The sequence below is a fragment of the Neopelma chrysocephalum genome, unplaced genomic scaffold (genome assembly GCF_003984885.1).
Source record: "Neopelma chrysocephalum unplaced genomic scaffold, ASM398488v2 Primary Assembly neopelma1_42, whole genome shotgun sequence".
In the NCBI taxonomy this organism is placed as follows: domain Eukaryota; kingdom Metazoa; phylum Chordata; class Aves; order Passeriformes; family Pipridae; genus Neopelma; species Neopelma chrysocephalum.
The window spans coordinates 330,621-474,287 of record NW_020897700.1 but is presented as its reverse complement, the minus strand read 5'-3'; the positions used below and the strand labels follow the sequence as shown (position 1 = coordinate 474,287).

Genomic DNA, 143,667 nt, shown 5'->3' with positions numbered 1-143,667 from the left:
AATGGATTTCCTCCAGCCAGACCCAGAGTTGGCACTGAATCATTACCATGGGGTGGCCATCCTGAAGAAGTCTCAGTACATCAGTACGACCCCCATATCTAGAGGTGATTACACACCAGTAGGTGATTATACACCAGTGCTGAATCTTCCACTGATCTCAGGAGCTTTCGATTTACTTTGTTTCGATTGTTTCTTTCGGGGTACTTTTTTTGCCTTGTAAAAATATAATAAAAATAGTGCCCTAATAAAGATTTCTGGTTTCTATTTCAGGCTTTAGTGTTGTTCAGCTATTTATTTAATGGCTTTGACTTGCAACAAAGAGACCGATAAAATGTCTTATCCTTGGTCATGATCAGGTACTAGCTCATTGACCTCATAAACCAAAACAGACTCATAGAATAGCTTGGGTTGGAAGGGACCTTAAAGGTCATGTTGTTCCAACTCCCCTTCTATTGCAGGGACACCTTGCACTAGAGCACTTAGGTTGCTCAGAGCTCCTTCCAACCTGGCCTTGAACATTTCCAGGAATGGGGTACCCACAACTACTCTGGGCAACCTGTTACTGTGTCTCACCAACCTCACAGTAGAGTTTTTTCCTGATATCCAATCTAAACCTACTCTCTTTCAGTTTAAAGCCATTACCCCTTGTTCTATCAATACGTCATGGCTAGGCTTCGCGAACAAAGATTTGGGAAGGGCTCTACCCACATTTGTTACAAGCGTGCTGGTGGCTAAAAAGGCCAATACGAGGTAGGCATGTCCGGTTGCAAAAGGCACAGCAGAAAGACTCCTTAGGTGGTATATTCTGCAAACCACAATTCTTTCTGCGTTGCTTTTTTCCTCGAGAGTGATCCTGCGTGCTTTCTCAAAAGCATCAGCAGCATTATAGATAGTGTGTCTCCAGGCCTCCCAATTGGAGGCCAGAGTAGACCAGTTATGTTGATCAATACGGCCAAGGCTGAGATGATGTTTCAGGGAGTCTTTGTATCTTCTCTTCGGGGCTCCTCTCTTGAGGCAGCCAGTGGCAAGTTCACCATAAAGCAGGATCTTAGGGAGGCGGTGGTCCTTCATCCTGGAGACGTGCCCTGCCCAGCGCAGCTGTGTTCTCAGCAACATGGCCTCAATACTCACAACTGCTGCTTGTTCTAGAACAGATGTATTAGTCACATAATCTGACCAGTGGATGTTTAGGATTATACGGAGGCAGTGTTGATGGAAGTGTTCTAGGAGTCGCAGGTGATGGTGGTAGATGACCCACGATTCAGATCCATATAGAAGAGTAGACAGCACAATGGCTCTGTAAACACTGATCTTTGTACTTTTCTTCAAGTGTTTATTTTGCCAAACTCTTTTATGAAGTTTTCCGAAAGCACTATATGTCTTTGCTAACCTGTTGTCTATCTCTCCATCAATCTTACCATCCGAGGAGATGAGGCTACCTAGGTAATTAAACTGCTGGACTGATTTGAGCTCTGATTGGTGATATGGGGATGATGGAAGACTTCCTGAGGTGGAGGTTGATAGAGAACTTCAGTCTTCTTTAAGCTGACTTCCAGTCCAAAAAGCTCAGCAGCATCTGCAAAGCAGGATGTTAAACGCTGCAGAGCTGCTTCTGTGTGGGCCAACAAGGGTGGCGTCATCAGCATAAAGCAGCTCCTGGACAAGATGGTTTAAGGTCTTAGTGTGGGCCTTCAGTCGCCTTAGGTTGAATAGGCTTCCATCAGTACAATATCAAATGTAGATACTGTCCTGATCATCGAGGTCTGCCTTTGGAGCATCATGCTGAAAAAGACTGTGAATAGGGTTGGTGCAAGAACACAGCCTACATACCCTTGTAAAAAGTCCCTCTCCGTCTTTCTTGTAGAGAAATCAGAGAGACATGATTAATTTAAAGAAGACCTCAACATGCTAGTGAATCTGGTTTTAGCTTTAGAACAACCCTGTCTGGACAGGGTTAGCTTTAGAACACCCTTGCACTGGAAAGGTGGCATAAGAGTGAAGCCTTTCTTTCCCCTTCTCAGAAACCTGTGTATCATGGCACATAGTGGTAGACCCCCATGGGAACCATGACCAAACTGTAGCAGTTAGCTGTATGTACAACCCCTGAAGAAGATGGCAGTTCCCCAGTCTAGATGAAACCTTTTACTGGCTTCTTTGTATAGAACACAAGAGTCTTCAAAATACATTTTCAGTGTTCACATCTCAATGATCTTTAGGTAACTCCCTGCTGCTGATAGTTTGAGGAGTGCTCCTCCTTGCATCATCATGATGAAAAGACACAATCAAATTGTTGTCAACAATCTGCCATTTTCCAGATAAAACCTCATTATCTACCATGGAAGAGGACATGCAGCTTTTGCCATGAAGCAGACTATCATGATGACAATATGTATTGCCCTCTCATTCTGAATTCTGGAGCTGGTGCTCCCCACCTCCTGCCCTAAGCACTGTACAGACTGGCAGATCTGGCCCAGATTTTGCTGTTCACATGAAATTAAGCAAGCTGTATGGCCACATATTCAAACTATATGGAGTCCTTGCTTCAAGACATAAGCTTGTATAAAGACATCATATTATTCATAATACTTGATTGAAAACTTTTGCCAGTTTCCCTAAAACAGAGTTGTGAGTCTCGAGGGTTAGGATCAATCAGATCATTGAACTCTGAAACCACAGCACTGTCCTGAGCACATGGGAGCAATTAAATATCTGCATAGTAAGATCAAAGTGGGGAAGACAGCAAAGGTGAGCTTTCCTAATTCTCAAGTGACTGAACAGACTGCAGAACAGACCAAAAGGAATGAAAGCTTTGGCTAGAGAGATGTGAGTCAGAGGCTGACTGCCTCTAAGCGAGGCACACAGATGACTGCTTTGCATTGCCTGTTATGTGGAAACACATGGTGTGCACCATGGCAGCTGCTGGCACACATTTCACTGATGAAAACTGTGTAAGCAGAACATGAAGTCCTCAGTTTAAAACAGTTCTGATATAATTGAGCAAAGGTCACTCCATTGCCTAATGTATTGGCACGCTCTGTGACACACAGCCAACTGTTCGGTACACTGCTCTTACTTTAAACATTGGATTTTTGGATTGTTTTTAAACAGAAAGGACTCCACTACATGTGCAAGCTGAAGTACATACATCAGAAAGAAAACAAGTTTCATCCAGTGCAGCTTGCACGCATCCATCATTTCCAGGGCACAGAAGAGTTCATTCTTCAACTTGTTTATTTAGATATGCAAGCTGAGTGTAAAGGATTGGTAGATTTCTTGTAGAACAAAGAACTTTTACATATACTTTTTTTTTTTTTGCAGTTGTCAGTGGTCTACTAATTTTGTATTTTAGAACAAATCCCTGATCAGTTCTCCAATACGTGAGGGTAATTCATATTTTAATTTTTCAATGATGATTCATTTCTACTGACATACCATAATAATTATTTTCTTATTTCCAAATAGATATCAAACTCATTTCAATGCAGTTTCTGTTAGCAAAGGATTTAACTAAATAGCAAAGGCTTCCATCAGAAACCTCAGCTGTCTCCTCTTCAGAGCAATGCAGTTGATGAAAAGGCATTCTTTGATATATCTGTGTAGAAATAAAACATTCGTCTCATCTTTTCAGTACTTAATCATGATCATCTTCATCTTCAATGCTGCTGAAGTGGAAAGACCTGGAAATGGGTTCTGCCTCCTTTCTGATGGTGCAAATGAGTGATTTCATCTTATCTGAGCATCACCCATTACTTTCCCTAGCTTTGTAGCTATCCTGAATAATTTCCTTCTAGTCTGTGCTTTCACCAAAATTAGAGATATTGAAACACTTTGAAGAATCAAACTTAAACACACTTGCATTGATACTTACTGTTACAAAGCTTAGAAAAACAACTCTCCTATCTATTTGGCACTCACAGAAAATTCTTTGTGTCAGGAAGTGGCACTAAGGTTTCTTTCCCTTCCTTCCCCCCTGCTCCAGCTTTGTTGTCTTTCTGGCATACACTTATTAAGTCTTCAACAGTTTGAGAAGAAGAAAAAACATCGTGTTTTTTCACCACAAAGTCAAAAGCACTATTTTTCTCTTATTCTTTATAACAGATTTACAAGTAACTTTTTGTGACTGTAACTTTCTGTAGTTTACTCATAACTCTCTTGTGGAAATCTTCCAAAAACCACAATAGTTCCCACAGAAGACAGGATAGGGACAGGAAAGAGAACCATTTTAGTACTGAGGCTGAAGTTACCTCCCTCTGAGACATCTCATGCACTTCTTTTCACTTCACACATAAGTCCTTCTTAGACATTAAACTAAACCCTACACACAAGCTGGTACGTCCTACTTACTTCATATGTCCTACTATGATTTCGGAGCAGTTAGATGGGTTTCAGACCCACTCAGAAAACTGTACCAAATGGTCATTGAACAGAAAAGGTGAAACATGCTTAATATTCTAAACATGCAGTTAGCCAGAGAAACAGGAAAAGCAAGCTGCTTTCTTCTCTTACACAGAAGCAAGGAGAAAAAAAATTTTATCAAGACTGAAAGACTCCAGGCTGTTTTGTCTAGGGATGGGAGAACTGAGAGGAAACATCACAGTGATCTTCAAAGAAAAGAAAGGTTTCTGCAATGACAAAAGGAATCATTGATGCCATGACCCTTGCGTAAGAAGCAAACGTAATTGTACCAAATTACACAAACTGGAAATTTAGGTTAGACATCAGAGCAGACATTACAATAGCAAGGTTAATTGAGCACTGGAGGAGACTATGAAACAACCACCAGAGAAGGTTTTAAAAACCAGGCTAGACAAGAAACAGTCTGGAAAGATATGGCTACAATTGAAGCCGAGTAATGGACTTAATGGTCTCTTAAGGTCTCTCTAGAGTTCAATCCTTTTTAATGACTTTGAAATTCCATGTAGACTTATGGCCTACTCATGCCCTGGATTATTCCCTGGAAGTAAAACTAAACATCCAGAATTAATTAATCTATATTTTATAATAAAACAACACATACTGCAATTTTTCCTCCTGATCAAAAACATGAGTAGGAAACCTTGATCCATGTGTTTTGCACCTGGAGATACCAGCAAGTGTGAGACACTGGATTATTACATTAATTATTGGCTTGGACCAACTCAAGTGTGTGAAGGGGGTGGGGAGAGAAGGGACAGGGAGAATTCCACTAAGGTGAGGTGTTGTCCTATTCCACACCACAGCCCCTGGAGCCCCTAACCCAGCCCCAGAATGGCTGGCTCAGCAGCAGCCCACCTGGGGGAGGGGAGAAAAGGGGCCACAGGGGGCCAGAGCAGACAAAACCAAAGACATGTGCTCTCCATGTGCTCAGACTCTGCCATCTTCTGGGCTCCTGGTAGCTGGATCTATGCTGGATCTAGGGGTGGTAGCTATAATTCTCTCTTTTCTTCTCTTTCTTTACTATTTCTTCTTCTTCTAATCTCCTTTTTTAATGTTTTGGGTAACTTTAAAATCGGATGGATTGGATTTTGCTAAGTTGTATGGGTTAGGATTCACTGTCCCTAGAGGTTTTTAAGGTGAGACTGGATGTGCCATGGTCTAGTAACCACAGCAGTGTTGGATCAAGGGTTGGACTTGATGATCTTGAAGGTCTTTTCCAACCTGGTTGATTCTGTGATTCTAAGTCAATGTTTTGTGGAATGCTTTATTTTGGTTAAATGATGCCCTTTAAGTTTTTGCCAAGTTCCCTTATTTTTTAAAGTTTACCAGTAAAAGTACCTCCTCAGAAAACATGTGCAGTGTCTTCTCCCTTGTGCTATCTCAAGGTATTAAAAGAACTGAAGGCCCTTTTAATAAATTCAGTGGGAGAATTTTTGGAGCCTTGTATATTTTTAAAGTAAAACCCATTCAATGAGCTTGTAGGTTGGAGACTGGGGTCTAACAGCAAATACCCTTCCTCCTGTTGCTCATTTGTAGCACGTGCAGAGTGCTACAGTCTGCTGCATTTTTTTGGCACAAAGATTTAACACCACATTTTCCAGAATGTCGCATTTAGCCCAAAGTGGTCCAAATTTGTTCCTAGTACAGAACATGAGGTAATTGGCAGAGACAATTGTTGACAATGCACAACAATTTAGCCACTTTATTAATAACTATATGAAAGTTTTATCTCATATATTATGCAACTGTACTTATGACAGCCTAACTTCAATGATGCCAGAAGAGAAAGGACAGCAAAATACAATGGCAAAAGAAGAAAAACAAGCTCTTCCTTGAAACATGATCAAAAGATATTGATTTCATGGTTGGGTTGCTGTTGTCTCTGAAGAGATCCTTATCATACTGCAAGTTACGTAAGCCACCACTGGCAGCAGAAAACAGTGGATTAAAAAAGCACTTTGAAAGAGATGCACAGCTTTCATAAACCAAGTTACACATACATGTCACATCAAAATTTGTAGGCAGAAAAAGCATTTTAGGAGAACAAAACCCACTACATTCACAAGAACAACACTCAAATCTCTGGAATTCTTGCCTTGGTTCTCAGGAATTGCTAAGAACAGCTTTCTAATGACTTGGTGTTCATTTTATGGCTGGAGCTGTTTGCAAACCAGAACGTGAGCACTGAGAAGCTGTATCTCCTAAGTGCCCAATCTGCTGGGCACACAGGTGCACCTTGCATTTCTTAGGGACTCTTGACCACCATTAACACACACAGAAAAAGCCCATCTGACTATTTTTGAGACTCAGGACAAAGTGATTATCTGTGATAAAGGTTCTATAATTTTACCCAGCTGTAGAAAGGAGCATAGGATATTACTCATAGATTATCCCTGTGTGTTACTGGGAGACAGAGGAATTTGGGCACAGCAGGTCAATTCTTGGTGAAAACCCTAAACAGCCTTGCTCGAATCACTTACCAGTTTGAGAGGAACTGCCCACAGCAGCCTCTGTAATTTCCTTTTTGACAAATCCCAAGCAAAAAAGGTGACTTTATCAATTAAAGCTCTTATCTTAGAATTTCTGCTGCATCTTCAACACACAGCCAAAAACCACCAATATGAACTTGCCTGTAACTTCAAGGAGTCTGACTAAGCTCCCATAAGAAATAACCCTTCATCAACAGAGTATCTGGAATGCTTTTGTCTTCCTACCTGCAAAGCAGCAGGAACAGAGGTGTGTGATTACGTGACTGTTTTCACTGGACTGTGGCCTTCACAGCTTGGAGCACAGGTAAACACAGACAAAAGGCCAAAGCTTGTGTCAATATGCTGATGGTCTCAAATGACCATGACATACTGTGTATGATATGTAACTGGGACAAAAAGAGAGTCTTTTTCCTCATTGTCCAGTATTTGGTTTCCATAGAAGTTCTCAGGTTCTGGCCATTTTTCTCTCCCACAACTGGGAAAAAACAAAACAAACCAACCAAAAACATTCTTTTTTTTTAATGCCACACTTTTTTGACCTTTTTTTTTTTTTTACTTCAGAAATATCCTCCTAGGATAATGTGTGCATTCCACTTCTGGCCAGTGTCTCTGCCATAATAATATCACAGTGACATAGCGTTTATTGAAAATGACAGCCTGACAGATTGCAGGGCAAACCCTTTAATCCCAGTTCTTGACAGTGTAGGATATTGCACATCCGACGCCGAAGAATGTTTTCCTCATGTATGCAAAGCTATGTGCTCCCTGAAGCTTTCGAACTCCTAAAGCTATGATGGAGGTGTTTCAGCTCTAAAAAATACCATGCACCTTCAGATGGTCAATAAAACATTTTTGGCATGATATATATTACACGAAATAGCACCTTACTACGTGAAGAACTAGACAGGAAGAGGGAAAGAAAGAGAAAGAAAATAACAGATTTTGAGGGGAAGTTGTCAAAAAGTTCCTTCTATGCAACTTTCAAGGCACAGCAGCTGACTGCTGTAAGAGGCTACAGGAGACAACATGGCACATACAGGACAATCAGGGGATCAGACCCAACCAGCACAGGTTTGTGAAAGGAAGGTTCTGTTTGACCAACCTGATCTCCTTCTATTACAAAGTGACACACTTAGTAGAAAGGTTGTGGATTCTGTCTACTTGGACTTTAGTAAAGCTTTTGCACCATTTCCCACAGCATTCTCCAAGGGAAACTGCCTGCTCATGGCTTGGATAGGAGCACTGTTCACTAGGTAAATAACCGTCTGGATGGCTGGGCCCAGAGACTGGTGGTGAATGGAGTTACATCCAGCTGGCAGCCGGTCATGAGTGGTGTTCCCCAGGGCTCAATATTAGGGCCAATCACATTCAATATCTTTATTTATTATCTGGATTAGGGGATTGAGTGCACTCTCTGCCAGTTCACAGATGACACCAAATTGGGTGGAAGTGTTGATCTGCTGGAGGGTAGGAACGTTTGCAGAGGGATCTGGACAGGATGGATTAAGTGGGTTGAGGCCAGTGTTATGAGGTTTATCCAGGTGAAGTGCTGGGTCCTACACTGGGGTCACAATAATGCCCTGCAGCGCTACAGGGCTGCAGAAGAGTGGCTGGAAAGCTGCCTGGTGGAAAAGGACCTGGGGGTGCTGGTCAACAGCAGCTGAACATGAGCCTGCAGTGTGCCCAGGTGGCCACAAAGGGCAATGGCATCCTGGCTTGTGTCAGAAATAGTATGGCCAGCAGGACCATTCCAGCAGAGATCATCCCCCTGTACTTGGCACTGGTGAGGTCCCACCTCGAAGCCAGTGTTCAGTTTGGGCCCCCCGTGACAAGAAAGACATTGAGGTGCTGGAGCATGTCCAGAGAAGGGCAACAAAGCTGGCGAGGGGTCTGGAGCACAAGTCTTACACGGAGCTGCTGAGGGAGCTGGGGGTGTTTAGCCAGGAGAAAAGTAGGCTCAGAAGGGGTCTTCCCACTTTCTACAACTACCTGAAAGGAGGTTACTCCCAGGTAACAAGTGACAGACAAGAGAAAACACGCTCAAGTTGTGTCAGGGGAGATTCAGATTGGATATTAGGAAAATTTTCTTCACCGAAAACGAAGCTAAGCATTGGAACAGGCTGCCCAGGGATGTGGTAGAATCATTATCCTTGGAAGTGTTCAAAAAGCATGTAGATGTGGTGCTTAAAGACATGGTTTAGTAGTGGACTTAGAGTGTCAGGTTAATGGCTGGACTTGATGATCTTAAGAGGTCTTTTCCAACCTAAACAATTCTATGATACTATGAGACAAAATGCTCTTTCCTGGAATATATTTCAAGTTATCAAGTGCCAGAATTAGGAAATCAGAAAAATTAGATGCACAAGCAATTTTTCTTTTCACTAGAAAGAAAAATGCGTATTTTTCCTAGATAACAAAAATTAGGCCGAAGTGAAAAAGAAAAAAAAAAGGGTAAAAACCAGCAAGAACAATATCTTCATTTTTTCTGCTTATTTCCATATAAACAACATGCACAAATTCAAAATGTAGGCTTGGAAAGGTATATTACAAATGATTCGCCAATCTTTTCTCTGAATCAGAATTGTATTTCACAATTACTGTCCAAATTAAACTTTCAGGCTTAAATAGCACAGTATAACATTTCTTTGTTATCCTATGCACTGGAAGATAATCAAAGGAATTTCCAAGCCAAAAGTTTGGTGTCTCCTACTTAGGAGACATGCAGGAAAGACAAACACTTCAACGAATTGCCATGCCTTTCAGAAAAATCTCTGGGATTATGGGGACTCTGCAGTGAAATATGTAACTGCTGCTTGCCCTCAGTACATTGCTTTACCAGAGTGTCAGCAGCTGGAACTCAAGGGAGGAGTTTCAGATTCGGAGGGTCTCTTGCCCAGCCCGTGGGACATACATAGCTTGTTGTGTACACCCATCACCCTGCAAACCAATATGGTCATGCAGACCAGCTGCCCTATGAACTGGGAGAGAGGTGGAGGTAGGAGACATTTAAGCTGAGAATTGGAGAAGGAAAGGAAACCACTGCATTTGGGCTTTGATGAGGAAACAGAAAGTGAGCTGGAAAAAGAAGAGGTCTTTTGGGGAAGTTCATTAGATGAGATGGCGTAGTACAAGAAGCACAATTAAACTTGTACAGGTAAAAGATTTTGCAAATTAAATTCAGGTGCATGACTGAAAACCTGTAAGATGCCAGCATGTAACCTAAACCCTGACACAAAATTTTTTTGGACCACTGTGCACAGAAATGACACCCAACCCATGCAGGATAGGAGGCAGTACAACCATACTTCTCTGTATCACCTCCTCTTTCTAGTGGTTCTCTCCCACAAGCCCATCTTCACTTTTCTCTTGGGTTCTCTCAGCTTTTCTTTGTATTTCCAGCTTACACTGGTTTTCTACAACATTGACCAACAGCATGTTCTTCTCAGCTGGCTTCTGCTGTGTGAGGAAAGTTCCCCATCTGAGATAAATATGCAAGCGACCAAATTTTAATTTATTTTTATTAATTTATATTATTAACAGCTGTAATGGATCAAATCAAAGGTCCATTTAGCCCTGCAGATTCTATGATGGAGAAAGGAATTTAGCATTGTGGGTGCTTCTTGGTTTTGAATTGGAAGCAGCTGAAAGGATGGAGGCAACTGTCCCTTATTCTTAATGAAAGAGCATTTGACATATCCCCAAAATGAACAGAGAAGATCTTCTTTAAGCATGTGGCCATCTCTATGCTAAAAACAGTCCATGTGATTTTTCTCAATACACCTCTACTATACATCAATGAATCAGTTAAGAGCTGACTCGTTCCAACTGTTTGTGGATTCTTATTTGTGGATTCATGCCTTGCCTAAATTGAAATCAGCAGGATCATCTACTCCTTGACATAATCTGGCTGTGTCACTTGCCAACAGCAATTACAGAAACTCACAGGGAACGTTGGCTGCAGGTTACCGAAACAGATGTCAGTTGTAGCAACACAGGCATGAGACTGAATTTCAGAGTGCAAGCAGCCTGACATGCCATGAAAATGTTCCAGCAATTCCAGCCACAAATCAGACCAACAGCTAAAAATTGCAATTTGCAACCATTGTTCACATTCAGAGCATCCTTTACTTTCATCTGCCTCATGAAATCACATACATACTGCAGAAATGCTTTTTTATTTCCTAGTAAGGCTTTATAACCTTACCAGAGGTATGAAAAATAGAGAGGTGGGAGATGTGACAACAAGCAATTAGAAACACTCATTGCTATTACAGGAGGACGGTCATTCTAGGGATAAGGCTAATAAAATTTAGAGATTAATTATACTGGCAAACTTATTTTAAAATCTATTTAAGAAATGTTTCTGCAAGCTTTTGCTATCATCACTCACAAATGTGCCCCCATTCTAATTCACATCTCTGCTCTGCATAGGTGAAAAGAGGAAATAATTTTAAAAATGCTGTATATGCTAATCCAAATAATTAATATGGGCCAGTACATCTCCTATTAAGATCTGGCCTGAGCCTGCCCCATCTGGTTTTCTATTTGCAATCTTATTGCCACAAGCAGAGGCCCCTGTCCTTGCAAGATAAAAACCCTAAGGTGGGAGCAGGGTCAACACAGCAGAGACTGCAGCACAAGTCAGGGCCAGGATCTACAAATTCTTCAAACATTTCACAAACGCACAGGTCATCCCAGCTCCCAGAGTATGTCCTGGAATCTCTCAAAGTATGCCTTGTACCTCAGCAAAAGCCACAGAAGGTAACATGAAGCCTGTTTTCTGTGTTATCTAAACATCCTGGGGGACTGCTAGAGCAGCCTGAAGAAACATCTCCCCGTGTACTGGCTGTTGTCCCACTACACGTGGACAGCAACCAACCTGAAACTTTTGAAAGGAGTTCAGCACAAAGTACATGTTTTCCACTAACAGATAAAACATTCCTATCCCTGATAACATGCAAATTAAGTGAAATGGGGCATTGTCATAAGCATTGCCTAAGAGAATGAAAATAACCTGATGCCAACAAGCAGTGTGACAACTCTAGAAGCCTGTGACTATTTTTATATGTAGCTAGACAAATTACTCACTGAAAACTGTCTTTTCCCATTGTCTACATTGTTCAAGTAAGCCTAGGAGAGGCCCTATCCTTCCTGCCAGCGAAGGATATCTAGCATGGCAGGGAAAGACTATGAGAGGAAGGTGGAAAAAGAATGAGTGTGATCTTTAAGGAAAGCACACTGACCATGGCGAGGCACACTCAGTCTTATGTGCAAACTCTTAACCAAAGACCAGTGACACACCATAACTCCCTGCTCAAGCAAGTCATTTGGGCTGTGCCACCCTTACATCCATGCCCACGGGGAGAGAGACTAAACTTTTTGTCAAATTGTCTCCGGGTGCAACTCCAAGAGTTTAGCAAACAGTAGCCATCCTAAACATTTGCCCATGCTTTCCTGCTTTTCTTACTTTATGACTGTGATTTGTCTCCCTGTGCTCCTAGAAGATGCAGGAGATTCTGGAATGGCAGATTCTTTCTGCCTGCTCAGTCTACCTAAGCCAGATTCTGGTATAGTTTCAAGCTTCCCCTAGTGCCTGCTAAAAGCACTTAAAGCCCAAGGTAATGTCAACCACAAATGTATTTCCCTTCACAAACTGTGCTAACCTTGAGGTAAATTAAGGCATGCACATTTTTTCAAATTCCATACCAGTATTATCCCACCTCTAGAGTATGAATAGATTTTATAGGTTTTGAAGTAAATGGGTTGCATTCTGTATATTTTTAGATCTTAAAAAAAGAGTATGTATTCAGAAAGTCTGGCTCTACAAGGACTTTGTTAAAGAAATAAAGGATGCAGCGTTAGAGAGCAAGGGACAATCCTGGCCTCAGGTCTTTCAACTCCTCTGCCTGCTGATCACCACCCCCTTAGCTTGAGAGATGGCAACAGAAATCCAACAAGTTGAATAAAATAATGAACTATTATATATAAATACATACATACACATCATCAGACTATTCATATATGTATATATACACCAAACCATCAGTTTGGTACAATTAAATATACTTTCTGGAAGCTTTGTCATGTCCAAATATTCTCTCCAAATATTCATCTCATGTTTTCATCTCACATGACCACCATAAACCTAAGATAGTTTTAAGACATATAAATAGATTTCTAAAGGAAATATCTAACTTTGTTATAATTTATATCTCTCAAAGTTCAAAATTATACTAACAAGTTGATGAGAATGATCAGTACTTTCCAGTGCCACAGTCTGTGTGAAGTTTTGACTGGTCCCAGGACAGGGGGAAAATGGGTGGGAACACCCGCATTCCCATAGGAGATCCATGGGTCCTCATATGAGAACAAAAATCCTACCAAAAAAAAAGTCAATTATGCATTAAGAGAGAAAAAGGGTTTGTAAAGGGGGCTCACATGTAGATCAGCTGTTTTGTCTCTGGAACAGGTACATATACAACCACAAATGGCACAGTCAGCCCACCCTCTGGTGACAGGCTGCTCTTGTTTGTAAGGATTACAGAAACGGAATTCTCCTGGGAGAAGAATTTAAGACTTCTGTTTTCTCAGTTCTTTTGTAACATCCCCACATCAGGCAAGAACCATTATCTTCCCTTTCAGGAAACAGCGACCCAGGTAGGACCCACACATCAGCAGCTGCACTGCACGATAACCATTTTCTAAGCTCTATTTTGACAGTGGGCTGCTGCAGCCAAGTGTGAGTAGATTGGGAAAGCCTCTAGTTAAAATGATAGCACACAAAATACCAAGTGAGTCCAGATAAGCACGCATCAGCAGCTTGCTGCCCATTCTGCAGACGAGGGTGTAAAAACGCTTCCGATCCTCTCAAGCCACACCTCGGCCCGGCCCCTGCTGCCACCTGGCGGCCGCGCCGGTCCCACGCGCCGTCAGACTGCCCAAATTACCGCACTGCCCGTTTCCTAAAAAGCACCAATATTAAATGGGATGCAACATTATTTTCTCTTCGAGTGGTAATAAAAACACTGAGCATGACTCTTCCGGTTATGTCCCGTCGCCTTCGAATACCTAGCATGAAACTTCAAATCCTGGTTTAGTCTTCCACAAACACTGTGAAATGAGAATATTCTCATGAGTACTAGGGACTTGGTTTCTTGATACTCATAAATAACGTTTACCCAGAAACATGCACAAGCTCTCAGCTAGCTGGCACAGGATGGCCTGTGGATAAGATAGTAAAGGGTTTGCCGGCTGCAAAACCTCAGAACCTATTTCCCATTTGTGTGGCTGGAACAGGATGGAGTACTAAACACATCCAGTATATTTCTGCACCCAATCTCAATAATATCTCTACAAAAATACCTACTACCTCCACTTCTTTCTCACTGCCTTTGAGCAGCACATGGCAACATGCCATTCTAGATGCAGCAGTCAACATCAGGGTCAGTCCCTCCCCTTCCTCTGTGCTTTACCGTGCCCTCCTTGCCCTCTCAAAATATGATGGTAGAGGAGGCAGAGAAATGCAAGCAGTCATTTGGCTGACAGTGTATTGTGACACAGGGCTACAGATATACTGTGTACCTGCATTGTGACATCCTGAGAAAAAATAATATTTATCTTCCCATCACGTGTGCGGTTAAAACTGAAAGTCTATCCGTGTATAAATCTGAAATGAAAAGACCTATGCTACCTAAATTTTGAAATATTGCCACTTGGTTTGAAATTCATTTGACTCCATATTCATATATTCACTCCATACTCACTCATTCTGTATAAACCTTCATATTCAGGCTATTCACTTTTTTCTGAATGAGATGCTTAAGATTAGCTAGAATTCAACCACCCAGGACAGAAGTCTTATTCCCCCCATCACTCAGCACTGGTGATGGTCCTGCAGATGATGTGAATCAGTCCACCCATATTTTAATCAGACGGCCTAACAGGGCAGGCAAGAGTCAGCATAATGAGCGAATATCCAAATCCCTTGTCATACACTCTTGCTCCTTAACAGCTACCACAGCACCCTGTGCAAAAAGACCTCAAAAACAATTCTTCACTGATAACATTTCCATGAAGCACTGGACCAGAGAGGGGTTCCCTGTAGAGGGGGAAAAAAAAGGCTCCTCATCACACAGCACTTGAGTAGAGGGACAACTTTTGTCTTAAGCCTTCAAAGGACCTCATGCTTTGTACCCTTTATTTCTACCTTTAGAAGCATCTTCACGTCACCAAAGACACCAGATGAGACAAGTGGACTACCTGTTATACACATTTCAGCCCAGTCATATTTCTGGAAGGGCTGGAAAGGCTCACTCATTCAGCTCAGGGGAGCAGTGGATTAGGAAAGGGGAGAGAGATAAGAAAGGACAGAAATAGCAAACATCGAAACTGCACACTCTGAAAGGAACAGGCTTTGACAGCAGATGAGAGCACCGTCAGAAATTTCTCTCAATATCCCTACATACATCAAGAATGCCCCACACTGCAGAGGCACAGCCAAGCAGTGATTCATGCACCATACCTACAAGGCAGCTGACACTCACATCAGTAACAAGGGAAACATCTGATCTAGAGGGAATGTAGCAGGCACCTCTGCCTGCTTATTCTGGCAGAGGTACTTGCAGAGAAATATCCTGGCACTTAAGGCACATGCAGGAAAATGATCAGCATCAGCTCCCTCTACGTGGCAAAACGAAGTAGTAACGATTACACTGAACCCACAGTGAATCCGTACTCTGAAGAACTAAAGAGTTCACCAGCAAAAAGGTAACAGGGTGCTGGTGCAATAAATACTTAAGTCACACACCTCTCCGTTCATCACCTTTATTGCTTACTCTGTAGTGAATGGCTCTTGCATTCAGAACCAGCTGGTACTGAGTAACTGTTTTGGTACAGACTCTACGAGGATCCATGTAGGAAGCACCAACATGGCAAGAACAGAAATGAAAGCAAAAGCATAGGGTGCTTATCTGTTACTGCATAAAGCCTACGAAAATGTAGATGATTCTAAATATTAGCTAGATATTCATTTGTGTCTCTGTTGACATACTCCTGGCATCATAGAATCTGATGTTTTCTATTGCACTGGAAAATGGTTTTATGCAATGAGATTGTTGCATAAAACATAAACCCCCAGGAATGTCACATGCCATTACTTCCCACCTGATAAAAATGTGGTGAGACTTAAGCAAGGAAGCTTTGGAGAAAGCTGTGACAAATACAGGGATGCAATGCACATGTGAAACTATCTTCAGTCCTTGTGAGAAGTAAGCAAAACTGCCAAGTGGATTTGGTCCCCTCAGGCTTATGTCCAGAAGACAAATGAAGTTACCAAAAATTCAGTGTGCTTTCATCACAGGAAAAGAGAAGGCTATTGACCCCATGACATTAAATGGAATACTAGGGGTAACAACCACTATCTTCACATTCTTTCAGAGTTCTGAAAAAAAAATAAATCTTTCCTGCATGTTTCTTCCTTCTCCCCATACGGTTATTACCCTCTTATAGGCCTCAGCTGCTATGTTATTTTGCATCCTTATTCTTGATTGCACACCTGTTACACAGCAGAGTTGTGATAGGTTGACCCTAGCTGGACACCAGGTGCTGACCAAGCTGCTCTATCACTCCCCTCCCCAGCAGGACAGCATGAGAGAAAATAAGATGGACACAAATCCCTCACAGATCAAGATAAAGGCAGTTTGATAAAGAAAAGGCTGCACATGGAAGCAAAGTAAACCACAAGATCTATTCTCTACTTCCCATCATTAGGCAATGTCCAGCCACTTCCTGGGAAGTGGGGCTTCAGTACAGATAGCAGTTGCTATGGAAGACAAACATCGTAAAAATGCATGCCCCTCCCTCCCCCTTTCTCTTAACTTTTATATCTGAGCAGATGTCATATATTATGGAATATCCCTTTCGTTAGTTTGGGTCAGCTGTCCTGGCTGTGTCCCCTCCCAAGATCTTGCCCACCCTCAGCTTCCTGGCTGAGGGAATATTGGAGAGACAATGCTGATACGGGGGAGTGCTGCTCAGCAGTAGCCAGAACAGTGGGGTGTTAACCACACCTTTCTAGCTACCAATGCAAAGCACAGCACTGTGAGAGCTGGTCTGGGGAAGATTCACTCCACCTCGGCCAGACTCAATACAGGAGTTTAATTCACCAAGGTGATAAGAGCAAGTCTCTTGTCCTTTTTCTAAAGTCTTTTCACTTGTCTCTCAACCTTTACATTTAATGCCTTGGCAAATATCTTCACTGTAACCTTTTTGTTTTCTTCTTAGAGTCTTTCCTGCATGTCAACATCCATTTTAGTAATTTTCTTTCATAGGTCCCAGCTTTGGGCAGAACCCTTTGTTCTGCCAACTAAAAAGGAGTGAATCTGAAAGAACATCTACCTTGTTAAAAGACTGGATTCAGCAGAATTTGAGGTGGCCCTCCTCAGGTAAAATTCAATGTAGCTTGGTTACTATTGCAGTACACTCAGTTTAAATTCAGAGTCACTTAAACGCAGGTTTAAAAAAAAAAGCACAAAAGCCACTTGATCATAGCAGATGTATAAAAATTAGATCACCATCAAGAGAGTAAATGAATTAATACTTAACAGAAAGGGCCATTAAGAAAATAAAAGGGAAAAATTATCACAGAAAGACTGTTTCCAGAAGCAAGAGAAAGATACTGGGATTTTAAATACTATAACTGTCAGATTTTAGGAAATCTCTAGTCATGCTACTCAATGAAAACTAGTAAGTAATTAAGATTTTTTTTTAATTAGCAAAATCTTAATTAGTAATTGTTAGCAACAACATTCATTGCATATAGAGCATTTTCCATCTGCTTCTAATTAGAAAGGAAAATCTGAAGAATGACTTGGAAAAATCATACCCTAGGCATTAGCATACTAACAAGGAGAGTCAGAATTGAATATGCTCACAAAAGACAGGCAATTTTTCTGTCTAATAGAAGTACTTGATAACATTGCCAAGTTTTCTAAAAAGGCAACAGACAAGTTGTTCAGAATTTAGAGGCAGCAGGACAAGGGGCAAGTTCTACTGAGTGCAGAGCAGTACATCACATATTCTGTGACCTCCTGGAGAATATTCAATATGGAGGATCCTATAAAGTGAATTTTAAGAGTTTTTCTGTAGTGATGAAAAAAAAAAGTATTTTCAAGTTGTGGAAACCAACAGAACTTGTTTGAAAGATCTCAAGTTTCCCATAACAACTTCACAAGCAGAGTGATGAGCAAAGCCAATGGACTATGGCAGGATAAGAAATATATGGTAGGGTCGTATCTACAGAGTATATCGAAAAATGGAGTCAGATATGGGAAGCCTGAAAGCTGAATGATGCCTTTCTGCCAAGAAAAACAGGGATAACACAAACCAGCAATTCTTGCTGTACCATCCTTTTGGGCATACTCCATTCCTACCATGTCAAGGTAGCAGGTAGCAAGTGTACACTAGAGTAAAAATCCTCAGAAACAATTGACCATCTCGAGATCGAGGTAGTAAAGATTTTAGCAAGGTAGAGCCCATTGCTGCTACCTTCAGGGGCACTGTAAACCAGTGTCACTTAGAAGCTGGCAACACTAACGATGCAAAGAAAGTGAATAGACAGTCCTAGCAGGATAATAGGGAGCTGTTGGAGAGAGAAGGACAACTGGATACCTGACCATGCAAAATAATTATGTAATCTCTTAGATTAAGTTTACATATCAGAAAATAAGAGTTCACTAAGGGAAGGGAAAAATCTCCCCTACTATTCAGGGGAGGGGTGTGATATCAGGCCTATAGGCACCTAGGTGTGTAGTAATAACAAAGAAATGTGTTAACTAGTCTTAATTAATTACATAGGATCTGAAAATAACTTCCATTGCAAATGTACTCTGAAACAATGAGAGCATCAGAGGCTCAGAGCATGACTCAGGAAATTGTGTAAGAGAAAATATTCTTTAGGACCTTGCAAAATTTATCAGAAGAACATGCATAAGCTAAAATCAAGTTGCTTATATTAGAAAGTTAAATTCAAATGAAAGGCAGATTTTGAAACAAAGGGTATTTTTAATTGTTGCATGCTAAGCCCAAGACTTCAGTAAGATATATTTTTCCTCACAAGCTTGCAAACACATATTTCATGCCCTCGGCAAAGTATTTCTCAATATTTTTAAATCTTGCTAGACAGGTTATCAGAAAATGTATCGTTTTACTCATGTATGTTCCCAGAGTTCTTTTTTTTTTTTTTTCTGGAAACACACGCTCCCCTTTATTAGCTTCCCTTCCTTTACCCATCAATCATGATGTTTTTCCACAACCAGTTATGCTCCTGCCCAGTAAAAAGATTTATCCTGGTCTTCTAATATGGTAAGGCCTCAGTGAAGCCTACAGTATGTGCATACACATATATTCAGAATTATGTTACTTGCTTACCCCCCCGCTCCAGTTTTCCCACTACTTTCTGAAGCACCACCCTTTCAGACTTAGCTGTTTTGCTGCCACCAAGACCTATCAAACCACAGCTATTTAATTATAGCTTGCTATGACTATGAAATTACTTGACTGCTTTTAAAGCAAAAAGAGATAGAATCATAGAACCACACAATCATTAGGGTTGGAAGTGACCTCTGGAGATCATCCAGATCTCACCTTCACCCATCAAGGCAGGGTTAGCTAGAGCAAGTGACACAGGAATGAGTCCAGGTGGGTTTTGAATGTCTCCAGACAGGGAGAGTCCATCACCTCCATGGCAGCCTGTTCCAGTGCTCTGACACCCTCAATGTAAAGTTCTTCCTCATGTTGAGGTGGAACTTTTGTTAGTTTACGGCCATTGCTCCTCGTCCTGTTACTCGGCACTGCCAAAAAGTCTGGCATCATCCTCTTGGCACCCACCTTTGAGATATTTACATGCATTAATGGTATCCCCTTTCAGTCTTCTTTTCTCTAGACTAAAAAGGCCCAGCTCCCACAGCCTTTCCTCATAAGAGAGATGCTCCTAACCCCTAATCATCTTTGTGGCCCTTTACTGGACCCTCTCCAATAGTTCTTTCTCTTTCTTGTACTGAGCCCAGAACTGGCCACAGGTGTGGCCTCATTAGGGTCGAGGGGCAGGATCACCTTCCTCAACCTGCTGGTTACACTCTTCCCAGTGCACCCCAGGATACCATTGGCCCTCCTGGCCACAAGGGCACACTGCCAGCTCATGGTCAATTTGTCATCCACCAAAAAGTTGATGTTTTACCTATTTTTCTTTTTCAGTAACTACAAACAGCCTTTTTGTTACTGCTTCATGTAAACATTTAAGTTAGAGGAAGAGAGAACTTTTTCCATTAGAATCTTAGAGTGCCACCTACTTCCCATATAATAGGGACTCCAAGAGAAGGGCTTATGCACTGCTCCAGCTTGTGTTGCCAAAATATGTTCTGTCATCTGTGTAAGAGGCAAATCCACACACAGAGTCAAGGTGTTAATTTACAAATCTGCTTAGAAAGGGGCGCTGGGTGGCAAATCCAGAAAGCTAGCACACAACTATCAAAACTTTTCACTATTTATACATTTTAGCAAACACAGGAATTAGTGTCCATTGGCTACAAGTTACATAGTTCTTTTATTAATTAGCATTCTATCTTCTGTTGGTTAATGACTCACTTCTCATCCTGATTAGTCTACATGCTCAGTCGTTCTCTTGAGTCAGTGGGTTTCTTGGATAAGTGGTCCATGAGTTAGTGGTCACGATTTCCCCCTGCTGGAATTATCTTTTATCCAGTGGGAGCTGATTCAGCACAATTGCTGAGTTGGCTTTATGAGTTTCTTCCTTATCGTGGGAGTTCTGCCAAATGTTCTTGTGGCCTGTAAATTCTGCATTCTTTGTGTCCACTCTCAGTAGTTCATCATTTTTCCTAAGCTCTGTTAACCTCCCCCTAGGTTTGAGATCATAGACAACAGGTAAGCAAAGGCATATAGTGCTTTCGGAAAACTTCATAAAAGAGTTTGGCAAAATAAACACTTGAAGAAAAGTACAAAGATCAGTGTTTACAGAGCCATTGTGCTGTCTACTCTTCTATATGGATCTGAATCATGGGTCATCTACCACCACCAGCTGCATCTCCTAGAATGCTTCCATCAGCGCTGCCTCCGTAAAATCCTAAAAATCCACTGGTCAGGTTATGTTATCTGTTCTAGAACAAGCAGCAGTTGTGAGTATTGAGGCCATGTTGCTGAGAACACAGCTGCATTGGGCAGGACACGTCTCAAGGATGAAGGACCACTGCCTCCCTAAGATCCTGCTTTATGGTGAACTTGCCACCGGCTGCCGCAAGAGAGGAGCCCCGAAGAGAAGATACAAAGACTCCCTGAAACATCATCTCAGCCTTGGCCATATTGATCAACATAACTGGTCTACTCTGGCCTCCAATTGGGAGGCCTGGAGACACACCATCTATAATGCTGCTGATGCTTTTGAGAAAGCATGCAGGATCACCCTTGAGGAGAAAAGACAATGCAGAAAGAATCGTGCCTTGCAGAATATACCACCTAAGGAGTCTTTCTGCTGTGCCTTTTGCAACCGGACGTGTCTATCTTGCATTGGCCTTATTAGCCACCAATGCGCTTGCAACAAACGTGGGTAGAGCCCTTCCCAAATCTTCGTTCGTGAAGCCTAGCCATGTGTGTGTGTTCGTGTGTGTGTGAGGTTTGAGATCATTGAAACATGTCAAGCCCTAAACCTTAACAAGGCAATTCTACCAAGAAGTAATTTGTCTTTCTAACACCTGGACATCACTTAGAGCTTGTTGGCTGCTCTCTGTTTCACAGATTAAATCTCCTTTCTTGTTGTTTAGGCTTGAAAGTATATAAAAATCAAAGAACATCCTTTCTTATGAAAATTTTACATATTCCACATTTTACAACCGGAGTGCGAAGCACGCCAGTGTTCTGGCAAAGCCCCCAGCAGCTCCCAACTCCACGGGTGCTGGCGGACCGGCACTCTCTCACCCCTTCCCCTCACCAGTCGCAGCGCCCGGAAATGGAAATAGGAAAACAAACCCTTTTCCCGTCCTCGCCAGGCGCTTCCGGGTCGCGCTGGGCTCTCCTGGAGGCGGCGGGGCGGGAGCTGGGGGGCGGGCGGCGCTCTCCGTCCTCCTGCTGCTCGCCATCCTGTTCCTCCTCGTCCTCCCCGTGCCGGTGCCGCTCGTGGCCGCCGCGGGCTCTCCGGGGGTGAGCGGGGCGGGCGGGGCCCGCGGGCGGTGGGGAGGGGAGGCCGCGGGCCCCGGGCTGCGCCGGCGGCGGTCCGGCAGTGGGTTTCTTTCTCCAACAGTGTGGGTTTACCAACACCCCCCAAGAAAGTGCCTTCAGCCGAAAATCCGCGGTCGTTCTGGTGCGGTCCGCGGTCCGCTGCTGCCGAAGAGCATCCCCGTGTTTCCAGGGAAAAATCGGTGGAGGTTTATGAGGCCACCCTAAAGCCGCGGGGTCTCTTCCTGCTGGCCTGCTTTTCTGTGCTCCTCGGGGATGTCTGTGAGCTCCTTTTGGTGTCTGTGTAATAGCGTTTCCTCTGCAAAGGTGAGTTTGACTTGTCACGGCTCAACTGCCCGTGGAGAGGAAGCAGCACACGGCGTTCACTTTCTTTCTTCTTTGGTTGGACAAACAGATGTCACCCTGTGAAACACAAATGTATTTTAATTCATATTTGTGCTTAAAACCACACTCGTTTTGGGTCAGCTAAGAGTAGTGTGCACTACAGGTGGTTTGGCACTCAGTTGGCCTTGGTCTTCTGGCAGCTGTGTTGTTTTTTGGCTAATGCCAAGCACATTCAGACCTGGGAAGAGAAGAATACATCACAAACTGGCTCAAGAGCCCCAGTCTTTCTGGTAATTACCTGACTGTTAAACTCTCATGGTCAAATGAGTTTCACTTAAATGCAAGAGATGCTTGTATACTTCTATCGAGCAAGCTTCTTTTCTGGATATTCATCTTAGAAGTTGATACCATTGCGCTCAAAATAAAGCTTTCTAAACTTCTGTTTAAAGTTATGTTGAAAAGAAAAAAGGTTTACAATTCATGGGGAAAGATAATACGAGCTCACATTTAAAATATCTAATGCTTTAACTTTTTTTTTTGCAGATTAATAATCGTACTGAAGCATTGTTATGGAGCTAGAATGGCAGTGAAAGGAATTTTAATTATTTACTTCCAATTAGGTATTTTAAATAGGGAAACATGGGGTTATTTTAGACCTTGTTTTTGAAATTTTAGGCCTTCAGCTGGTCATAAGAAACAGGAGTTAATCTCAGCGTTTGAATATTTCCTGTTTTCTAACAGTAATACTTGACTAAAATGTTGAAGTTCAAAATGTCTTATTCATATTTTGGTTTAGCTTTTTCCTGTAAGTTACTTTAAATTAGTCTGTGAATTTTAATAAATATTTTGACTGGAATCTGTCATTTGGATTCTGTAGCTTTTTTTGATTGTCCAGCTTGAACTAGGACTGCAAGAATGTGCTATGCTTATGCAAGTGATCGGCATGACAGGTTATTTTTTATCTCCACTGTTATCTAAGAGTTTTACAACTATTCATAGGGTGCTTATTTTTAAAACTTTGACATTTTCTCCAGGTTTAAGTTTGTTTTATAATACAAGTTCCTCACTGCCACAATGAGGCTAGTAATTCTTGAAGATTATGATCAGGCTAGTGAATGGGCAGCAAAATACATCTGTAATCGTATTATCCAGTTCAAGCCAAGTCAAGGAAGATATTTCACGCTTGGTCTACCAACAGGCAAGTTTTATTCAAAGTCTGTGTAAATAAGTAAACCTAGAACAATGTTTGTATCATTGCTAGCAGATACAGTATTTAAAAGAACATAAGTATTATTTTTGGTAATACTCCAACATAATGTTTTTAAAATATGAATTTGCTTTGTGTGAAAAGTTTTAATGTTTGAGAAGCTGAGAAATACTAAATGAGAAACAGCAGATTGCTTTTATGTTTAAAAGTATTGTAGCAAAATTTGACTACGAAGAGATTTAAATACACTGAAAATGTCGTGCAGATACATAGAATAGTAGAAAAATTTTATTTAACAGGTAGTACGCCTTTGGGATGCTACAAAAAGCTGATAGAATATCACAAAAATGGAGATCTCTCTTTCAAATATGTGAAGACTTTCAACATGGATGAGTATGTAGGTAAGATGCGATATTATTTGAGAACACACCATACTGTTATTTTTTCCTCCTTATAAAAACTATTAAATACTTTGTCAAAGAACGAGATCAGTCTAGTATGTTTGTACTCTTATGTTAAATTTCTGTCCATGGGGTCATCTTAAGCATTTTTCTCTATTATTTATCTACAGAAATGCAAAAATAAACAGTGCAGAAAGTACATTGTAACATAATATTGTGACTGCATGTCTGTTGAAGACTTAATACTCTTTGTGATAAGACATGAAGTGAATGCAAACCAATTACCTTGTGCATGCCAACAGGAAAACTTTCTTCTCAATGTAATTTCAAAACTTGCTTTATCTGACTCAGGTTTGCCTTGCATGCCCTACATCAGTTACAAATAAACTAGAATTAAGGCTGTTTGGTTAAATCTTGTCTTATGTTAATTTCACTCTAAATGATTTCAGGGCTCCCCAGAAATCATCCAGAGAGTTATCATTCCTATATGTGGAATAACTTCTTTAAGCATATTGACATAGATCCAAATAATGCTCATATCCTTGATGGGAACGCTCCAGACTTACAGGCGGAATGTGATGCATTTGAAAAGAAAATTGAAGAAGCGGGAGGGATTGATCTGTTTGTTGGAGGTATGAGGAAATGCTCTATGGTTAGTTCCTATTCAAGCATGTACACTGATTCTTTAATCATTATTTTCGTGACTTGGCTAAACCCAGACTTTTCAGTTATGGTGCAAGAAAGTTCTGTGACTAACAAAGAATCAGTATGAATACCAAAACAGAATGGTTGGTGTCCAAGTTTCTAATGACTTAAATTTTATCAAGTTTAGAATGTTTTTTATTGAAAATGGGGAAAGGAAAGAATGAGTCCTAAAAATTGTTTATTCGTTTAAGATGTTTGAGGATATTTGTTGACTCTCAGGTTTGGAATGATTTACTTTTTTTAACTTTGAAAAGGCATTGGTCCAGATGGCCACATTGCATTCAATGAACCCGGATCAAGTTTGTCTTCAAGAACAAGATTAAAGACTTTAGCAATGGACACCATTTTGGCAAATGCTAAATACTTTGATGGAGACTTATCTAAAGTACCAACTATGGCGCTAACAGTTGGTGTGGGTACAGTGATGGATGCTAGAGAAGTAAGAACTCATTTAGTTCTAGTTGCATGTGTGTTTTCAAGACTAGTTGGTATTGATACTGGGATTGAAAGTAAAGAGACCTTTGTTTTGCAGGTGATGATTCTTATAACAGGTGCACATAAGGCTTTTGCATTGTACAAAGCAATCGAAGAAGGAGTCAATCATATGTGGACAGTTTCTGCTTTCCAGCAACACCCTCGCACTATCTTTGTGTGTGATGAAGATGCTACTTTAGAACTAAGAGTTAAAACTGTGAAGTACTTTAAAGGTGAGCACTGAATCAGAGGTTACATGTATTAAAAAAATGCAAACCCAACAGATTTAAAATTATATTGATTTAAGTCTGAGCCTTCAACACTTTACAGTACCTAATGTATAATGTTATATATTCAAAATACTAACTGTTAACTTATTTCTTGTGTATGGAAAATTGCTAGGAGGCGTAACTTGTGCTGCTTATATTCCTGACAAATCTACTTGGGAGAAACATTTCCTTTGCTTCTAGTTTGAAACAATAATTTAGTAATCTTCCACGTCAAACAGCAGCAGTGTTCCAGAACACAGGTCTTAAGTATAATGGAAAGTTTCACTTAAAAAAACTCAATACATTTATTAATCCTGATATATTTTCATGCTGCCTTTGCTGTGTGCTGTAACTTGCTGTCTAGTAAACTGGAAATGTATGATACAGACTTTGAAGCCACGTGAGGACATTTTTCATTCAGTGCAATTAGCATAACAATCTATACTGAATTCAAACACGTTGCACACTGGTACTGTGCTTTTCATATTTGTAGTAGGTATATTGGGGCAAAATTGAAGTCAGGATATTTGATAGTCATTGAGACTTCCTAATTTGAATTGTTTCATTGAGACTGTAGAAGCTAAGAAAAGTAGTTTTCTCCTGACTGTATTAGTACAGCACATGGAATTGTGTGAAATGGTCATCTTTCTCACTAGCATGGGTACCTGTAGTAGTTGAGGTATCAGAGATCAAGATTGTAATTTATTAAATTCTTTTTTAAAGCATTATATGAGCAGTGCACATATATGTATTAGACTGCAATTCAGACATTACTGTGATTTTTATCCTGATATCACTTGTGGCCAATTTGTTAATTTTGGATTTTTTCAGTATGCTGTCCTCTGCTATGTATTTGCAGGGTAGGGGGGAGGGTTAGTCTTTAGCTGTATCACACTGCTAGATATTGTTGTTTTCAAAGATAAGCTTCTTTAACTGCTTGGATAAATTTTAAACATTATCCTGTATTTCATATAAACAAAGGCTATGCTTGGGAAAGATGAACATAATGTAGAATTACTAGGTATGAATAACACTGAACATTGCTTTAAAAACATCAAGGGCTACAATTTATGAATGTGTGCTGTTGTGTCACACTGTATTGAATAACCCTGCAATATACAGCAATAGAATGCTTAAAAAGACTGTTTACTGTAAACTTGCTTAATTTTACCTACTCTCAAATCAGTGAGATTTTCCCTTTTAAAGATGAAGGAGAGATCAATGTGGGTCAAATTTGGAATTATTTCTGAATCTTGATCTTTAAGTTAGATTTCTTAAGGAAGCTAGGTAGTTCTTAATACTGCTATTTAGTGATTTACTGAGATTTTTCACAACTTAAATATTCTCAAGGTACTATATGAAACTGCAATTTTATTTTTTTTTTATAATCAAATACCACGCTGGCTGGTAAACAGAATAACTTACTCCACTTTTTTCTAACTTTCTGAAAACCTATTATAGGTTAAAAGTATGAAGTGTACTTAAATGTTCTTACGATAAAAGGGAAAATAACTTTCTTGAAGAATGAAACAAAATGAATTTTGAATTTACTAATCTTTCTGCAGATAAGTTAGTTCAGGATAGTTTTTTGCATACTTGCGCATGCTTCTTTTAAAACTGTATGCAGAAATCTGTTTGTCCAAACATACTTGAATATACAGTGGGATGCATACCTTAAAAAAAAACTTTTGTTTCTTACTGATTTTCCTGTAACAATTTCACTAACAGGATTTAAATATTCTTCATTAAGTATGGCAGAGGCAATACTTAGTAAGCATTTTTCATGCGTCTAGGAAGTGAGTAATTATCTCCTTTTCATTTCCCCTTTTTAGAAGAGAAAAACACTGGTAGGAAGCTCAAAACATGTTTCTAGTTTGAGCAGTGTGTGCAGCTGTTGCTCTTTCAGTACAAATGACTTTATATCAAATGTATACGTAATTTTTCTCACTGTTAAACTGAAAAATATTATACTTGATCTAATATCTGCATTTTATATTAAATGGCGACACAGTGATTAGTAATAGATGCTGCATAAAATGCCTTTTGTTGTGGTCACTACAGTAATGACCTTAAAATTGTATAGTTATTGCATGTTGCTGCAGTGACACTAAGGTTGCCACCAGGTGCATCATCTAGCAAAGGTATTTATGTACTACTTGCATATTTATTTCATGGTATTTAGGAAAATGACTCGCAATGTTGCGTATTTTAATTTTAGAAGTTAGTCTTTAGTTTGATGCTAAAATGGACTTTTACTTTGCAGATTGTGAATGCTGATCAGTTACTGTTATTAGTCGTTAAGGTGAAATGAGGTTTAAAAACCTGCCAGTGACCCAGTGTCACACATAGGTAGATATAGATAACATTTTTACTAAGTAATAACAAAGTAAAGAGGGAAGCATCTTTTTTTGTTAAATGCTCTTCAGCATTTTCCAGAATTGAAGTAGTTGAGTAGGAAAAAAATAACACCCCTATCATAGCTATGGATGACTTGTATGTGGAAAAAAAAAAAAAGCCCAGCTAGAACAGTTTGAATTTCAGTTGAACTACTGAAATTCTGAATCTGCATTAACAGTCTAGATAGTTTTATTTTGCCTTTGTGTCTAGGACCAGACAGTGATACCACAATGCTAGAATATTGCAATTGAAGAATTCAAGCTGTAAAAGTATCACTATGTATATATCTGATTTTTATGACAAATTATGGTGTGAGGGAATTATGTTGCTGTTATGCAGTTTTTAATACAGAACAAAAGATGTATTCAATGAATTTGGAAGCATTCCAGATCTGCTTTTTGGGTCTGTTATCAGAGAACTGTCTGATCCCTGCTCGGTTTATACTGCAGATGTCATTAGTATGCAAGTGATACAGGAATACATATATATATATATATATATATGCTGGCTCCGATTTTAAATTGCTTTAAATAGACATTATTGTTCTCTTCAGTGAACTATTTAAAATGTACACTTTGAAGCAAACTCCAAATAAAAATGTGGATAGAAGGACATGTTGAAAAATTATAAGTAATGTAAAGCTGGCATTGTTGCTTTCCCCCCAAGGTTTAATGCATGTGCACAATAAGCTTGTGGACCCACTGTACAGTATGAAAGAAAACTGAAAGAAGAATTGAAGAGGAACTCCATGTGGGTCAACAGCAACTGTTTTAGGTAGCAGATGAGTTCACTGCTATGCAATATGCTGAAAACCGTTTAAAATGGGGAATCCTAGGTACTGTATTTTTTAAAAGGTCCAATATCTGTACATTCACATTCCATCTGTTTGCTGTGTTGTGCATTTAGCTTTAACATTTGGAGCTCTGCTGTTGAGTGGTACATCACTAAATGGAACAGAATAAACCTGTGAGAGACTGCATGTTATGTAGAGAGGGGGAAAGCAGAGCACTTACTCTAGCACAGCAGTGTAATGCATCTGCCTTGTGTTAAAGAAGATGATACTTTATTTCCTGGAATTTGTAACTTTTGGCTTGATTAGTGTAACTACATTTTGCATTTGTGTCTCTAGGCAGAATGGTTTTGGCCTTTGTCAATACTATGGACTTGTAATAGTTGTACAATTTCTACTATGAAACGTTCTGTTTACATGTATCTAATATACACTGAGCTTTTGCACTTGGTTGCCTTAAATTTATCTTAAACAGTTTTTGGGCATCCCAAGACCTGCTGTATAGTTCAGACAAATGAAAATACAAGAACAGTGCCTAAAAACGCACCAAATTCTTGCAAGTTATAACTTACTCCACGGATAAAAATATTAAACTTCTGCCAGAGCACTTTTTCCTCTCATGTATTTAAAGTTACTTTAGGATTTTTATATTTTTGGTAATCAAGCTTTATACATAAGGAAAAATCTAAATGTTCCTTTCTGGAGGTACCTGTTCAATTATATAATTGATGTTACTATTAAATGCCTGAAAAGATGTTAAGTTATACAGGAACATAATGTCTGCAAATTTAATGGTCATTTAAAGCCAACTGTTAATCACTTTCTCATTGTATCATTATAAACATTGAGCTGTTACAAGGAATGTTATTTCCTACTTTGAATATAAGTAAAACTATAAATCTCTAATTTCAAAATTGTTTCATTTCTAATATAATTTGTCATGCGTAAATACTTCAGAGCTTCAGGGAGCGATTAAGCACCAAAGGAGGAAGATAAGAGTTCACTGATTTAGACTTTTTGGGGGGGAGCAGTGGGATCATGTCCTTGTGTAAAATACTCACTGAGAGAAAATGCAACAAAGCAGAACTTGAAGAATTTAACTCTTCACCTAGATGACAGACAGGTAGCCTTAATTACAAATCACATCTTCTCCTGAGGATGTGGTAGAGTCTCATCTAGGCTCACCTTTTGCATAAAGGGTTGGACCAGATGGTCTTTTAACATCCCTTCAAACCTGGACTGTTCTACGGTTCTGTGAAATTACAAAAGCATGGAAGAGTCTGTCTTAAAAGCTTTTGGAGGGTGGGCAAGCAGTTGTAAACAGGGTATATAGCAGGGTCATTAACTTGCATTTATGATTGCCTTGTGTACACTGTATGTTAAGCACACTGCACTGTAGCTTTCAACTGAGGACTAGCTAACAAAAGAAATAAAACTTCAAGTACACAAAGACATGTTCTAACCAAACCTTCATGCCAAAGGAATTCTTTAAGGCTTGAACTGGTCTTTTGGTGGAGCAGTTACATATCCTGTGGTTTAATGTATTAAAACTTACGATTTCTCTGGAGCTGAGTATAGCTAGGCTGTACTAATGGTAAACTTATACACTTCAACGAGTTTAAAATACAGTGTTGTACATTAAAAAAGTTTTGATTTTTTTTTCCCCTTGATGTTATTTCCCAGCATCATGATGATTTTCTGACATCAGCAACTTTAGAAGTAGTAAAACAGGAAGCAGCTTGATATTGTTATGGCAACAGCTAAAACTTTACAAGAAGAAAACCAAACCAACACAGCATTGTTCGTCTATACATACCTTTCAATTATTTTTATAACCCTTTTGCCATGTGGTTCCTGTTCTTTCATATGTAGACTTGCAATGCAAAAAGAAAACATTTTTTAAGTATTAAAAATATGAAAACAGTGAAATACAATGAAAACTATACAATGAAAATTCAGTCAAGTGAACTTTAATTTCATAATAATCTACAAGTATCTGTACATTTTAAGTACACAGTCCTTTCAGTTCATCTTCCTAGATATACTTAATTTACACCATTAAAAGTCAAGTATGTTCCCTCTCACTGTGATAAATCATATATTAGCTCACTATGCCCCTGTCTGCAAAAAGTTGAGAATGATCACGTCACTGATCTCTACTTGTCAGTTTCTCTCTTTAGAACACGTATAAAGGCATCTCTTGGTACTTCCACATTGCCAATTTTTCTCATCAACCTTTTGCCTTCTGCCTGCCTCTTTAAAAGCTTCATTCTTCTTGTAATGTCTCCACCATACTGTGAAAAGGAAAAATGTTTTAGTAAGCTAAACAACAAATGCAGCTACAGTACATTTCAGCAACACTAAATTCAAGGGCTTAAAGAAAGCCAGGAAGGTTGGTTATATTAAGACAAAAGATTATTTTATACTCCAAATAGTTATGCCTAAAGAACACTCATTAAAAACAAAGGAGCAAGTAAGCATGTTCATTTGGAACCTTCACCTGAAGGTTGAATTCTGTTACCTAAATATACACGTTCACATAAGCCTGGCTGACACTAGACAATACATCAGATCCATATCCCCTTGGAACAGCAGCAGGATGCCAGCTCAGATACAGTGAGGCATCTTGACTAGCACTAGGTGCTTTTATCTAGAAAAATGAACTAAACCCTCATACAACATTTAACAAACACCATCCCACATCGGTGCATAGCAGAAGAATTCTGTTACAGTTGTGAGAAAGGGACACTTGGTCAATAATTTCCAACATTTGCTTCAGAGAACTAAATATAAGCTGAGTAAGAGGTATCACATTTTTCCTATAGCTTTGTTGAGTCTTGTCAATAGCCAACTATTCAATATTTAAAAGCTTTATTACGAAGCACATTTATATTTTATCATCTGAAAAACAATTTAGGAAATGTGAAGTTACACATATGCTTGTGTACACACATACATTTACTCTGTCTTCAACTATTAGAACATGGTGAGTTCACTCAAGCATGTAACTTTGAAAAAGCCATTACTTTTTCTGATCCCCTCTTACTACAAGTTGCAGCTAAACATTGTAAGAGTTGAATTTTAAAATAAAAGCTTAAAAGTATCTGTTAAAATTCCACTGATACTTACGAGCGCAAGCAGAACACGCCTTTGCTGAGTTTCTAGGAAAATATGGGCCTATCATCTTAGCAGGTTTACAAATGTCAGAAACATTTAAAAAAAAAAAAGAAAAAAATACCTACACATTTTGCCACAACATTTTTCTTGTAAGCTTTCAGCCTGTAAAATAAAATAACATATATACCTTTAACGCATTAGAACATCTATATGTGAAGCTAAATACTGAGTTGTCAAAATGCTAATTGTTTTTCTACTACTTTTGTAAGATGCATCGGCATCATAACATTGTCATGTTTTGTATACAAGAGATGAAGTTTTAAGCAGAAGATGCAATTCACAGTTCTTAATTCTAGAAATACCCCATAGGGTGTATAATGTAAAAAAATTACAATCTTGTCTTTTTATCTAGGACTTCTGCTTTGGCTCATAGGAAGTGTTACATCATGTGTGTATAGATATAAACACAAATTCTTACAGCGCCTTGGCTTAAATTCCTACCTATAATCATTTTACCACAATTTAAATCCTATTTCAACAGCAACAGAAAAATGTGACGAGAAACACAGCATCAAGGAAACTGTTTGCTCTAAAGAAGTGCATGCTGCTTAAGAAAAAGCTGTTGTTCAGCTTGCAACATACTTCCTTTGGAACAGCACAAATCAGTTCTTTTTTTGCTGACTCTCCCACAGATTTAACTATTCCACAACTAGCTAATTTTTTTCAGTAGGAAGAAACTTTTTCCACTGCCAAAGAGGAAATGGACACACAGGTGTTGGACATTATGCATTATCCACTAAGTGCAATGCTGACCACAAGCAATTTAAAATAAAAAATACATTTTCTTTGTATAATTGTAATTCAAAGTCTTTAGTCACAGTCACAGCTCAAATTTGGTTTAGGTTTTTTTTCTTTTTTTCAAGATGTCTGGTAGCATATACAAGAAAAATACAACTTTACACTAAAATCAAAGTACTGTAATGTATAAAACTTGGTGAGACATTAAAAATCTGTATTTTACATAGCTTAAATTATGGAGGTGAAAAAAGGGAACAGATGGTCTTCACTTACGTTTCTCTTGCAATGATTTTCTTGCCAATAGCAGCCTGGATGGCTATTTCAAACAACTGTCTAGGTATAGCCTCTTTTAAACGTTCACACAGGAGTTTACCAGTGGCATATGCCTTATCACTGAAAAAGGAAGTCAACCAGTGTTTTCAGAAAAAGTGATGCAACATCAAAAATCTATCCACAGACCAAACTGTTTGATAAAAGGATTTTAGTACAAGTTTTCCTCTTTTTAGCTCAAAAGATAAGGTAATCAGATCATAATTCTGCATCTAATGAGTGATCTCTGTATGTCACCTGTTTCATACTAACAGGTGATAAGACTGCATTAACAGCAGGCCTTAAAATATTTATAATAAACATCCTGATTATCCATCACACTGAAGCCATTTTGAATACTGTTACAGCTTCAAATGAAATTTTAAACTAGGTCAAGGAGAATTTTCATTGATTGTAGGCCCAAAAGGTCAAAATATCTACATATTACAGAAATACTTTAAAAAGATCTGGCTTTATATAACAAGAAAAATAATCATGTACTCCTGTCATCTGCTAATAAAAATTATCCAACTATATTCAGCATCTGCATGTGCTACAGATTCTGGAAAGAGAAAAAACCAAAAAGCTTAAAGAAGCTACTAACATACTTTCATAAGCCATTGGAAAGAAATGGGTCTCTGTTCCCTCTAAAAATATCCTTATTCAGCAGATGTTTTTTACCAACATACAGCTGAAATCAGTTTTACATACTTTCAGGTAGCAACAATGTGACTCCTTACTACCTGTACAGAGCAAACAATTTAAGCATGAAGTACTTAAGTAATCTTCATTAAGCATTACAGTTTTAGGAGATACAGATATTTATTTTTATAATTAGAACAAATAATGGCTAGCTTAATACTAGCTTACAGTAATCTCTGTAAATGTAATTCAGCATAATGCTTTATATATAGACAGATGCAATTTTTACAGTGGGAAGACTGAGAATACCTGCAGCAGGAGCAGAATGAATGCTGACTACAGGTTAAAAAAAAGTCATTAGTAATCTAAAGCTAAAAGAAAGACTATCAGTTTTAGTGAGTGAAACAGTTCAGGGGTGCAAGTTACATTGACCAAGAAATACATATTAAATAACTAACTAACTTTTGCAAGGTGAGCCGCTCCACATTGCATCTTTTCAGAGTAAGAGATGCAGGTAGATTGTTAAACACCGCATATTTATAAAAAACACATTAAGTAGCAATCTTATGCAACAGAGTTATATCACTCCAGCCCCATAACCCATCTGAACAAGGCAAGGGTTTCCTTTTCCTATGTCAACCTTCTGGAGTTACGGAATTCCGAAGATTTCGATATTGCACTTACGTAAAAAAATATGAAAATATACCAATATTTAGCAACTATAAATTAGTATTTTGAGAATGCAAAAACAAACAACCCACAAAAAGTTGATTTCGGGATTACTGGAAAGGGATGCTGAAGTTACAGAAGGGAACCTTGTAAAAACTGTCAGAAGAGGCTGGAAATGGGAAAGGCATTATCCTCACCCGTAATTCCTGAGACAGTCGTGGAAATTGAATCATTTTATCAAAAAAAATTTCTGAGGTAATTGCATCCAGTAAATACTTACATTTTCCTGGTACTAAGGCTGGAGACAAGAAAACAACAAACTTATATAGAACAGGAATTATTGGGAGAATAAAACCAACTTTCTTTCAGTATGAAGTACCATAAATGATTCATCTGGCATCTCCTTGACTGGTCTGCACTTAAAATTTTTCCAGCCCCTTAGAAGATTGGCATTATGCATTTTCCTTCACCTCTGTGCCCTACATTTGCCACAAAAAATATGATATCCAGCACTTAAACTAAGAAAGAAAAGTAGAAATTGCTACTATTTATGGTATGTATTCCCTAATTTTCATATTACAAAATGCCTCTCTTTTTCAGTGGTGATGAAAGTGGTGATGTGGCAAATTCTCGATGCTCATACGTATTTGTCATATATAAGAGTAATACCTACACCTAGAATCACTTGGAATCATACATTTGTTTAGGTCAGGAAAGTCCCTTAAGATCATCAAGTCCTATTAAGAGACAATGTTTTCACTGAAGTTAATAGGAAGTCTTATTTCTTTGGCATAAAGAATCTACTCAACCTACTTGTGTATGATAGTAGACAGTTCTTCAACTGGATTTCCATTTAGAAGAATATCCATTTTGATTAGGTCTGCTGCTTGGTATCCTGCATCTTCATAATCAAAACTTAAAAAAAGACAGTGCAGAAGTTAGTGATGATATTGTAAAATTATATTCTGCGTTCTTTGTTCCATAAATTTTAAATTATAGACACAATTCTTAATAAAACATTTGAACTTTTTAGTAAAATTGAAGTACAGTTTTTAATAGTATCTCAGTACATCTCCCCAGTGCAAAACCAGACTAGAAACGTACTGCACATAATGTCCCCTCCAATGCAGCAGAAGATGTCATCCTGACTTCCAGGATATCCTTCCAATCTACTAAGCAAGATAAATCAAGCAGAAATTAACATGCTTAATACAGTTTTTTAAAGGGTTTATTCAAACACTTATTTTCTATCAGCTGGAGGCTCCTTCAAGATCCAGGAAACAGAACCCTCCAACACAGCTTCTGAACAGTAAATGTCCTGAATAACAAAGGAATCAAACACTAATCCTGGACTGCTTTCTTTTTATCCTCTCATTTATATGATCCCTTTTATCATTCTCTCTGACAACTAAGTTTTCCACTTAATTGCCAAACTCCCCTTTGGTAGGTATGGGACTTGCTGTCTGTGTGTCAGTTTGCAAAAATTCTTAAAATGCAAGAGTTACAGAGGTAATGTATGCAAGATATAGATAGATCGACAGATAGATCCATCTTGTGTGCAAGTATAAATGTGGAGGATCACCAATACCATTATAATTTGGTCAAATCTGAAATATCAGAACAGGAAAGGGAAAATCCTTTGAGATTATTTCAAAGTTCTTCTGTTGTAGTTGGCTTAATAAATCATAGTTGTGTGAACATATTTATATAACATAACAATGATTACTGAGAGTATTAAATAAACAAGCTATATTAAGGAGTCAATTAGGAAATAAAAAAATAAGATAATGCGACATTGTTTGCAATCACACCTGAATCAATGGAAAACCAGCATAATTCTGCTAATGAGATAGCTTCTGATAAACAGGTTGGGTTTTATGTAGTTGGGGAGCTAGATCTGGAGAGAAATTCAAAATCTTCAACCCCTTGTTTCTTCTACCTTGCCACTCCACTTTTACTTATGCTTCTACTGCAAATATTACAAACCTGGGCAAAACATGTCTTACTTACATTTCTGAGGCATATTTAAGAAAACACACACTCAAAGCAAATTCAGTCCTTCGATAAAATTCATTTTTATGTTTATAAAATTAATAATGTAATGAGGCATACCAGTTCCTACTGTGTAATATATCTTACTAATATCTTGACATACCAGGTTTGTGAGAGCTATTGCACTTCCTGGGGCACAAGGCCATGTGCCATGCAACATTTTCCCTTCCATTAAACTCACAAAGACTCTTCACAAACATCTGAGTGTTGTACTGGCCTCTGAATTCTTAGAAGCCACACGCAACAGAAAATTTTGTCTCAAAATACAGATTATTTACTTCTTTCCCATAATAAAGCACATATGTAAAGTAAGTATCTCATGTTGTTTTTACAAGCTTTAAATACCCAATTTGGTTATCTTCTCTTTTCCACCAAGAGACAGTTAATACAATAAGTAGTACAGTTTCAGTGATTCCTCTCACAGAAAATGCCCTGTGTCACTTCAGACAAGTAAGCACCACCTAACTCATATAGATGAGCCAGTGCCACTCCAGAGGTGCACTTGAAAAATACACAGATGACCAAAGACAATGATTATTAGGTAGTGATGCACTTTTGATGTTTTCCATACTTATTTCCATCCATTTTCACAGTAAACCTAATCCACTGAAGGTGAAGAGAGACTAGATTCGCATCATAGATTTTCCATCGTAAAGGAATATTCTTCACTCATGCCCTTCCGTATCTGTTCCTCAGATCTTTTTTCACCACACTCCCCTTGAGGGACGAAGGGGGAACAGGGGAGGTAGTTACCTTGCATAGCCAGAAGACAGAGACTTAAGAGCATCATAAAAATCCAACACAATTTCATTCAGTGGAAAGAGGTATTTTAGCATAACCCTGTTTTCATCAATGTACAACATATCCTTCTGGACTGCCCTGCGATCCTAGACAAATAAAAATTGTTTCAGTTCCCCTTGACAGAAATTTTCTACAAAAAAATACAAAGCAGATTGAAATTAACAGCTATCCAGCTACAAAAGAGATTTCCTGTATGGCAAGCCCCAAAGTAACCTTCTTAATGGTAGTTCACTGAAGTCCCAGGACAAATGGCAGCATTATAATAAATGAATTGGTTGTAACTTAACTGGATATATGATTCAAGCCTATCCCCTCTAAATGCTGAACTGCTGAAATCCTTAAAAACTTCTGCTTCCTGCTGCCTTTTAAATGTATAATTATTTGTCCATAAAGTCTCACTGAAATTAGATTTTCACACAAACTGGAGTATTACACAGTTGGGCTTGCAGGCTCATCTTCTTTCCTCCCAGGAGCGTGTTCTTAAAAGTTATTTTAGGAATTCTTTTTAATAGATTTTATTCTTCACTGTATTGACATACAAGTACTGTACTGTTTTGTATTATGTATTCTGCAATGTTAAAAGCTAAGAAAAATATTGTGAAAAAATAATATAAAGACAATATGCATGGTAGCTACAACATTTTCAATTAGAAATATTCCAAATATACTTGGGGAAATGTGTTTGGCCATCACTATTGTAAATTTACTTCAGTGAAGTACTGAAAAAAATACAGGAGTGCACAGTAAAGTGTTGACAGAAGTTGTATTTTCTTCCATATACTTCTAAAAAAACAGTACATCTTATTCCCCTGCTGCAGATTCCATTCTTTCAGGAAACAGAACAAGCTATGATTTAGTCTAGTACAGACCAAGCACTGTATTGTCTGAGCTTCATCACTAACTTTCAGTATATGGATTCTGTAGTTCAGAATGTTACAAATAATAAGTTAAAAATAATTTTTTCTTTTGAAAGTAATTAATAACTACTGTCAAAGATACTATTTAAGTACTAATGTCTATTATCATACTATCTAGTATCTTCACTTTAAGTATGAGGTAAAGAGCTTAAAAACGTAAAAAACAAAACTAAAACTATATACCAACCTGACACAAAGCAATAATTTTCCCAATATATTCATGAGGTGTTACAATAGTACCAAGAATAGTTGGCTCCAAATACTCTGATACTGAAAGTTTATCAGGAAACTGAGCAGGGTTGATAATAGTAATCTCATCTTTTCCATACTCCTAAAAAGAAACAAGTAAACCAGATAGCATAATTTTACAATTAGCAAAGGAGACAAATACAGCATTGAAAAAATGCTAAAAAATGTTTCAATTGCCTGAAAACATTTGCGCATTATGCAACCCAAGTCTAAAATGAGAACAATTTCAGAAGAGATTTCTACATCACATATAGAAATCCCTTATCAGCATATCTTTTAATATTATTATACAGAAATATTACAGGATTTACTTTTTACTTGGGAAATGAGAGAAATACAAAAAGCCTTTCTATCCATCTTCCCACGTCTCTCTCTCTCACCTGTAAAGTGAGGATCTTCCTTCTTACTTCATCCTTATCCTCTAAGTTACTAAGACGCTGCCAGCCTACAGTAGCATTACAAGCTGTTCCTAAAAACATTCATGTTTTTTGCCTGATAAAGCCTGGAAGATTATTTCACCTGCTTTTAATACAGTCCACTCAGTATGTACTTAAAAGAATAAGCAAGATATGTGTCCTGTATTCTCATTTTCAGGGACAAGTGTAAGACATAAAAAGAGTGCTTGAAGTGGATGGGGGAAGAATAGTTAACATCCTTAAAAGAAAAAAAAAATTAAAAAAAGTTGCAAGTTAAATACTGGTGTTTCTAATAATTCCTATGAAATACAGTGCTAGCTTACATTTAAACACAGACTGTAGGTGTTTATTATAGGAGGCTTCTCATCTGCTATTTATATAAATTTGTAATGAATTTAACATACCTTTATCAACTTTGCTGAGGAAAGAACAGCTTTATATGGAACTGTTGGTGCAGTCAAAATAACAGACATATTATACTCTTGTTCCAAACGTTGATTAAAAACCTCCATGTGTAGAAGACCAAGGAAACCCAATCTGGAAAATAAATAACCTGTTGGTAAAAGTATTTGTATATCCCCTAGAATTTCAGTGGATTTTTTTCACCCTCCAGCATATTTACACTGATAGTGTGGCAATATCAAGCATAGCAAACAACCTCCAAAGGACCAAAATAATCCTAAAGTTGAATACTGTGTGTCTTGGAGAACAAAAACCATCAATCACAACAAATTTCACTCTGTGCAAACAGAGAATGTAAGAAAATTAAATGCTTTTGATCTTTAGCTATCATTAATTTGAATCAAAGCTCCTAACTTTGAATTCATTTTAATTCTATCTTCAATTGACTTAAACCCGCATCCTCAATTTATGAACAGTTCCAAAAATGAAAGTAGTATAAAAGCCTCACCTCCATCCAGCTCCTAAGGCAAGACTACTGTCACGATGAACAGTTACACTGGAGTCATTCAATGTCAGCCTTTCCAAAGCACTTTTGAGATTATTATATTCTGTTTGATCTACAGGATACATTCCTGTCAAAATATATTAGATAGAAGCAATGTGATAGAGAGCTTTATCTAGAGTGTACTTAGCTTCCAAATATGTCTCTTACAGTGAACACAGTAATAAAATCAGAAATAGCTTAGTTTGTGTTCCAATTGTTTTTAAACATGAAAAAAAGGATTCTTCTTCCTCAAAAAAATTAGTCAAAACATAATAATAAAGTTTTAGATTACCTCAGAATTAACACTTAAAGCATAATGGTAGAATCACTGTACTCATCTAATCCTTCACAGTTGTGGAAGATGCACAATTGAGTATAACCACTGTTTTACAGGGCTGCGGTATAAACGTATAGTTTAAGCATGCATGGAAAAGTGGAGAGATTTCACTGAGATGTTTCTTCAAAGGTAAGACTGAATGGAAAATAAAACGTCATTTGAAAGTTGCAAATGTTTCTATATTTTTTGAAATAAATAAAAACAGCTGTTTGTATAATTACTGCACAAAATAGGTTCTACTTTATCACTTTTCACATCACTGTATCTTCAGAAAATGTAATTACTCTACACCAAGAAGCAACACATGTGCCCACAAAAACATTATTTACAAGATTACACTTTTCTACATTCACTGACTGACTGCCTAATCTCAATAAGACGGTTCAAGTGAGTTTTCATGCATTGCTTCACAAGTCTCAAAAATGATATACAGAATTTATTTCCTTCTAAAGCCACCTTCTGTAGCATTTGTATTAGTTCAATAATTATGGAAACCTGATTATCAATACGAAGGATTCCCCCCAAATTACGTTTTTTTTTATTTTTCTAGGTCTCAATCCTTCTTTTCCAGCTATTAAGAGTTTACTGGAATTAGAAACAATAATCATGGCAAAAAATACATGTTAGTCTTGTATTCATATAAAACCAGTCAGCAACTATTATTAATCCTGTCTGTAAAGTTACAGGGAAAATTACACAAAGCTACATAAATGACACACCTCTTTGCTGAAATTCTAATCCTCACAACTCTTAATACACACATGTATTCTTTTAAAAGCTCTAACAGCTCTCTTACTCTTGTAATTGTGAAAAAAAAGTAATTCCACTTTATATTGGTTTACTCCTCACCTGCAAAAACCATTGGCTTCGCTGACTTAAAGCCAGGCAAAGGCTCCACTGGTTGTTTATACAAAAAGAGTGTGTCTCCTATTTGGGCTTCTGTTACTTCTTTCATTCCAGCAATCAGGTAGCCCACCTGTCCTGCATATCTAAATAAAATTGTTGTTATATAGACATGCTTCTTGGCATTAGTAGTATTTCCAATATTTTCCTACTTGATTTAGCCCAGACAGAAATTCAAATAAGTCACCCCACTAAAAGCCCATATCCATAGTCCAGAAGTCAGACTTAAGTTGTTTCACCTCAAAGATGTGAACTGTCTCAAGCAGTTCTATTTGTGTTACAGCTGAACAGTACATTTATGATCCTGGATTTTGAATTCTGTATTATTCCCAGTTTAAAAGATGGAGCTAGACCCTTGAGAAGCTCCTTCTAAGACACAGAAACCAGAACAGTTCCCAGCTGCCAACACAGCAAGTTTCATATACCAAGAGGAAGAAACGAGACAAACACCTTCCACCAGCACACAATGCTAACTGGAGGGGAACCCATGGTAGATACCAAGTAAAATACACAGTGTACTGGTTTTGGCTAGGATGGAAGTAACTATCTTCAGAGCAGCCCTGTATGATGATGTGTTTGGGATTTGTGACTAAACAGTCTTGATAACATACCAATGTTTTAGCTATTGCTGAACACTGCTTGCACAGCATGAAGGCCCTCTATGTTTCTCACTCCACCCCTCCCCAAGCAAATATGTTGGGGGTGGGAAAGAGACTAGGAGGTGACAGAGCCAGGACAGCAAACCCAAACTGCTCAAAGAGATATTCCATGACATATAACCTCATTCTTCACAACAAAAAAGAAGCAAAGAGGTGACTGGGTGTGCAGTTGCTGGCTGGGCTCAACCCGCCAGACACAGTAATGTAGTCTCACTGAGAATCCCCCAATAGCAATTAATACATATTTGGATGCAAACTGGTAAAACTTCTCCACTAATTCTAAGTACCTGATTTTCTTCCCACTGCTGCCATGAGAAGCCAGTTTCTGGAAGCTGTTGTATTCATGGATTTTAAGTTTTCCACCCTTAACATATGCTGCAGCAATAACTAAGATGAAGCCCCATTCCCTTCCACTCTCAAGCAAGGCAGTTCCTAGAAATAAATTGGACAGCTGAATAAGAATATCAAATGCTAGTCTTAAAAAAAAGTAGCTGTCCAGATGTTCCATGTACTACAAATGACAGAATGGCTTCCTCCCCCAGTAGTGCCCAAAAAGCAGTCCCCAAAACCTTCTGCCTCAGCATGCCCAAAATGAAAAAGATTTACACTGAGCATTAAATTACAAATAATAATTATAAAAAAAACACCACCAAAGAACAAAAAAAAAAAAACTAAACATCTCTCAGCTTTTATCACTCAATGCAAAAATCAAACAGAAAACGCAGGATTTTGTAGCTTACACCAACTTGTGATTTGTTCCACTGTAAGAAATTTTTACTTACAGCTTATGTGTTGGCTGTTCATTTGGAGTCAGAATTCCAACTTCATTGACTTCGTATCTTTTCTTTGTGTGTACAGACACAATTTTATTCCCTTTTGCAATCTCCCCACCAAAGAGCGCAACATTAGCTACGACACCACGGTAGTGGTCAAAGGTGGAGTCAAATACTAAGGCTTTCAATGGATCAGCAGTATTACACTGGGGTCTGTCACAAAAAACAAACAAACAAAACAAACAAACAACAACAAAAACAATTTAAAAACCCCAATATATTACGCATTGTGTTTTCATTCAATACTGAGTAAGCAAGCACACCCACCCCCAAAACCTTCATAGAATCATAGTATACCAGGTTGTAAGGGATCTCAAGGATCACCTGGTCCAACCTTTCTTGGCAAAAGCATGGTCTAGACAAGATGGCCCAGCACCCTGTCCAGACAAATATTGAGAATGTCCAATACTGGGGAATCTTCCTCACTTTTCTGGGGAGATTATTCTAATGGCTGATCGTGAAACATTTTTCTCCCGTGTTCAACTGAAATCTCCTCAGGACTAACTTATACCCATTAACCCTCATCTTTTCCATGTGACTCCTAGTAAAAATGGAGTCTCCATCCTCTTTGTAGCTACCATTTAAATACCAGAAAATGGCAATAAGGTCTCCCCTAAGCCTTCTTTTCTCAAGGCTAAACAAGCCCAGTTCTCTTAGCCTTTTCTCACAGGACTGACTGCCCAATCCTTTGATCATCTTTGTAGCCCTTCTGTAGACCCTCTCTTACCATTATTAGTTAATAGCAGGAAGAAAGAATGAAAAACAATATGCTGACTGAAACTGAATTGTAATTTAGCAGCTTTATCATCAAGTTCTCACAAGTCTATTTTAAAGGTCGGGTTCAGGATATGAAACTCTAAACATAACAGATTTAAATTACCTTTATCATTTTAACAGTGCAATGTTCAAAAGTGGTAACAGCACAAACCTGCGAGCACTTCACGGAAGCTATGAAAAGTCACAAAAGTATCACCTTTAGTGGCTCATCTCTCATCTTTCACTTCAGGCTGAATTAATTTTCCTATCCCACTTCTTAAGAATAAAGAATTCTTCTCTGCTGATATTCACACATTCATTTTTTAAAGGCATCTCAAATCTGAAATGTCACTTTTTCTCATTTGAAATTTGAAACTGACTTAACCAGTTCAAGCATTAGATTACTCTCACATTTCTCTATACTGTATTTCCTTTAAATCAGATGCATATTAAGTATAAAACTACTACCAGTACCATACAAATGCAAATCACGCTTTCCTAATAAACCTTACAAGGTTAATTAGATATACAATTAAATAGAGACTTACGGTGGGATCTTCTCAATCACCTTTTGAAGAACTTTTTCCACATTTGTTCCTTGTTTAGCAGAAATCTAAAACAAATTCAACAATTTTGTAAGACACAACTTACACTCATTCAATATCTATTAAATAGTGTCACATTTACTTAGACAGTTTTGGTGGCCATAGATAATACTACCCATAAAAGCATTCAGAAGGACACTTTAGAATGCTATTACTATGAAACGTTTCTTTTCTCATAGATTATACCCTTAAATGTTTTCTCTTGTGAATAGAAATTATTGTTATGATAGAAATGAAAACAATTTATAGATTGACAATGAGAACGTTTTAAATCTCTGATGCTATTCATCAAAACATACTAGAATTTTTAACTGAAAAGTATTTTCTCCACCCTTTTACAGGAGACAAACTTTAAATAAATTCATCTGTCAGAAAAAGACATGCAGACAGATGGCACCCTTTCGATTTACTACATGTACATGTCTTTCCTTAGCTACAAAGCAGATACTGTTATACCATCAGCCATGTTATAAAACTTAAGAGATTTTACCCTTATGCATTCATCTCTAGGGATATCAAACAGCTTCTCAATTTGTTTTTCAACTCTTTCAGGGTCTGCATTCTTCAAGTCAATCTGAAAAAACCAAACTGCTAAATATATAAGCACTCTTTCACATGTTCCAGCACTTTTTTCCAGAAGTACAACAAGAAACTTTTATGTATTTATGCGTAAATACTGTCTGTCTTCAAGAAATGACCAAGATTAATTTTAGAAAGTCTTCCTTGACTTCAGGAAGGATCCTCCCTGTAACTAGTCTATTTTTGGCTTGTTTCATTAGGCAAAACACTGTTGTCCAAGAGTTGGTAAAAATCTTTAGCTTACAAAGTAATGTGAAATCATTAAGGGCTACCTACACTGTTTACAGGACCAAACATTAAGTACAATATACATATACAAAAAGCAATTAACATAACCTGAGCAGTAACTAATCTTCTGATTCCAACAATACAGGCCTCAAAATTGTATAAAACATAACCCTTGGATTTCATTTAAAACTACAACTCACTTTTTAAATATTGGGCTGCTGCTCATTTAGTCTCCTTAGTATCAATGGACTTTTAACTCCATCAGTTCCAACCGTAAACCTGACACTGCAAAGTCCACTACTAAGCCATGTACTTAAATGCTACATTTTTAAATACCTACATATATTTTATGAAATTAAAACTTAGCATCCAAGCAATTACTGTAAAATGTTAAACAGACAACAAATACAGAAAATTCTTATTACACTGTAGTAGTATTATACATATTATAAATATTATAACAATTTTTTTCATTGCATACTTCATTAAATACTTTCATTATATACTATTTCAGGATACATTTCTTATCAGTCTTCTACACACTTAAACAACCCAACTATTTAACAGGAAAGTCTAAAACCTTTATTACCTTATTTATGACAGGAATTATTGAAAGCTGTGCTTCAAAAGCAAGATAGAAGTTTGCCACCGTCTGAGCCTGAATACCCTAGAAAATAAGCATTATAAAAGTTTAACATGGAAACTTCCCGAGTTTTGGTGAGTGTTTGTGTTTGGCATACAATACAATTTAAGATTACTTCACTATTCTATGCACTCTTCTATTTCCAAGATGGATAAGTAAAAGGTGATTGATTACCCACAATTGCTGAGAAAAAAAAACAACTTTCCTAATTATAATTTTTCATAATCTCAGTATAAGTAGATAAACTAATAATACCGTATGTGTGACCACTTTCACAGAATTATTATAGATAACATACATTATGCACATATTTTTGTGTATGTTATGATCTTGGCTATTCAGAAATAAATAACAAGTATCTCAAAGAACACATTTTTTTGTTCTCAACAAACTATTTACAAATGGACTGACAAAGGGATGTTTATCATTGTGATAAGACTCTAATTACTCCACGCATCAGGAACATATCTTCAACTTACCTTACAGTTACTTTCATAAAAGAAAACAAATGATAGAGTTTATACCTCACATTTCTTTCATAAGGATAGCAAAACAACAGCTCTGTTTAGCAGAAAAGGAAGATTCCCTTCCAGATCCAAGTACCAGACCAGGGAAAGCAAAGAGACAGAAATGCTAATGAATGAGACTAAAGCAATATTACCACAACTGAACCAGAGAGGGCAGAAGTGGGGATGGGAGGAAGAAAAGGAGTTAAAAAATATCTACTTGTTGTCTTTGCTTTGTTCAGAACAGATCAAATGGAAGATTACTTATATGGGGATATTCATTATGGATATATGGGCCTAACTTTTTAGGCAATATAAAGAAGTAACAAAGAATGCTATTAAAAAAATTTAATCAGTAGGTTGAGTTTGTAAGCATTCTGACTGAAAGACAAATACAGAACACCAAATAATCACATAATATTTAAATGTGACATTAAAAAAATTAAATATAAAAACATCAACACATGTAGGGAACATATTTTTTACTGAAGCTTACTAAAAGAGTCCACTTGCCCATCAAGCTAAGAGGGGGCAAGTGTTCATAATCATTGGTAGGTAGGTGGTTAGTTGGGCTTGGTTTTTTCCATAGAACATGGGAAACACTAGCATTCATTTGACCCTTGTACAATACAATCATAAATAATGGCCCATCTTCGCGAACGAAGATTTGGGGAAAGGTCTTTTACCTTTCCAGCCTGCGCAATGGATTTTTTTAGGTGAGACACAGCCTGCGCTGAACTGAGCCCACCCTTTAATCCTAAGGTTCATCTGCCGGGGCCAAGCAAGCTTGGACAATGGCAGTGAGGTCCTCAGGACGTAGGTTTGTTTAGAGTGTCCTTCTCATAGATGGATGGCCACACAGGGCTAACGACCTCCATCAGGCCAGGAGACCGGGATTTGAACCCGTGGTCACAGCAGTGAAAGTCCTGCACGCTAACCACTAGGCCACCAGGGGTCTCAACAATCATAAATACACCACAGAGAAAATTCTCACAAAGTATTTCATTGATAATGTGCCCATATTTAAAATCACGATTCCATAATCCTCATATTCTAGTCTGTTAACTGAAGGTACTCAAATGGGTGTTAGTACAATAGCTAGAAGTTCTCCAGACTGCCATTTGCTAAGTTCACACTCTCCAAAAAACAGGATCTGTATTCTTCACTAATCCTGTGCTGTTACTGGTATGTCACAGATCTGTGGTATGTCTCTAGATTTTTTCTAAACTCCTATTGCTCTTCTTCTGCAACATAATACTTCTATGGAGATAAATGAGGGGCAAAAACAGTGGTGAAAAAATTAACAAAAAAAAAAACAAAAAACAACTACCACTAATCTTCTCTCTAGCTTACTTAACGAAATACTGAAATTCAAAATAAGAAACAAGAATTAAGAACTCTACCTCATTTGCATCCACTACCAGTATGACACCCTGACAGGCAGACAGTGACCGTGACACTTCATAGCTGAAATCTACGTGGCCCTGTGGAGGAAACATATGTTTACAATTTCAGGTATTTCTAGAGTCTTTTGCAAAGCCTTCTGTACTGTGTTCTTTTTGTTTAGTTTTTTTTTTTCCCAAAATGTGAACATATATATGAAAACATATACAAATGAAAAGAGGAACTGAATAAACACAAAAAGCCAGAAATCTCCTGCTTTTAAATATAAAGACATTTAGCTTTGTGTGATTTCAACACTCTTTATATTTAACTTACTGGCGTGTCAATAAGATTTAAGAGGTAGTTTATGCCTTCATGATTGTAAAAGAGAGATGCAGATTGTGCTTTAACTGTAATTCCTCTTTCACGTTCCACTTGCAGTTTATCTAGCACTTGTTTATTACGGTCAGTTTTAGAAATTGTTCCTACAAAAACGAAAGAAAAAAAAGCTTTATTATCTTATTTACTACATTAGCTCTCAAAATAAATAAATGCCATTAACCATGAAAACTAAAGACTTGCAGCTGCAAATGAAGCTTTTCCATGTGATTAAGCTAAACTAAGATTTTTAATCAAAAATAAAACTATGCTTCACTCTTTACATTTGATAAATAAATTTTATGTATAAAGTTATATAAAATACTATGCTGAATAAGCAGGATACACAATATCATCCAAGTCTAAATCAGAGATTAGGAAGCAAAAATTCCATTCAGTGCTAAATAATTTTTATATTTAAGGAAACGACCTCCCATCACTGAAGAGCAGCTCCATGGTCCACAGCTCCAACCAGCACCAATCTCAAGTGCAAGAATAGCTTTATCATAGAGACTGACAGACCTGAATTCAAAATTCCATTCTATCACAGGCATCAGGTAAAAACGGGAGGTAATAACAAAAAAATAACTTTGATCAAAAGCTTCTCTCCCAGGTTTTGTTCACCCCTTAAATGAGAAAAGCAAGACTCTTCCAGAGTATTTCTGAGCAGCTAATTTAAGCTCTGCTCTGAAATTAGTATCCTCTTCGGAGATAGAGCAATTGCTTTACTGCCTGCTTTAGAGAACCCTCTAAGGCAACCTCTGTCTACCTCTTCCAAGGAAGTCTAGTTTCAGAATCACCTGTGAAGATCCCTTAGCACTTCTTTCCACACTTTTCTTTTAAAGGGGGCGTTTTCCTTATCCTCAATAATAACACAGAAATAAACACTGAAGTCCAAGAAGCACTCTGGTGAAGTCAAAATAAATGACTCTGAAGATTAATGTAACACAAATTCACCGACACTTAGAGTGAACAAAAAAAGCAAGTCTATGTAGGAGCTGAGAATCCCTGGAACTTACATTCAATTACTGGCAGCTATTGTACACACTGAATCTAAATAAAAATAGGGCTGCACCACCATATGGTCTAGTAACCACGGTGGTAGTGGATCAAGGGTTGGACTTGATGACTCGGAGGTCCTTTCCAACCCAACTGATTCTATGATTTCTAAAAACTGCATCATATCAGCTGCAATATCAGTGAACTCCAGCAGCATGGAAGGCAGTTAAGAATGGTTTGCTCACAACAGGACACGTCATTACTTTCATCTAAGTATAAGCAGCTGAAGTCCCTCGCTTTCAATGACATGTTTAAAAACTACTGTCTAGAACCTTTAGGCTGTGACAGTCCACCCCTTCCCAGTCCACCCCTACCACTGGCAGTAAACATCACAAACTTGCTGCGTACTGATCTAATGGATGACCGGTTTTAATGACAGGAGTAACATCCTGAACAAGGAAGTACACTCCTTTTCAGTTTCTTTCCAAAATACATACTTCCTTGACTGAATTACACACTTCCTTACCACTGCATGTAGGCAGATCTCAATCACAAAGTCCATCATATCTGTAACACTACACAACTGAGAGCCTAAAAGCATAAGTAACCTGGCATTAGAAGAAAGATATTAGAAATTTTAGTAATAATCAAAGCTATAGACTCTTAGACGTCACCTTCCATATCAAGAAAAGGTAGTACAAAATGAGAACACCTACCTGTAATTTCCAACAATCTGTCTGCTAGTGTACTTTTGCCATGATCTACGTGAGCTATAATACTGAAGTTTCTAATGCTTTCAACCGGATACATTGACATATCTAATTTTTCCTGAAAAACAGAAATTTCTTTTCATAAATCATGATTACAGTCTCTATGTACTATGGCCTTTAAAAAATTTCTTTTCTCTAGAAGAGGTACAGGTTGAATAGAGATACAAAAACTTGTCACCATTGTTTAAAATGCTTCACTTTAGTCATACAAACGAATTTATCACTTTGAATAATCAGAAAGTGTGTGGAAGAACATGTGTACGTGTTCTGATGTACATAGGGATCTGACTCCCTCACTTAAGCTAGTTAGTCCCCAGGCGCAGTATTTTTCTAGAGTTGGTGGATTTCATGGGTGGGTGGTCACGATCTCCCCTTACCAGAATGATCTTTTACCCAGCACACTTGCCGAGTTGGTTTTATTAGCTTCTTCCTTATCTTGTGAGTTCTGCCGAATGTCCATGTGGCCCGTAAACTCGCCCCTTGACTGAAAAATGTCAAGCCCTAAACCTCAACAAGGCAATTCTACTAACAAGCATTTATCTTTCCAATACCTGGACATCAACACGGCGTGCCTGGAAAGGCCGCCTGCCACACGCAGGCCCGCCGCAGGACAACTTCGGGCAGGCGAAACCGCGTCCCCGACCCATCTCCCTCCTTCCCTCCGTCCCTGCGGACGCACCTTGCCGCGGGAGCTGTACCGCCGCCCGCCCGCCGCGGGTAGCCGGGCCGCAAGGCACAGCGGGGCGGCAGCGGGGCAGAGGCTCCGCAGCCGCGCCCACCACGCCGCTGTCCTGCCGGCGAGGGCCATCGAGCTGGGAGGAGCCGGGCTCGCCCCCTCCCAGCTCCACGGCGGGACCGCGCCGCGGCACGAACGAGGAGGCGGGAACACAGACGGCCGGAACACAGACGGCCGCACCGCTGACGCGCCGGAAGCGCCCCCAGCGGGAGCGGGGACAGGGGCAGGGGCGGTCGGAGCTCCGGCACCTCCCCGCGCACGCCCGGGGCGGGGCCGGGACTTCTTTAATGGCATTGCAGAGGGATTGATTGGCTTGCGCGTCTGCCGCTTTGCCGGGATGTGGCTGTTGAGGCCGTCAGCAGTTCTAAAGCAATTGCAGGGGTAGCTAAATTGCACATTCATACTAGCAGCACACGTTGTTCATGATGTGTAACGAAATGTCTGCACAAAATTGCATAGTCACAAAAATACCCCAAACCCCATAATTCGAACCAAATAGCACGACTAAAGGTTGCATTTGCACTCCATATCTACTCCTTAGAGAATCAAGACTTGTATTTGCACCACATGCCCACTAAGCTGGCTGAATAAAGCCAGGATTCAAGGAGCTGTGTTGGAGTAGCTACTGAATGAGCTCATGTGCTGCATCTTCATGCCAGAACTTGTTCTTGTCCTGTTGGCGTGGATTGAGCATTTACTGAGTGCTGGTCTATCCAGAGAAAGAGCAGTTCTTAATGCAAAGCTATTTGCAGGTGCATGTATTTTAGAGTTCTGAAATAAATGAAGAAAAGCAGGCATGGAACTGCATTTCCACAATGACTCCTAGTTATATGAACAAAATTATTACATGTTCTGTTAACTTGAAGTTCAGATTGATGGTCCATCCTAAGCCAGGATAGAGCACACAAATTGCATTCATCCGTCTTTCACTACACTTTTCAGCTTGGATAATATATGAAGCGAATATTAAGATTTTTGATCAATTTGCTCTGAGCTCTGTAGAGCTGTAGAACATACTACTATTATGGAAAGATGTACAATTCAGCAGAATAATAAATATTAAAGTATATATGGGGCAGCAAGCCAGTAGAAGAAAGATGAATTTTCAAGTGATCCGTTTATATGTCAAAATGTGATGGATGGATGTACACCTTTCCTGAACTTCAAAAGCCATTAGTTTTATTGAAGATAAAGTAAATGTACCTGTCTCTAGCTATATTGACTAATATTGAAGCCAGCCATATAAATGGTAAATTCAAATATTAACAGATTAATAACTAACAAGGCAAAACCAAAATATAAGCATGAATTTCTTGTCTAATTCCCAAGTGTCTTAGTACAGCTACACACAAATGCAGTGTTAAATGTCCTACCAATAATTATTTCAGTTGAAAAAAACATGTGATTGTCATAATTGCAAATCAATCAGTGTTACATGCTATTTCCTGGATTGTGTTCAATAGAAACAAATATTTTCCCTAACTGACATAGTGTCATAGCCTGAGTTTTAACAGTTGTATGTTTTCCCCTAAAGTGACAAAATCGCAAAATTAAGCATTTACCCAGTCAGGTATCAGAGTCATCTACTAAACTTCCATAAGTGTGACAATCGCACAGGATGAAATAGCATACTGTAATGCTGTATTGCAGTGAGTAATATAAAAGGTAAAGAAGCATTTCCTTGATACTAAAATATGAGCTGATAAAATGCAACTAAGATTTCTTAGTGCTATATATATACATGTATATATATATGCATGCAGAAGGCCAAGCAGATCTGTAATCAGTGGTATCTATTAAACACAGCAGAGAATGCACCACTTACTACTCACTCAGCAGTGCAGCTCCTTTGGAAGCAATCTTTGGTAGTACCAAGAGATTATGGAACTGTAGAAATAAAAACAGAACAATATTCCCTGGCAGTAGTGAGGGGGGTAAAAAAACAACAAACAAAACAAAACAAAACAAAACAAAACACAAAAAACCCCCAAACAAACAAACAAACAAAAACAAAGGAGAAGGAGTACTTTATTTCAATGGTGAGGATTTCTGTAGCAGAAGCAGGCTAAGTGAAATCACAGATTTTCTATTCTCCACAAGTAGTTACTGTGCAAATGAAATAGCTGTGACAAAAGCCTTTCTTGTCACTTTCTTGCCAGCAGGTGCTAAAAAGGAATTACTTCTTTAAAGATAACGTTGGCAGAAATTTCTCCTGTCTGTAAAATATGTTCTCCTAAGCCACATTCAGAGACTTTATATTGCACACTAATTAACTGAATTGAAAGGGCAAAGTTTACCTGAAAAAAACCACTAGACCAACACAAAAGAACTGAATAAAACAAAACAAGCAAGCAAACAAAACCAAAACCAACAAACAAACAAAAACAAAAACCCAAGGCTAATGAATTTCAGCCTTGGAAGTCCTAAACTAAACAATTACCAGACAGGTCACTAACACTTGTCTTCTAAATACATGTCTATGTGTCAGAGTGAGGTGCCTGGACAGACAAGTGAATTAACTAACCTGGTAGGTCAGTTTTTTAACCAGATTAGTCACCCAGTTTTCCTTAGGGTGTTTATTTCAGTTTGACAGGCCCTTGTTGTTTTGGGAGGACAAAAACTAGCAAATCCTTTTCCTTCCTCTCTTCCTTTCTTTTGTCATCAAAAAATATCATGTGCCATGTCCACACTTGTCATTGTATCTGCTGTAGACCTTTGTTAACAAAAGTTATGATGGACAAAGGGACAGCAGTGACTGAAGTTAATATTTTGCCTCTTGAGGCAAATTTCCATTTTGGAATCTTTCCTTGACACTGATGTAAGACCACAGGCCTCGAGCTACAAGCTCATTGAAGGGGTTTTACTTTAAAAATATACAAGGCTCCAAAAATTCCCCCGCCAAATTTATTAAAAGGGCCTTCAGTTCTCTTAATACCTTGAGAGAGCGCAAGGGAGAAGACACTGCACACGTTTCCCAGAAGTTCAAAAATAACACACTTTTACTGGCAAACTTTAGAAAATAAGGGAGCTTGGCAAAAGTTTAAAGGGCATCCAAAATAAAGGATTCCACAAAGCACTGACTTAGCACATGCTAACCCATACAACTTAGCAAAATCCAAACCATCTGGCTGCAAGTTACCCAAAATATTAAGAAATGAGATTAGAAGGAGAAGAAATAAAGAAAGATAAAAAGCGAGAATTCTAGTTACCACCCAGAGACCTGTGAAAATCCAGTTTCCAAATGTCCAGTTGGCAGGGCCCAAACACATGGAGACCACATGTTGCTGCTTTTATTTGCTTTGACCCCCCCTGTGGCCACATACCCCTGCTCCCGGGCTCGTCTGGGGCTGGGTTAGGGACTCCGTTGTGGTGTGGGCCAGTGCTCCCGGTGTCCAGTCACTGACAACTGCTCCAGAGTGGCCCAAGGAGGCTCTAAGGGGCTGGAGTATGGAGTGTATAGATAGCACAACAAAAGAACAAAAACCAAACAACAATCCTGCACCCAAATTCCCCCTCAAAAACCATTCTTTTCGCCTTGCGGCCCAGTTCTAACCAGGGCCGGCAGGGGGCGCTGTTGGGTCTGCGGAGGAGCAGAGCCTGCAGTTGCGCTGCGGTGGCCGGCAGGGGGCGCTGCAGACGAGCCACACGTGGCCGACGATGGATCTCGGCTGTGCCGCGGTTCGTGACCCGCGGGCGGGGATGCCAGTCTGTGCAGCGAAGAGCGGGGCAACCCAGGAAGAAAGGGAAAAAGCTCACAAGATGCTGGCAGTTACCGTGACAGCAGAGGTGGGGTGCGGCTCCGCAGGGACTCTTACTGGAGGGCGAACCGGAGCTCCTCGGTCCTCGGCAGCTCCGAGGGGGGCACACAGGCCGTGGGCAAAGCAGGACGCGAGGGGTCGGAGGCGAAACCGGGATCTCTCTCAGGGCCCGAAGAAGTGGCGGCCCCGCCGAGAAGAAAAAAACCCTGAACCCGGAGCTTGCTTCTCCACCCTGCACGCTCCCCGAGTCCCGGTAAAAGTGAAGTTAAAAAGTTGCGGTTTCCGCAGGAGAAAAACTCACCTCCCCCCAAAGTCTTCTGAGCCAATTAGCTTGGAATGTGGGGCTATCGGCTAGCGCTTTTGTGTGTGTGAATCACTCCAGCCACTACCTTCCCCTCCCTCGTTCAACACCTTTCTTTCACATTGCTACAGGGAAAAAATTCCCAGCTGGTTTTGTTTGTTTGGTTGGTTGGTTTTGTTTATTTTTCATTACAACAGGCAAACCTATAACATGGGGAATCTTCTTAATCTCAGAGGATACTTTGTAAGGAATATATTATAACATTGCGAATAGATAAAGTATAAATGTAATGGCGTAAATTGAACTAATCTAAAGTTCAGTCTAGGCATTTCAAAATACTCAAAAAGTATCATATGCTTCTGGATAGAAGACAAAAAAATCCTTTATTTTTCACCTGTACATATTAAAATTTCTAAATTTTTCTGGATTTAATTCTTCTTTGCACTAGAAAACACTTATTAATAAAAACCGAAGAGTCTTGATTTAGAAGGCTGTCAGTGATGCAGAATCCTCTGTCACATGGGATGCTTAGTCTAACAGCTGCCTAGTTTTAAATCTTTTAAAAAGTGGAATTATATCTATTCTACATACTGCATTACTCTATTATCAACTGCCTGTTGCTAGGACTGAAGAGACCACCAGGAAAGTTTCTCTCCTCCATAAGTTCTTACCTGATCAGTAATTCCCTGTTAAACTCTTCTTTGTAAGTTCGACCAAGTTCCCTAAGGTTTTGATTGAAGGAATTACATTTTTTTATTGTTTTCCTTTATTTCCCAGTTGGTTGATTTTCCTATCATATTTGCATCGCTCTCTACTAATAAGTTTTTCATGAGAAAAGGCTAGTAGCATGGCCTTACCTTTTTCATTATTGACCTACTTATGTGTTCAAGAGTAATTATGTTGCCACAAAATTTCTGAAGCTAATGCTGCCGCCATATAAGCAGAAACCACTTTCTTTATTCCTGGATGGGTAACTACATTTGGCCCCATCACAAATACCAGGTTTGATTATGCCCAACTTACAATACAATTCAGATTGCTTTGCATCAGTAACTTGTCCTTGTTATTATCTAAATAATCCTCAATCTTTGTGTTATTTTAAATTCTGTTAGAAATTACTTTCCCAGAGATGATAAACAGAATTTTTAAAATCTGTACAAGCATTCTGCTAGACTTCCACTAGAAACACAAGTTCTTGATGATCATTTCTTCTCACCATACCTTAGAGACATAACAAGTACACCAGTGCATTTGATGCGCAGTGTAAAAGTTGTTTTGCTGCAATTTTATAATAAAAACCAGCATGCTATTTAAGCCATATGCCATATAGAAATCTACATATTTTATTTGGAGAGTGTTATCTACTACCTTTGTCAGCTTACCTTGTTACCTTGTTCTAAATAAGAAATCAAATTACTTTGATGCATTTTTCACAAATCTAGGTTGACTGGCATTAATTATGTTATCCTCCTTTAATTCTTAATTATAGTCCTGCAGCATCCATTCCACTATTTTGAGTCTGATAGACACCCAGATGACAGGTCTATAATTGCCGTCTTTAAAAGCTGAAACACGTTTCCTCTCTGTCGCTGTTCTGGAACTGACAGTGTTTTAAGAGTTGCTGGAAAACCATGTTAATGGTGCACGGAGCTTGTCAGGCAGCACTATAAAAAGTTTTGTATGCAAATTATCTGGATACAGTTATTTTAAAAGTGAACTTTGGAACGTTTTCAGGTATTGCTTTTATAATGTAAAGAATTTAACCCTTGTTATTTTGTGACATACCTATATAAAGACTGCTGGATTGGATTTTGACAGAAGTTAACTGTTCTTTATAATAAATACTATGTTTCATCTAAAAAGTGAATCACCAAATGAATAAATATGATTGGAGTTTTTTTCTCCCAAGGAACGGATTTCATTCCCTGAAAACATTAAAGAGTCAGCACTGACCCATCTTTAAATTTGCTAAAGAACTCGCTTACCCATTATCTGTAGTTCCCATCTCCTTATTTAGAGTAATTATCACTACCTTACTCTTTCTTTCATTTCTGGATTTTTTTTTTCTTATACCTTTTCTTCATTTCAAAGACTAATGGTTTGTTGAACTAGTGTGACCTCTCTCTTTGTTGACTGCCCTGGTGGCTCTTTGGGCACTAGCTATTGCCAGTGTTCTAGATTACAGTCGGAGCTCTGTATCCTAGGCCTGTACTTTTGTTCTTTAAATGTTAAAACGAAACAACTTGTAAAGAACTATGCCTCTAACTCCTCTTAAAAATAAAAGAGTAGTCTTATTCTCTCAAAACCAAATCAAGTTTATGAAGTTGCCGTATCAAGGCAGCCCAGCTTTAGCCACTTTCCAAGGAATCCCAGCTGTAGGATGCTACCCTGTATTTATTCACTTCCCCATCCTTTCTAATAAAGGTATAAAAGACTATTTGTTTTCCAAAAAAAATTTTCTTTTTTCTCCAAGGAAAAGTAAGTGATATTGATAGAATGGATGAACCCAAGTTCACCATGTAGACCACTAGTAATTGGGTCATGCTGAAGAAGATACAGTTTGATTAACTTTGTAGTTCTGTCTTCTGTTCCTGTAAATAGACAAAGGACAGCAAAGTACTTTGCAAGAACCTCTTAAAATACTTCATGAAAATAGTGTCTCTACACTTTGTTTTGTTTTAAAAAACCATTAATAGTTGAGTTATATACCCTGCAGTTAGAAAGAAAGAAAACTAGTTAAAAAGCCTAGCAGGCAGATGAGTAATTTTGGGATTGTTATGGTTTAGGAGGCCTTGAATACGTAAATCACAAAACAATAAATTGAATACTATTTTCCTTGTATTTTCCACCTTTTATATTATATTGACCAAAATATTGTAGCTTATTTAGTATAGAACCATTTTTGCTCTTTCTCTTTCTTAAATCTGTTCTCTTTCAGTTGATGTTTGCTCCTCCTATAATTCAGCAGTTATTTATCTGGGTTATTATTTAAAATGAATACTGCAAGAGACAATCTGTAATTAGGTATCAGTAAACAGATTTAGGAAAGGCAACAGATTGGCTTGTTACTATAGAACATTGATTTCTGTGCTTGGATAACTAGCTTGGAGAACAAAGAAGTGTGCTTTGGTCTGCCACAACTGTTTCTTTTAACCATTTAATAAATATATTTCTTAAACTTTTAAAAAAATAATAACAACCACTTTTAAGAATGGGACCCCATATACATAAAAAAATGCTATCTTTTTCATACTTCACATATTTTGCTTGCCTTCCAGCAGGGTGGAGAAAGTATATGACTTTTTTAGACTACTTACAATTTGACCTGACTTTTTCCAAATTACTGGCTCTGATTCTGCTTTTTCATAGGGGCATTCAAACAACATAAGTCAGTGTAAACTGACTTCTGGACAAAATTCAGTTCTTTGTATGAAACCTATTTTACATCTATATCATCACAATTGTTGCCTGGAAATCAAGTGATTCAATGATTAATAGAAAGCAGCAAAAGAGCAAATTATTTAAGCAAACAAAGAAAACAATGCTCTATGTATGAAAAGATAAGTAAAGAATTTTGTTAAAAAATACTGCCTCAGTCAGATGGAGTGGATAAGTCACTGAAGCAGGAGTATCTTTCAACTACCAGCAGTATGTGAGAATAACCTGTTAGTTATAGATGTTTTGAATAGTACAGCACCTGCAACATCAAAGTGTTAATTATTTCCATGTTTTTGTCTTATTTCATGTTAAAACTGGAGAGTGGGTGTGTGGGGGGTGGGTGCATATGTCCCAAGTTTGCCTTTGATATAAAATTTTAAGTGCCTCTGCACATGTGGTAATTTTAATTACTTCTGTTTTAGTGAGAATAAACATTGCTGCTAAACTGTATTTTGCTGTATGCCATGTCTGTAATATGCAAGGCCTGGAGATGCATTTTTAGGATGCCAGAGGTCTACTCATTGATGTGTTGATCAATCCCTTTTACCTATTCCTGTAACTCCTTTTCCATGGTACTAAAAGAATGAGCTTACGAAGGGTGAGATCCTGCAGAGAAGATAGTTCATTTGCATTATTGTTTGTCTTTGAGATATCATGGAAGACAGACAACCTCCTTAGAGAAGGATAGACTTAACAGAGAGAAGAAGAACGAGTAATAATCGCTAATTTTGATAGTTAGAAAACATTAGTGCTACCTATTTCATTTATAATGTCTATAACATTAAGAAAAAATAGAAGAGATGGATTAATGGAGAAAATTATGTCAAGTCAGAAAGTTATTTTTTCACAGGCCACTTGACCTGATAAATATAGGAGAAAGAAATCAAAGGATGCAGTTCACTTTCAACTTCATCAAGGTTTTTGACAATCCCAGCTTCTTATAAGAAGCTTCAGCTGCATTATCAAAAGTAGTGATTCTCAGGCTCAAGTCTGAAAGCGGATGGAGAGCTTACTCCCCCAGTTTCCATGAGCTTGTGTATTTATAGTTAAGGTCAACAGCCATCCTGTGAAGTGCTCCTAATCCAGCTCCACCTTCAAAAGACAGTTTCTGAACAACTCCAGCCTGTTGAGCATTTGGTATCTTTTAATTTTCTCTAAGACATTAGCCTTTTGGCCCAATTTGCATTTGAAGTCTAAGCAAATCCTGTCACTAAGATCCTCAGGGAAATAGGTATTTCCTTTGTTGTCGTTGTAAATAAGTCAGTCACTATCTGCTACAGCTGCTAGTCCATTGGACTTCTTTCCAAGACACGTGTCTGCTATCTGTCCCCATTTCAGGGGTTCCTTGACTGTGTGCTGTAACAACATCTTCTTTGTCATGTTGTCACATTCCCATTTCTCCCCAGTCTAAGGTCTTTCTTCTTCTGTGATTGGATCCATTCCATTCTCCTGCTCATCCACTACCTGAGGTTAACCATTTATTCGCTTTTGGTGGTTATAAAACCAGAGTCACAATTGCATTAACCAGGAATATTTGTGAGAATGAGGTACTGCAGTCATTCTGCTTCCCTTAGTATGGATATCTCAGGGACTTGTGACTCCCATGACAGGCTTAGCAAAGTAACATAAGATTTTCTTAAAACTAGTGTTTGATTTGATGCAGCCATCTTCAAAAAGTTTCTGACTAAATGTAGGAACTCCAGAGTATAGGAACCACAAAACTAAGAGACTTAGAAAATAAGTTTTCCAAAATATGAAAAGAAGGAGTTTAGTTTTCTAGATTTAGTTTTCTAGCCAGTCTCTGACTGCATGGCCTGTGCACTTAGCAATGCAGTTGCCCGTGCAGATCCCATATCTCCTGGGCTTGGGTACTGCAAATCTGTTTCATCAAAAACATCCCACCATCTCAGCTGCCCTCACAACCATATGACACTTCTCAACAATTTAGTGAACTGGGAGCTGCTAGGCTTTTCTCTCAAAAAAGCATTGGTTGCATCTTGCAGACCAATGCATACTTTGCAATTCAATGCGGTAGCAGGAAGCTGGAGATTGATGGGAACACTAGTGTTTCTAAAAGTCGAGAAAATCATAAGGACATATATATACAGCTTAATATGGCTAATTTCATTATTATAAAGAAATAGCCTCACTTCCACGTGCATATAATAGAACAAAACCTTACAAAACTCCATAGACCTGACTCACCTCTATCTTTCCATTGATTAAATGTATCATTTGGGATAACTTACAAGTATAGCTGAAAACAGTAAGAACATAAGAAACACCTTATTGGGTGAGATGAATGGTTTGCCCAGAAGAGTATTTTTCTTTCAGCAGCAGTAGCAAGAGTGCTACTTGCTACAAGCATACAGGCTTGGCCAAGGCTTCCAGTGCATTCCCTTTCCCTCAGTCATGTCTCCCCTTTCCTTTTCTTCAGCATGAGAAATTCCAGCCTCGACCCCTTTCATAATTTTTCTTGACATTGGTTATATCCTTTTTAACTCCAGTGGCTCACCATCTCATCTTAGGGTCTTAGCTTTGGAAGCAGAAAAGACAATTTAGCACTTTATTGTTTGAACATGAGGTCCCAATATATGGGACAGTCCTGAGGATGACAAAAGTATTCCTCTGGGCATGTGAACCATGTCTGGAGGAACAGAATCCACGTTCCTTGCTATTATTCAGTTCCCTTCAGACATAGATCAGGCCAAGGTCATTAATCCCAATTTTAATTGCTTTTCTTCCTCATTAAGTTGACTGTGTTAGAAAGCCAGCTCCATCCAGCTGTGGAGAAGGGACAATAAAATCTTTTTGATGGTTATTGCCTAAAAAGAGTTGCAAGTATAGGAAATGTTTCTGAGCAGAAGAGAAAGGATTGTTCATACTGGACATATGTATTAAAGGTATTTCAAAAGGATAGCTTTGACGATTTCATTTTGAAAACACAGTATCATGTGAATAATAGTTGTGTCCCTGCTTTTTATTTTCAATTATAATAGAAGGATACACACCTTCTGTACCATTGTGCTTAACTTTTTGGTCTATGTAAGTTTCCTATGGGCTGGCAATATCTGTGTTGTATGATTTGTCTAGCCAGATAAATTAATGTCTCTGTTTGAAAATTACATTATGTATTTCTGGGTACTTCTTCATTCTGTAGCAATAAATAAGAACTGCTTAATAGTGCATTACATGACAGGTTTTTTATCTTTCAGAAAGGAGTTTTAAAAGGAGTAAACTGGTATACAGCAAGCACTCTAGTAAAACATAAGAAAACTTTTACATTTTTTTCCTTTCTTAGTTATTCCAGCAAAATTGTTTTAAATTTTTTTCTCTTTACTTAGCCTAATGATAAAATAACCTTAACAGTGAACAGTGATCATTTTAGTAAGCATTTCCAAAAACAATTTGCCTATTAGAATTTTGACTCTGACATTTCTACACCTATAGTCGTAGTATTTACTTTCTTTAGTTTATTCTACTGACAATCTTTTCTATGTTGAGAGGAAAAAAACAAAAAACCTTGGCTCATTGTTTCTTGGCTTTTAGCCTGTAAATTTCTTCTTGTTTCTGTATCCATCTCTTACAATGCCTACTGTGATATAAAGTAACAACACATAAAACCTAGGTTAAGGAAATGCTAATTATGAAGTCTGAGAAGTTTGAAAACATTGGGAGTGAGATCCTTTGATTTGAATTATACTGCTCATTCATTTTCTTTCTTGATCAAATACCTTTTTTTTCCTAAAGTGATTCTCAGAAAACAGCAAGAATGTTTTTTCACTGAATTTTCATAACCTTGAACATAAAAGGCATGGAGAATCTCACCCAAATACTTAAGACTTTGCAAATTTGTAAGCAATGGGTTCTTTATATAAGGTTTTTAATCACAGCGTGGACTGTGGCACTAATCCATTGCTTGGATTACAACCGAACGTATACTCTGTGTCACAACAAGCCTGCACCCTGGATGACCTTGGCTGGGATGAATTCTGGATTCACGGATCCATGTCGCTCCGTTTTGGCATCCAGCATTCCTTCAGTGTGTGGAATTTGCTTCTAAACAAATGTAGCTCATATATCTTTTTCCTATTCCGGTTAGGCTGGGCCCAGGAAGGCCTCTCCTGCAACAGTAGACTTTGCTGTTCAAGGTAATAGACCTTGTGCCTCTACCCCCTTCCTTCCTATTAGTAACTGGTGGGATATGTCTGGCATCTGTCTGACATTTGGCAACATCAAGATTTATTCAGCTAAACAGAAATTTGTTAGGAGGCCCAGTTTATTTATTAGTAAATGTTTTCTCTGGTGGTTCAGATTTACTTCCAAGATTTGGATTTATTTACTCTTCCCTTTTCTCCCATTCTGTCAGAGTGAAATAGCAACAACCAACAAAGGCTTTTACTGTACGCTTTTCTCTTAATTTAACATTTCTCTCCTATGAGACCCCCATATATGTAAAATCATACAAGCAAAGCAGCAAATATTTCCAGAGGTCTAATTTATGTTTTATAAATCACAAACACCATTTTTCTGCTCTTTTTCTGGCTTCAAGCCTAGTTACAATGCTCTGTACTTAATTACTCAGCTCACAATAAGGAAGCTGAAATTTTGCTTGAGAAGCCTTTGAAGGATGCCAAATTCAATTATGTGTTTTTCCAAAAAATAAAACTCACTTTCTGGAGTTAACATTCTCTTTAGGCAACTTGTGATCCACAGATTATTGACACAAAGTGCTGTAACTGCTCTTTTGAAACCTTTATAAGTTACAGAGCCTGTATCTGCTTATTCTAAAGAAATAATTACAGTTTGTCCTTAGGAACTTTTTGACCACCACACAGAAGAAAACTGTATTTTCTGAAATGTTGCTGCATCTCCTGTTCCCTGTTCATTTTCAGAATAATGATTATAATTACACAGGATGCAGTATTGCAGTCTTGTTACTACAAGAGATCCATGAAAAGTAGATATTATCCAACACATTTCTTAAATGTTGAATATCTTTATTGTGATTGTTTAAACAATGTTCCATTTTATTTAAACCTTTTCCACAGTCTTATGTAAGGCTTGCAGCAGAACCAACATTTCTATAAATATTAGAAAAAAATTACGTCCTAGGTCTCAGAAGTTTAAAATTTCATTCCCAACTGTATTTTGCCTTAGTTGAGTTTAATAAGACTGCCTAAACTCCCTTTTCAATTTTATAATAGCAATGATACCTACTTTCTGCATAAAACACTTCACAATCTCTTGAGCAAAAGCCCTACAAAACAATAAAAAACTATATTTTTTTATACATTGACTATTGTTTCAGTATTCCCAGAAATTATGTTCTCTTTATTTAATATAAAGATAAGCCAATATGATTAGAGACCTACACTTCAAACAAGTGTACCTCAAGAAACAAGTTTTCTTATCTTCATCCTTAATCATGATTTATTTCAAATTGAGTTCTCCTGAAATGTAAATACATACTGTACTTTATATGCCTCTATATTTATTCAAGAGGAACATTTGAAAGAAACTGCACTAGAGTGACTCAACAGAAAGGATAAAAAAAAATATAATAGCAAAAATAGATAAATTAATATTGGTTTATTTACTCCTGTCTTTTCTATTATATACAAAACTTCATTTCCTAAAGATAGAATGCTGCTGCACCATACCCCTTATCTACCTGTTCTGGCATTTGCCACAACTTTTGAATCTGTTGGCTAATTTTGAATATGTTGGACAGAGGTAGAGCTCGTAATGCTGGTTAGGTTTCTACAAATTTCATGAGAACAGGTAACTACTAGGAGGTCAGAAATCTTGTTAGTACCTACATTGAGAAAAAAATGAAAACACCACTCATGCTTATTAGGCACCAAAGAATCAACCTGAGAACAAGTTGTTTTGAGTGATTCAGACATCAAAAAGAACTTCAACCAAAGTTTTTATGTGTTTTTTTGCTGCTTCCAACAGAAAAACAATCTTCATGGGGAAGATACATATTATGAGTCAGAAGCTGAAAGGTAGCTAACTCATGACACACAGGAGAACAAGGACTCCGATCAGAAGTAAAAGCTGAATGGAAGGAAAAGTATAATTGGAGTCATACAAAGCAATGTTTTGGTAGCTGTTGGAAGTCAACAAATCCACTACACACAGGATTAAGGATGTTATAGTCTCATGCAGTCGGTTTCTGCCCTTTTCTTAGATTTGAATATATAATCTTTTGGGTTGCTTTCCTCCTTCACAAGCATAAACAATATGAATGGTCATATAAGTCAAAACAGAAAGTCTCTGTTAAGCAATGACAGTGATTGAATGCATGGGGAAGAGTATGAATGCTTCTCACAAATATTTTTCTAATCATCTACTAAATCTAGTTTATGGACTTCATGAACTGCATACTCTTCCAGTGCATTTAGTAATTCTTGTTGGATTAGCTTTCATGGACTTGTTCCAGATCCATATAGATATTGAACATGCATAACTTTCTTTGACATGGAGTTCTACGGGTCTGTCACCCACAAACCTTTTGTTTCCTTGTTTTGAACCTAACACCAACACTTTGTGGCTTTTCTTCTTCTTGCAGGAGAAAGAGTCAACAGTTTATCCCTACCCACCAGTCCATGTCACTCAATTTCATAAACCACTTTTCCAGCCTGAGAACAACTCACTGACCTGATTGTTCTCACATGGAGCCTGTTTGACACACACCTCCCTAGCTCTTCTCTCAGAATGTAATGATTCTGCTAAACACTTTCGGAGGTAATGAAGCTAGAACTACTCAGAGTATTCAAGTTGCCAGTGAATCACAGATGTATACAGTGATATAATGATGTTCTCTGTTTTACTTTCTTTTCCTAATAATGTTAGCTCAGTTGTTTAAAACTTGGTGCTAATAACTCTGAGGTCATGGGTTCAATCCCCTGTATGAGCCATTCATTTAAGAGATGGACTCAAGGATCCTTGTGCGTCCCTTCCAACTCAGAATATTCTGTGATTCTAGTAGCGTCATGTATTTGACTGCTAATAGGTATTGATAAGTGAATTCATGCCGCAACCCATAACTTCTCACTTGTTTGTCCAAGTCTAACAAACTTGTTCAGCATAAAAAAAAATAAAACATTAATAGCTTGGGATTTCACTTTTTTTTTTTCCTCTTATCCACCCTCTGAAGACCTGTCAGAGGAAAGAATTGAGGTCTTACATTAGATGTGTCTGAGGCCTGTATGGATAAAATTAATTTAGTAGCCACTTTATATAATGTAAATAACTAATTTGGTAAAAAATCCTGTTTCATACAAGTAGTAAATGGTATCTTTACAATTAAATTTTCCTCTCTTCTCTAGGAACATATTTTAATAATGTCCCACTTATAAAATTATTAATGGGGCCTGTAAATGTAAGTAATTAAGCTTAAGGCTTACTGAATTAATCCTTAATGTGATTGATTTTTACATTTGAAAAAAACTATAGAATAATTGATTAATTATTATAATGGATTTGCCATACTCATCAGTTTACTTTGAGTAATGTAGGGTTACATAGCTGATTCTATAGCCAGAGTTCTATAGTCTTTTCTCTCTTATCCCATTTAATCTCACTTATTGCTAGGTTTATTTCAAAAAATGTTCACCAGAAAGTTTGAAAAAATGTAGGTATCATTCTACTGTATAAAAAAAAGTAGAAAATGAAAATGTAAGCGTATGAAAACTGATGATATTTCACTTTTCCCAGCATCTATTTTACTTTTCAGGAAAGATAGAAAAAGGTAGGTTACAAAAGCCTGGGAGTTTATTTTAGGGAAAAGTTCTGAACTTCTTGTAGAAATTCTCACATTTTTTCATCAACTCTGTTCATCTTTTTTGTATTCACTAGCTTCAATTCTCATTTTAGTTTTTGAGGATTAGATCTCATCCACACTCTTTTCCCCATAGATTATTAGCGTCCTGTGTACCTGTCAGTCAAAGAAAGTAAGGTTATATTCACATTCTATTCTAAAGCCTTGAAGTGCAAAAATTTCTTTTTTTCTTATGTTGATGCATCTCTGACAGCCTTCTCCAATGTCGTCTCTCAGTGATGGACTGACCATCAGGTACCTGTAATGGGACGAATGTTGGCGTGACAGCCTTGATGCAGGAAGTGTGTGCTATTGACACCTTTCTAGCAACCAATACAAAGCACAACTGTGAGGGCTGCTATGGGGAAGATTAACCCCATCTCAGCCAGATTCAATACAACTATGTAGTTTATAGTCCTGAATAAAGAAAGCCCATGGAGCATTACGGAATTAATTCCCTCCCTACCTGAACGAAAAGTTATTATCTTATCCAGTCACCAGATGTCCTATTACAGGAAACTTGTTAGCACTGTTGGAAAATCTCTTGTGGTCAATTGTTGCAGTCACTGTGTAAATTTTTAAGCTCTTCTGCTCTGAATTTTTTTTTGCCATTGCCTAATAGCTTCAAGGTTTGCTGTCTGTTTTACCCTAACAGATTCTGGTCAGCCCACCTCATGACTGGCTCTGGTTGTTAGATTTTGCTACAAAGTGTCTGCTAGATGAGGTTTGCAAAGCCTCTATCCTGTAAGGCATCACTGGAAATCCTCCTCTCTTTTACGATTACATTCAAGACAAACCAGATAGCTCTTATTTAATCAGCAAAAAGGTTGTCCCATTAAGCAGTGATGGTTATATATCTATTGAAGCAAAATCAAGTAACAGGCCTTGTATAAATATAGGTCATCAGTGGTTACCTTTCCTAGCTACAAATCTTGTTAGGAAATAAATTAGTTTGAAATGAGCTGGTTTCCAAAAGCCCATGTTGATTGGATTTATCGATTCAGTTATTTATTATTTGAGCCCATCATTTGCTGGCATCAGTCTCATGGGGATGGGCCAATAATTACTCAGAGCATCTTATTTAGCCTTTTTAGCATATTTATTAGTTTTGATCTTCCCAAACTTTCCTATTGTTTTGTAACTCAACAGCATAGAATGTTTTTAACCAGTCCTTCTAAAACTTTTGGATGCAGAATTTTAAAATGATGATTTTAGCATTTCTGATTATATGCTTCTGTCTTTTTGTCTTTTTATCTTATTGATCCCTTTTTCATCTGATAGGAGCATGGCAGTAGTGGTATGATTCTGTCTGCTTTTAATACACCTGGGCAGTTCTTGTTTCTATCAGTCACTTTCCTATCAAGTACTTAAACTTAACTTCTTTTTATTTTTTTAATTGTCTGCTTCATCATTTTCAACTAATGTTATTTTCCATTTTTGTATTTTATATGTCCATTTGTATGTGTATATACACAGGGATATTAATGTAGTATATATGTGTAATTCATGTATATGTATCATAAGGTATATAATATAATTTTAGAGAGAGAGAAATATATATGGTGCAATTTTAAGTTCTTTGTTTTCTTTTTCTTTTTTTTTTTTATTTACAGGTGGCTTTCTTTTCTAACTGTGGTATGTTAAATGGCTATTAAAATATTTTTCAACCATGCTCCACTACTAGTCATTGTATTTTTTTCTATTTAAATTCCTTCTCTGAAGTTTTTTGTCTGATAGTTATTACTATTTCTTAACGGGCAACCACTATGCATATATGTATATATATATACACACACATACATAAATATATATTTACATATATATATTTATATATATAAAAAACTTTTTCTAACAGAAAGTAGGAAAAGTAACCAAATAATTCTTATAATTAAAATAAACAGGCATAACCCTAGCAAATTACGATGTTTCCATTCCCCCCAAAAAAATTTAATTACCTTCCTGAGGGACAGAAGTTAGTCCTGTATCCCCCCACTGATTTGGCATAAACAAGATCAAACCATAATATCTAAACTGAGATGATTAGACACTGTAGAGATTAGCAGTTTGCTAAGTGAAACTGAAAATTCACCTTGGTGTGTGTAGCAGCATGAACTGTTATTCTAAAAATAGCAGGAGATAAGTTTAAGAGCATAAGGGAAACTTAACAATAGCTGTGATAAATACCATAGTTAGAGTACCCTTAATTTGCAGACACAAATGTTGTATTTTTCTGCTTCTCACCATCCTTTACTTCTGGACTCTTTCTTGGACATACATAATGAGCAAAAACTTGGTAAACGTCATTTTCGCTTATTTAAAAATGCATCTATATCATAATTCTTCCATAGCATTGTAAGTCATGTGCTAACAGATTCTGCTAATGAAATGGAATCATTTGGCCTTCAGCATCACAGTATTGAATATGCATCTGAGGCATAGATTAATTACCTGTTAATACATATCATTTAATGTCCCATTCCTTAAACAGCCCAAATGCTCATTGGGAAGCTATCCAATAAATAAGTGAAAAAGACAGCCTTTGTTATGACTAGTTAAGTATCTCATACAAAAGTATGTGTAAATAGAAAAGCCATCTTTGAAGTTTAAATGTTATTTAAAAATCCATACTATTCTACAAGTTTCCTAATAGTCAGTACTATAGAACAGAGGTTCCGTGCCCTGATCCTGGCATGATGGGTGCTGCACTGCAACACACTGCTTTGCAAGTGGACAAGAGCTCCTGGAGAAGGACTGGGGTAAGGGGATGTGCCTGGAGAACAGGGCCCTGACATTGGACTAGCAGATGGATCTGGCCTGGCAGTGCCTTCACCCTCGTTCCCTCTGCCACTGTGATCCCAGGGAGCATTGCACTCTCCCCAGGGGACACATGGTTGAAAGCTCCCTCTGCCAGACACAAGCAACATCTGTAAGTCTCTATGTGATGGAAACACACTGTCACATAAACATATTCACCCCACTAATTTAACAGGTAGTATTACACATTGTTAAAACCTTTTAATATCTAACAGCTCAGCTCATGAGGGCTCCACCAAGATCTTCATAAATACCTACTTAAGAGGGAATCTAGACTATTGAGTTGAAATATATGGAAAAGTATTTGTTCTCTTTTTTCTTCTTTCCTTGAAGATTCCTGCCCTTTTCTGCTCATTGTTGTTAGCTCTTGTTAAATGCTGACCCTGATATTGACAGGTTGTGGGGTTTTTTCCTTCATGTGCATCTGTTCAAAGATCAAATTTAGAGTCTTATAAATAGCACTAAGCTCATCCGTGTTGAAGCAAGAGGATATTTTAGGTCTTCTCCAACATGTAAATTCAACAGACTGAAGTTTTCAGCAAATATCTTAAAAAGTAAGTAACCTTAACTCCAAATTCTTTTCAAAAATAAATTTATCTTTCCTGAATTCTGTTTTAGAGATTATAGCATACCTGGGTAAGGAATTATTTCATTACTTATAATGATGGCAAAGAACATTAAACACTTACTAGAATTGAACTATTGAGGTAGAGCTAACAACTAAAGTTTCTTAAAACATATTCCATGTGAAATCTTCATTGAACAAATGCATAATTGGTGTGCAATTCCAAATAAAGCCACAGTAAATAGCTTGGTACAATTAATTGCTAATAATTATTTAAATATATATTTAAAATGTAAAAATTATTTCTCTTCTAAATTTGGAAAACATGCATAATAGATCAACAGTTAAGAAAATACTATAAGAATAGTTTCTAGTTTGAACTCTAGATAAAAGAAGGAATAAGGTCCCCACAGATTAATCTGATAATGGGAAAAAAATCCAAAACTCTAATATGCAGCATTTCAAGATCCCTGATGAAATACTAATCTTTATAATTTTTATCTACAAAGAGATCTGCAAAGATCTTTCCCATAAGCAGCATGTGCTTGATAAATATTGAGATAACTGTGAGAATAACTGTGAGGTCAAAAGCATATTTTGCCAATGGCATTTGGAAAGCTGGAAATGAGGACAAAAATGAAGAAAATGGGAAATGATAGGAGAGAGAAATATCTCATATGAAAATCTAAGTCAACTGGATATGGATATGGTTATCAGTCAGGTTATATAACTTCTCTGTGTGTTTTAAGGGTTTAACTACCTAAGTGCTGGCCAAGCAGTGAAACACATGCACATGTGCGCACGTACATTGCACAGACAAATCCCACTTAAACCATTCCCTAAATCACTGAAGAACTTTAGCTGGGAGGAGAGTGGGCTCAGGGGGATCTCACCAACGAATATAACCATTGATAAGAGGGAGTAAAAATGACAAAGCCATACTTTTCCAAACCTGATTGGAAATGTTGCCAAGTAGCCTGCTCTTGGTGACCCTGCTTTGGGCAGGGGCTTGGACCAGGCAGTGCCCAGAGGTGCTTTCCAGCCTCAATCCCTCTGGGGCTGGGACTGTCCCTGAGAGGATTCACTGCTCTGAGCATAGGTGTAATGTCTTTGCCACTTGTGGTTCAGCATAAAGGTAACACTGAGGTGAAACAGGGTTGGTCGTTAGTCTTGTGGCTTCAAAGGTACACCTGCCAATTTTGAAGCTCTTCTGTGGATTTATAGCCAGACATGTTAATAACATAAGAAGCACCTAGACCAAATATAAGAGTTAATAAAATATCTTTGCAGTTTGAAACAATAATGCCAAAAGGTACACAATGTGTTACAGAACCAATATATGATCCAGACAACCAGTCCTGCCTATGCACAGGATACATGAAATAGCTCTGTGTATGCAAAATTCAAATAGTTATAAAAAGTTAGTCAGAATGCAGAAGGGAAAATGGACAAATTGTTCCTTTCTTAATCTAATCCGTCTATAGCTACAGAGCTGAACTATGGGTCAATAGGAAAGAAAGATATGTTTTAATATGTTTTCTTTCCTTAAGAAATCATGCAATCATCAATCCAATTCAATCATCCAGTATGCTGTTCTTTACAAGGCATGTCTCTGGCCAGTGACAATGTTTCTCTGGTAGTACTCATGTGCCAGCTACAGTGTCCTTGAACAGAAATCACAAACCCTGTGAACATATTTGTGGTTTTCTATTGTTTTATGAGAGTCATATATAATATTACAAAAAATAAATAGCTGTAAATAGTAATTGTTTTTGAAATCTAAAATACTTCTTAAAAACATTAATTTCTAAGCATTCAGATATGGCCACAATTTTTTTTTTAATTGAAAGTAGAAAAATAAACCTGGTTTAAAACAATACTTTATTTGATACATATATATATATTCTTTAAAGATTACTTACATTATTTTTGGTAACAGTAGCAAGATATCTTATATACCACTTTTCAGTTAATATATCATAATTTATAGTAGCAGCAGATTAATTCCTCTTATTACAGCTAAAGAAAGTAAAGCGTCTTTTCTGTCACTTCCACGTTATCATGAGCTTCTACAGAAAGATTCTCTTGAGTTTGTGGCTTTAAGGTTTGCTGTTTTAATTTAAGACAGTTCAAAGCAAAGATTTGTTGCAAAGGCTATTTATTGATATGTACAATCATTTCTCAACCAGAATGTCAAATTTTGAGCAGCTTCACTTCGACTTTTACCAGTCCAATTACACCATAGATGACCAGGAAGAAGGCTGCAACATCTATGGGTCTAACGAAAACCTCTCTGGAAGCGCAAAGTAAGTAGAGGTGTTGTTGCAGCTTCCCTCTTCAGCAGCTGACAGTTCCAGGGTTGGCTTTGGGGCTTGCAGGAACAGGAAAGGACTTCAAGTGATCATCTAGACTTTCCCAAGAGAAGAATATTTTTTACTGAACTTTTCTTTTTAAAGGATTGGTTTTTGTGCTACTTTAGAAGAACTGTTGTCACAGGTTTTTTACCTAATAGGAGTAACTGAGTTTCATGTTATTAATGTGAAATGTAGGGCACATATTGCAAGAAGTTCTTTAGGATCCTTCTCAAATTCAAGAAAAAAAAATCTAAATATGTGACTCTTTCATTAGCAGTATGGACATATCTGAGGAGTGACACCAGGCTTCTGGGTGGAAAAGTCAGGAGTGCCTGAAACTCCCTTTCCCCTCACCTTCAGTCTGTGGGTGCCTGCACTGTGCCTGAGCTGGGTGGGCACAGAGTTGGTGTGATGGGCTGAAGAGTGCTGGCAGGCTGGCAAGGAGCTCTGCCTGGTTGAAGAGAGAGTTGTAGTGAAGGAAAGCAAAGCCATGGTCAGCAGCTCAACTCTCACTAACCACAGCAGGTATTGTGTCCAGAAAATTTCCAGGTTCCCCAAATTGAAAATAGGTGAAAAATAGATGCTACATAGTGAGTAGCTTTAAGATGTTTCTCATTGCAGTTGCATGTTTTGCTTGGTTTGCTTCTTGTCCTAGGAGCCAAACAGGAGAGCAACCTCCAGCCGGAGCTTTTGCCCCATCGGACATGCTTCTGTCCTCTAAGAGTTACACAGGTCAGATTTTGCAGCCAGCGTACAGTCCCGATACTCTCTCTCATCTTGGTTATGCTGATGGATTTGACGAGGAACCTCCTTTGCTAGAAGGTAAAAAATAAACCCATGGACAACATGCATGATTCCTGGGGGTGCATCTACTTTTCTTTGCCAGCTAGTGGCCATCACTAGAGAAACTGCAGCAGAGCTGCCAAGCCTGGCCATGTGAGCTTCAGCCAACAGCTCCTGGCCCCTGAACCTACATTTTCTTCTTTGAATTCACCATGGATTCATTCAGCCTTATGACATATAGAGCATATACTCTACCACCACTAGATGACAGCATAACAATAAGTTTTGCATTCACATTTCCAAATCTTTTTTCCCACTCTATGTTTATCCTGCATACATATTGGAAAATCTATAATTAATAAATACGGATAATCATCCTTTTTGCATATCTGGTAATAAATGTAATAGTTTGAAGATGCTAAGTAGCTTGTTTCAGAGGGAAACAAATTGAGAAAGCTGCTTTCAGCTTCAATTAGTTAATCATTTAACTATACAAACAATGTCATTCTTTATGACAATTGAACCATTCTAATGCTAGTGGCTGATTTTGTAGTTTGCAAAAGACTTGTGCTGCATTAAAAAAAAGAGAATTGGAGAATTTTTCTGTGATTATTTCAGCATAATGTGAAAGGAGCATATTCAGCCTGCTGCTTTTGCATACTGGGAGGCAAGTGGAGTTTTTACTACTTAAAAGGTACTACTACTGCCTTAAAGCCAGAAAAATCACTCTGATACAGGTAACTAGATCTCTACCTCTAAGACCTCCAAGCATTTATCTCCCCATGCAGCTCACCCTGTGAAAAAGATGCTGCAATATGACTGCTTGTGATCTGCAAGGCTTCAGAGATATACCTATCTATGTATACATAGGTCTGACTGAAGACACACATTTTAGTACAGAATAGCTTTATTTATGTAATGTTTTGGCTGAGCTCAAGATGATGGAGAGGTGGAACAAGACAAAGATTTGGCATTTCAAAAAGAACTAACACATTGTCAGTCTTAATGCTGCCAACTCTGGCACCAAGTGCTGAGCCTAACTTTTCCCTTACTGGAGAATCTCACGGAAGTTGATTACTCTTGCAAGCTGAAGTGTTTTCCAGAAGTTATAAAACAAATCTTTGCCCCAGTAGAGTTTGTGGCAGAATTCCCATCAATTTTAATGGGAAAGAATTTTGTTCTGTTTCCAGGGGTCTCAGTATTACTTTTTAAATGAAAAAAAAAGCAGCTTATAAAAAACACTGTACAAAATATTATTAACTTGCCTTGAAGGGACAAATGTTGTTTTTAAGTGCCTCTGGCAGTTCAGAGTTAAGACACATTTCTTGTCAGATTTACCAGAATTAAAAAATCTCTCTCTGTCCTTGGTGTTCTTGAGTATCTTAAATTCTGCAGCTGCTGTTAATTAACTTATTTTTCAACATCTAAGCTGGTGTGGCATTAGAAATATGTGTTTTAAATATAGGAAAAACAAATATTAACTCAAAAATGCTGAGGGCATTTTTTGGCTCATTGCCTAAAGTTTGATTTAATAAATTAATATTCCAATTTAGAATCAGAGCTGACTCTCAAACATACTGGGTGTACAGCATGTTTCTACTAAGAATACGTCATCCTACAATATTATCTTCATTGAAGAAATTAATTTGTGGTTTTGTGATATCTAATGGGTTTCTGTGAAAGTGTTGTTTTCTTGTGAGCAATTAACAATCCTGAAATTTCTTGTTGCAGAACTTGGGATCAATTTTGAGCATATATGGCAAAAAACATTAACAGTTCTAAATCCAATGAAGCCTGCAGATGGCAGCATTATGAATGAGACAGACCTCACCGGACCTATCATTTTCTGTTTGGCCCTTGGAGCAACATTGCTCATGGTAGGATGTGGTTGAAATCCTCAGGGATTTCTTTTCCAACAAGCTAATGCCTAGATGATAATGCATATGAAGTTGCAGAAGATGTAGTACTGGCATAAAAGGAGTCATGTGCTGCCATTTGTTCTGAGATTATATGTTAAAAAGTCTCCTTGCTTTGAAAGTACCTGCATTAAGTTTAAATGTAATGCAGAAGTAACACAGATGAAGTGATGTATTACTTCCAGTGACAAAAAAAGACCATACCATTTTTGGGGTGAGATTTAATATGAACAAAGGACAGATCTGTGCCATGGAGAAGCTCTGAACATCCAAAGCATAGCAGTATATGCTAGGTAAGGAACTAACAAGGAGTTTTTAAAGTAGGTAATAAAAGGACATAGCAGACCAGCTCAGTTTTTTTAACACTCTTGCCACTGTTTTGAAATTATCTTCTTTCAATGTTATTTTAGGGAGTGCAGAGATATAAAAAGAGTATCTTTATATAGCAAGAATAACTGGAAAAAAAGAAATGGAAACAATCTTTTTCTTCAAACTTTCCTTTCTCCTCAAATTTGCAATAATTTCCTATAAATTGTAATAGTACTTTCTTAGTTTATGTTCTTTTTTTCTACGTTATCTGCTTAACAAAATATGGTAGCCTGTATTTGACCTTCTGTTTTATGAATATAGCTTTCCTACAGGAGGGAAGTTTAACAGGGATTGTGCAGTTCTCTGAATTCATCTATTTATCACTGACAACAGGGGATTTCCAGTGTTGCTGAAGTACAGCTCTGATTGCTGGCAGTAATTCATCAGACAGGGGTAAGGTGGGACCACCCTGGGAAGGGCTTTACTGCTCTGCAACTGAGGTGAGAGAAATGGGTCTCTAATTCTCCATTTCCTCTATGACAAATAGTGTCGAATAAGAAGATTCTTGAAAATTCTTACTCCATTGTCAGGGCAGTACCTTGAATGTGCAAACCGCAATATAAATGGCAAGTATTATTATTATTATTTATGCACCTATAAAAATAAAAATCTTTTATAAGGGTGGAAGAGGCAGGAGGAAAGGGAATAAAAGGAAAAGAAGGCAGGAAACTACAGAAGACAGGCTATTTTCCACGTGGAGAAATAAAGATATAAGAGTAGTAAAAGGAGAAAGTTGAAAAGCTAAGAGAAAGAAATAATGGAAATAAATGCTTACTGTTGATTTTTCTTCCTGAATAGCCAACAATTCTAATTAATATTAAACTACTATTATTGAAATAAAGTACTTATATTTATTCTGCGATATTAAGAATTTTAAGTGTCATTAGAAAACCAACTTCAGTGCTCCAGTTTTAGGCCAGCAGAACTCCTCTGATACAATCCAATGTTTTTGTGCCATAACTTCACAACAGTAAGTTTATGGGTTTTCCATGTGCCATCTTGGAAATTTGGGCTGCTTATTTTATCTCAGATGCATTTGAATACTAAAGTGGCTCTTCAGCTGTGTAAACCATCCTTCTGTACTTAAATAAGTCTCTTCTAATAGCACCAGGAACAGAATTTGGTTGAGAGCTTGTTTGTGAAATAAAGTATTCATTTTATTTAGTTTCAGGTTTTAACTATGGAAAATTATGCAAAGATATTCTTCAAATGGTAGCAGCGCTTTCAGAGAGAAAGAGAAAAGGGCTGTTAGCCTGGCAGCAGGACTTGATCTTCCTCATGTTAGTATAACAGGGCAGCCCAATTGTAGGAGGAGAAACAACAACAGCACAAAAGTTAGCAGAAGGCTGTCTCAGCTGCTTTGCATTTTACATAGTCATTTGTGTGAAATCAGACTTCCCCATCCACTTCAGCTAAGGATAGTAGTACCCACTCCAGGCAGATGCAAACAAGCACACAAAGTCTGACTTTCTCCTAACCTTGTTCCTTCCGCAGGACAAATTTAGCTCTCTCCATTCATCAAAGCCTGTCAGACTAATCAAGCCTAATTCTGGTTTTGCTTACATCCCTGTGAACTTGGAGTATTCCTGTGTGTGTGAGTCAATATATTTACATATGTTAAGAAAGATGGCTAAAACTGGAACCAACATGTTCATCTGCCTATCCGCCCCCTACCCTTGCACCACAAACCAAACATTTCACCAAGTGGAGATTTCAGGTAGCTGCTGGTGCTAGTGCTGCCTTCATATCTGGCTCAGGAATTTCTTAATCTTAAACTAAGCTGCTAAATAATGCTGTTAAATACACTGAAACAAACAGTCTAAAATATAGCTTGTAGTTGTTGCACCTGTTTGAAACAGCACCTTTTTTAGTTGGTCTATAGCAAAGGCTGCCCCAAAGCGTTATGGGTGTTAAACTTACTACAAATCATTAATGACTGAAATTCTAATTGATAGTAATCTGAGGTAGTATTGCTCTCCCAAAATATCTATAGCTATCATTAATTTTATTTATAGAAGCAATTTTTCCTGATTATTTTATACCACTAGTATGCAAATGCTGGCAGAGGACTCTCTATCTAAATAGGAAGATTTCTTACCCTGTTAGTTAAGGAATAGATTATTCCTTATAGGAATAATAGGACAGTGATGGGGAAAAGGCCAACACTCAGAATGTTGCAAGGATATAGGCAACCTGGCTGTACCTGTCTTAAACATTGAAGACTGAAACCAGAGGAGAGCTCAGAAGTGAGCCAGGTCAATTTGCAAACAGGATAATGTTGCTGATGTGAAGTCAGGTCTGCCTTTCACGTAAGTGTGCACTGCTGTCCAACCAAAGCTGGTGAGCTGTCACCAGCCTGCAACATTAGGACTTCCAATGTGTGTCATCACTAGGCTAGGCCCTCTCCACAGCATTGCTTTACGTCTGTCCAGCTCAAATACTGCTGGCATCCAGTGATCGGTTTCCACATGCATGGATAGAGGAAGAGGGGACAGAGAAAAAGGGTCCTCAAAGTTGATTTCTCCCAAATTTTATTAAAATGTATGGATAAGTAAGGTGATAGGTCTTCTTAATCCTCTTTAATCATCATGGAAGGTAGACTAGCAAATATCACAAAACATGAAAAAATGCAATGTTTCCAACTAATCCATCACAAGGTAATCCAACTATAAGCCACAAACTGACTGGAAAACAGAGACCATCTAATAGTTTTGATTCTCATGTGGTTTATCATATGCAATATATAATGTATAGTGGGCAATATATAGATATGTGTGTGTCTGTGCACAAACACACCTGTGTTTTAAACGTGTACAGACGTGTTGTAATGTGTCAGGAAGGTGATGCATAGTGGCCCTTCATTTGAGAAGTTTATTCCATAGTCCTGAGTTAATAGTTGAGTTCCAGGTAAGAGCTTTGTCCTTCACAGGTGCATGCTATCATTAATATACAAAGTTCCAAGACAAAACGAACATTATTTCTGATTTATGAATGTTTTTGTGATTTACAGATGTGAAAATGACATTATTCCATAGCCAGCAATCAGCATTTAATTTATTAAAAGCTTGAAGAGAGAGCAAAAAATATTCAACTGTCTTTTGTGACTGTTTTGTTTTGGGGAGTGAACAATGCACTTATGCCTGGAGGTGATCATTCAAACTGATGGCAGGAGATGAAGGAGTTGGTAGTGCTGTGGTCGCAGTTGCCTGTTTTACTAGCTTTGTGTATAAACTAGAAAACATCAAGCTCTACCAGGCTGGTACCTTTCACAGGCACTAAATTCACTCAAAGGAATAAAATCTGGAAGGAAAAAAAAGCACCTGGGATTTTTTTCATTCATTAGAACAAGAAAAAACACAAGCTGACAGTAACTACTCAGGTATATGTTGAAATGAACATGTTGTATTGATCTAAGTACAGAAATGTGTCTTTCTCATGGTAGTCAAAGGGAAGAATGGTCACATTCATCCTGAAAACCAGCATATTTTAAGCAAAGTTTAACTAATTTTTTGCCGACATGTTTAAAGTTGGAGGTTTGTAATAACATATAAAGCATATCAAGAAACCTGAGTCATAATTTACTTAGGACAGTTTTTCACAGCCCCATATACACCTGTTGAAAAGATGTTTCTTGAGACTAAAATGAAATTATTAAAATGTACTTTCCATAATTTCTTCTCAGCTTGTTCCTTCAGTTTGTAACTTCCCAGTTATACCTTCCCAAGTCTCCCAACCAATTCCTGTCCCACTCAGAGCCCAAAGAGAGTACGATGAGAATCAGCCTTGTAATTTTAAGTTAGCAACAAGCACATTCTCTCAATTGTACCTTTAAATTATTTTTATGCAAAAATCACCCAAAAGTATCAGCTGTGGTTTACAACTGAACTGATATAGGCGAAATGGAGAGCGAGTGTCAACAACAAGAAGTAACAAATCTAAACCTAATTCTGTCTTCTCTCACTTCTTTGTGATCACTTGCTCAGTTCTGACACTTAATGCTTACTTATATTTATTCCAGGCAGGAAAAGTTCATTTTGGCTACGTGTACGGCATGAGTGCCATTGGATGCCTTGTTATGCATGCCCTGCTGAACCTGATGAGTGACTTGGGAGTCTCGCATGGCTGTGTTGCAAGTGTCTTGGGCTATTGTCTGCTGCCCATGCTGATCCTGTCGTCTTCTGCAGTTGTCTTCTCACTACAGTAAGTACCAGTCTATCACAACAGGAATCCTATGGAAAATAGTAAGTTAGAAGACTGGTGTTGTGCAAAACATTCTATAAATGGTTAGGTAGGGAATTCTGGCTTCTGAAACTGTAAAGCAAAACATCATTTTTTGTGTCTGTGTAGGTGGAAACAGACAGAAGTGTTTGAGAGGGATGGTATACATTCATTTTAATATGAGTCCTTAATCCGCCGCTTCTCACTTGGACTGAGAGTGCTAATAGATTTTTGCAGTAGCCTCAGATGTGCGTTTTGTTTTACAGAGCCAACAGTGACCAAAGTTGGGTATCAATTTTAAAAGTGACTGCTGTACTTTGGGTTTATGTAGCTGGTTCTCCTGTTTCTTATTTTTTCATAGCATCAGGCCTCTCATATTTATGTTTCCTTCTGTATACCAACTTCTGTTGCGCAGAATGAAATAATCCTGTAACCCTTAATGATTTGGAGAATTAGTACAAGTGTTTAAGATGTAGTAGAGTTGCCAGCTATGATGGCTATGATGGCTTAACACAACCATATTCCATGTATTAAAGTGTTTCTGAGCTGTCCTTGATAAGATGGATAGTAGTGACACTGAAGAAGTCATTTATTCTCTGTTCTCCTACACTTCCCATATTTTCTTGATTAACCTGTTTAATAATCCAGCCTAATAAAATGTGCAGATACATAATCATAAGACAGATGGGGTGAACTCCAAACCAGCTGTTACAATTGTGCAGGGTGCTGTTGTCTGTACTGTACAAGGAATCCCCCATCACACACTACACATTTGTAAAATGCTGCAAATTTACAGACAGTACATATTTTGAAAAACTATAAATGCTATATTGTGATAGCCTTTAAAAGATTAAACTGTTATTTCTAAAATGGGTTGATAATGTTAAGTACCTATCGACAGGATTCTGCAGTCCTTTCTCATTTGCTATATGAAACTGCTTGAACACAGCAAGTACCGAGGTTAACTATTGCAAACATGCTGTTAAAATTAAGTGGCAACTTTTAAATCCAACATACACTTCACTATTTTTAATTTAAAAGCTTATTTAAAATGGCAAAGGAAAGACAGTGATACATTCATGGGGGTTTTTTAGTATTTGTAAAAAATATTATTTGTATTTCAAAGTGTAAAGAACTTACCTCAATTTTTTTTTCCCAGAAAATATACCTAAGATAATGCACTCATCAATTGCAAACATGTAGCAATCAAATAATTCTCAATTTTCATGATTGCCTATTTCACTGTAACTAAATAAAGCACTATATGCAACATTTTGGGTGCTAAATAGCACCAAAGAGAAAACTTGCATGGAACTAGATTTGTTTGTGCCCCATCTAAGTTGTTATCATGTGTAAGCCCAAGTTGATTAGACCATCTTTCTGGGAGAAACATCAACAGACTTTTTTCCTGGAAAAAACCCGAAAATTCTTTACTATCAAAGGCCCAAACAGAAAGGTCAAGCTATTTCCTTAACTAAACAGTGAAGGAAATGAATGTAAGAGTGGAGAAAGAAATTCTTGGACCCAGCCAATGCAAAGGACACATTTGGTGACAGCATCTGCAGAATGTGAGAGAGAGAGTAGTGGAAAGGGTCTGCTCACGTCTGTATCTCCATCTCAATCTCATGCCAGTACAGCCCCAGTCCTCTTGGTCACTGTGAGCATGACATCTGCTTTTTGCCCTTCTCCCATGCTAGAGGATTTGACCTCATGGACATACCAGACAAAAGCTCTCTGCCAAACCATTCCTTTCGGCAATAACACGTTAGATTGAGGTCTGAATTTTTAAGTGCACACAGGTATCTCTTTGTTCCAATATGATTTTATGTCACCTTTCCATCCTGCTCTCTGCCAGTCCTGGAACAAACCATAAGAGGCCATTGGACTTCAGTCCAAGGCAGAGCATCCCAAGCTCTAAATTGTGCTGACTTGTGATAGTCCCCTAAAGACTCATTATACTAGTTGAAAATGGTCATTGCACAGTATGTTGCTGTTGCATCCCATCCCTCTGCCAGCACGGGTACCTGCTGAAAGAGCCATCCATACTAGCTCTGAATTTCTGGCTCTCTGTTTAGGTGAGCAACTTAGCATCTTCTCTTGGAGAAGAGGCCAGAAACTTGCTTCACAAAGCTCAGTGTAATTTCCCTGAATGCCACCGTATAGGTTTAAAGAACACTTAAATTGACGGTATTAAATCACATTGTCTTTCATGTTTTATTTTTAACATATTGAAGTTGCAATGAGGTGCTGAGTCACTGTAAAATCAATTCTCTCCTTCCTCCCTCAAAGTTTCAACAGCTGACAACACCAAGTACCTCATTGGCCTGAAGACTGGATTGCTAAGGAATGAACTATTTTATGTGATATGATTGCATTAAGTAAACTAAGTCAATTGGATAAGGAGAGCTTTATTCATCATGGTTTAGTTGCAATCATAATATTAGTGGAGATGATTTCTGATAAAAGGACCAACATAAGTATATGCAGTCTGTTTCTCCCTTCTGGTTCTGTTACGGTGATGCTTTGGAAGAGTGGGGCACCCGGAAGGCCTTTAGGAACTAGCAGATATTCATTCTTTCTCAAAGTCCTTGAAACAGCGAAAGCGTGTAACGCAGCTGATCTCATTATGTACTTCAGCAGTATATTACGCACATGATCTCATGCATTTTACAGAAGCAGGCTGCAAATAGACTGCAAATAAAGCATATGTGAAACATTATTTATTGGTTAGATTTTTGTTCCTACAGGGTTTAATAGTGAACCCTCTGTAATCTGCAGGAGAATTTCAGTGGGCTTACAACCACAGTCCCATAATCATAGTTCTCCAGGCCACTCTGCTCCCGAGAGGTTGCAGAATGTAACTTCAGAAGGCCCCAGCTGTCACCAAGGGGCAGTGTGCAAAGTCACCATTCTTTCAGTGTGCAGAAGGATACCAGGATGAGCAAAATATTTTTCCTCTGTGGTTCTTCTCCCATTCCTTACTTTATGCTCCATTTGCTCCCTGTTTTACAAGGCCAGTCGAGCTTTTTCCTGGCAGACAATCACTGCCTTTCTGCCCATTTAGCTGAGGTGTGAGTCTTTAAGGGCCTCCTCTCAGAGTCCAAGGCACACTTAAAATTTGTGTTATGCATTACAAAAATGCAACCTCTCCAGGTCATCAGGATTCCTGATGGAAGACTAGGTCTGTAGTGTCATTTTAGAACCAAACAACTTCTATAAGCTGATTTTGGCTGAAATAGGATCTTTGCTAACTTTAATATTACACTTTAGCTACTGCATCTGCTGGAGTCCCAGAAGATTTATTTCTAAATGCATTGCCCTCTTAGAAATACTTCTGATGATGCTTTTATCCATGCTGATGCTTTTATCCATGCTGAAGAAATTAGTTTTTGGTTACAGTTAGTTTTAATTTGTTCTTATGCTTGACTTTCATTATGATAGTCAGTCCTTGGTTCTTCCAGTGACTGTTACCTTATCAACAGCAAGCTGATAGACACGAACTTGAGTTCATGTAAGATTTGATGCTACATTTGATAATATGTGGACTCTGTCATGTTTCTTTTGTGTTTTGTTTTTTTTTCCTCCTAGGGGGATCCCAGGAATTTTGTTAGCTCTGTTTATTATTGGATGGTGCAGTCTGTCAGCCTCCAAAATTTTTACCTCTGCATTGGCTATGGAAGGACAGCAGCTACTGATTGCATACCCATGTGCTTTACTTTATGGACTTTTTGCACTTCTAACGGTTTTCTGAGATGTATTTCTGGTAGTCTTATTAAAGTCTGTTCATGGTTGTTGGAGGAGCAAGGGGTTATTTATTAGATTCAAATTATTTTTAGTTTGTCTAGAGTTGCATTAAGTTCCATTAACAAAATTAGATTCTGTGACTTACTGGTTTTTTCCTAATGGCTTATAATGAAACAAAAAATCAAGTTAACAGGTAGATGGCCTCAATAATAGTGTTTTAACAGTCTTACAGCTTAAGGAAAAAAAATTGTACTGAGAAGGAAGAAAAAATGAAAAAATATGAAATAAATTATAATTAAACAAAAAATTCTGGGTGTTTATAATATAATACATGTGCTAGAGAGTAACTGCAATGCAATTATGTAAACATTTATTGGCCATAATAAATCAAGCAAAAATGCATATTTATTTGTTTCAAAAAAAGCAGCTTGCCATCTTATATAATTATTAATTAAAATCCAGAATTTATATGTGTGAGTTTGGGGTTTTTTTATAACAGAAGACTGAGTGGCCATGCTTTGTGATATTGAAGAGTTGCCCAAGAAGAAGTTGATACAACAGAGGGAGGAAACCGGGAATGTCGTCTTGTTGTGGTTTGTTTTTTTTTTTTTTAAGAGGTGTTGCTGTCCAAAACACCATTGTACTCTTTGTAATGGACAGTAATGTTATATTTTAAAATTGCCACTAAACCACTGCCTGCTGTAACTGCAGAAAAGCACCACACAAAGCACAGACAACTCCTAAAAAGTCCCTGAAAGGCAGAACTGTATTTGAGCAAGGAAAATAAAAACCTCCATAATTTTATCTGCCCCCCAAAAATCTATTTAGTTTTACAGAAACCAAACATTTTGATAATGGCAATGAAGCACAGAATGCACAAGAGGAAGTTTCAAAATATAATATTAGAAGAATAAAGCCATCAAGAGGAATTGGAGATTTGTGTGCAGTCACAGCAACAACAAAATCAAGTACGCAGTAGTAGAGAAAATTAAGGTAGATATAGACAGAGATAGGAAAAACAAATAGTTGAAATAAAGGGAAATGTGAAGGTAATAACTGGCAGCAGATTATTTCATCAGTGTTTAAGGGTGTCTTTCTTCTGGGTGTATATTTCTATGATCTTGATTATCCTCCAATTTATAGATTATTTTAAACGCTTTGGTGAATTGCTTTCAAAATATTTCTTTATCTAGACAGAGGGCCAGTGATTCTGGGACAGAGGGTTCTTATACTGCAAGCACTTATGCAGAAGTTTAGTATGGCAAAACTGCTCAAGAATACCTAAAATTAATTGTGTTCCTAATCCTTTTCAGGTCAGAGCTAAATTACATGATCAGTTTGTCCTCAAGCTAGTGACTCTGTTTCTGAATTGAAAGAGCCTCTGGTAAAAATATTTCCCATTGCTGTCATATTTGTTTTTTTTTAAGAACTCTAAAGCAAACCATTCTGGAATTCATTTTATCCAACTCCAATGGAACTAGTTCAGAGTACAGGTCATGACAAGTAAACAAAAGATAATGTATACTCAACCGATTTCTTAAAAAATTGCAACTTATTTATGGAAAAAATGCTACATTTATCCATTTCTTTGCTTCAAGGCTGCAAAAACAGGCACAGAGAGGCAAAGTTGGAGGTATGACCCTTAAGCAAATTGTGGCTATAACTTCACAGGATCTAGTTGCATGTAAGTGGGAAGTGCGTGAACTTGGAAGATCATCATTTGTGAGCATGACAGATTTGGCCCTGCTGTATCAGGGAGTAAATTTGCCGGTAATGAGGCACAGATAAACGCATAAAGTGACTCCAGGGTATGGATATAAAAATCAGATGGTTTGATTTACCATACACTAATGGCATTCTGATGTCTCAATGGGGAAAGACTTGTATGGTTGTACTTGTTGTAGAGTTCAGAAAAGACGGTTTAGAAATGTTTAGATCCATTTTTGTCCTACATTTCCTATTATCATTCATACTGACTAAAACAAGTATAAAATGGCTCCATTCTACAGCACTTTATATTCATTCTCATCCCGATCTGCATGATATGAATGGCAGGGAAACCAGTAAATCAAGCCATTAATTTGTCTTTTGATTTGTCATAGACAAGGCAAATTACTTATGGGGAAAATGAACACCTTGAAATTTTGCCACAACATTTACAAAGCAAATGGTAGCCTAATTATAGTTTTATGTTTATTCTCTCAGAATTTGTAACTTTTTTCTTTTCTTCACCGAGACATCTCTTCATCATTTTGAATGCTAACTTCTTAAGTCCAGTAACTTCCCTTGCTTTACTTTGTTTAGCTGTGCCGATTTCCTTTTACCTGTTCCCAAGGGATTTCCAGTGAGTGGTACATGCTGGTGCTGTGCTCCCAGTGTGGTGTCCTGCAGGAGTCTCTATGCTGTCTGATGGGGTTTACCTCTCTTAGGTGTCCTTCTTCTACTTCTTTGAAATAAGATTTCTCATTTTTCCTGGCTCTTCTTTCTGAAGGTCAGCACAACCATGGTGATGCTTTTGGCCCTGTTATTCTTGTGTGTGCTTCCTGAATCTAAAAATATTATGGTCACTATCACAAACTGGTGCTTCATCAAAAATAAATGTTTTAAACAGATCTTAGATCAAAATAATATTTGGTAATAAACTCTTGTTCTGACTCTCTGGACAAGCTTTCCCAACACCATCTATCTTTCCTGTATTTTCTCTTGCCTCAGCCGTCATATTTAACTTCCCCACATCATTCCATGAAAGTTTAAATACAAGCCTGACAAACTGTTACTTTCAACTTGCCAAAGAGAAGATTATAAAATAGTAGTGAGTCATCTACTGATTTTTAATTCATGCTTCCCACCCCAAAGAGTTAAAAAAATTCACAAGGTTTCTAATCTGTCTTTGGTTTCTTGTTCTTTGTAGTTCAGTTCTGAATGTGCATTCACACACAAAAATGGGCACTTACTTAGATCCTTTCTGTTAATTCAAATGGTAGTATCAGTGTTGGACACAGGCAGTATGGCAGAGGTGTAGGGACAAAGTGTTTGCCTGTCTTCCACTGCACTTCTCATGTGCCAGATGTATTCCAGGTCACCCTCAGAAAGAAGCTTGCAGAATTCTGGTGTAAGATAAACATTTTGCTATTCCATTGGAATTAAATGCAAATTAAATGAAAGTGAACATATTCTGAATGAGAGGAGGCCATAGCATGTATCTGAGTATGGAAAGACAATAAAATTGCTATATCTGACTAGCAGCTGCTGACAAAACATCAGGTTACTTCAAGAGACCTGGTCTCCTTGGCAAGTCAAGGGCCACTTCTGTAGTACCAAGGTTCCATTATTTATCAAAAACCGTCTTGTCACATCATCTCTAATAGGTTATGATACAGACCTTGAATGGTTTAACTGTCAGTAAGCTGAATTGAGGACTGAAAGCTGCTGACACATTGAATTGGACACATGCTGCATTTCCTGGTGAAAAAGCATTAGCAAAGGCTAATATTTTTCTGCTTTTCTTAGCTTAGAAGCCACAGAAGGTTTATATACAAAACAGTGACCTCATTTCATGACTACATTGTTTATGTCATTTAAGAATGAGACATGATAGCTCTGTGTCTTGACTTAGACTTCTTCTGCCACCATGTTTTTTTCAGCTCCTTGCTAAACAACCATCTTCACATGTTGGTATTTTCTGTTCACTGAATTATCTTAAGGGAATTTTAGAGTAATGTTGAATTACTCATCTTTATTTCTATCAATAATAGGTGTAAATGATAGAAGAATTCAAGAAATTGTACCTGTTTTAAATTTCCTTTTTACTCCTTTATTGTCAAGAGCATATTTTGTGGTCATCTTGTTGTGGGCTTTTTCATACTTGGTAGCTAAGAATATACGTATTTATGATAGACATATGCATATGTGGAAAAAAAAGCGTATATATGATAAGTTGCAAGACACTGGAGCTCCAACAAGTTTGTGCCAATTTTGAGGGCATAATAACAGCAGAATATCAGCAATCTGTTGACTCAGCCCTGGAGATGATGCATATCCTTTCAAATAAATTAGCAGTTGCAGCATCTGATAAGCTCTATGGAGAATCACTGCATGTAATGACAAAGCTCATGGTGACATGATGCATTTACTGGTTAATGTATTTTCCGTCAGATAACAAAAGGCTACTGGAACAGCAAGTAATGGGTTACTGCACCATAATGGCTGCAAAAATCAACTGCATAATTAATGTCAACCTGCCTAGATCGTTGTAATAAGAAATTGATCTCTACCTGTGGTGGCATTACTAATGGATATGCTCCTTTTAAAATTCTCCTCTGTCAAAATTTACCTTTCACTGATTCCATGTTCAGTTAGTCTCTTGCCTGTTTATTCTAAGCAAACTGCAATGGTGCTATGAGAAGTACCAATTTTGTAGCCGTAGGCCATGACTTCTCTGCTTAAACAATCTCACCTCCTAGATGTTCCTGATGGTGCATTCTTAGGAGAGGTAAAAGCACGCACAGCGACTGTGTTTTAGTTTTTTGCCAAGTGATTTTGAAAGAATAACATCTGTGACAATGACAATATGTTTGCCATGATTACCAAGCACATTTATTAGACTTATGGTCTCTACATTAGCTTAAAACTGCCCAGTGACCTTGGTGCTGCATCACTGAACTAGATGAACGATGCAATTCACAGAGATCTGCATACAGTTGCATAATAAAGATTTCGGCCAAGACAGTAGCATTTTAATTACAATTGCAAAAAAGAAAAAATCATTACCATTCTTTTGCCATGACATTAGGTGAAGTGATAATAGGTGAAAAGAGGTCACAGAAATACCAAACACTCATAGCTGTGCGCATAACAGACCACATGGGAAGCCACTGCTTTGCAGAGAACAAGGGGTAGATTTTCAAAAGCACAAAGGTCAGCCCTATCAAAAGTCACTGAGATCTGAGCTCAATTATGTACTTTGGTGATTTTCCTGACAGCCTCTTGACAAGCACTCCTGAGCAATCAAGTGCAAAAAACCACCAGACTACCACAGGCAGTCTCCCAGAAGACTGGTGACCCACATATAGTTCTGGTTAGAGACAGCTGTAGCAATCAAGCATAAGAAGCTCTCTCAATGTGTGGTTGCAAAATGTAATCTCTGGCTAGAACTTTATTCCTTTGTTTTTTTCCAGTTAGTTTAACCCTCATCCCTTGACATTGAGTGGCCACAGTTTGTCTAGCTCAAGCACTAGCAGCTTGTTATCTGAGCTCTAAATGTATGATATGCAGTTTTACTGGGCTCTGACTTTGCTCTTCAGCTTAGTAGATTGTTGGTTGCTCTCAATTCTGACCCTTAACACCTCTTCTCACTCTGCTGCTTAGCCAAAATTCTTCTTGTTCCTCATATTTGATTTCTTGGTTTCTGGTTCTCAATTCATAGGTTTAGTCATAATCTTACCATTTAACAGTCTGAACCCTTGTTGTATTCTTTTGATACTCCACTTACCTTCTAGAAAATACAGCACACAGAGAAAGAAGGAGTGCTAGTGAACAATGTGAAAATATTTTGGAAATAAAATCCTATCAGCACTTGGCCATCATTAGTCCTTTTGGTCTATACCTGACTGTGCAGTTAGGATTATATGTCATCTCATCAGTAGTGTTGAGAGAGAAACTTCTAATATGTTTTGTGAGTAAAAGGTAGTACTTTTAATGCAAATACCTTGTTGACACCTGAAATATGATCAAGGCCTTGGAGGTGATACCACTGCATATCTCAATGAAAAGACTCCAGAAACAGAATACCCTAATGTTTAAAGAGGCATAAAGTGAGCACTAGATTTTATCTCTCCATTGTAGAACAATGTGATAGTCATGCATTACTGTTCCATTGCTCTTCTGAATTGCAAACTGAATGGAGGAAGAGCAGTGTTGATGCACTGCAGAATGTGAAACAGTTTAGGCAGTTATTCCTTGTGAAAAGTGGTAATGGCACTTGGCTCTTCAGAAGAAGTAGGCGTGATAATGTGATCCACTCTAAAGTGCACTTGTGCATTTTGCTTAGTGAGTCAATTTGTTGGAGGAAGATGATACTAAGTGACACTAATAACCACAAAAAGGATGAGTGCAGCATAAATTTGCTTATATTTCAGACACTGTGCACATAGTGCATAGAGATCTGCAGAGTGTTGCAGAGTAGCAGCACTGCGATATATCTCACCTGCATAATGAGTACTGCTGAATAACTGTTGGCACTGCGTAGGAAACCCTTTGACTGAGATATGAACACACCTAATGCTTCCTGCCTTATAAAGAGGACCACTTGTCAAAAGAGAAAATCACCCTGGAAATGTGAGTTTCTGAGGGCAGAGGTGACATGTTTAATGGAGCACTTTGCAATTTGCTTCACCGCCATCCCCCATTCTCTCTTTCCAGCACACCAGTCTGATTCTTACTTGGGTCCTGCTGCAAAGGAGGAGGCTCAGATCAGTTGCTAAGGTTTAGTGGATAAGAATACCCTGAAGTGCAGCAGGAATCTCCACATCAGTGTCCACTGGACCCACAACCTTTGTTCGGTGAATAACGTAGAGATGTTTTTGCTAAGATAAATCATGTCTCTCTCCCTGCTGTTCTTGGTCAGGAGTTGTATGTTCAGCTCCTAGGCTATGACTGTGGCTTACTGAAGAGCTATGGTCCCTATGTGACCACAGTTCTTACAGGTCCTTTGTCTGGTTCCACCAGATGAAATATACGTGTGTTACATGATCAAGCAGAATGAAAGGCATTTTCCTATTTCAGACCAATTAAAACTTTCTAACTGTTATAGCAGCTGAATAAGCACAGATTCATTAAAAAATCACTGCAAGAAAGAACACTGGGAGGCCATTTAGTCCATCCCTTGTCTCAAAGAAGGTTTGACATAGTTTTTTACACCATGACAGGGTGACTTTCCTTTAAAACTTTAACTTTTCTCTCAGTAGATCTTTCAGATAACTATACTGAAGATCTACATCTTCCTTTAATGGCAGGTGGCATATACTGGACAGTGTATGTTTGTTCTTTCTGTACATGTGTGTGCGTATATATATGTGTGTGTGTGTGTGTGTCTTTGTGTCTGTGTCTGTGTATGTACTGGCAGGGATGCTGAAGGTAGGTTCACTAATGATAGACTGCTGGTTATCTGATTTTGAGTCATTGAGTTACAAGGGAGACCGTGGTGCAAAACAAACTGCTAGAGGCGGAGTCTAGTTCCAGATTTTACATCCTTACTGCTCATTGCTGGAAACTCAAAGGCCATACCAGGGAAAGAGTCACTCTATACCTGCCTGGTTCCTCATGTTTCTTGCTTAAAAATGCAATGCTAACCACTATCAGAAAACGAACACAGAGCTAGATGGGGCTTTGGTCTGACAAAAGACCATAATTCTTATGCTTATAATTATTATCCTCATCCTCGTGATTATTATGCAGTGCCTAATGGCTAATCAAGAATGATACCTAGGCAATGTACAAGCAGAGAATAATGTCTCTTTCCCAAAGCAGCTTATGCTGGTGAAATATGACTGCTGTAGCAGCACACAATTGCATTAAAAATATCATTGCATTAAAACACTGCAAAGCTTTCCCTCTATATAGCCTAACTAGTGCACCACAGAAGGCACTTTACTCTGTAATCACTGCAGTATGGTACTAATGATCTTGTTGGGCTTTGTGTACTTTATTGCATAGTTTGTGTACTTGGGCACTTGAATGTTTTCTAGCTGTGCCAGGGGTATTTGCATTCTGATTGCTTAACAAAACAATGCTGCACATTTAAGGAAAGTAGAAGTGCAAATACAATGCATGGCAACAATTATAATATCCTTGGTGCCTACAAATCCCTATGCATGCAATGTCCTGCATTCAGATGTGAATGAACTAGACAATGTGAAGCTAAAGGCATCAGTTGGTGCATAAATTATTTACAAGTATTTACCAAAATTTTTCAAGCAGTTCGAGAAGTTAAGGGGATAAGGTTTTGTCTGTTAAAAAAAAGGAATTGTGGTTAATACACTGGATTGAGACTTGGTCCACATGGATTCAACTCAGGCACTTTGCTGGATTTCCTATCAGAGACCCTGGGCAATAACTTGGGCTTTGAATCCTAAAGGGGCTTAGTGACATATCCCATATCGCTTTAGATGCAGGCGTCTTTCAGCATCTGGCCCTGAGACTTCTCAGTGAAGAAAATGATACTTTCACAATTCATAAAGATGCTGTGAGGAGAGCTTAGTTCCTTAAAAACTAACAGACACTTAGATGATGGAACCTAAAGGCAAGTCACAAAATAGTCGTTTCCCAAATTAATAAGTTTTCTTTTCATTGGGATGCAAGATCTCCATATGCACGTCCCCAGTCTTTAAACCCAGTGGACTTCATATCAGATGGGATGGCCCTAATGACAAATGATGGACTATGTAAATGACATAATCTAGTAGATTATAAGTGCCAGACAGGCAGCTTCCAGCCAGCAAGATGCTCTCCTGCTTGCCATGTTTTCCTCCTTCTCTGCCTTTTCCCTGCTTTTTCCCTGTCACTGTACACCTCACTTTTTCCCAGTGATCACATCTTCCTAGTGTGGGGAGGGGAAAAAATTAAAGGTCTCAGGCAGAGTGTCTGTCTCTCTTGCTTTGATGATCCTCATTAAAACCTTCAGGGAGCAAGCTGAAGAGTGGAAAACATAGATGTCCCAAGGCCACCATGGGTATGAACAAACGTGACCACTCCCACTCCTTGCTTAGGACTCTTGGTTTTAAAATATGGGAGGCATAAACTACAGCAGGATGGGGAAATAGTTACACAGTTTATTGACATGAGGAATGCATCCTATGTGAGGCAGCTGAGAGCAGTAGAGGTATTTGTGCCAGATCTAAACCCATTTCAGTAGTTGTGAGCTAACTCAATGAAGGGCTTAATTTTATAAATAGTCTGTAGTGTTTTAAATAATCAAATATCTGTAACTCTGTTGTTCAATCTATTTCTGTAGGTAGTAATCAGTCCAATAAGATCCAGAAATGTTTTTGCAGTAAACTCCACTAATACATATATCCTGCAGTCCAGTGTGACAAGACAATGTGTATGGTCAGCAGTAATTCATTACAATGGTTAATCCATCACATGCTCTTGATATTCTGTTTATTACTGACTATTTATAGTAACTACTTTTTCCTTGATAGGGTGTATTCCATTTTAGCGAATAGATGCACAAGTGATTTTTTTTGATGGTATTTATTCAAAACAGAGATACAAATTCCCATTCCATCTGAATGAACAACAACACAACCTAAGTGTTGGAAATTTGAGGGCAAGTCTGGACTCAACATTCATAAAACTTTTGGAGAACTAGAAGATATTTTTCTGTTTTACCTCAGTATGTCCTAGGATGTGCTTAAGTGGACCAGATTTACAAATAAATCACTGGTAAATAGCAATAGGCACAAGTAGATAAGATGTCCAGAAAGAATCAAATTACAAGGGTAGGCTGTTTCCAGTTTCAGGAGTTCAAAGTTAACTTAAGCTGCTGTGTCTCAGATTTCAGTTAGCTTGGATGACTGAAAAAGCATTGCATAGCTTTGAGTTAGTTAGAAATATGGAGAAGAGGAAATTGTGCTATTCTTTATACTTTTGAATACAAACACAAAGAACTGGGTCAATGCCTCCATCGCAGAAATGCTTGTCTTATTTTGCTTATCCCTTTTTGCATGCAGTGGGCATTTTATAAAGTTGCATTCCATTATTAAGGAATTTGAACTGAAATCAAATAGCAAGGAAAAGGAAAAATAAGATTTTCAGTCCATCCAAATGTTTCTTTCATACTAATTAGTCTGATCCTAGACAAATATTTCCATATCATCAGGAAAATTAGACTGAATGAACTATTTTCATTATTTTCTTTTAAAGTCAGCTGTTCTTTAGATTAATTTCTAATAAACATTAAACAGAGAAAATAATTTTCTACCTCATTTGGATACTACTCCATCCTCCATCCAAGTCAATAGAAATCCTTTCCCTAGATTCGCTGGTGTTAGGGTAGAGCTGTTATTGTTCACTATGAAAACTGAGAACATATAAGTTCCTGATAGTGATGGTGGATACCATTTCAACTGTTCATAAACTGTATATCAAGTGGAGTATAATAGATATCAGCACATATCCCAATATTATTAAAACTTGGAAAAGTGCACAAGGAACAAAGGGAGATTTGTCTCTCTTTTTGTCTCTCACTTGCTAGTCAGTTTGGCTGGTGAATAGGCTGGGACCAGTCCTTAGGATTTTTCTACTTGTGATGACTTATGATGCTCTTGTAACCCTATCATACTGTTCAGACACAATTAGGCATGTACAAAGAGATGCTGTGATTGAAATATGTCTGCTTTCAATGTATAAAGCAATCACTTCACTGTCTAATGGATGTAAGAGATATCTAAGGGCTTCAGTGAGCCGCTAGGCTATGCCAAGGAGACACCCAAAGAACTTTTGCTGGATGGTCTTTCTCAGTTTCCAGTTGCTGTCCTCCAACTCCTTATGTTTCCCCTTAGAATGTTATGTTTCTATATTTTTCCTTATGACTCTGCTACACACTTCCTCACAGTTCTTTCTCACAACATTGAATTTCCACAACCATCTAAGCCAAAGTTTTGTACCTTGGCTGGTCGGATCTCAACATTGCACAATTCAGGTGAACTAATGGGGAGGTGGGCACCCTAGAGTTGAAAATTGCTGGATGCATAGGAAATGGAATAATTTTTTTTACCACTCCCTCTCTTCTTCCTCAGTCCTTTATCTTCCCACTCTGTCATTACACTTCTATCCACTGTCCATCCTAGGTTCGCTGATCCCCTTCCCTATATCTTAATCTCCCCCCAAAAGAAGTTCTTCGCAGGGTCCTGCATTATCCTGGGGAGTGATGTGCCAGTAGTAGATCCTGAAGCAAGGAAGCATGGTGGACATCACTCATCTCTTCTCCTCCTCACCTCTGGTGGTGGCACGGGGAAACCATTTATGCACCACAATCCCAGTTATTGTCAAATGAATGTGTTTTACAGGAGTGGAAACAGAGTCAGTTCAGGAAGTCCTGGAAGGACAAACATGGCCAGGCTGGGCCCCCAGATACCAGATCATTTGGTATTGTTCATTATAGACTTATATTTTATTGTGCAATATGCATTTACAACAGAAATGTATGGTAGCAATGCCTCCCTCACTGTATGTTCTTACAGCTGCATTCTCATTATATGTAAATCAGTGTATTCGGGTAACTCTGGTCAAGCCATACCATCTATAATGTCTGCCAATCCAACTTGTAATTTTAAAGTAATGGGGACCGTGGGGAGCATTGATCGACTAGGCTGTCCTCCAAGCTGGTGCAGAATGTACAATTTCTATGATTCTGTGATTCTATGATTTCATCCACAGGTTTCTGCAGTAAGGGGAATTACTCTTCCCTCCAAGAATGACGCTAAACACCATTCTAGTGCCCAGGATGGGAAACTAGTGCAAAAAAAAGATTGGATTTTACTCTAAATTGCACTACTGCAGACTTGGATCATTGGCAAATATCAGTGGGTGGATTGTAGGAATATCAAGACCTGAGATGTCTGGACATATGGCTGGTCAACAGCACAGTTTAGGTTTAAGGACAGAAAAATGGACAGTTTTCTGATTTCTATTTTTCTACTTTTTTTTTTCACAGTTTGAAATAGCTGTGACATGCCTGAGAAAGAAAAGTTTGTGTTAGCAAAATTGCTTTCACATTTTTAATGACTAAACTTGAAAGCAGACTCCTTCTGGTTCAGACAAACATTAATCAGTAGAAACAGGTACTTGTAAATAAATTAACTCATGCCATAGCCTCCTCTACACCTTTCTTGCTTCAAAGCTGAGAAATTACAATATACCTTAGGGAAAATTGTCTTATTTGGTGTTATAATCTAAAAAGATCCCAGGGAAGAAATAAATACAAATCAGAAGTAAAATAAATGCTTGTCTCTAATGAAAAGAAGGAGACTGCTTGATTGGTTTGTGATTCTTAGCATCTACAAAATTGAGGTCACTATTGTGAAGGGGATCAGTCAGTTTCTAATCTATGTCTTTAGTGCAGCATTACCCATTCATCAGAAATATTTAGGGAAAAGTCCAACAAAGCTCAAGGCTTGGGCAGAATTCATTATTCAGTACCCAAATTTCTCTTCATGAGATGCATATTTAGTGCAGCAGATATATATTTATCTGAAGAACTCTACTTGAATCCAAAAGCTTTTCCTTGCTAAAGCTCTGAAAGGTCTCTTGGAGGTGTCTTCTCTTCAGCAAGTCCATACATATCCCTAAGGGAATCATGAAGTATACCCTTATTTACTTTGAAAGCTATTTTTGTAAACTATCAATCCAATGCAAAGATTTACAAGCATAGCAGGTAATCTTTGCTTACTGATCCCATAAATCATGCCTGTAAAATCACTATCCCAAGCAATGTTTAATGCACAAACTACATTGCACTAATGCTACATTTAGTCCAAGGAAAAATTAATTATTTAGCCTGATGATTTTTGCTGTCTTGTTGAATTCCAAGTTGATTTATTCCTGTAGGTTTTATTTCATTCTTTCTATGATCTGAAGAACAGTGCACCATATGCACACCTTCTCTGTACAGCCCACAGATTGCTTGTGGCAGTGTGGACTCAGGGACTGGCTGTTAGGCACTGGGCTACCCCTGGATGCATAGTTGCAGGTAGTTCCTCTATGCTAGCAGTAAAATATTACATTATATGGTTGGAGGAAGTGGATGCAAGAAAGGAGGGACACTCAGAACACATTTTCACTGCCGTGTTCTGTCTGTCTGCAGCAGTACCTTTTACCGTACAGCTTTACTGTACAATGAGTCCTTGTTGCTCTTCACCTATGTGCTTACTTTTTGCCGAAAAAATATCTAGTTCTGCTAAACTATTTTAACAATCAGCATAATTATAGATTTTTAGGAAAAAACCCACAAAACTTTTGCACATGCATTTCCACTGACTTAAGAAGGGAGAATGACAGAATTGCATCACAGAGTCAGAGAAATGTTGTTTGGAAGGAACATCAGAGGGACACTTGTCTAGCCACCCCATTAGAGCTTTACTATCCCCAGCACTGAGTTATGTCAGCCATGGGTTTGTCTAACCAAATCCTGAAAACTTCCTAGTATGTCCACATCATCCATGGGCAACCTGTTACAGTGTTGCACCATACTCCCAGTGAAGTTTCTTCTGATGTCCAACCCGGCTATTGCCTCTTGTTGTGCCATTTGCCACAGCTGGGGAGTTTGCCTCTGCAATTTTGTATCTGTGCTTCAGAAAGTTGTAGACTACTATTACGTTGCTCCTTAGCCTTCTCTTTGTCAGAGTATGATGTCTCAACCTCTCTACATGGGACATGTGCTGTAGGTCTGCAAACGCATTTTCTGTTTTCTAATGTCAAGATAAATCTCAACATTTTGTTGAGAAAAATTTTGTTGGCAAAATTGCCAATAACCTGACTAAAGTAAATGTCTGAGATGAGACATAAGGGTTTAACATCGAGGCTTGTACAGTACACTGAAATATCTGAACTGGTCTATTTTATTGAGTCTATCATTCCCACATTTTAGTGAACACTTAAAATTAGATTTTCTGCTTTTCTTATAGAAAGTGGTCATGCAGCACAAAAGATTGTTGTTGAACAAAAAGCAAGCAAGAAAGTATAGCAGGTATAGAAAATGCTCAGATCAACACAAACCCCAAGCCTCTGTCCCAGCAGGACATTATGAGAAGATTTCAGTTTTATCAGCTTGTAGACAGTAACATGGAAGCCACTGGGAACATTATAGTAATTCTACAACAGTTTAATTCAGTAGACAATAAATGAAGTGTTATTTGGTTCCCTTTACAAGTGGAAGGGGAAAAACTTAAAATGGAGCTTGCTACAAAGTATGCTGTTTCTGTAATTTCACAGCAGGACAATCATAGACCACTTAAAACCACAAAGTTGTAGAAATTCTCAGAGTTTCTAAAGCATGCATCATTCGCTGGGGCTTTATGATACTGAAGGTAGTGTAAAATTGTAAACAGCATGTGCTAAGCTTCTATATTGTACAGCAAATTCTGTGTTGTATGTTGTCTTCTGTTTCAGAAAACGGCTGCGAGACATTCAGCTGTTATCAGCAAGGTATAAAATTCCTGCAGATTCCAAAAAATTATGAACCCAACCCAAAAGTTACCTGTACTCAGGACAAGGTGTTTGGGACCTTTGACATCACAAATGGAACTTTAGCACACACAAAAACCACACAGGTGCTTGAGTTTTGACTGTGAAGCTTGCACGTTCAGATTTCATATACTCCAAATTTCCGTATAACCCTGGTGAACTATCTGACTAACTCTAAGCATAAATAGATGACTTGAAACATTAATTCTGATCCAGTAATTATATAAGTATTTTACATAAAATATACTGGAAGAGATCAGGAGACTTCCACATGATATAATTTCTTATTGTGCTGAGAGAGATGTGGGTCTAATTCAGGTAAGGAACAGAACTGAATCTGGGTCTCCCCTGGGTTTCCCCCTCCCATATAACCGTTACAGGGTTAAGTAAATATGTGGCATCACTACTTCCATGCTAATATGGGTAAGTGACAAGTGGTTTTGGCAGCTAACAACCGTACTGAATACTGAATACTGAATTTGGCTTAGCATAAGGGACTGAGTGTTTCTCAGTATTTAGAAATGGCTTTTTTAGCTTGCTGGCTATTGTGAGCTTAGATGCTCAACTGAATATGAATTCTGCTAAAAGTTCAATACCACAGCTATTAGGATTGGTACATCTCCTTCATTTATTCCCTCACCAGTTTTAGAGAAAACACCTCAAGTATCCCCACTTACCCCAGAAAAAAGTCAGACACACATATTATCAGATTAACAATAGATTTATTTTCCTTCTTCAAGAGGGATCAACAGAAGACTGCTCAACAGATACCCCTAAACAGCTAGTTAAATGATACACTTCTGCTTACATTCCCTTTTTCTCCCTTTTTAACTTCTCAATTTTTTCCTTTTACCACCCTCATCCACTCCCAAATAAACAGGCTGTTCCTACTTACTTTTCCTATTGTCCCTAATTTTGCTCCTTTATACCTCTTCAGTGTTTGTGATATGTTTGCAGTGGTAATTTCTAGCTCCATCAGCAATTCCTTTAAGTTAGTGACCTCTTTTTGTTATCAATCAATTCTCATTTCTGCTACTTCTTATGTTGCTGTCTTGTTAATGTAGCCATGTCAGAATTAGATTTCTAAGCATGTGTTCCCCCCTTTCAAGCTCTTTGTAGTATCTTATTATTTCTTGTGTTATTATTTTGTTAGTGTAGCTCCATGGCAGGGCTGACCATCTGTATACTCTAACAGGTGCTAGGCTGGTGTGTGTGGTGAATCTTGTACATTTTAGATACATTCCTTACTGCAGTAGAAGATTAATCCCTAATACATGAACAGAGTTATCATCTCTCACTGTTGGTTAGCACACCAGGAATATTGCCTGATTCATAACAACTTGGAGACAGGAGATATTGCTGCACACATCATCAGGAAGTATATGGACACAAGAAGTATATATCATCCCAAGCAGCTGTGATATATTGAAATTAAGTAAAAGTTATTTTAAGTTGATTTTCCATATGAAGGTAGAGTACTAAATCATATACAGAAAATCATATTCAAAGACTCTCTGAATTTGTTTCTAAATCTCTTCCAGATTTGCCCAGATTGACAAAAAAGCTCTTAGGTTAATTTGGGGAGTTAAAAAAAAAAAATTAACCAAGAGCTGTGTTTGGTTGCAAAAAATCAGTTTCTTGTTTCTTTAAAAATATAATTAATAATAATAGAAAAATATTAGCAGCTGTCTTTGTCCCCATTGAACTGTCTCTGCTTGGGAAATTAACTTCCGCTGGATTTGGCTCCTCATCATTGTATGCTTGCATTCATTCAAGCCTTAACACTCTCTCACCCTAAAACATCTTCCCTTAACACTGGAATGCCCTTCAGAAGTCAGTCTTGATGCCTACCTCCATGATAGGACTGCACCTAACTTACATGGATCACTGGTAGAATATATATATCTCTATTATAATACATGGATATTTTCCTGTAGCAGATAACTAATGTAAATGGCTTGAATTATTCCATATGAATACAATGAATTCAGCCCAGATGGTGAATTCTTAAGACTCTTGTCTTCAAGGACAGAGAGCTTCTGAACAGATTGTTTTTGAAAATGGAAATCAATTCATTTTCAAAAGGTTTCCATTATTTGCCAAAGGAAATTATGTCAAACATGTCACGTCAGCTTTTTACTGTCCTGCCACAAAAGAGTTGCCTGAAACATCTACTCAGTCATTTCAAGCAAACTCTACCACTGGTAAAGCTCTCCTCGAGACCACTTATACTGGCTCGTGGTTTGAACTGTCTCTCGTCTCCTGTAGAAAAGCAGTAGATAACTAGATAAATTATGTCTTAGAAGTGTTTTTGTAGAACACAATTTAAGGGGCTTAACATCTGATTAGCACAGTGAGCAGAGGTGTGTTCAACTAGCTGAAACACAGCAGGCATCTGAATATTGTAATTTACTGGTCCACTGTCTTGTATAATTTTGTCATGGAGAAGGTACATCAAATATGTGGTTATGACAGTAGGATACGTTCTTTTTTGTTGCACAAAAATTTCTGTGCTTCCATTCCTTGTACAATATATTGAGTATGTTAAGATATGTGCTGCTATTTTAAACAATTCTGGCTGATGAATCTGCTGGGACTGTTATGTGAAAAATTTATTAGGGTTTATTGGGCTCATAATTTAGCTTCCAAATTGTTCCCTCTGACCCCTGATACATGACTTCAAAGTGACAACTCATATGTTTAAATGTTGGCATACTTTTGATAAACTGCAGTTTTCTGTGACCACATTATTCAGGATGAGTGTAGGAATCATAAGAACAACATCGTGAACAAATAAAGTGAATGAACAGAGGAATGAATAAATGTTCAAATAAATAAAAAATCTACAGTGCCTCTCATTATGTCTACATGCCCATTTCATGTGCTCTTGAAGGACAGCTACTTCTATGAATAAAAATTTAGGTACAGACTTAGCCAAAGAGAATAAACCAGTCAGGGGGAGCGGGGGGTGGGGGGGAGGGGGAAACTGTGAATGCTCTTTTGCTGTATCTGATTGGCTCCAATAGAAAAATCTGCTGATATTTTAATAGATTGATGGATATGGTAGATCTCTTGACTGAAACAAAAGTAAGATGAACTTTCCTCTGAAGATGGACTTGAGACCAAAGATCCTCAATCCTTAGCAGAAAAGGAGCCTAAATGCCCTGATGAACTAAATCTGCTTGTTTTGAGGTGAGTTTATGTAGTGGTTTAACCCCAGCCAGCTACCACGTAGCACTTGTTCACTTCTCCACCAGTGGGATAGGGGAGAGAATCAAAAGGATAAAAAAGAGAAAACTCATGGGTTGACATAAAAATAGTTTAATAGTTAAAGAAAAAGCCACACATGCAAGCAAAGCAAAACAAGAAATTCATTCACCCCTTCCCCTTGGCAGGTTGGTGTTCAGCCATCCCCAGGAAAACGGTCCATCACATGTGACAATGACTTGGGAAGACAAATACCATAATTTCAAATATCCCCTTCTTCCTCCCCCAGTTTAATATGCTGAGTATGATACCATATGGTATGGAGTATCCCTATGGTCAGTAGGGGTCAGCAGTCCTGGCTGTGTCCTCTCCCAACTCCTTGTGAACTCCCAGCCCCCTCGCTGTTAGTATGAGGAGCAGAAAAGGCCTTGATGCTGTACAAGTCCTGCTCAGCAATAACAATAACATCTCTATGTTATCAACTCTCTTTTCATTAAAAATCCAAATCACAGCCCCATACCAGCTACTGTGGAGAAAAGTAACTCTACGCGAGTCAAAACCAACAGTCTAGCAGATTTACATTTGTTCCTCAGGACCTGCATCATCTTGAGAAAGTGGGTGACTGAAACCAGCCAACTTGCCTGAAACCTGCTGACCTATAAAAAAAAAAAATTAAAAAAACACATTATCTTTTAATCTCAGACTTTCAAACTCTGTATTCAGTATTTATCAGGGAAAATGTTAGTTAAAAATTTTATAATTAAAATAGTTATTTAAACCAGCAATTGTTGCTATTATCTATATGACTATGGACCTTAGCTGGACCAGTCTGGACATTACTTTAGTTGCTGAACAGGGATGTTTAACAGCAAAGGGAAGGGAAGGGATTCTGCTGAGTATAGAGGGAGAATGGATGTAACATATGCTATTCTAAGTATCTGAAATTGTTATGCAGTGTATTTAAACATTAATTAACTGTATAAATACAGTTCAGTAAATAATGTATGCATAAAAGTAGAGTTTTACTGATTATTAGTTATAAATTGAAGTACCTGCATTTATGATAGTTTCAATATTATATATTGTATCACATACTAAACCCAGAAAGGAACCATCTAACCCTGCAACATCAAATTACTTTAATTACAATAAATAGAACCACAGTTACATATTATATAATTCTTTCAGGCACTCAAAAGCTCTATCCATCTGTACCTCTACACCATCACTAAAACAGGATGTTGAGGGGCATAAGTCATGATGCACTCCTCTGCAATGACCTCTTTTCCATGCTGGTTCTTCCTGCAATGGGAGGGTATGGGATAATGAAGTTGCTCCTTCTCACTGGGATCCTCTAAATATCAGATTAATTTCCATGGGAATGATTTTACTTCTCATAGCTTTCTGTCATGAGATATATACTTCTATAGTGTAATAAAATCTAGCCCTTGGTTAGAAAGAGAAGTTCAGAAGAAGGAAGATTCAAGTAGGTATCTCAGGTTATAGCTGCATCATGGACTATGGGAACCTTGCCCAGCCTTCTTGCTATGAGAGATTACCTCCAGGATTTCTGACTCCAGGCCAGGATGAGACCTGAGCACATATTCCCTGTCTTGGCACACCTTGATTTCTGCAGGGGCTGGCCAGGAGGGAGCAGTCAAGTTCCCTGCTGTGTACCCGACCTGAACCATCGGGGATCTCAATGGCACATCAGGATTATCTGACCTGAAGGCTGAATAAACATTTCTTTTCCAGCAAGGAATTTAGGTACAAGAATGCCTTCTCCCTATTCTGGAAAGCCTATAGGCATCAAATAGCTGAACTGGTTTTCTGTATAAACATCCCCAAACCTTTGTCAGCTGGCACAGTGTAAGGGACAGCCAGGAGTTAAAGGCAAGGAAGGTATTGTGCCATGCAGGGGGGAGGAACTAAGGAATGTTATCTGGTTCATAATAGAATATTTATAAAATGATTTTGATTGGTTTGATTATGAATTGTAAAAAGATGTGATTAAATGCTTGGGTCTCTTTGTTTTCCTGACTTAAACAATTTGTTTGCTTGTTTTTTAGTAGAAAATATGTGTTAAATAACCACCTATTTCTTTAGACAAAAAATCCACTTGTCAATACTTCATTATTTTAGGGAAAAGTTGAGAAAAAAAATCAAGCATGGTATTTAATAAACATACAAAATTTAATAATATCTTTTACAGAAAAACAAACCCAAACAACACTAATCACCTCTGCTAATATGTGATTCTTGGTGAGAAGATTAAGTTGAGGGTTTTTTTTTAAATACACATATTTATACTGATAATATTTGAGCACAGCTCATTTCATAAAAGCAAACATAGAAATCAATCATTACAATTCAGTCTCTCTCACCAAAACCCATGTCTGGAAAATTATAATCCACTGTAGGATAATTTTGCAGACAGTATATAATGTAAGGAATGTCATTATTTTTACAATAATTCTTTATAGAAAAAATGTGAAGACAAGTAATTCTGTCAGTACTTACTATGTACCTGTCAGATAAAAAAGTCAGATTCAGAAATATAAAAAAATGGCATATATACATAATTATTCATCTTGAAGATGCAACAGAAATGGTGCAGAGCAACTAGCTTATACTCTTCTGTAGTGGAAATTGATGAAAAGTACATTTAATGTGTATAGTTAGATTGATTTGCCATTTTAAATATCTTGACAGATTTTTTTAATTTTTGCAGTAAGTATATGAACTAAATGACAAGCTGATACAAAAAATAGTGCTTAAGGCAGGACCAAATAAACAATTCAGAGAGAAAATTTGTTTACAAAACATAACTGTTTTTTAATTCAGAATTATTTTGCTGTCTGTTCTTTCCTCCAGCAAAGAGGTATTGGGTATTGAATCTGAGTGTTGAATTGTGCTCTGTTTCTGTTGCTTTCACAATTATTTCTTAGTGCAAAGCCTTTGAAAGCACACACTTATCTTGCAGGGGATTAACAAAAGGCATAACAAAAGGGAAAAAGCAGCAATCTGTGTAGCCATTTCATTTTGCTGAGCAGAGCAGAATGGAGTTACTCCAAAATCCTATATAATTTTTGATGTGTATCACAAGAGTATATTAGTTACCATAACTAAAAAGAGGTAATGCTTTGGTATTGTGATGTTGTAACTGTCAGCTTTTACATAACACCCAGTTTGTTGAACATGCTGCTCCAAGTCATGAATTACTGGTGCTAAAAAATTAGCAAATTAATTTTTGGATATTAGCAAAGCAGAACACATATCAAAATGCTTTTTCCTTTCTCTCTTTTCTTTTTTTTTTTCCCTACCGAGGAAATGGCATAGCAGGATAATACTTTTATAGAACAGCACCTATTTTTAGTAAAGTGGTTTTCACTAGATATAATTTGGGCATTCAGAATAGAATATGTGAACCATTGCAAATTTAACTCCTCTGATTTAGGAAATAAAGCCCATGTTGTATGTGACTAAGGTGATTTTCTAACTTACGGTATGATCTTGATTTTGGTTGGGTTTTGGAAAGTCACAAACTCTAAGTGACTCCTGGATAAGTAAACAAACATTATATTCATTTGTGTGTCTTATACAGCAAGAACATACATAGATAAACCAATTGACCTGAATGAATACAGATTCACATAGCTTGTTTCATTAGGATAGACTGGCTCTAAATATCTATGTATGGAGGAGGCATCCCAGCAAAGCATAGATATTTTCATTTGGCATTGCGTTAGCGTTCTCTGTATTCCACATTTGTTTCTCCCATCCCCAAAAATAGTACAAAAGATAGTACAAAAGAAGTGATTTATGTTTGTCCATTGTAGGTTCGGCCTATTAACTTATCTGTTTATTTGCCTGTATATGCAGATTTTTCATATGAAGCCAGTGAAAGTAGTATCTAAGCAACAGACTGAACATTTCAGCTTTGTCCTGAGGACTCTATTCAGCATTTAGAATGGAGCATAAGTGTAGGCAAGTTGTAATGGCTATGAGGAGTTTAACCACTATGTCATCTTACCTGGGTTTGTGCTAAGGAGCTGTAAGCAGTGTGTTATTTAAATGGTTGCTATATCCTGCTTAAGGCAGCACTCTCACTGTTGTTACCACTAAAGAAATTACCCCAGAGATGCTAACCTAAAGAAATGTTAGGAGAAAGATAATACTAGAAGCAAAAAAACACAGGGAAAAAAAAATCGAAAAATCAATGCTATACTTTGTTATAGTCTCCACATCTGATTGCAGGCATATGTGGGATTTAGGAGGATTTACTTTTCAGATATTCAAAGCAGGCTAATAAGTTTTGAGAGCTTAGGATGTTCTTTGAATTTTTTTATATATTTCAAAGACCTGCTGTATTTTTTCACCTGTGTGTCAGTGTGTTTCTTGGAAGGCTTCTCAGAATTTCTGTTCACTCATGCCCATTCCCCAACAAAACCCAAGGCAGTGTGGTCCTCAGTACCATGGCAGAGTTGGTTCTCTCACCTAGAAGGGTTATGTATGAAAAATAATCACTTCTAGTAAGACATCTATTGTGAGAAAGTTGTTTGGAAGACCCAATTTGAATTTTTACCAGTTGTGATAAAAAATACAGGGAAAACTTTCTGTATGATGTCTTGAAAAGAACTACCAGCACTGATGTGTGAGATTAAGTTTTCTGTTGTTGAATTAAGTTGCCACTGGTTTTGAAGAGAAGAAAAAACCTGCAGCAATCAAGCAAGCAGCAATAAAAATTCCCCATTTGTAGATCTCATCTGTTAGAAAAGTCATGCTGATTGTATTGCAATTCTGATTGTGCTTCCACAATTTTTGCTACAAAATGTGGGGACATCAGATGTGAAATATTTTCAGTTTAGAGAAGGACTGGAATATCATATTCAAAACCTGTCCTTAGGCTAAAGCAAAAAAACCTGAAATTTTACAATATTAAAGGTGAGAGCATGAACTTGGGGGCTTAAAGCAAGAATTTCTTCTGCGAATAGTGGACTCTTCTGTTGGAAACGAAAGAGTAGTAGTAATACTTACTTTTCTATTAAATAACTCATTGCATGCCACCAGATAAGATGCCAACATATTATTGCTATGAAAACAAAATGGAAAATTTATGTATGAGAGGACTCTGAAAGACTTAATGTGATGTATCTGTCTGTATTAGCAAGCAACTATAATTGATGTCCTGGGAATTTTCATCTGATAAATCCCAAGTCACTACATGGCTCTGGGTGGTTCTTTGGACTCTGTTTTAGCCTTTAAGAAACAAATTTTTAATTTCTACATATACTGTGAAGTATTTTGTAGTAGTGTGATGACAAAGCAGTACAGACTTACACGTAAACTTTACAACATAGTTTTTCCAAAGTTTTCTGAAAGAAAAAGAATTACCAAAATTTTCATGGTCACAATGCTACCCTTGTGCATAGGATTACAAAAAATATATTTCCACAAAGCAGAGAGCACTTAAGGATAGTTAAGAGAAATAAGACTTGGAAATTTAATCTTGAATATCTTGGCAAAGGTCCATATTTTTGCTGTTCCTAAAAATGTCTTTGTATATATTGACAAAGTTGGATTGTAGCTATACTTTCCTGTAATAACTAATACTTTTACAGAAAAGGTTTGATTCAGAATTATTGCCCATCCTTGGCTGTTTGTACATTCCCAGATTAAAAATGAAAACTCTGTTATGGTTTCAGATATCCAAAAGTAAGCAAGTTACTAGTAATTCTCATTTCATTTGAAATACAGATGGTTATTGTTTTTGTCCTGTGCGCCCTCTGAGTTCCTGTTATTATTTTTCATCTATTTGAATAGGAAAAAAAATCACCTAAAAGAGATGTATTAAAACTGATGATCATAGCAGATATCCAGAGACTGTGGTCATTATTTTATGAATAAATCACTGCACTGATGCATAATGAAGGTTGATGCACCACAGCAAGAAAGTAGTAGTGAGGGATGCCCCAATAATCTAGAAAAATACTGTTTAAGATACCTGTCTAAAAACTGAAAAAGAAGTTATTCATGGGCAGAAGAAAAAAGGAAGAAAAATAAGGAAAAAATATGACAAAGAATTTGATTGGTACCAGGCAAGAAAATAGCAAGGAATGGGGAAAAAAAGGAAGAACAAAAAGGATGACTAAATTTTCTCACCTTTTTGTCTTTCTTTCTGTCAATTATTTGTCAACATAACATTATTTTAGGATTTAAAAAGAATTATTTTCCTTTTTTCCCCAATAACTTCCAGTTAAAATTCTTTTCTTTTTGGATGTTTGCTATTTTCTCTGCTAATTTTCTGCTTGCTTCCTAATGTCTTATTTATTCTCCTGTGCTGTTGACATATTTCTTTCCTTTTATTCTATTTCAATATTTTCTCCATTGTCTCTCTTCTCCATTTCTTTCCATTACTCCAATCTTTTTTTTTTTTTGGCTGTCCTCCATTGAAACTACTGCAGTATTTTTTTTTCATACTATTCTTGCCAGTAAAACACTATCCTTGACAAAGAGAAAAAACAGGCTGCTGCTCTGGAGGTAGCAGGAAAACTGGCATAATACCAGTGAAAATAATCCTGGCATGGGACAGACTAGACAACCTATAAACTTTTCCATATATTGAACTTCAAGGTTTTTCTGGAAGTAGTACTGGGAGAGATTCCAAAATACTAAAATCTGTCATGATGTTTTAATTGTGAAGGGCTTAAGGGACTATGGAGATACTCTATTCTAAACCACACAGTTCACATTCAGTGTTCATTTTGCATTTCATCTTGTTTTAAATTGAATAACAATAAGATGCTTACTTTAACTATTTCAACTCAACCCTTCACTTTTTCTAAGCAGATGAGAAGAGTTTCTGTGCCAAGGGCAGAGACAGATACTCTTAAGTAGGCTTTCCTCTGGAAAAGAGCAGTGTGAGTCCTGGATCAGCACTATAGTGCAGTGCACAGGGGTGAGCCTTCTGGCAGTACATGTAAGGTGGAGGAAGGGCAGAGCTGAAGATTAAGGCAGAGCCTAGAGAAGTTAATACCTTGAGGACTGTAGTATGTCCATATATTGTCTTTTCTTTCTTGCTTTCCTGTCAAGCTTAGCTGCATTTTCAAAACATTGACTTTGAGACTGTAGGCCTGTGTAGAGGGATCTGAGGGTTTTCTTCTTGCCTTTTTTTATGGAACCATGATTTGTTTAGTCTTCAAGAAAAAGTACTTATGTATGTTTGGGTGCAAACATTTACGTATTTCATTTATTGTTTCCAATATTTTGATATACACACTTCTGAAAGACTGCAGAGATATGCCATATTTAATAGAAAACAAAACATCCTCTCTTATCCGAGTGCATACTGTGTCAATCCCTCCGGAGACATCATTTATTAGTACAGGAGCCAGAAGAATACATGGTAGAAGCCAGCGCTGACACCGGCACATTAAACAGTCTTGTAAAAGTTCAACAAACCTTCAGAAACAATAATTTACATCTTAGTTTTCTTTCTCCTTGGTCAGCTATCCATTCATTATGTAACTGAAATACAAGACAGTCATGTGATTAAGAACTTTTATTAATAAGTATTCAAGACTAGAAACTGTGGAAAAAAACCCCCACAAACAACCAACAAACTAACAGCACTTGAAAAAGTGAAAGATTCATTCCAGATTTGGAGCTACTTTGCATTGTCATTTCTAACACATAGGACTGAGCCTTTTATTTTCATATCTTGGTGCAAGTCTTTGCCAGCCTGCTTCTATTTCCCAAAAAGCTTCTGCTTCACTACATTTCCATCTGTACAGAAAGGGCATGGACATAAACACTGATAAAGAGTGAATGAAATCTTCCCTACCTCCCAGCTAAGGCAGGATACTGGCAGGCTGTATTTTTCTTGTCAGAAAGTATTATGCTAGGGATTTAGTCTTTTATTATGATTTAAGAGGGATTTTCACCAGGAAGCTGGCAGCATCAAGCTTTTTTTGCTAGATGTGGTGGTGCTCTATGATATATAGTTGTGCGTGTCTTTTGACTGCTGTAACAACCTTCCTCAAAACAAAATACCATTAACTATAACTTTACCTTTTAATCACTGCAGTAGATTAAAATAGATTTTAGTCTTGCTTCTTTTTTTGCCTGAATTTTCCTCTGATTAAAACAAGATGGAAGATTGTCATACATGTGCCTGCATAAGGAAGGGAATGTAAGAGCTATACATTCCTCTGTGGACCAGGGAGATATCATCCGGCTGCGAGTACAAAACAGATTTCATGAGGATGTTGTTTCCCACGTTAAATAAGCAAGAAACACTTGGATGGTTAAGTTTTGGTGCAATCCTGACTTCTTTTTCCCTATACCGTTACTATACTGGTAATACCTGGTGTCCTGGTTAGAATGGCTGGGACCAATTCATCACTGGATGGGTGCAACCCAAAACTGTGTATTCTATAGCCGTCCATGCCATTTCCCAGAAACTGTTGTCAGTAGAGACCTGCAAGGTGGTAAGATGTTCCTATACCCTTTTATGGAATTCCCCGCTCTGATACCCTTTTATGGAGGAGGGACTGAGCATCCGCATGCCCTTTTATGGAATTCCCTACTCTGAGGGAGAGACTGAGCACTCCCACCTGAACTAGAGAGTATATAACTGGGAGTTTCAGAACCTTGCCACCTCTCGTGGGATCCAGAGGAATACTGCAGACCACTGCCTTCAACTAGACTGCAGACCACCACGTTCAACCAGACTGAGACCACCACCCTCGACTGGACTGCAATCACCACTTCTGACCAGACTGCAGCAGCTCTCCCACCAGCAGGTTTATCCCCTCTCCCTTTGCTTTGGACTCGGGGGTGGGCCAAGGTACACCACTTTTGTTCATACCCCAGGGTGCTGGGTTTGTACATTTGGGTTTTGTGGGTTAAAACCAATTGTCTGTCTGTATAATTGTACTTATTGCATTATTTTAATAAATTGTTATTCTGACTTATAAATCTCTCTTTTGAATTGAGTTCATTTTCCCTTGCTGGTTAACTTTTAAACCAGCACACCTGGTAAAAATTTATCTGAGCCTGTTGAACAATTAACACAGTTATCCCCCCATCCATTTACAGCAGAAATCAAGATTCCAAATTAGCCCAACTTTAGGACAACATAGGTATAAGGTGTGGTTAGGGATTTACTCTAGGTAATAACAATTTGTTTTAGAAATGAGTAGAAATAGATGAGTCACTGAAAAAAACCCACTTTGCATCTGTAGTTCCATTTTCTACACAAGGAAATTTTTCATATGAGAACATTTCAATGAGGTAGAAGTGTATCACATAATCAGAATTAAGCTGTTCCAAGTGATGAAAATACTAAGGAAAAAAAGGATTGGCCACTTTGTATGTTGAAATAAATACCATATTGTATTTAGCAAGCATTCCTGCAAACCATAGATAAATCTATTGTTGAAAAAAGGGCACACGCACATCCTAGAAAACTACAGTTCAATTACTTAGAACAGATAAATGTTTTTATATAAAAATTAATGTCATCATAACTAAGCTCACATAATTCTCATTAATATCAATAGGAAGTTGATTCCTAGAAAGCAGATAATGGAATGCTGACAGTTACAAGAAGCAGATTTGCAGCTGATTAATTAATAAAAAAGATTAAATTTGCTTTTATCCTCTGATCCTCTGCAACACACTTGCAAATGCATATACAGTCTGTGCCTTGCGTTCTCATAGGTCAATATTTATTCCTGAGTCTTGAACCCTCTTGTAATGTAGTATAATGGTAGAAACCAGGAAGAAGGGTAAATAATGTTTTCCTCCATTTAATTGTTTCCTTTTCACTTCCAGGCAGTTCATCAGAGCTGCTTGAGTCTGCAGGTGCTTTTCCTCATGTTCTCTGGAGTCATGTTCAGCCTCAAGGAGTCCCATGACAAGCAGTGGAGGCAGCTGTGTGAACACGTTAGGATGCACTGGGGGTGTCTGCAAGAATAGGAGGCAAAACTGAAGTTAATACAATGTTTGAGAAAATTATTTTCTTTGTAACTGTAATAAAGGAAAAACATACAGGGGAGCAGACTGCAATGAAGAATTGTATCCTCTAATGCTAGTTGCACAAATTAAAAAAACAAATACCTGGACTTCCACTCTGATTTGCAACAGAAATGAAACTGTGATTGGAAAGTGACAGTTATAGTGAAGGTTTTAAATTGTCTGAAAGACAGATGCCTGAACTTTTGCTGTTGTCTGCCATGACCTTATGATATAACATGAAAGAAAAGAATGTAAGCACTTTAGATATACTATTTTAGTGCTGTCCATTTTTCAAAACCATGGTGACTATAAATCCCTATACCAAAAATCAGTGTGGATCAAGCTATGCTTTGGATGTGATTTTAGCTATTAAGGGTATATGAATCTCATTTAAACAGAGCTCTGGCATGCAAACATTGCCTTAGTTTGTCTGAACATGATGTTCTTTTGCAGATGCTCAAAAGCAGAGTGCAAAAAAAGCACATTACAGCATGTCATGTGAAAGTGACAGTGTGGGCAATGGCACTTCATGAATTCCTGCAAGACTTCTGTCTTGTACTGGTGAACTGTCTGACCATTCAAGTCAAAGAACCAAAGAACTCAGAACTGATCAAAATGCTTCAAGAGATAAAGAAAGGAGAAAATTCCCCACTCCTTCCATGAAATTTTGCATGCCTCACTGTTTGGTGAAATACTAGGCAAAGAAATCCCCAAGAAAGACTATTAAAAGGTATCTGTGAAGGTTTTTGGCTCCTCAGACTTCCTGCGCATATGTCATGAAACATCAGTCTGTGCTAGGAAAAGAGAAACTTATTATTTTCTTCTGGGACAACAGTCCTTTCTTGGTTCCTCCTGCTGATGCAGATGCAAAAGGAGGTGGGGAGACAGAGGAAGGATTTGCCCCTCTTACACCAATTTATCCAACTTTTTAAGCAAGAAAAACAGCATTTTCACCTGTTGCTTCTAAAGAACATCTCCTGACACTTCCATAGAAAAGTGTGAGGTCCCTGAAACTTAAAAGAAGCAGAGAAGATAGTCAGGGGGGACAGGGAAGTGAAAGCAAACAAAGGTGCAGAATGGGAGAACAGGTCAGGCAGGAACCAGAGAAAATGCAGAAAGGATCTTGTGCATTATTTCATGCATCCTCCTGTTGCTTACCATCTTATACCATTCACTCATCATTTGATATATGAATGTGATATTTGAACTTGATTGAAAAATTGAAATTTACTTTATCTGTATGCTAAGAATGCATGCAGGATCTGCTTTTTGGGCAAAATATATTCAGTTCATATTATTATCTTTGAGTGTCATGTTTGGATTTTAATTGGTTTGCCCACTCTCTTTTGTGCAGTACAACATATGTACAATAATCAAACTTTTCATTTTTAAGTATTTATGGAAAACAGTATCCTAAACTGGGAAAAATGGGGAAAAAAAGATACTAAGAAATGGACAGAAAAATGAAAGATAAAAAGAAGGGATTTAATCAGTAAACTTGGAAGGCACATTTAATCTAAAATACAAATTTAATTGTCAGATATTAAGCCCCATGGCAAAATCTTATGATGCACACAAAGCAAAAGAAACCTTTTGCAGACTTCTGGAGTAGGGGCCCTCCTATTGGAACGACTGGGCCATGAGTGCTGGCAACTCATTAGACACTAATTAAATTCAGATTTTACTTTTTAAAAATCTTTTTCCTGTATTGTCTTAAAATATTTCAAGTGCAGGAAATTGTGGTGCAATTACAATATCTAAATACAGTGAAGACAGTTTTGCTTCCTAGTTCATCATAACATTAGTTTTTATAACAAGGAAGATGGGCCCATATATAGTATTTTTCTATCTGTTTTTCTAGATCTTCATTTAATGAGATCTGCTAAATAAGTTGGACTTAAAAGGGAAATTTTTCTGTTTATGCGTTAAACTTCCACTTTTAAGAAGAGCCTGGGATTGGCTTGGTATGCTTTTCCTCCTGTTGCGTGGTTTGGTTTTTTTTGTTGTTGTTGGGTTTTTTTGTTGCTGTTGTTTTGTTTTGTTTTGTTTTGTTTTGTTTTTGTTGTTGTAGTTGTTGTTTGGTTTTTTGTTTTGTTTTGGGGGGGTGTTTGTTTTTTTGTTTGTTTGTTTTTCCCAAATGGTATTGTAAAAGGAGATCAGGCAAACAGGGTCAGTTAGGATTTTGAAGGCAAATACCCCTGGAAGCACAGTACTTTATTTTCATTTAATAGCCCTTTGGATCTGTATATAATATCTCCACTGCTTAGTGACACGATGTTCTTCTAAACTGAGAGTATTCTGGACTGTGCCTAAATTAATCCTGACCCTATATTTGCAGTTTTGAAAGCCAGTCTAGTTTGGTTTTGTAGTTAGGCTCTCCCAGGTAACAGGAAGCTAGAGCTTTGGCTCCTTAGTTAGCAGCTGTGCACCCAGCTGAGTGTGTTTATCATAAATGAGGACAACTCCTCAAATTTCCATTCTTGGCAGGACCATGCTTGGCTTCAGTCTCTTTTTCTGGACATCATTGAAGATAAACATTAAAGGTAGTTTCAATGTTGCCTCATAAAGATTTGGTCAACATAACGTACCATAATGATATATGTTTAATCAGGCTATTTAGTGTTATCAAAGGATCTTTTAAAAAATGAATCATAGCATGTCATTTGAATATAAATGTAACCTAACTCAGACAACTCTCTGTATTATGAACCAATGCAGTATAGCAACTGAATATGAAATATTTGCCTAAAGCATGCAGGTGATAACAAAACGATGGGATATTGTTGACCCATGGAGAAAGCATTTTGCTGCTCATTTGAAGAAAAATATTACTTCTATTTTGATCTCATTAAAAAAAATGGGAAATGTGTTCTATGGCATTATTCACAAAAATGCATAGCATTTTATTGTCTCACACCCAATTTGGAATTTTTAAGTGAGATTTAAGGAGTACAAAGGTCCAGTACATCTCCTTAACATGGGAGGATTTCATTATTAATAGGTATAGATCAAATATAAACCTCTATTAAAAAACGTCATGAAAAAGGCAGCATTTAAAATTAGTTTAGGTCTCTAGTGTATATTTTTGTAGAGCTGGAGGTTTTTGTTTCAGATGATATGTTTACGTGTTCAAAAAATGATTCCTTTCCACTCTCCCTTCTTTAATACTCTAACAGGCAATCTTTCCCTCTGCACCTCCTAGCACTTTCACCGCTTTTTTGCATGATTCATTGAGCTTTTTGTCTCACATATTTCATCCAAGTGTAACAAATTCCCTCAAGCCAGCATTGGTCTAGAAAAGGCTGAGGATGAGAAAACAAGCTATTTCATATCAGGGTTAAAGACTTTAGATTATTGTTCTGCATTATAATAACAATGAATTTGTCTACTTAGATTTTTTTTTTAAATCAGAGTTCTAGTTGAGATAAACTCTGATTTGTCAGGCAAAATTGTATCAGGTAAATGAGAGTTCTGTGGCTGATTTCAGGGAAGCTAGGTTTTCACTCAATTTCTTTGCTTTTTAAGTTTCTAAGATACAAATCTCTGTTCTGTTGACCTAATTTGCTGCATTCTCCTTTTCTGTTTCTACATGGTTATTCTTACAGATCAGTGGAACACAAAGGTGCCTTCTTCCAAGATTTCCATTATATTGAAAGCAATCACTTTCTTCCCTAGAAATATGCCTCCCAATGATCAGGTAGTCTCAATCAGCTCTTTAGGGAGTATTATTACCCATCAATATGAAAATGTATTTGGTGCACTGCTGTATTAGGAATACATTTGGTCTAACACATAATTTATTACCTCTCCTCACCATTAAGCTCCTCTGGCCAGTGTCTGTTCTGATATATGTCCTGAGCCCATTATCATCACTGAACTAATAGAGATAACACTAAAAATAACCATAAGAAAACTAAACTGGGAAGCTTTCAAGAAGACAAAAGGTATTTTTTTTCTACCTCTTTTCAATTAGAAGTGTTTAAAGGTGTTGACGCTTTGCACATGACCATTAAAACATAGTGGTATGATCTCCTAGGTAAAACACTCTCAACCACAGATATTATGAATATAAATTTAACACTATCAACAAATTTACTTTTAATGCAGTAAAAATGCTTGGATGGCAGCCAGCCTCTCTACCTCATATAAAACCAGCCTCTATGATTAGCTATGTAGTAGAAATCTAATTATATGTTACAACAGAATGCCTAAAAGATGAATAAACTGGCTGAGAACATACTCCTTCCACACATGCAAAATTTGGCCACACTCATTGCTTGTTTAACATTACTGATGAAGGTGTGCTTTTTCTCCCAGAGATAAGCATGGTCCCATGGGCCAAATTCTCCTCTGTTTTACATGCAGTGCAGACCCTCTGGGTTAAATAGTTAGAATACGCCCCATTGTCATATTGTGCCTTAGCAAAATTATCTTTTTCTATCATACATCTTAAAAACATCACTTTGGAAAGGTGACAGTGCTCTTGTGCGTGCCAGCAAAACCTGTCATCAGCTTGGCAGATGGAAATTAAACCAAGAAAAGCATGTAAGTATTCATGTAGGTCACAATCTGAAAAAATAATCCATAAAATTGTACTGAAGCTTTATTCTGCTTCCTTCGCCAATTCAGTTACTGCAAACAGCAGTAATTTGTTGCACAACACTAAAACACGTGAGAACTAAAGTTGGTTTTAGGTTCATGTAGGCAACTGCACATTTTAAACAGCCTTTGAACTACTCTAAATTATGCTACCCTTGAAGAACTGTGTACCACATTCTTGCAAGTACAGATGGGAGCAGTGAAGAATTGTCCAATAGATTCTCCCGCATAGAGTTGCCACAGTTGATGCTACAGTAACTCTAGTTACCCAAGTGGTGCAAACCTCCCACAGCAAAACTGGAGGCCTTACTTGATAATTTTTCATTATAAAAATCTCTGATATAAAATTAGGCAACTGTAGTGAGGAAGATAGATCTTATATTCAGCTAAGGTGGTTGTTTCAACTTCTTTTGATTAGCATCACCTGTAAGGGGTTATGTCCTACTATGTAATAAACTTCAACCTCATAGAAGTAATTTTGCTTACCTTAGTCACAGAATCACAGAAAATAGAATGGTTGGGATTGGAAAGGGCTTCTGGAGATCATCAGTCCAAGCCCCGCACTAAAACAGGTTCACTCACAGCAGGTTACAAAGGCTCACGTCCAGGTGGGTTTTGAATATCTCCAGAGAGGGAGATTCCGCAGCCTCCCTATGCAACCTTTTTCAGTGCTTTGTCAAAACAAATTTTTTCCTTATTCAGATGGAACTCACCCTTTTGGTGACCCCAGGAGCTGACAGAACACAGGCTGTCAATGACAGGTTTACGATGTATTTGCAACATAGACAGAGAATAAATAAATAAAATATTTTTTAAAAGGTAATCTGAAGACTTTAATATTTTATGGGTTTCAGAAATATGATCCCTCAATTTTCAATTCTCAGAAGATGGAAGAATGAGCAACACCCGTAATGTTTCATGATTTATAATATCAAATGCACTTCATAAAACTGGAACCAATGTTAAAACAACATTTATTAGTCAAAGCCAAAATTAGTTGGCCATATTCTTAATTCTGTGTTAATGCTTTATTAGTACTGGTCTTTATATTACCTTTATTACCTGCTTGAAGCACTTTAGTGTGTTTGGTAATTGAAATCTCTGTATTCCCTTGTGCCTCAACACATTAGATTTTAATCATTAGTTCCTGAAACATGTTGGTTTGATGTTTAATAGGACACATCTCTGTTTCACTTCAATTTTTTCTTTTAATCTCATCTTTATGCTTGACATCCTCCATGCTTCCTTCTCCATATTTGTGGGATTTGTCATTCTTGGCAGTATTTGTGCTAAAAGTATTTGAAACTTATGATGTAGAAAATAGTGGTTATGTTTTATCTCCATATGTATACTACCAGCTTAATTTCTTCCACTTGAGTCTCTCAAATCCATGACTAGGTTAAGAAAAATCTCCCATTACTCCTACAGCTCTCTTGACCTTTCCACATGCCTTTTCATTTATTCAGTCATTTCACACTCGAGCTGTTGTTTTGGGAGAAGGTGAAACACAGCATATTTGTGTAACTAGCTTATTCTCTCAAACCAATTCAAATTCAACCCTGAATGACACTGTAGACTTAGGAATGACCAGGTCACCACTGTTCTTCACTCAAGTAACAAGCAAATCAATGCCTGTATGAACACCTGCATGGGAAAACATGAAGAAGGGAATGCTTTGGTTCCTCTGCATTTTCTCATAGCATGGAGTGGACCAGTTGGAAGGAAAACCCAAACATCTCCTCACCACAATGAATTTGCTGGCTCATTTATGCTGGTATTACAACATTTTTTTATCCTTCTCCAAGTTCTCTGCTCCAAAGTAAAAAGGGATGAAGTAATCTCATTCTTAGGACTGCTGCTCATAAGGAAAGATTCTTATTTCACATTTCTGCTGGCTTCATCTAATCTATATCTGTTATTTTTAATAGCCCACCTAATGTAATCTTCAAACCAGATTTAAGTTATGTCCATAATATTCTACTTTTCTTCATAAGACTATCTACTTTGTTAGACTTCTTTCCATTTTTACATAGGCATTTTAACAGCCTTTTGTTATTGAGCTTACGTTATGGTATATTAATGTCTACAAATTCCCAATTAATCTGTCATATAGCACATTTCCAGCACAAAAAACCCCAAACCATTGTTAACATATACTCTACCTTTTTGTTTTCATCCTCTCCACATACGTATTTGTTAGAGAGGCCACGTTCAGGTAAGACTTCAGTTTGCTTGAATAGGTTCAGCTGACTATAAGATGTTCTTCTAACATTGAAATATCCAAAAAAATGAGTTACTGATGCACTGAGACAATTTCTAGAAGCCTTTCCTTCCCATTCAGTATATTAAGGGTCAGCAGGAATTCAAAGTCTCACAGGAGACAGGGCAGTTGAATCATATAGAATCGTTTAGGTTGGAAGAGATCTTAAAGATCGTCTAGTTCCAATACCCCTTCTGTGGGCAAGGATACCTTCCACTAGACCAGGTTGCTCAAAGCCCCATCCAGTCTGCTCTTGAAAACTTCCAGGGATGGGGCATCCACAACTTCTCTGGGCAACCTGTTCCAGTGCCTCACCATCCTCACAGAGAAGAATTTCAGTGATAAAAGAAAGACTAGAGGAAAAGTGGGCACCCTCCAGAAGAAAATGGGAGACCTGATTACACAGGATATGGAGAAGGCTGACAGTATGCAACCACTTTTTTCCCTCAGTCTTTACCAGCAAGTACTCCAGCCACACTGCCTGAGTCACATAAGGCAAGGGCATGGTCTGGGAGAATGATGAATCACCCACTGCAGAATATAAGGTTTGAGAACATCTAAGGAACCTGAAGGTACACAAATCCATGGGACTAAGGGAACTGGCAGAAGAAGTGGTTAAGTCACTATCTGTCATATTTGAGAAGTGATGGCAGTCTGGTGATGTCCCCAGTGAGTGGAAAAGGGGAAGCATAACCCCATTTTTAAAAAAGGAAGACTCAAGTAACTACAGTACAGTCATGCTCACTTCTCATGTGGCCAGAAATGGCTACCAAGAGTACTTAGACCATACTTTCCCTAGGGGCAGAAGCAAGGAAAACTGCCCTGGAGTTCCGCAGATCATTGTCTTGCCTTTTGAAAGATGCGGTGCAGCACTTGGTGCTCTATAGTCTTTTGTGCCTCCCCCAAGCTCCACAACCTTTCAAAGCTGTCAGAGAGTGGCCTGACATCAGCCAGCTCACTCAACACCCTCAGAGAAATCCCATCAGGTTCACTGGACTTCTACGACACAAGATTTCTCAGGAGATCCCTGAGCTGAACATCCTACAATACCGGAATTTCTCTGCTCCTTGATCCCTGCTTCTGGGCTAAAATGCCTGGGAACAGTGTCAGTGAAGACCGAGATGAAAGAGGCACCAAGTACCTCTGCTTTGCCTGCATTTGCAGTTACTGCACCACTCGATGTGTTTGGCAAGCAGGTATATACTTTCCTTGCCTGATTTACTATTTATGTAGCAGAAGAAGCCCTTTTTGCTTTTGATATCCCTTGCTATCCCTGTTTTAGCTTTGGTTTTCCAATCACATTACTGCACACTTCAGTAATGTTTCTATATCCTCTTTCATAATCTGTCCTAACTCCCACTACCCGTATACATCAATTTTGTATTGCTCCACCCTATTTAGCCATGCCTGCCTCCTTGGTAGATCTGTTTTGTTTTTTTTTCTTGAGCATCAACGTGGATTTTTCTTGTGTTTTAGGAAAATTATCTTTAAAGGCCTGCTAGACCTTTTGAGCTTCTTTTTTCTGTGGGCCTGGCTCCCACAAGAACTGCCTCCCACCTACCTCTTCTCTGAGCAAGTCACAGCTTTCTGTTGTGAGGTCCAGGGCTACTCACCTTCTTAATCCCCTGCAGGATCTTGGGCTCCTCTGTATCAGGATCATTAGTCATGGCTCCCATTCACTGTCCCAGCCCTGACAGTTCTTAGCCCTGACACCCCCCAGAAACCTCCCCGTTTGCCTTTCCCTTACAGCAGGCACCAGGGAGGTGGAAGTCCCGCAGGAGAACCAGTGCCAGTGACCAGAAATTCGTCCGTGACAGTTCTGTGTCCACACATGGTGCTCTAGTTCAAATGTAGACACAAGGAATATGAGAAAAGGCTAGAAGATAAAATATATTATTTCGTTACTTCCTAGAAACATCTTAAAACAAACTAAGGTTGGGGTTTTTTTAGGCTGTTTGGTTCGGGTTTTATTTTATTTTTTGTCCTTTTGACTGAAGCAATAAAATATGATGGGTCATAAACCCCTGTTCTGAAACTGACCATCTTCCTGTCTCCAGCATAAATGTATTTGTGATTAGTTTAAACCTATTTGACTTTGGGCCAGCATGGCCATTCAGGATTTCATACTGTAGTCGTGTATAGTAATTGTACTCCTCTCAGCTTTCATTTTGTGCAACTAAATATGCCAAGCTTCTGTAGTTTTGCCTTCTTTCCTTTTAAGATAGAGATATATCTTATATCTTAAATATATATAATAAGACTGTCTATTTTGATAAAAAACATTGTAACAGTGAAGTAGTTACGTACAGGTCATTACCAGCATTTTGTGTCCCATGCTTAGCCAAAAAGAAAATATATATTTAAATATATGCCTGTAAATAAATTTGTTCCTTAGCAAAAAAAAAAAAAAAATTTAAAAAAAAAATCTCTCATTTGCAATATAGAACAGTTACAAACTACCAACATGGCATTAAGAAAAAATAATATTGTACAGCATTTCAACTAAAATACATTTTTAACTGTGTTGTGTTCATGTGTCTGTTTTTTGTCTATTTTCATGGCTTTTTTAATTGTCTTCTAAAGTGTGGGAAGCAGACATCTCTAAATCCTTTTGGGCGGCCACCACTATGAATTTTACTTCATTATTTTTCCTTTACGGCTTTTATTAGTATTATTTTGGTAGTGATAATAATTTGTTTGGCTGCAAAATCAAATGCACATTGTTATTAGTACTACTGACTTTCTCATTCTCATGTGTTAATTTACTGTGTTATTCTTTGGAGCCTTGCCACTTTCATACCTTTTCTTTTCAGCTATCATTAATTTATCATTATAACAGCCTCTGCAACTTTCTTTTGTGAATGCAGCCCCCTGTGTGACAAAGAAATTATATCTTTGTATTCTGACTTGGTTCTACGAGGGACATCAGGAAGAAAATAAGAAGTACACAAAGAAAGAAGAAAAAATATATGGAAATTACAAACAAATATTCATATTTCACTATGATATTTTGTTTCATGCAGAATGACATGAGAGTAAGCTCTGAGGCATTATGAATTATTATTTTATACTTTATATAAATGTTGTTTTATACTAAAGAAACAGCAGTATAACTGACACAGAAGCAAAGACTTAGTATAATCTTTGATCCTGCATTGCATGTGAACACCCTCATATTAATCAGTACTCTCATCATAAGCAATGGAGCTCTTCAAAGATTGCAAAAATATTTTTTGTCCAGTGCCAAAATGGTACCTCCCGTTTAGGCACTTTACTCATACTAACTTTTGTGAATCAGGATAGGTTCTTGAATATTCTATTACAGATCTGACCCTAAGTATTTTGCAGAATCAGAGCCATACCTGACATTTCTTCTTCCTTTTTCACTTAGTCAACAGAAACATTGACATACAATATGGGAAGTTAGAATATTACTAGAAAAATGACATTTCTTGGTTTTGTGCATTTAAAAACAAGCATAATCTTAAGCTGGAAAAGCATTGTGTATTATATTTTCTTTGAAATTTTTCCCCATAATGAAGAAGGAGAAGATCGTTGTGATCATCTATTCCATTATTAGATAACCTAGAGCAAACAGGGAAAATCTATACTGGTTTTTGAGGAGTCCTAATTTGCACTACTGTAGGGAGCTCCCAAAATAAACACTGCTGCATTAATTTCTCTGTGCTAGCCTGTGAATATCCATTCAGATACTAAGTGCCTACTTATCAGAACTCCTGAACACCACAAACACAAGCTGAAGCCAAAGGGAGCTGACTGTGTAGACTCTATCAAAAATACATGAAAATCAAAATCTTTATTGACAAAACAGTTACAGTCAGACTGTAGCTGCTCTAGCACAAGTGTGTACCGCTACACCTGTGTCCTATCAGTACCTGAGGTTTCTGTGTTTCATTCAAATTAGGTTCATAAAGAAATGGTAGCAAGAGAATATGAGATTCCATGTTCTGATGATAGAAAAAGGTGCGTAATTGCATAAGAAGTGTTGCTATAGCAAATGAACATATTATATGATTCAATATTCAGGAACCCGGTATTAATGAAATATAGCCTACCTTTACTATAAGGAAATCATATGATAGCAGATATATATGTTTGTTCCATCAAGCTGTTCATTTTAGCAGACTCTGGGAAATTGCTGCTTAAGAGTGAGAAAAAAATGAGCAGCTGAGCAGAATATCAATAAGCAGTACTTCTATGGAAATGACTTCACATTGATCAACATTTAAAAGATGTTTTTTAGAAAAGATAAATGAATGAAGAAGGAAAAAATAGTACATTCAAATGCTAACTACAGCCTACACTGAGAAAAGTGAGAAAAATGTCATTGTCATACTTGGGATACACTTGCATAACTGTTCAGGCTATTAGGCCTAATTAACAGCAAGCTAACAGACTCTTGCTATGGGGGTGTTTATAGGCAGAATATGTTAAATGTAGAGTTTGATACATCGGAGTTAGAATTTAAATTTAGGTTAGTGCAAGTTTACATAGAAGTCACATTTCTGCCCTGAAAAGGAACTATGAACTAAGTACTTTCAGAATGCTAATTCTGAGTGCTAAACTTAATGACGAAAAAGAAATTGTGCATTCTTCAAGGAACAAATTCAGTGACACAAAAAATCAAATTATTCTTATGTTTGTTTGGATAAAATAATACAATTGAAATATTCTAATGAAGCAAGACTGGCTTATAATTCCTGGGGTTGTTCTTTCTTTCGGTTTTGCTTTGGTACTGTAGCATAGTGTAGGGAATACTCCAAACTGCTGCAGAATGAAAACACAGGCTTTATTTTAACTTTCATAAGTGACTGTCTCTGGACCCAAAGAACTTGTCAGGTAAAGCTAAAGCAGCTGTTGTCATGAATAATTCAAACAAATCACTTAAGCCACAGTATGATGGAGCTGACTTTACAGTGGTAACCTTAGTAAATACTGTCAGAAAAGAGATAAATTAACTATTAGTGACTGAAACTTCCACTCCTTGAGAAGTAAGAGTTGCTAAATTCTTTCTTGATTAACCTGACTGACAAAACTTCTCACCAAACCTTTTTTCCCTGAGAACACATAATTTTTGAGACCTTAATAACTACTTGCTATGTTTCAAACGCAACTTAAATTAGAGCTATGAATTACAATGGACTTTAAAAAAAGAAAGTTTCTACATTCCCAGAATCAAGCCTGCGGTCCAATTTCTTCTGATTTCAGTCCCAGTCGTGCAGCTGAATAATCTATAATACTAATGTAAATGTATACAATGCTGTTTAGGTCCTGAACTTACAAATTCCCGCAGCACTAACTTTACACACGAGTGCTTCTGTTTAACTCTGAGAATTAATTACATAAATACAAACATTTCTAAATCCTTGTAAGACAGAATTCCAATAATTTTGGAATAATGAAATGTTACATATCAATACCCCTAAGGTTTAAAATGGATGAATTTCTGGGCCAGAAGGAAAATGTGAAGAATAAGCCAATAAGGAACAAACATAACATTTCTGTTAAAGTGTTGACTGTTAGAAAATTGACAAGCTCAGAGTCTTTAGAAAAGCCATGTCTTTAGAATGATACTTTCTTGCCAACAAAGAATAAGATATAAAGGAACAAGTAAGATCTAAGAATTCTTAACAGGAAAATATTAATAACTGTGAAAATGACAGAAATGACAACCAAATGGAGAGGAGGAATTGTGAAAGCAGCCAAGACTTCTGGGCTTACTGAGTCAGAGTACAGCCTTAGAAATGTGATTCTCCTGGCAGTTTCTCACACTCTCGTAGACAGTTTTAATGTCAGTTTTTGGGCTGATGACTTTTTGAAAGACAACATAATCATCTTAAATTCTTACTAGGTGATTTATGTAATTATTGTGGACCTGCTCATAGTAATAATCTGGAACTTTTTCTGCATGATGAGCTACTCTTCCTCCCTGATCCTGCAACTCAGGACAAAGGACCAAGTTCCCTTGGCTTCACTGGGAGCCTACCAGAAGAATTTACTCCTTATTAAAAAAGTTAACCTAATTTATTCACTTGCTGGGATTACAGAATTTTTTATAATTCTCCCTCTAAGAACCTCCAATTAAGTGCCTAATATCAGTATTTGTTCTTCTCCTACACATTATCCTCCATTTGGTTGTTCATTTTCATAGAGAAATAAGGTTTTTTAACAATTATAATTTCAAAAGTCGTTATGTATCCTTCATTTCATGTTATCCAATCACTTTGGATTGTATTACTGAATGATTTTTTTTTAATGATGCTGAATTGTGTCTTTAAAACAAGTCTCTTGTGAAGAAAACTCTTGCTTCCACCTCTCTCCTTCTCAGAAACATTAAATGTTCTATTTACCAGATTTTACCAAATACAATTTCACAAGAGAATACTGAAACATTTTTTTAAATGTAAAAAAGTTACCTTTAGCTAGGTAAACCAGTTCAAAATCTGACTGAGCAATAAGTCAAGTAAATGTATTAATTCCTGATATCCTAATTTTCATTTCAGAACTGGGCAGCCTGAGCAGCAGTAAATGTGTACTTTTATCTACATGAATTTTTTATAAGAATGACCTGGGTGATCTACATGATGTAGTCTGGATGATCTTTCTGACTTTCCTTTCTGTCATTTCCCCCTCTCTCAGTATGATCCTCTCATTTAAGTCTAGATTTATCACATAGCTTGGTCAAACCAGCACACTGACTGGCTCCAGGACAGGAAAGACTACAGTGAAAAGAAGTTTTTTATTTGAGGAACTTGTCCTGCCTGTGTCCCTTCAGGCTGCTTCCAAAAGGGGTGTTGCTATTGTTGCCTGCTGCTTGCACTGTTTGTCTGCCTAAGGAAACCTCCAAAAGACATTCTTACTAACATGAATTCTTCAGCCCTATCTCAAAACACTCCCACAGATAAGGGAACAGATCAAGACAGATTTTCACCTGCGGATGTTTTTTCCCCTCCACTTTAAGCATGAGAAACCCTGACATATCTGAAGCTTAAGGCTATTTAGTTATGTACCTAAAGATTTACTTGTTTTCATTGTACTAGCTTTAGACTTCACTCAAATAGCACTCCAGGATGCTGCTGCCCTACACATAATGTAAGCCTGTAAGTAGATGCTTCTTACTCCACGGAACACATATATGTTCTCTGTGCCCATTCTCAAGAAAAATTACCTTTAGAATTTTTATGGGCTATTTTCATCAACTCAAAGACAGACATTATCGGGCCTAGAATATACTTATTCACAGAGGAAACCATGAGTTGACCAAATGATAGGCAACACAAAGGAGCTTAATACAGAAGGGTCTGCAAGCATTTGGTAAAAGGATTTCTCAAGTGCCTCAGGCAATTGCTATTGAGACTAGGAAGAATGTAGCATTGATTCTCCCTTCTTTACCTGATAATCCTCAGAAAAAACTTCTTTTCCTGAGTAATACATTAATATTTATTTTATGCATGACTTCTATGCAACCTGCCAAACTCTGGCAATTCTATGTGATAAATGATCTCATTCTGTTTTGCCAAACTATGTATCCTTAGATTACATATCCATACAAACACAAGTCACCAAAGAGAAGGTTTAAGATACAGTTCTCCTAGGTCATGGGCTTCTGAAGGGGAGAAAAAAATGCAATTGTCCCCTTGCTAATGACACCACATAGGGTAGGGGAGCAGCTCAGTGCTGCTCATCAGTGTGATGCTGCAGCATCACAGCCATGCAACACTCTGGCATGAGTTGTCTTACACATGGGCAAACTATTATCCCATATTTCACAGAAGACGGTGGGCATGAAATCTGTTCTCTTAGAAATCAGCAGAAACTTTTCTACTGAGTCCTCAGGAGAAATAATATCTCCTACAGAAATGAACAAGACAATGAAAACCGTCTCCTCTTGTGTCTTAAGGATTTGAACTTAAAGAAAGAAACACACGACAAAATGGTCAATAAACAATGATGCCCTGATTTCTTGTTGTTTAGCAGTTCCAACAGTTTTTCTGACCTTTGAATGTTTTTTCCAACCTTTCTGACCTTTGAGTTTTCTGCATTTCATGCAAAATAAACAAGGAAAGAGAGAATTTTACCTAGTTTCTTACAGCTATTTCCTTTTTCAAAACTGTCAATTGGTTTCAGTAAGTTGTCAAGGAAGTGCACTGCAGAAATCTTTCCTGCACATTTGTTCTTTGTGACAAGCCCTTTTACTCCCACATAATTCTTATGTTTGAAGCACAACACATCTAGTTATCCAGGAGTCTTTTCTCAGTCTGGCCACATTCCTGATCCAATGGGTGATGGATGTGCCTCCCTTAACACTAACCACGTAAAAGCTAGAGGAGTTCTCTCTCAACACAGATTTAGTGTTAGTGTATAGCAAATGGAGGGAGGAAAGTAGCACCATGGACAGATTTGTCCCACCTTGAAAGACAGGTTGGATGAAGTGCTGTGGATGTGTATGTTACTGCTTTAAAGCAGTACTACTAACACAGAAGTCTACACTAGTGGTTTAAAAGGCCTGACCAAGCTTTGGATGACCATTTGTCTTGATCACAGCACACTAGTGAGGAAGTGACAGACTTCCTAAAAATGATAATTTTTACCCCCAGGTCTGAAGTGAATCTTGTTTAAATGAAGAACAAGTTGGGCTCCTGCCTCTATGTGGCACAATTAACGGTTGAACCCTTAACATTTAAAGGGTTATAAAAAAAACAAAGCTGAAGTGTTCCCATGCATGAACCACCCAGCATAACTGGGTGCAGCACTGATAGTCAGAGAAATATAGTCAGATTTAGGCCTCAGATTTTACTGGCAAGAGCAATTGTACATTTCTTACCCAACAAGGCACAAGTCTGGGCTCCAATATTCCAATATATTCCAGCAGTACAGCCTGAAATACATGCATCAGAAATCTGGATGCAGGTGAGCTGTGGCTCTGGGTAGAAACAAATAAGATTAAAAAACTCTACTACTACAAATTTAGTTGCTTCACAGCCAAGAATCCAGACACTAGCATGTTCAAAATCAGTGTCTGTTATCTGGATCCTAATGGCAGCCGACTTTTTTTCTGCTCTGAATCACCCCAATTCCACCGTCAAGCTAGCGAGCACGTCAAGCTTCTCTGAAAACGAAGTGTGCCGTGCTACAGCAAAGCTTCACAACATCAAATACAGCATTTGTGTCCCACCAGGGCCCATTAGATTTGTGCCACCAGCACAGCTGAACACTGGTTTCTTTTGTGCCCTCAATTAAATGCTCCCTTCACTCACAGTAAAGGCATGCTGATAGACGCAAGATGGGGGAAAATGCTGTCATATGCATCCTGTTGGATGCTACTTTTGGAAGGACGACCACCATTCTAGCACTCTGCGAGTGTTGACCGGCGCAACAGTGTAAGAGAGGCACAGGTATTTGGGGGAGGCTGAGAGATTTTTAAGGGGGGGGGGGGTAAATAATTCAAAGCGAAGCCAGCCAGCCGAGGCGAGGGGAGGAGCTGGGGTAGGGGCTTCGCTCTTCCCTGGGCCGAGCCCAGCAGCGCGGGAGCGCTTTGCCAAGTGGTAGCCGGCTCTGGCGGCCGCTCGGGCCCGAGCCCAGCGCGGCTGCGGCCCCGCGTCCCCGCCGGGCGGAGCGGGCAGGGGCAGGGGGGTGCTCGAGTCGGGTCGGGCCAGCCCAGCCCAGCCCGTCCCAGGGGTCATGCCGCCCGCCCGCCCGCCGTGCCGGAGGGCGCCAGAGCAGCGGCTCCGTCCAGGCGCTTCCGGGCGCGCCGGGCGGCGGGGGAAGGAGGAGAAAGAGGAGAAGGAGGAGGAGGAGGAGGAAGGGAGGTGTGGGTAGAGGGGAGGAGAGGGGAGGGGAAGGAGGGGTGGAGGGAGGCCGGCTTTTTTAGGAGGGAGACCCTCCTTCGCGGCCGCCCGCTCGCAGCCATGGCTTTGAAGGAGGCGGGCGGCAGCATCCTGCCCATCAGCGACATGGTATCGGGGCCGTCGGGCTCGCCGTTCCCCGAGGTGGTGGAGCTGAACGTGGGAGGCCAGGTGTACGTGACGAGGCACTCCACGCTGCTCAGCGTCCCGGACAGCACGCTGGCCACCATGTTCTCCCCGTGCCGGGGCGGCCCGGCGGCGGCCCGCCAGCTGCCCAGGGACAGCCGGGCACGCTTCTTCATCGACCGCGACGGCTTCCTCTTCAGATACGTGCTGGATTACCTGCGGGACAAGCAGCTGGCGCTGCCCGAGCACTTCCCCGAGAAGGAGCGGCTCCTGCGGGAGGCCGAGTACTTCCAGCTGGGCGACCTGGTGAAGCTGCTGTCGCCCAAGGTCACCAAGCAGAGCTCGCTCAACGACGAGGGCTGCCAGAGCGACCTGGAGGATAGCAATTCGCAGGGCAGCAGCGACCGACTTCAGCGGGCGGCGCTGGACAAGCGCTCGGGCTTCCTCACCGTGGGCTACCGCGGCTCCTACACCACGGTGCGGGACAACCAGGCGGACGCCAAGTTCCGCCGCGTCGCCCGCATCATGGTGTGCGGTAGGATCGCCCTGGCCAAGGAGGTCTTCGGAGAGACCCTCAATGAGAGCCGCGATCCCGACCGCCCCCCGGAGAAGTACACCTCCCGCTTCTACCTCAAATTCACCTACCTGGAGCAAGCCTTCGACCGGCTCTCCGAGGCGGGCTTCCACATGGTGGCTTGCAACTCCACTGGCACCGCCGCCTTCATCAACCAGTACAGGGACGACAAGATCTGGAGCAGCTACACCGAGTACATCTTCTTCAGTAAGTGCTGCCCGCGCTCCCGTGCCGTCCCGCTCGTCCCCACTCCCGGGGCATGCATGACGGTGTCAAGTTAAAAGTGCAGGTGCACCCCCATACTCCAGCCCTTGCTGTCCCAAAGCATCATGAAGCTGGAGAGAAACGTGGGCTGCCCCCTTTCCCCTCTCACTCGTTTCTGTCACCGCCACAGTTCAAATTCCATTTTGTGCGTTGGGGGGGGGGTAGGGCTCCCTGATACCCCGTCCGGAGCGCGGCGTGGAAAGCAGCTCCCCCCACTCCATGAAGCGCCGGGGCTGCTGCTATCTTTTGGTGCCGAGGGGAGAGCTGACCCTTGCGTGTCGGGGTCTCCCGGGGGAAGTCGCGGTGGGTCGGGATCGGGGGCTGCGGCGCCCGGAGGGTCCCTGCCCCGCTGGTCGGGCGCGGGTGCGGTGCGGGCACGGCTCCGGCTTTCCTCCGGCGCGGAGAGTTGCGGTGCTCCCTGCCAGCCAGGCGGCGCAGAGATCTCAGCGGCAGAGCCCCGAGCAGGGAAGGGTTTTAATATTTTATTGCTGCGTTTTCTTCAAGTGAGCGCACTGCTCCTGGGCACGGTCCCCGGGAGGGAAGGGACAGCGAGGGCACAGCCAACTTCCCGAGGAGCAAGAAAGAGTCAGGCTCCAAGGTGGTAGAAAAATGGAAAAGAGAAAATAAACCACTGCGTAGTCAGTATAGAGCTCTTGAGCAACTTCCCTAGTTGGCTGCGGGTAGCCTTGAAGGTTTCGGGTCACTCGCAAATCGGAAAACCGAGCGATGACGAATGAGTTTCAATCTGGCAAAGTATGTAGTGCTATGTAGGGCACTGGCTGAGCGGAGGGCTCGGGTAATGAAACCACAGCTGGATGGAGAACACCAAGCCCTGGCAGAGATTTGTCTTTGAAAGAAAGAGACAGCCTTAAACATTACAGATTTGCTTGAGTCGAGTGAGCCGGAGGAAGAGAGAGATGTTGTGCATTCACTTCTTTCTTCTCCTGCCTCTGTGTGGTCTCATGCTCCCTAAGCACAGGAGGGACGAATTGGCAGAGCATCTGCCTGCCTCTGTGGTGAGGTGGGAGATGCAGCCTCTAACTAACTTCAGTAACAGGGCAGCTGAACATAAGCAACTTGTGTGCAAAACTGGACTCAGGGACAGTACTTAAAAAGGGAGGGAACTGTGAATGGTTTTCTACTGGGAGGAGAAACTAATTGCATAGTTTGTATTGCTGTATATTATAGAGGTGGTTATCACCCTTTGCTGAGCAGACTGAACTACTCAGATCAATCTTGAAAACGGTATTAAAACAGTTTTTGAAGAGTCATTGCATAACTTATATCTGGCCATATTTCAATAAGATATGTAAAAACTGACCTGTAGAGGAGCTTCACATTCTCCTGGATGGACTTCTATTAAGTATTTTATTATCAAGTATTTTATATTGTTAAATAATTTTTCTGGGAAAAATGGACATAATTATTTTCTAAATAGTAGAAATTCCTTATTGTTATTATCAAGACTATGAAATAGTCTGTTCCATTTGCTCAGAAATAGGTTTGTAGGTGCATAATTATTTGTGTGCATTTGTGATGCTCATAATGTTTTAGTTATTTTTGTGTGTGTGTCTGTGTTATGATGAGGTTGCTGTATACAGTCCTTTAATTCACATCAGTGTTCCAAATTAATCCCTGGTGTAATACCACTGATTTATGTGGAATAATGCCAGGGATGAATTGGATGTTGTACATCATGATTTTTGTTTTGGTTTTTAGTACTCCAGCTTCTGATGTTATGAAAAGTATAGCAGTTATTTAATTACTTGAATTGATACAGTTAACTGAAAACTTGTCTTTGCTTAATGTTTTGGGTGGGTTGGCGGTTGTTTGTTTGTTTTTTTTTTTTTTTACTTCTGAGTGCAAAAAATGGCTGAGATAAAAGTAGGCTGAAAAGATGTCGATCATATTTTAATTTTTGTTGCTTGTTACGTATTTAGAAACCTTTTTGTATAACAACTTTGTACATTGTTGTGTGATCAGATAGATTTTTCTGAGATATAGCAAGATGGAAACAACACTTAAGAAAATCACCAAAGTGGGAAAACAAATATGCGAAACACAGTGCCTGAAGTAAATGCTTTAGGGATTTTTGTTGTTTTCTTTTTTTTAAATCTGACTAGATGCCCAATTGATGGAGACTGTTGATTAAAAAAATACTTTATTATAATAATAATTATACAATGCCCTGGATGGATTGGGTGCTTGTTTTTGCCTTGCCCGACTGATGCACAAGAGTCCAGCAAAGGGGTGGGAAGATGGATCGGGATTATTGCCTGTAGGGTCTCCAACAACTTTAGCCAGGATTGTGTTCCTTCCTAGCTCACAAACAAGGCTGAAGAGCACCTGCTTTTCAATTTTTTTTATTTGCCAAATGTCCCCATGAACCCCAGAAAGGAGGCAGTTTTGGTTGGGAAGTTGCTGGTTTCAAGAGCTCTCAGGGAGACTGTACAACCCTGAACTGTGTCTTACAGAAAAAAAATATCAAGACAAAAGACTTTAGGGAGCCTATTCCAGTTTTGGCCAGTGCCTGAGGCTTAATTTGGTGCTAGTGGAGAAGAAACCTCATTTTATGTCCCACTGGAAAAAGCTGTACCTGCGTTTGCATTTGTTATTCACAGCATGAGCTTCTGCAACCAGCAGCAACTGTATTAGTTGCTGGTTGGTAAGTCTATAGCAGTCTTATAAACTTTTCTTTCACCGTTTCTCATGAGGGCTGTGGACAGTTCTGCTTCCTAGTTATGGTAGATAGCAAAGTGATTGGAAACATACATGAAGATGTATACATTCTGCCTGTTTCCTTAGGTCAAAAGTAGCTGAATAAGTTTCTCACCAAGAGCTACTAAGGAATATTTGAAGGCCAGAGGTTTAATCTGTGGTTTGTGAAACAGTTTTCAGGTCTGTTTCTATTATCTCTCAAACTTTGGTAGGTTTTTTGAGTTTAAATACCGTCTATCACTTTTTCAATAAAATGGAAATTATTTTATATTCTTAAACATTCCAGCAGATCAAATTCACCTGGGATACTGCATATATATTTAACTAATTTATGAAATGCTTAATATCTAGGGATGGATTAGTCAGACTAATTCTGATTGAAAAACCAGGGGTTGTTTGAAATTGCTTACCAGGAAATAATGCTTCAGCCTTTGGCAACATGTCCTGACAAATACAAAACCAGACTTTCCTTCTTAGTATGTATAAATCCTATAAAAAATGTTACATTCTTTGCCCCCAGTGGTGTTCAAGCTATCGTGCATGCAATGACATCTTCATTTGTCTACACAGTTAAGCACATGGCCAGAATTTACCCTGCATCTTGTATTGGTGGCTTAGTTCTGAAAAGTGCTCACATATCTGTTCCATGTGCCCATTACAATTCCCATCTCCTAATGGTCAATAAAAGGAATAAACTTTTACATGGTAGTAAAAAGGCTCTATCGGAGTGTACCACAAACTTTTCCTTTTTTTGTTTGTTTGTTTTTACCCCCCAATATCCTGGTTCCATGTTATTAATGCTCTCACATCATCACACATGAGGATGACTTGGGTCAGGTTAATGTAACGTGAAATTCATATGCAGTTTGGGAAAGAGGCTAAAACTCTTGCTGCTTAGTTTCAAACTGCCATGGAGGACAATGGATTAATTGTCTGTTGGTGTGCAATAGGTGATGGCCTTCAGAGAAGTTGCTTCTAACTAGAGACAGGAGACCTTGCTTCTTCATGTGACTGCGGGCACTGTAACATACCTTCTGTTAGCTGGCCTCTTTGTGAGAGAAGTACATTGTTTGTTTGTGGTTTTTTTGTTTGTTTGTTTGTTGTTTTTAAATTTTTGTTTGGGTTTTTTGTTTGTTTTTCTGTGGTTCACTGTATCTCTTGGTACTGTTGTGTAGCGCAAGATTGCCTGTGCGTGCTATTACTATTTTTTTTCTTCTGTGGAATCTAATTGGTCTTAATGGATTTTACATTTAGCATCTGCTATGCAATCTGACTTATGGGTGTTGAGAGCATTGTGCTCAGCTGGAAGCTTTCGGTGCTGAACTGACGTCTTTATTGTAGAAAGAATGCAATACTATTTCCTGAAAACTTTGATGTGCTTTCTATGTTGACACTCCTGTTTCACATGTGAGTTTCTGTTTCCTTGTCTCTTGTTTTTGTTTGTAACAGGTGACATTTGCATGAATTTATGGTGCTTATTTTCCACTTGAAGTCACAGCACTCTGAGATTATATTGGTTGCTGTGGAAATTGTCATAAACAAGTGATAATAACTTTAGTCAGTGGGGAATAAGCAGTTGGAAGCAATGAAGTTTTAGGAGACAATATGGTATTTTGAAAAAAACAAAACCCAAAACTCAAGCAAAATTATGCTACCAATCCCCTCAAAAACCCACCCAACAACAACAACAACAACAACAACAACAACAACAACAAAACCCAGCCAAAATTGTTTGTGTCATTGCAATAAAAAGGAGAAGAAAACAGAAGGTGACACTTGAAACATAGGGAACAAATGTATGTAAAATACTTTGAGGAGTTTGTTCTGTAAATGCCAAATCCAATTCAAGGTCACACTGGGATAGCAAGGGGATAGTGAGTCAACAGATAACCCTAAACTGCTCTTTTGAGGGCAGAGTGGAATATGTGTAAGATGTACCAGGCTGTGGAGAAAAGAGACCAAGACAAAGGTAAAGAAAGGTATTGCTTCTCTGTGACACATTGAGATAAAGTTGGACAATTTACTTTGAGCCTGAACCAGAGACTCAAAGATTAGAGTACAAATTTGTGGTTGTACAGGATGACAGAAACGATTAAATCAGTATCACGAGCACAGTGTAGAAAAGCTTCAGGTTTCTAACAATGTCAAGATCTAGGAATGTTGTTTCTGATAAGACTGCTGGGCAAAACCCTTAAAAGAGAAATTTTGTAGGCAGTCCTGTGACTTTGTAAAACTGACATAAAACTTCAGAATATTCTGCCTTATGATTCTAACTCAACTCTAATACATCTTAAAAATAAATAAATAATAGACTATCTTGTCATTCTTCCAAAATATATGTCCTTGCATTGCAAGGGGTGAATCAAAGTGTACAGTCATAAATTACTGATATAAGAATATCTTATGCTACCAATTGACATAATGTGATAATCTAGACTACTGGTAACTGGTATTCTGATTTTAGTCATCATTTCAACCAAGAGACACTATTTCAGAATTATTTTAAAAGGTGAGATTAGAAACTCTGAACAAATATGGCTTTTTAGTAAAAAATGAAAACAGCCTGCATTCAACAGCTGATCTAAAGACACTGCTGCAGTGAAAAACTATGCCAGGAACCTCTTGATTTTTCTTACACTTCAGTCAAAATATGCAAAATTCAACACAATGATTTGTGATCACATTTTATTCAGTATATTCAGTTTGTGGTCCTGCTACAATAAAATCATATTTTTAAGTACCATGGAGCCTTTTTAGTATTTAGAGCTGAGTATTGGAACTATTGTGTGGTATTTTAAAAGTAAAATTAGAGATTAACTAAGAAAATCAACTATCCTGGGTATTATATACAAGGATCAATGCTAGATAAGAAGTAAGCAAGAATTGATGCTTGCAGCTGTTGTTTCTGATGTTGGGAAATGGAAACACAGTGCTTTTGATATTATCCCAGACTGGTACTTCTTGTGGATTACTTGGGAAAAAGAGTGACAGTGTTGGAGAAGCTGACTTTGCTGGATCTGTACTATTTTGCAGGAAAAGCACTTCTTGGTGTCAGATCACTTCATAGATTTTCAAGGATTTATGACAGTAGTTACAGGGAAATGTTTACTTTTCCACAGTAGGATAAGCAAATCATATTTTATTTTTTCTTTAGTGTCAACATGAAATTCTAGTTATCTGCTGTTCAAGCACAGAATTTATGCATACAAAAACTTTCCTTTTAATATTGTACCACGCAGATGATTTAAAATTAAAACATTTCTGCTAATAAAATACATTTTACAATATGTTTGCTTTCTCAGTATGATATGGCTGGTATTTCACTGCTGGTTTTCTCCTTTGCAGCAAATACCACATTTATTATACCGTGGTGAGAATTTGTGTGGCAAACTAAAATTCTCCAAGCTTTGCACCAAGAGGGATTTCATTGATTGTCACATTATCCCCTTTGTGCCATAGTTCCACATTTAAACACAGGTCTCCAGAAATGAAAAACTGCTCAGGCAGCTGTCTCAGAGGTCAAAAGTAATATTCTGTGGGTATGAGAAGTGGCCGAAAGAAAGACCCTCTTCTTGGTCCAGCTGAATATCAGCATGGCCTGAACAAAGTGACCAGAAGTAACCGCTTGTGTTCCGTTGTGTTACCAGTTTGAGGTGAGATCTTTGGTGAACCAGATGGGCATAGAAGGAATGTGTGTAAGGTGGTTGCATCCATCTCACCTCTGGGCTGCTTGAGACTGGTGGGTTTGGTGTAGCTTGCAGGCAGCTTAGCATTGCCATTCATTGTCTCAGCAGCTAGGCAGGTCCTGGGCATCACGTGCTGCAGGAGAGGTGAATAGCACAGCCATGCTACGGATTCTCTCTCAGATTTTTTCCTCTGAGTTTCTGTCTCCAGTTTTGGAGTACTTTACTGCTAGAGTCATGTAAGAAGTCTGTTACAGAGTTAAGCTGACCAAGGTCATGTCTCCAGGGCTTTTTCACACTACAAATTGGTTATTTGGCTGGTGGTTATTTGACTTGGTATAATTGTTGAACAAAGCTGGAGGTGCTATACAAGCTAAGATCCTAACCTAACAAACAGATGTTATTTTTATATCCAAGAACAATTTTATTTCATTTCCATTTACAAGATCTTTGTTTCTTAAAACATGTGGAGTACTAATGCCACTCAAATCATAGCTCTTTTATAAACCGAGCCACTGGAAAATGCTTAAAAAAATTACTAGGCAAATTTCATTTTTGCTTTAGCAAATCAAATGCTTCATGATGGATTTCCTGGGGAGGTTGTTTGCTCCAGCTTGATAAAACTGCATGTTCTTTTTGAGAAGAGGTCATTTATACTCTACTTAAAATTCATATATTGACTAAGCATTAAAGGAAAAAAGCACTATGTCTAAAATGAAATTATCATTCTCAGCAGTGTTTAAGTACTTTTATTTAAATGTTTTATTATTTTTTGTCTTTAAGCCAGTAACGGCCATTGCACATTTAGTTTTTGTCTCATATAAATTGAGGAATATTCAGCGAATTAATTCCTTTTCTTTTTTTTCTTTGACCTAAATGGGATTAATCATATATATAAGGACCAACAGTGTGTAAAACTCAGAATCCAGTTACATTCAAAACTGCATCTTCACTGGGTCTGAAGCAGCAAATAGTCTTGTGCTAGTCTTTCACATAAAAATGAAATGCAAACTACAGGAGTGGTTATTTGGTTTCATAACTGTTACTAGAAGACATAATCCTGGCAGGAGTTTAGCAGTGATGATTTGTATTTTTTTATGGCAACTTTAGAAACTAGTGCCATTCTACTTTTGTTGCATTTTATCAGATTGTGGTAGCTAAACTTGTCATATTTGTTACATATTGACAGTTTAGCTTCAGAAGGCATATTTAAACTAAAGACTGCATCTTGCTGCAAGGTGCAACTTCATTTATATCATCACAGCTCTAAATATTTTGGGGACTTCACCAGGCATTGGTAAAAATCACAATGGTGTTAATGAGAGTCTCATGTTTCTAGCAACAAGATAAATACAATGCTTTAAAAACTTTTCTGCAAATATTATTTCTTCTTGAAACTTGATACTGTCATTCTCAAAGTTGCTCAAAAGAGGATTCAAAGGAATGGAACAGCGTGTTTACCTGTTCTTTGCACTATGTGGTCTGCCTGGCCATAAGCAGTGTCAGGACTGCTCTCAATTACAGCTGCTGCAATGATTCCTTCATCAATATCTTGCAGTTGAGAGTACCTGGGTCAAAATTTAGTTGTTTCCTTTCTCTTTTCTCCTAGTGTGCCTGAACCCTATGGCAGGGGCTCTGAGCAAAAGGGGTGCAGAGACAGGGGCCACTGCCTCTGGGGACTGTCACTGCCTCCAGGTGGCTGCCACCTCCTCAGGGCTCTGTGCACATCGGGTTGGCTTTGTACTGCTCACCCTGTACCTGACCTGTTTTCTGTTCCAATGACATGCACTTAGGAAATAAGGAAAACTAGTGTGGCTTATAGAATAAAAAATAATAGTACATCCTTTTGAAGGGAATACTACAACACTTGTTTAAAAAATACTGTGAATAACTCAATCCAGAGACAAAATTCAATCACAAGTGCAACTATACATGGCAGCTGGTGCACTGAAGTAGGTATGCTGCACACCTCTTCAGGGTGAGAAGGTGTGGGCTGAGAAACTGGGGGGAGAAGTCAACATCATCATTAACTTTTATTAATGAAATTAAATATTCGAAGTCTTCACTTAGCATATGTTCAGTTGTATTATATTTAATATGTACAGAGATGTTCTCTTTGCGTTGGAAGAAGGGTATGATTCAGAAACAAAATCAGTCATTATATTTTATTTTCTATATAAGCAAACAACAATAAACTTCAGATGCATTTTTATTTTTCTCTTTAATCCTTGCTGGCTTTCACCCTTTAGCAATATTAACAAATATTCCTGAAGGGAGAAGAGTTGGTGCTTGGGGACTCTTGTCACATTTTGTTGTAAACAGTCTTCTGCAACTTTAATAGTGATTTTTTTCTATATTTTATTGAATGTTGATGTCTAAAGATTCTTGTAAGGATTGCAACTAGGTCAGTGTATTCCATGAAAGTTATTACAAGTGTGCTATCATTCCAAAGGCTTTGTATTGGTGAACATTTTATATATGTCACAGGGATCTGTGAAGCTTTTTATTTAATAATAGGAGGAAAAATGGCCCAGAATTGCGTAATTTCATGATTTACTTTCATAATGTCTTACTTTCATAGTGTCTTACTAACAGTTTAATGAAACAAGTTTCCCCCACACCCCCATCTGTTACCATTAAATCCACCATACCTGCAAAACTATGACAATAATGACAAATGTCCATTTTGTGTATACAGAAGTATTCTCTAACACTCTGGTTCTTAATCTAAGCTTTTTCTTTCTCATTGAAACTCATGAATACAAAATAATATGAAAATCAACTACAGAAGGGCTGGAAGGCAGATAAAAAAAATCAGTAAAATTGAGTGCCAACAATTTAATTGGTGTAATGTGTAGATAATACAGTGGAGAAAGATTAAAACTAAACAACACTTTTTGCTAGTTTTTCTTAGTAAACACATTTTCTTTCCCTTTCTTCTCACAGTCACTCTTTTATAGGCAGTCACTTCTCAGTATTATTCTCTTCAGACAGCTGTTACTACTTCTGTTGTTAATGCCTGTTGTTAATGTTCTGTGGCTTTTGAGCAGATCTGAAACAAAGCGGAGGGATGGCTACTCTTGCCTTTCCACCTATTTTTGTCTCTTTTCAGTGTTTGGTAATATAAATATCACTCATTCTGTCCTTCTAAAAATACCAATATACAGCTTTATAAAAGTGTGATCGATATTGCTGAAGTTACATTGGCTTAAGGGGGGGAAAAAGAACAAAATAACTAAGCTTTTTATGACGCAAGATGGAATGGGACTGTAGTTCAAGTAAGGTTGTGTGTCCTCCTTAAATTTCAAAATTTTGGCATCAAATCCCACACCTGCCATTCCATGTTTTACTTTCTGCTTTTCTACCCATTTCAAGAACCCCCTCTTTGCAGCAGGAACTGTCAGCATCTGTATGTGTAGTTAAGCCTTGTCATGTTTAAAGTGTAAACCAAAACTCCATAAGGAATATAGCTAAGACCACTGTAATTAGCAATCCTCCTTGGAATTTTTACTTTCCCAGGACCCATAGATTTTAATTTTCTCTGTCAGCAATCCCTCAGAAAGCTGTATTTACCTGTTTTAGTGTTATCATAGCTTGAAAATATAGATTTCTCATCTTCATGCTGTCAGTTTTTTTCTGGGGATGCAATAAGTGCATATAAGGTTTCTAAATCTTATAGACAGACAGTCAGTGTGGTTTTGCTCCCCCCAAACATATGGACTAGCAGATAGTGGTATCCTTTGACTTCAAAATAATCCTGTAATTTAGGATAGAAGGGAGAAACTTTTCAGAAATGTTTCAGTTATTTAGATATATTGAAATTTTTCAAGTTGTATCTCATAACCTGCTAAATTTATATCTTCATATGACTTTTAGCTGCCCAATAATCCAACCTCCCATCATAGCAACACTCACATTTGTATTCTTCTCCTTTCAGTATTTACTTTTTCCACCTATAGCTGAAGTAGTTTGGTATCTAAATTGGTGGAATTATGCCCCCAAATTATTGCATCTGTGATCACATTTAATTACAGGAAGCAGAATGGGCTTGTGGCAGAGGAGATTAGGTTAAATGCTGTCTGTCTAATCAAATCCCTGGCGACTGTCTCCTGGCAGTGCTTCCTTCCTAAATCCCACTGCTGAGGATGCCATGAATAAAAGCTGCATGGCCTGTGTCCATGTCTGCAGAAAACAGTTTTGCTTTGCTGAGTTGAGGGGTCTGATATGGACTTAGGAGCAAGGCTGAACATTGCCCACCCCTGCCAAAAACACATATGGGGCTCTTGGTGCTTTTGGGTGGGCTTGGCTTTGTGGGGCCTGTGGCTGGTCAGGGCAGGGCTGTGGGGAGCTGGAGAGGGTCCCTGCTGCTGTCTTGGGGTCTGCTGGCCCAAGAGAGCACAGCTGAAATGGGTCCTAGGCTGGACTGGGGAAACCCAGTGGGTCTGTCAGGGCCAGAACAGCTTGATGGTGTCCCCTGGGGGCCTGGCACTGTGGGGGCCGTGTCTGCATTCTGTGAACACCAGCAAATCAGCCAAGAGCTGCATCCTCCAAGGAGCTCTGGCCAGGTACCATAATCACAGGGCCTCAGAATACCACAGCAATGAGTTGGGGTGGGGTATTCCACAATTTGAAAAACTTTTAATAAACAACATGAGAAATACTGTCTTAAGTTATTTTTCTGCAGGAAAAGTGAAGAGTTCTTGGTCCAAGGCACCAGTAAGGCAAGAGTTGCATCTAACTAATATTTATGCAGTCATATGAGACACTGTTTGTGTTTCTACAACTATGCTGCTGAAGCAGGTTAAATTCAATAGTAATTACCTTAAATTTAATGTAATTAATATAAATATTCTTTACATTTGGCTGCAAAGTATGACGAGAAAAAAGCACCTGTTATAAGCAGTTGGTAACTTGGAAAAAACCCCCATATTGGAAAAAACTAATTTACTTTTTAGTCTATGTAGTAATGTTTTATTTATAATTAATATTAATGATGTGATAGTATGAAGCCTTTCTATGTTGTCAGACTTATGATGCATATAAAGTATGAAGGAACCTTGGGGGTTGCTTAGCTGCATTTTCTGAACATACTAGAAATATTTGGAACTTTGAGAAGATGCACTTGGTTTTTGTAAAACATTTTAATACATGATTTTGGAATTGGGGTTATCCTCTGTCATCAATAGTGAGGCTACTGGCAAAAATAGTTATCCTTTTTAATGACCCAATCCTTTTTAATGACCCAAGTAATGAATCACATTTGAGAATAATACAACTCTGACCTCCAAATCAATGCTTGCAATCTGGAGTGTATTTTCAGAAAATCCAGTCAAGTTCAATGAAAATTTCTGTCTGCACTTTGAGTACTGGGCAAGCAGCAGGGATAGACAAATTTGAATTCAGACTACTGGTTTGGAAAATTCAGTTTTTCGTATCACCTCTGTGACTTGCAATAAACCGCACTTATTTATTTTCTTTCTTATCCTGTGGTTATATTAGTAGTTTAACAATCCAGATATTGACTTTTTACCATCACCTTGATTTCTAGCATTGGTTAGCTCTCAGTCATTAATTTGCTCAATTAAATCAGTTTATAACAGTGAAAGCAATACTGGTAAAAGCTCTTCATTATCAAGCAGTCATATTACAAGAGTGTTGCAAGACACTAGATAATTACTGCTGGTTCAGAGCATGTTGCCATAATTTCTATTCAAAAAGGTGTATGATGTTAGACTGTGGATCAGGAAATTAAGACTATTAAATGTTACATGTGGTAGCCATATAATACTCAGCGTTCAGACTTCTTAATAGACTTATAAGTTCCTTGATAAAAGGCAAAACATTTCCTCCATTAAGATAGTCATGTGTTGGACCAGGCTGTGTAGTGATGCTGTGCGTGTTGTGCTTATTGGAGGCTTTCAGAACTTGTCCTGATCAAGCCCCGATAACCTCATTCGACCTCATAACTGACGATGCTTTTGACCAACAGGTTGGACTATTCCTAAATTATCACGTGGTTCTCTTTTCTGATGTGATTTGCATTGGCATTGGCTATTTGAAAACACTTCTCAGAAAAGGAAGAGTAAACTGCTGTAGGTAAATTAAGTAGATGCTACAAAACTATAAATTCTGATTATTCTGAAAATCAAAAGCTTCAAAACCTTTACTTTATGTTCTCTTTTTACTTACGTTTGTGTGTCCTACTTGTAGTCAGAATTGGAACAATTACTTCAGGAGAAAGGTTCTTGTAGGACTTTCTGGCCTAAATTCAAAACAATAAAACATTAAATAGGCCACAGCTAAGAAAGTATCTGAAAAAATTATCAAAATAGATGTTGGATAGCACTGCGGTTGTTGGTCACATATTGCTTGAAGAAAGAACTCTCACAAATTTAGCATATCACCACTGTTTAAACTTCTAACCATTTTTTTTTCATTCTTTAGAGAGATTCTGTTGCTATCTGTCACAAAGGTGACAGACAACCTTGGATTTCTTTCGGTTACTCTCCATTTCAATGTTTTTAATCAGTGTTGAGTTCCTTTAATGTGACATATTTTTTTCTGGAATTTTTCAGCCTCTGTACTTTTCCTTTAGCATAGCTTGAATCAATTTATGTAGCAACTGCAAAAATGCTGAAAAGGATTATTTTGGTAGCCTGAAAAACTTAAAAAAAAAAAATCATACAGCAAATATGAGCAATGCAGAATTATTTTTTAGTAATACACTGCTGAATGGATGCATAGCATAAATACAAAATAGTTAATTATTAGGATATTTAAACAACTGTAATTTTTTCCTTCTTGAAATTTTAATGTAAGAAAAGAACATGAGGCACTAGTAACAAGTATTATACAAAAAATTGTTGGTTATTCCTCTTGCTTTTCCCACATTACTGAAAAAATTGCTGAAGTGATGTGTCTGGAGGCTCTTCGTGCTGTTAAAACTTTTCTTAGGACAATAAACTAAAACAGAAGCATTGCTTATATTGATTGACACCTAGTGGATAAATATACATACGTAGAAATAGAGAAGCAGCTTAATAAAAAGATCTTGAGAAAGTTCTTATGTCAGTTGTAGGTTGTCAAAACACTTTCAATATCAACAGAATTGTGTCAGTTATGCTTAGTAATATATTTCCTTCTCTAAAGTTATTCTCTTGGGTGGGGAATGTATTGTTACGGTACAGTATTTTTCCACCAGCGTTTATGGTGATGGAGGGATTGGGCAGATTGGTACTGATATCCTTGTTACGAGCTCAGCTACATCTTCTTATAGAAGGTTTGGGTGTCTTGATGGTATAAGATAGTCTGTCCCTCTGTGTCCACATTAAATATGATGCAGAACTTATGCTTATGGTATTAAAACCCTGTGGCTTGGCTGTATTTTGCTTCTGGGACAGTGGCAGAGATGGCTTCCCTAGAGAGGGGAAAAAGGGATCCTGAGGAGCAGCAGCTACAGGGTTTCAGCGCATCCCTTCTTCTCCTAGGTTGGTGCAGTGACATATAAGCAGTGGATTGCGGAACTTGGCTGCTCAGTGATTTGCATAAGTGACCTCATTATTTCAAAACTTCTTTCAGGTTCTTCTCCAGACTTTATTTGGTCTCTTAACTTTGCTTATGTCTGTGTCATGAGCTACAAGCTTTTCTTCACAACCTTGAGTGCCGGATAATTGCTTTATATTTAAAAGTCTGAAATTCATATATGATTATTTGAATCAGGAGCCTGTTGTCTACTGTGCTACATTTCACTATCTTTTCAGTGCCCTCTTTCCACCCGTATTTGTAGACTAACATTGGAACTACATTAGTAATGTAGCAACACTGTATTGCCAAATATTTCTTAAATATATCATGATCTTAAATCTATGCATCATATATCATTATATTTATCTATCTGTATTTAACAATCTAAATATTTAAAGACATTAGCTAGATTGTGACATCCTGGCTCAATAGTATGATTGAGTCATTTGGTGGCTTGGGAGGCACATAACCAAGTTCTTTATGAAAAGTATTTTGCCTTGTGATGTTATTGACAGACTTCGAATACTTGGCAAAATACTTTATTTCTTTTTCATAGCCTGCATGAGATTGAAGGTTGTGTCAATATAGTTCAGAATCACAGTGGGATATCATATATAATTGTTATGAGTTTGTAAATTTTACAAAAGTTAAATGAATACCTCGTTGATCCATGGTGATTATTAGAATGTTCATAATGTTGCACTGGTTTGTTTTGCACTATGGCTTGCAATAAAAAAGAATTCCTAAATTATTTTATACAAGCTCATGTTATGTGAACTTTCAGTCATTGATAGTACTTGTATTCTAAACAGGGTTTTGTTGTGATAAGGGTGATACAGAATATCTGCCCCAGCCAAGCAGTATGTAACACTGTCTTGCTATAGTTCTAGAAAGAAATAGATTACAGTGTTACTTGAGTACTTAAAATTCTTGATCATCTCAGTGGTGATATGGAGATTACAACCAGTTGTAGAAATAATGAATAATATAAAGGTGTTTATAATCAATGATCTTTACGAAAGCTCTGCAAGTTTTGTAAAATTATCCTATCTATGCTCCATTGACTCATTTCATATGGACTTAACTTCATCTGTACAAAGCTGGTCCAGGCGAAACAGGTCAAATCCTTTGCATGTTCATAGAACGACCGTAGGTAATTTCATAGGACACAAAACAATGGAAACTGGGGCTGCATGGACAGGAATGTTCTTGGAAGACAAGAGAAAATAAAATCCTCAGCTAGTAAAGATGAAGAGACAAAACTCAAAATTTTCTGATTTTCTGGTCCTGCAGGTTGTTATGTTGAAAACTTTCCATATAACATGATTTAGACAATCAAGTCTTGAAACTGTAAATTTGCAATAAAATATGTGGTAATTAAGAAAAAGCTCTTTTTTTCCAAGAGATTCCTGATATTAAATACTTTGGAATTTTATTTTTAGTTTCACAGTTACACCAATTGAGGATACTGGGACTAAGGGCTCTGCTGAGCCTGTCTGACATGACACAGTGCAATCTAATGGAATCCATTGCAGCCTATCAAGTAAAGGATTTTCCCTAAAAGGAAGGGCTTATGTGCATTTTCATAAACAGAATGATGAATGTTATGAATATCATGTATAGGTGTTCAAAGTTGGTGGAAGCCAATAGAATTTCATCTATCTTTTAGTAAATAGTCTGTATCTTTATTATTATTATTATTATTATTATTATTATTATTATTATTATTTTTCCTCTTTCTTTGTTATATTGATTTTCCACACTAGATGGCACTGCCTTAGCACTAGTGCATGGTAGGGAAATTGATTAAATTTGTCCAGGGGGGGTGAAATCCTTCTGTTTCATGTTTCCTTCTACATACATAGCTCAAAGAATTGCAGATAGGAGACTGGTTTTTGACGAGCCACATATGGATGGGAAAAGGAAGATGCAAATTGTTTTCCCTCTTCCTTTGTACAAATGAAAGTCTATTCAAGCTGATTGAATCAGGCTTGCCTTGGCTGTACGTGGGACGAACTGGGACTGTCTCTCAGTCCTGTCCCCAAGGAATTGGGTTCATAAAAACTTGAAGTGAATGCTGTATTGCATTAGAGCTGCGATTGCATCCAGATTCTGAGCAGATTGCCTCACAGTTTTGAGCCATATGTTGTCTATGCTGAGAAGTCAGTGAGAGAAAACACAGCTTCCTTCTCTTTCCGAGAAAACCAAGTGCCAGAGACATGGAGATGGAGAGCTGAGAGATGCTGGGGTGCACCAAGATATTGCAGTTTTAGTGCTGTAATACAGCCAGGGCACATCCACCTATGAGCTGGGATGCAGTCCTATATTGCATGTTAGACAAAAGACTGGAAGTTTGCTAACTTGAAGTATTTTAACTAACTGAAAGGTCTGTGGAACTGATGGTGAGGACTGAGGGGAGACCGTGATTAGAAACAAATAGGCTCTGAAAATGTAAATGTAGCAGTAACAGGTGAAGCTAAAAGCTGGAAACTTGAAGTTCAACTTGAAATTAGGATACAATGTTCAATGAAGTCCTTGAAAACACAAG

The 143,667-nt window shown here is 38.0% G+C and overlaps 4 protein-coding genes and 2 long non-coding RNA genes across 12 annotated transcripts in view; 4 read left to right on the top strand and 2 right to left on the bottom strand.

Moving 5' to 3' along the window:
* Nucleotides 1-21,995: 21,995 nt before the first annotated feature.
* Nucleotides 21,996-30,492, top strand: GNPDA2 (glucosamine-6-phosphate deaminase 2). Of its 4 annotated transcripts, none has more exons than XM_027676302.1 (7): nt 22,001-22,112; nt 22,213-22,454; nt 23,507-23,670; nt 23,979-24,080; nt 24,530-24,712; nt 25,040-25,492; nt 28,592-30,492. In XM_027676302.1, the coding sequence occupies exons 3-7, from the start codon at nt 23,547-23,549 to the stop codon at nt 28,648-28,650; spliced, it is 921 nt and encodes a 306-aa protein (XP_027532103.1). In that variant the 5' UTR covers nt 22,001-22,112; nt 22,213-22,454; nt 23,507-23,546; the 3' UTR covers nt 28,651-30,492. The 4 variants fall into 4 exon arrangements, with proteins under 4 accessions (XP_027532102.1, XP_027532103.1, XP_027532101.1 ...); XM_027676300.1 differs by having other exon boundaries at nt 22,213-23,670; nt 25,040-25,224; nt 25,318-25,492; nt 28,592-29,322; XM_027676301.1 differs by lacking the exon at nt 22,213-22,454 and having other exon boundaries at nt 21,996-22,112.
* Nucleotides 30,493-30,669: 177 nt separating this feature from the next.
* GUF1 (GUF1 homolog, GTPase) lies at nt 30,670-51,544 on the bottom strand. 3 transcript variants are annotated; one of them, XM_027676297.1, is made up of 17 exons: nt 51,509-51,544; nt 49,157-49,268; nt 47,400-47,548; nt 47,084-47,164; nt 45,121-45,198; nt 44,215-44,298; nt 43,668-43,732; nt 42,313-42,516; nt 40,818-40,957; nt 39,596-39,719; nt 39,090-39,222; nt 38,208-38,351; nt 37,056-37,189; nt 35,064-35,165; nt 32,904-33,023; nt 31,958-31,994; nt 30,670-31,009 (listed from the first exon to the last, which is right to left on the bottom strand). In XM_027676297.1, the coding sequence occupies exons 1-17, from the start codon at nt 51,527-51,529 to the stop codon at nt 30,872-30,874; spliced, it is 1,866 nt and encodes a 621-aa protein (XP_027532098.1). In that variant the 5' UTR covers nt 51,530-51,544; the 3' UTR covers nt 30,670-30,871. The 3 variants fall into 3 exon arrangements, with proteins under 3 accessions (XP_027532098.1, XP_027532097.1, XP_027532099.1); XM_027676296.1 differs by lacking the exon at nt 51,509-51,544 and adding an exon at nt 49,890-50,050; XM_027676298.1 differs by lacking the exons at nt 42,313-42,516; nt 43,668-43,732; nt 44,215-44,298; ... (3 more) ...; nt 49,157-49,268; nt 51,509-51,544 and adding an exon at nt 41,818-41,937.
* Nucleotides 51,545-68,570: 17,026 nt separating this feature from the next.
* YIPF7 (Yip1 domain family member 7) lies at nt 68,571-82,098 on the top strand. Of its 2 annotated transcripts, none has more exons than XM_027676293.1 (6): nt 68,571-68,639; nt 70,840-70,956; nt 71,660-71,826; nt 73,519-73,664; nt 78,091-78,272; nt 81,879-82,098. In XM_027676293.1, exons 2-6 carry the CDS (start codon nt 70,841-70,843, stop codon nt 82,039-82,041), a joined length of 774 nt encoding a protein of 257 aa, XP_027532094.1. In that variant the 5' UTR covers nt 68,571-68,639; nt 70,840; the 3' UTR covers nt 82,042-82,098. The 2 variants fall into 2 exon arrangements, with proteins under 2 accessions (XP_027532094.1, XP_027532095.1); XM_027676294.1 differs by lacking the exon at nt 81,879-82,098 and adding an exon at nt 80,580-80,706.
* An 11,733-nt stretch (nt 82,099-93,831) lies between these two features.
* On the top strand, nt 93,832-100,249 carry LOC113964293. The gene is made up of 5 exons (XR_003533149.1): nt 93,832-93,877; nt 94,644-94,785; nt 96,204-96,364; nt 99,329-99,470; nt 100,079-100,249. It is a non-coding gene; the product is annotated as an uncharacterized LOC113964293 (long non-coding RNA).
* A 6,295-nt stretch (nt 100,250-106,544) lies between these two features.
* LOC113964292 lies at nt 106,545-127,118 on the bottom strand. The gene is made up of 3 exons (XR_003533148.1): nt 127,002-127,118; nt 108,522-109,454; nt 106,545-107,850 (listed from the first exon to the last, which is right to left on the bottom strand). It is a non-coding gene; the product is annotated as an uncharacterized LOC113964292 (long non-coding RNA).
* KCTD8 (potassium channel tetramerization domain containing 8) overlaps nt 126,234-143,667 on the top strand; it is a 105,403-nt gene continuing 87,969 nt past the window's right edge. The window contains exon 1 of the mRNA XM_027676292.1: nt 126,234-127,137. Within this exon, the coding sequence (XP_027532093.1) occupies nt 126,294-127,137 (844 nt within the window). The 5' untranslated portion in view covers nt 126,234-126,293. The remainder of the gene's footprint in view (nt 127,138-143,667) is intronic.

Excerpts from the sequence above, each read along its gene's own strand:
- GUF1 (XM_027676296.1), bottom strand. The coding sequence starts at position 50,018 with ATGGCCCTCGCCGGCAGGACAGCGGCGTGGTGGGCGCGGCTGCGGAGC. Across the intron at positions 47,549-49,156 it reads CAGATTGTTGGAAATTACAG|GAACAATTTCTAAAACTGAC; the intron begins GTAGGTGTTCTC and ends TCGTTTTTGTAG. Across the intron at positions 35,166-37,055 it reads CTGTCTTCTGGCTATGCAAG|TTTTGATTATGAAGATGCAG; the intron begins GTAACTACCTCC and ends TCTTTTTTTAAG.
- GNPDA2 (XM_027676301.1), top strand. The coding sequence starts at position 23,547 with ATGAGGCTAGTAATTCTTGAAGATTATGATCAGGCTAGTGAATGGGCA. Across the intron at positions 24,081-24,529 it reads CAACATGGATGAGTATGTAG|GGCTCCCCAGAAATCATCCA; the intron begins GTAAGATGCGAT and ends AAATGATTTCAG. Across the intron at positions 24,713-25,039 it reads GATTGATCTGTTTGTTGGAG|GCATTGGTCCAGATGGCCAC; the intron begins GTATGAGGAAAT and ends AACTTTGAAAAG.
- YIPF7 (XM_027676293.1), top strand. The coding sequence starts at position 70,841 with ATGTCAAATTTTGAGCAGCTTCACTTCGACTTTTACCAGTCCAATTAC. Across the intron at positions 70,957-71,659 it reads AACCTCTCTGGAAGCGCAAA|GAGCCAAACAGGAGAGCAAC; the intron begins GTAAGTAGAGGT and ends TTCTTGTCCTAG. Across the intron at positions 73,665-78,090 it reads TTGGAGCAACATTGCTCATG|GCAGGAAAAGTTCATTTTGG; the intron begins GTAGGATGTGGT and ends TATTTATTCCAG.